The sequence below is a fragment of the Malaclemys terrapin genome, chromosome 5, assembly GCF_027887155.1.
Source record: "Malaclemys terrapin pileata isolate rMalTer1 chromosome 5, rMalTer1.hap1, whole genome shotgun sequence".
NCBI classification, from domain to species: domain Eukaryota; kingdom Metazoa; phylum Chordata; order Testudines; family Emydidae; genus Malaclemys; species Malaclemys terrapin.
The window spans coordinates 30,550,426-30,687,031 of NC_071509.1; the positions used below are offsets into that span (position 1 = coordinate 30,550,426).

Here is a 136,606-nt window from a genome sequence, read left to right on the forward strand (position 1 = left end):
ACCAGCACTTCCTTTTCCTCAACTCTGACACTGGCATTATGATGGCATCTAAGCTCCTCTCAAGATGTGCTTGCTCAGCCGACCCTCTCAGAGTAGTTGCCAATGCTTTTTTGTAACCTGGACAGCCATCCATTTTCACTGTCCTGCACACTAACACTTCAGCTCGGCAGTTGGTCAATGTCATATTTACGCAGGAAGAAAGCTTCCGGAGAATGTGCCTACAGCCATTAAGTCTGCAAGCTAAAGTAAAGTTTTGCACTGTACAAAGGGAAGGATGCCTGCCTTGCTAAAGAAAACACATTAACATTGACTTTGCAGGTAGCAGGAACTTGGGGAGACGGGGGCAGAATTCAAGTTGCAAAGCTATAATATTTATATATATATATACACACACACACACACACATTTTTGAAGACCACTTGTGGAAAGTGTTGGCATTCCCAGACTGCCATTCATTTCAGAGTAACTGTTCCCTGATGTCCCGCTATTCAGAATTGACAGCTTTCAATTCATTCAAGTTCTTCTGCTCCTTTTCCTGGGCCTCATTTCTCGACCCTTCCACCCATCCTGTACCCCCACATTTGCACAGATTCACATACAGAATCACTCGTGTCAAACACCTTGCTTGTTGGAAAATTCACACACATTCCTGGAATAGTTCTGCTATGTCTAAATATTACTTGAGAAGAAATGGAAGTTATTATAGGGAGTATATATTGTTTTCGAGTACAAGCAGCCATGTGCAGTCTCCCAAAAAAGTTTTAAAGTATGATAAACACACTGCAGCCTAATTCTCTTTAAAAGATCATGTTTTGTTTCTTACCAGAGTTTACTTATGTATTTGTAAGTCTATTCCCCTAAAAGATTGCTCTGTATGGTGGCTCAAACACCAAGTAATAGGCAATAAAACAGTTTGAGAATTGGATATAAAACTGCATTCACTTCTCCCCATGTTTGGAGGTACTTATCAGAATGCCCCTCACAGGAAGCAGAAAGCTAGGAAAGATAACTGAAATGACTGGTGATAGTTACAACATTAACTTTAATAACGGAGATCAACTGTAAGCTTCCTTGAGCACCTGTTTTATCAGAGTTCAGACCTAGATTAATTACATCAAACTATTTGGCAAATATTTTCCTCCTTCTGTGTACTTGCTACTGTACTAATCCTGTACTATTAAGGATTCTCTCTCAATTTTGTCACTTGTTTTTCTTTCTCAAAAACTCTCCCCTGAAACATTAGTTAGCATTTCAGTATAAGACAATTTGTGGAAGTGCTCGAGTAAAGTTGCACAAGAGGCTAAATATTTGCAGAATCCGGGTATGAAACAAACCTTATCCGCTTTTCCAGTTGTCTCTCTCAGACTCACGTAGGGGACCAGGGCAAAGTGGGGTACTTGTTAAAAACTATTTCAGAGGACTAATAATAGAGTAATATGTTTTGTAAATTCTAATAGCCTAAAATGAAGACAAGTTAATCCTTTCAGCATTTGGCTGAGTTTTTGACATTGATGTTTGCGTGGAAGTAAAGTGCACAGACCTCTACGTTGGTGAGAAGCTGAATATTCCATTATCCCTTTCCAAATCCTTCCTGCAAGTACAGCATTTGGAGTCAGGAACAAGTGAAGATTATTCATTACATGTTCATAATAGCAATGAATAATAAAAAAAGCATCATTCTGTGGGCTGCCTCCGTTTTATATTCTATTTTGGACTATACTTATACTTTAATTTTTCCATTCAGTTTTTGCAACTGAAGTTTCTCAGCATCATAGCATGGGCAAGCACTTGCCACCTCATTCTGAGATCTGTAGTTTCCTCCTCCCCGGATATCTAACCCAGTCCTCAGACACTGGCATTGACATTATGTAAATCACGGTTTAGACACAGATTGCAGCAAAACAAGGATATTTTCAAAAATCATTCTTTTATTGGTTGCATAAACTGGAGCATTATTTACAGCTTTCATCTCTCTATAAATGCTCATTAAAATAAAGTTGCACAAATAGTAAAATGTAGCAAAGTACAGCACTTTAAAACCAGGTTAACCTGGCATCTCAGATTAAATGCAGTCATGTTCCTATATATTATATCTATACCTAGAAGAATCAAAGAATTTATCTAGAAGAATTTCTTAATTTCAGTACAGACATTCCAATTTCATGCATCTTTGGTGATTGCCTTGAAAACTTGTTAAAATGGTTTAATTTTAGAAGTGCAAAGGAAAAAAAGTAACTACAAGATTTATAGCTATGGTCCCATTTTGAAACTTAGTCTAAAAGAGTATTAAACAGAAACTCCAGTAGGGAACTCTTCAGCTGTAAGAAATTTGCTCTGCAAAATAAAAAAAGAAAATAAAAATTAGTCATTTAGCAATTTGCCTTATTAAGCACAGTTGGGATCTTCAGCAGTCAAAGCACACCTAAAATTAACTAACTTTCTGTCTCCAGCTGTACATATTTCCATTCCTGTGGAAAGTCTGTCAGGTTTTGTAGCCAGCTGTTGGTAGTCTCCAAGGTAAAATGTAAGTGGTACAACTCCGACTACTTCTGTGACGGCTTTGTCTTTACGCCCAAACTATAGCAGCAAAGATTTAGCATTTAATCACCTCTCATTTCCATGAGAAATATTCAAAGAATTGTCTGTTTTGGTTTATGTATGTAAATTAAGTAACTTTTCTAAACTCTATAAAATAGTTTAAAAGTTAATTAAATATTAACGAGTAGTTTTGGTTAACAACCTTGTGTTCTCAGAATTTGAATGTCTCTTTCTCTAAGTTGTGCTTTTAGATGCATGCAATACATTTAAACTAATCAGATGGCATAATTTTTTAATCAAAGCAGCATGCATTTTGGGGGAAAAATAAATCCAGTTTATACAAGTGGAATTGATGAGCTTCTGGGTTAAGAATTGTATCACACACAGAAGTATACTGGAAAGTAATTCGGAAAATAGTACTATTTATTATTAACTAAGATAGCAGGCACTCTGTTTTAATTCTTACTAAAGGCCCAATCTTGAGGGGTACTAGGGTCCCCTGACTCCTATTGACTTCAAATGGTAGATTATGCTGTTCAAAACCTCATGGGATTAGGCCTTAAATCACTTAACAGTCAACGAGTTTAAATCTTCAAGGTGAACAAATTCTTCCTATCTGATAGTTTCTGAATTAATTACACAATATACTACCGCTATCTATATCCTTTAAAGAGCCCTGAGCTTAATAAAAAAAAAAAAAAAAACGACTTGAAGAGATTCTGTTATGGCTGTATATTATCGAAGAGGGAGCTTTACCTGAAGCAATTCTTAACCTTTAAAGATGCTGATGATGTAGGAGCAGAAAGTGTGCAGTGATTCCCAGCAGTGCTCTCGTGCCAACTTCATTACTTCAGTATCATTTTCAGACCCTTGTCCACGCTGTGTTGGTTTTACAAGAGGTAGTGTAGATGGTTTAGGTCTCCCTGCTTTTTTGACAGAGCTTTTCCCTGCCTGGGTTTCTTTAACTTGCTTTAGAGAAGCTGAGGGTTTCTGGATTGATTTCCCGTGATTGGCTGCATCTGCTTGCTGGCTAGGACTCTGGTTTGGCTTCATGCTGGAAGCTACTTGCTTCATGTGAGCATCTGTAGGAGCCTTTTGGCACATGCTGGGCTTCAACACTAGGGTGGACTGGCAAGCGTTTGGGAGTTTTCTAAGTTCAAGGGAAATCTGGTTCCAATAAACCTTTGGGTTGTTATTGAAAGGACGACAAATTGATGGTTTGCCAGTATATTCACACCAGTAAGACTTTCCTTGGTTTTTGCATTCAATTCTGAGTTTCATTTCCCCATCACCACTCATGTTCATTGTGCAAGCGTCTTTGACTTTAGTCTGAAAATGGATTTCTTCACCATTGCTCCTTTTCTTTTGTGTCTGTTTCTGTCCCAATCCTCCCATGCAACAGACCATCATTAGAAGAAGGATGACAGTCTTCATGGTGAAACACAGACTAAAATCCTGAAGCAACTCAGTCCAAAAAAGCAAAAGAAACAAGCAACTGTCTGCTCACAATTTAAAGGTTTCGTGCACAAAGAACTCTCTCTCTCTCTCTCTCTCAAGGTGGCCTGTATTTTTTTTTTTAAATAAACCACCCTAGTGTAAGCATATGCCTATAATTTATAGCTCAAGGGAATGTCAAATAACCTGTGAACTCCCAAGAAGGTAACAAGATGCATCTTGCAGCTAAATAGAGCACGATAGTTGTATAACTTAAAAGCACATTCCTACCCAAAATTCACACATCACCTTTGATTTTAACAGATATTTTCCACTCTCCCGCTATTTTATAGCTGTCTTTATGCCAGATATTGTCTGACCACATGGAAGTAGTCACAAGAAGGTCAGCCAAATCAAACCTATGAGGTTTTGTCCAGAAGATTAAAAATTATTCAATTAATAAAAACGGATTTGTGGTACCCTTATGTTTTTTGTGGATGTGCACTGGCATGCATGTGGCTTTTATATTTTATTGTGCCAATACTGGAAACATGGAATACTGTGGAAAATCAACAGCACATTCCTTAACTAAGGAAAGAGTTTAGGACACACTGGGTATGCCTACACAGCAAAGAAAAACCCATGACTGGCCCGTGCCAGCCGACTTGGGCTCACAGGTCTTGGGCTGCTTCATTACTGTGTCGATTCAGGCTGGAGACCGAGTTTTGGGACCCTCCCACCACACAGGATCCCAGAGCCCGGGCTTCAGCCTGAGCCCAGAAGTTTACACGGCAATGAAACAGCCCTGCAGCCCAAGTCAGCTGGCAGGGCCAGCAGTGGGTTTTTCTTTGCTGTGTAGACATACCCAGTGTGGCCAGGGGGTTTATGAGCTTCCCCACACAGGTTTATCAATGTAATCCAATACCTCTCATTCTATTTCTGGATTTCTCATCTTGCTTGGAGCCAATATTGTCAATGAAGTCCAACAGTACATCAGTTTTTGTAAGGAGGACAAAACCCATTTTCCAATGTGATCTTAGCCCATATCTTAACCCAGTGTGCCTCCTACACTTCTCAAACACACTTAAAATGAAATAAAATAGTCATTTATGAATCAAATAGAGATTACTTAACCAAGTTTTTGTTTATTTAAATGGATTGGGAAAATTTTCTCAAATTAAAAATAAACTTTTTAAATTCTACAATTCTGAACATATATACACACACACACACACATACATATGCTACATATTGTCACATCGAAACATTTCCATTTCTGACCAAAGAGTGAAAAACTTATGTTATTCCACATAAAACTGGTATTGCTGTTCAGTTTTGTTTTATGTTTTCAAAGGTTTTTGGAATTATCGTAATTTTAAGCCAAATGACCTTTTCTGGAAACATAGTTAATATTGGTATATAATCAGTTTGCTGTTCAGTTCAAGATACCCAATTCTTCCATCTTTCTCATCCCCTGTGCTTTATTTTTGTAGTGTAGACCTTTACAGTCCTTTAAGTGGATTTACAATGTCATATAATCCAGGAGCACAACTGCCATGTCTAAATTCAAGGCAATACACTAAACTACAGTGATGTAAAACAACCTTCTAAAAGTGTTCAAATTCCTGTGTAGAAAGTTTAATTTAAAAATTAGTTAGCAAAAATATAATCACTGCGTGTTTAGAGAACCACTGACATTTATTAGGAACTTGGTCTGGAGATGAAATATTCTAAAAATTACCAACTTTATGACATCTCTCATGGTCTAATTAGAGCATCACTCAAACTCCAGGGAGCTCCATACCCTGCCACATACACAAAAGTTGTAATTTTAAATGAGTCTCTCTGCAAATACCCTTTTAATACATTTAATTTTAATATATTTAATACATGATGATTTTTAAGTAACTCAAAAAGAGGGAGAAAAACCTACAACTGAATTAATTTTTCAGAGACAGGAGATACTGCATATCCTGTACATTTAAAGTTCAGTCCAAAGTGGTCGTCCAAGAGCACCAAAAGTCAACACTGAACATGCTGATAAATTCCTCTGTGAAGTACATTATACAATATCAAAAATTTAGCTAAAACACTTTTAAGCTTTAAGAAAATGTATATACAAAAGACTCTGTATACAAAATGTATTCTTTATGCAAATGTGTATATACTGTATTTAACACATTCCCAACAAAACGGTAAGGTAAGAACTTGAGTAATCATGGTAGGGCAGTAAACTTTAAGCAAAATCTGTGTAAGCCACATTAATATACGTACTGTGATGTGAAATAGAAACCCCAGTGTAAAAAAGTAAAAAACAGAAACCACTTTAGTTCAAGTCTCAAACAGTAGTGAACAAGAGGAAGTGCTCTGGTATTTTGTACAATAGTTAATGGCATAACATTAAACACTGTTTTCTTGATTCAAGACTGATTTACTGTACAAGCCACATAGAACAAGTGGCATGGGATTTGGATGGTGAATTCAGATCCCAGTGTGGTTGGAAGAATTTCATGTTTCTTGTAGAAGAATCTTGAGGCTCATTTCTATAGGCTGAAAATAGATCACAAGAAAAAGAATCAGTAAAAAATTGATTAAGGTAGCAATACAATTTAGATAGAACACTATAAATACATGGTCTTCATGTGAAATTCACGGGTGTGTCAACAGATAAACTTCTTTACCTTACCAACAATCATGCTATTATAAGTGTACAAGCCTTTGTTCTTTTACATTTTAAGAAGCAGATTTTAAAATGGGAGGATGTGCTGAAATAAATTTTAAAAGTTCCTTACTTACCCCTGATGTTTCCAGTATTGGCTACCACTGTTCCACAGAGCTAAAGAGAACACAGAAATATATTTTTCTGTTGCTAACAAAAGAACTGAATAACCTGACTTCATAACTACAGTGCGTGGCACTGTCAGCTGTCAATTGTGTGACCAGTTATCCCTAGGTCTGAAACCTATTAGTGCTATATAAATAAGTCCTGAGTCTTCTTGCCAGTTATTGAAGTTTTTAATTAGAGAAAATGGGTTTAATTTATTTATTTTTAAGACTTGTTTTAGGGTGGAAGGAAATGCTCAGATAATCAAACACCATAGACCTGAGTTAGAAAAGGTCTTAACCCAACCTCCCATTTTGCTCTCACAAATAACTATAAATGCATTTGATTTTTATTTATATCTCTACCTACCTGATCGGGGGAAAATAATCAGGTAGATTTCTAAATGCAACTGCAACCTGCAATTACTTGCATCCATAACACTGCAGGTGCAAAACGGGAGGCTTCCTATTCCTGTCACTTTAAAAGGATATGGTTTCACTACTAACAATCTCACTCAAAAGATGCTACAAATACTTACAGCCAACTAAAAAGACCTGTAGGAACCGAGAAAAAGTAGGGTAGCAGAAAACATGAAAACGGTGCAGTTAAGAACAGAAAACAAGAATCTACTGGAGTGGTATCCCTGGATTGTGGTAGCCCTGATCCAGTTTTTCCAAACTCTGTCTCAGATATGAAATCATCAAAAAGAAGCAGCAGTTTAGAGTAAATTCTAATGTTAGTTATGGGGGGGGAGGGGACAGGGAGAAGGGCAATCCAGAGAAAGTTCACTGACAGTAGGACAACTGAAATCAGAATCTAGTCCTTAATATGTTTGTGTCCATGTGGAAAGCTAGTGTGCTTTCATTTAACAGAGTATTTTTTATGTTAATGATTTTTGGCTTATTTCCAAATATCTTGTATATTCAGTCATTGAACAAGGATTTCCTTATAAATTTTTTTTTGAAATACCACACAAATAATGTGCCATACAGCTCAAGAACGTTGAAAATATCAATATTAAAAAAGTCCAAAGATCAGAAAGTGACTCTAAAGTCTGGACGATTATTGGTTCCCTCTTATCGAAAATATCAAAAAAAGTCTTTAATGTGGAAGTTCTCCGATGTGCCAGTGGAGTTGACTCTGGAGTCAAATACCTTATAGATTAATTTAAGGAGTCCCAAAAGCCCACAGTGTGATATAGGCTATGCCAAAATAATGAACATTATAACACCACTAATACTAGGGTGACCAGATGTCCCGTTTTTATCGGGACAGTCCCATTTTTTGGGACTTTTTCCTTATATAGGCGCCTATTAGCCCCCACCCCATCCTGATTTTTCACAGTTGCTATCTGGTCACCCTAACCAATACCACTGTTATGAAATACTTCCTCCTAAAGGAAGCATAGGGAAGCTACTTGGTTAATAAAATAATCAATGCAAAATAGACTTTTACTCAACTGATACAGCCCTGAGGGCTGTCAAAAATTTCAACTTCAAGCCCCATCAACATAGAACACCCCATCCATGACCCAGTGAGCAATAAAAATTAATTCTCTACCAAACATTCAATATGAATGTGTTCTATATAAAAAAAGTTATGTGGCTCACTATTCCTTATCTTTGTCAATTATTTATATAGCTTCTCATTCAAGGAACTCAGAAGTATGTTACAAAGCCTACTGAAATCTCACTACAGTCCAGTGAGGTGGATCGCATCATCCCAGGTTTATGGAATGGGAATCTAAGGCACTGAGGTTAAGTGACTTGCCAGTGTCTCATAGCAAGTGAGCCGCAGAGACAGGAGAAGACCCCGCAACTCCTGTCTCCCAGACTTGTGACTTAACTATTTGGCCATATAAAAGATTAGACTAATTTCAGAGGTGCAGTAACATCCATCTTCCCCTCTACCCCTTCCATTCCCCTGGCCCATTTGCAGCCTGCACATAGCAAACTTTGCCTTTTTTCAGATGTTTAAAAAGCTGCACCAAAGGCACAGGTTGGAGCAATTAAACATTACGTTAATTTGAGAGGTTACTGTAGCTACTCATTGCTTTTATAAAATAAAAGATTTTTTTTGTTTTCTCTCTTTTAAATCTCTAGTCCTGCTTGTTCTATGTAGCCTACTTCTATGCATTCACATGAAAAAAATTCTAAAAACCAAACTAGAATTTAAAAAGGAATAATCTATTAATGCCCCATGTTACAGTCAAAGTGGCTATTATTAGGTATCAATTTATAATTGGTCCTACAGACCTTTATATAAGCATGAAGAAAAAAAAAAAACCCAGGAAAAAGTGAACATGCACCCCACAGCCTTTTAATTTCTATACAGAGTACTTTAATAACTTTACCATTTTAGGGCCACCATATCAGAGAAGTAATATGGAATTATGTGGCTTTTAAGCTTACAAAATTCCATAGTTAAATGACTGGATACTATTACAATATCTATGGTTATGTAGGCATATTCAAAAAAATTAAACATACAGCACTTGTTATAGTGAGCAACCATGCAAAAAGCAAATAGAAAATTAAACTATTGTCGGAGAATAACTCTCTGCTTCCACACTATTCACTTTAAAACATGCAGAAAATTGGATAGCTAATTAGCATAGTACACTAAGCAAGGAAACGTGAAGGCATGCAGTTTCAGACTTGGTTTACCTTGTCATAACAGGATTGTGTATACCATATAAATGCTCTTTATGATAACCATTATTACCATTTTCCATACTGTAACAAAATAAATACACCAAAAAAGACTATGTTAACTATAAGATGCAATATGTACAAAATGGCTACAAAGATACGTAAATGGATGATGGTATTGTATGTAAAAATAAGTTGGGTGTGTTCAGTAGACAATATTCTTTAATTTTCAACTATACTGATACTGTACAATATCAAATACTTCTATGAAGTCTTATTTTAGCATGCTCCAATTTTCAATTATTTAATGGAGATATCTGTGTTCAGTTGTACCCTAACATTATAAAATGTAATTAAACCAAAAGACATTTGTAATTCTTTTAAAAAACTTTCTAAATATAAACCCTCACTCCTTAGTAAAATAATTTTAACAAATATCAGTAAAAGTATCTTACTTTTTCATGGGTATAGTTTCAACACTAAAAAATATAAAAAGAGGAGAAGCAATCAACTTAAAAAACATACTAGTAAGTGAACATTTGTCTTAGCAGTACATGTCTTGCTGCTGCTCTATTCATTTGTGAATGTACAATGTAAATTGACCCGTGTGAAATAAAATGATCTGAAAAAACGAAGTGCACAAGTTTACTGAACAACAGCTAAAATAAATAGGAAAAAATAGTCAAAATGAAAATAAGTAAAAACAGTTATCATAAAGTAAAATGCCAAGTCCCTGAGACAGAGGAACTGCAAGTGAAAAGGAAAGACTGGTTAGGGATAATCAGGATATTGAGCAAAAAAAAGGAAAGAATTAACACAAGGAAACTACAAAGCAGGTACAAGTTATCTTAATGCTATAATTGAGCAAAGATGATCTACCTGAAATTGGGAATATTTTTAAATAAAGGTGTAAGAAGTTCTAAAGCCCTGAACCTGCAAAGAGCGTCTCATAGGCAGACCCTTCTACACCTTACAGAGCCCCACTGAATCAACGTACGATATGGAAGTCCACCTATGTGGCACATATTGACGGATCAGGGCCCATACCTGTACTCTTTCCGAAAATACTGTGGTACTCATTTTGCCAATAGTGAAGGTTTAAACGATGCACCATATATTTCATGTAAAATACTGTGTTATGCAGGAAAGTATGTGTGTCCACTTTCTTTTTAGCCTATTTAAGATTATATACTTACTCATCATACACATCCTCTGTATCCATTCTACGATAGTATTTGGATAGTTTTACAGCACAAATTATTGCAGGAATTAAAAATATTGAACAGCCTCCCAAACCAAACCAGAAGGTATTCTAGAAGAAGACAAAAATCAAGAAAATGACATTCAATAAAATACTGTATCAGCGTTTTAAACCACTTCTAGTTTCTTCTCACATTATTTCTTAGAACTGACCCCCGCTTAGAGAGTCTTGAGTTTTAAACTGACTTATTTAGTAGCTAAAGTTGCTGCCCTCATTACTACTTGATTGTCAATTATGTTTCTGAAAGCATACAGCTGAAGTCACTGGCATGGTCCAGGACACTGCAGGACCCTGTAATGAGAGATGGGCCATCAGCAGAACATTACTACTCAACCAACCAACTCCAAGTTGGAAGATACCGTGTCCTTAGAGATGAACCCGCTAGCCATGTTTTTTTCCTGCCTTGATATTTAACAGTAGTAGCCTTATTCACATTCCCTGTGGCAAGCTGAATTTCCAGCACCTGAGAGGTAGTCTCTGACTTGACAGCTGCAGTTCACGACTGTGAGAGTAATTTCATTAGTGCACAGATTAGCAGGCTCCAGCTGTTAAAATGGTATTTTAAACCTGATTCCTATGGGCTGGAGGCAGTTTTGACTTGATGAAAGATCCCAGCTGGGCCCACATGCATGTAAGATTTTGACCCATCCACAGCTAACTGAAATGGTGAGTGGTATTTTTCCTATTCAGTTTCTGCAGGATGGAAGGAAGAGAGGTTCTGCAGTTCCTTTGTGCTGCTAGGTGATTTTGACTTGGCTCTGGCAGGACAGCAGGTTTCAGGATTTAGTGTTAGCAGGATTAGGGCACTTCAGACTCGATTTCAGAAAATTAGAGGTGGTTCTTGTATACGAGTTCTGATTATTGCTTGGTTCGGACTGATTGAGGAAAAGAAAGAATTGATGGGAGAAGTTTTAGGTGGTTTACAGATGTGTTTTTTTTTTTTTTTTTTTTTTTAAAATACACACAGCCAACTTTTCATCCTCTGAGAGATGAGAAAATGCCAAATAGCACCTCATAGTTCTACCAGCCATAATGAAGCTCTCCTCTGTACATGAATGAATCAAGATTTGTTTTCTGCACGCCACCTGAAAAAAGTTCCTTTTCCTCATCCACATTTTCTAGATTCCAGCAAAGATGTTTGTGGAAATTTTTCCTCAGTACTTTCATTATTCTTATATTCTCAGAGCAGAGATGGGTCAAAGCTGGAATGTCAGATCTGCTCCCCTTTGAATTTCACAGGAGTTCAACTCCCCAAAACAGAACCTCCCCCAAAACCGCTCTGATTCAAGTTCAGATCCAGAATGAGAATTGGTCTCTTTTCATATTCAGGATGGCAAAATCTCACAAGAACAGTGGATTTTGCAGGATTTCTGCGATTATGGGACAAAATCTCATGGGAATGTATTGAAACTCCAGCCTTGGAGTGGTTTCAGACCTGAGCTCCATACTTTTAACTAAATCTAATCCAGATCACAACACTTCCTCCTTGGCCAATCTCAGATTTAGACAAGCTCCCTCATCAGAACATTTTAGTCAAAGGATGAAATGCAGAGAGTTATGTTCACAGTTTGGTGGAAGTACAAGCAAGAATTCTTCATTTAAGGCCCTAGTTTTGAAAAATGGGAATTATTTCTTACCACAGAATCAATTACATAGCTGCATAAAAATATATCTACTGCAGTGTCTATCACGTTGGCAATAGGCTTGCATGCGGCTACCTCCATGGTAATCTACAACAGATTAAAAATATTGTTCAAGTCATTCATTTAAAAAAAAAAAAAAAACACCAAACCCTGCAATACCCGGTACAAGCTTTGTGTGTAATTTACCAAGAGCGTGTTCCCCCGTCCCTAAGCAAATTCCTGCAATATATTCTATCCTCAGAGCGCAAATCACACCTGAAGAATTAACTTATTTTGCTCAATAAAATTATGCATTTATTTTTCCTTTCTTTAAGAAAAGGGTGAGCAAAAATATAAAACAAAGTCAGGCTCAGTGCAAGAAAAGTACAAATGGTATCTCGGCCATTTGCACTCTAGAGAAACATCACTGTAATTAGAACTGCATTTTGCACACTGCTATGCACTGAAACAACTCATTGCTTCCATTCTACTTTAAATATAATGAAACTCCATTTATAGTAAACACACTATAACAGTTTACACTTTTCCCCCGTTCTGAACACACATGATAAAAAACACTTTAAACAGAATAAGTCTTTCATTTTTAGATTCTTCACACGCTGTGTCGTATTTTATGGTAATTCCCTCAATGTAGTAAATGCACTTACCGACTCCTTGACCCACTCAACGTATTGCTCGAAGTAGCCTATTATCATATCCATGTACTTTTTGGTTTCCTAAAAAAATAAAAATAAACAAACAACCAATCCCTCACATAAAACCTCTACTGCACCATAAATTCATTAAACTAATTTAAACAGAAGAAAGTTTACCTGGATGATAACCAGTGACGCATCGTTGCTTATGAGAAACTGAGCAGCATCAACAGCACTAATCACATTTCTTACTTTCACCTGAAAAAAAGACCATACATAAGATAGCTAAGACCTTTCCAAAGTTGCTATGACATTGGTACGCTGCGGGGGTATTGTATTTTTAGTCCTTTCTATAGATAAACAAATATCATTGCCCGAGAAAAATGTTTCTCTCAATATAGTGAGTGCAACAGTGGGTCCACAATATCCTGGCACCCCTAAGGCACAAGGATTCATTCTATACCAACATGGACCCCCTCACCACTGCCAGAGGCAGGCAACTCTATAGTCAGGCAGCAGCCCTTGCTGTACTCTCTTTCATACTTCTAGATCAGGTTACCCTTCTTTTCTTTCCTTCCCTTATGAGTAGGGATTCTCTCATCTCCTGAGTCATTCCGTCACTACCTGGATCCCCACAATAATTGCTTATCTTTACCTATATAGTGCATGGCTAAGTCTTGCCTCAGAAAATAATTTCACACCCTGTATCATGGCAGAAGTATGCATGTGGAAGGGAAGTACAGGGTCAAACAATATCTCAGCTGTGGACTACAATGTAGACTGTAGGATGATGTACTCATAGCCTTACGCTGTAGGTGAGTTTAAGAAAAGCTTCTAAGCTTCTGTTCCTTCCCCACAACCACCTCACGTTCTCACAAGCCCCTCTTACCTGCCCATCTAGGTACAAGTTCTGAATGGATTTCCTGCAGCTGGTTTGCTGCCATGCATGGGTGTAGAAGTGACAAGAAGAACTGAAGCAGGTAAGGTGACATAACTGCACTAGCGCTACTGGGGCTGGACTGTTGCTACAGGAGCCAAGAGAGGCTGGTGGTAACAGGGAAAGCTGCTGCCAGAAGGACTCTCCACCCTGTTGCTGATTCTCATGAGACTAGCAGAGCAGAAAGGCAGCTGCTCTCTTGGCTGTGCAAGCACTAGCTGCTATGGAGAAGGAAAGCAGGTGGGCTGCCTTAGGGAAGCCCTGTCAAGCTCAAGCTTCCTGCAGTTTGGCTGAGATTGCAAGAGTGAGTAAGGGGACAAGGTGGACACACTGTGCCAAAGGAAGAGACATCCAGCATTAACAAGACAGTGGAGCTCATTTCATTAAGCATGTGTGTGGGCTAATTTTCATTAAGCATGTGTGTGGGCTAATTTTATTTTATTTTTTACATACGGATGGGTAAGGCAATCCCACCTCAAAGACTAAGAGTAAAAGCAAGGTGCTGAGTAACAGGAAAACCACAGCATGTAAAATTGTACTGAAATTATTTTACTAAGTGAGAATTAAAACTTTCCAATGGCCTGTTTAAAAAATAGCCACAAAGCGTCTTTTGATTTGTGGCTGCTTCCTGGGCACTGTAACTACCTAGATTAACAATAAAATCAATGACACTTTGCACATCAAGTGCTTTACAAGGGGAAATGAGAGAGATGAGGAAACCAAGGCACCTAGAGCTCTGTAGAATAGAGCCCAGAGCTTCAGACTCCTTGGTTCAGACTCAGACCTGCAAAGGGACTTTGACATTACAACACTGAGCATCACGATGCCTAACTATTTAGGTGCCTAGAAAAAATAGAATTCACGGGAACAACACTGATACACAAAGCCTGAGTTAGACCCCTTGGCTCCCTACACAACGCATGGGGAGCCATAGGTGCGTTAGACTGTGATCCACAAAGCCAGTGCACTAGGCAGGGTATTAACTAAGCTAGCCCGGGAAGGTGCCAGCCAGATGGTGAGTGGTAAGCCTGGTGCCCATCTCTGCTGGCAATCCATGAACCAGGGGGAAGACAGGTGTTTTGGCTGCCTAAGTTGCATGTGGAGCCCAAAACAAAACAACTCCTTTACTGTTCCAGTTAATATTTAATTATTTGGTTGTTTAATGAGAGACTGAGGGAGCACCACCATCACAATAGCCTAGTGGCTAGGGCACTCACCTGAGAAGAAGGTGAAGGGGGAACTTGAAGAGGGGGGGGGGGGGTGTCTCCTATATCCCAGGTGAGTTCCCTAACCACTGGTTTAAATGTTCTGAGGGAGGTCTCCTCCTCTTCCACACGGCTTTGTGTGAACTCACCAGAAGGGTCTCAGAGGCGACCTACCAGACGGGCCTCACACATGACACAGGCAGCCTAATGCCTGTTTTTCTGGGCTTGTGAACTGCTCTGAGGCTTAAGTGAGAGACAGCTGTCTGGACACCTACAGTGAGGCTGCACTGCACATGCCCAGAGGTAAAAATTTGGGAGCCACGTGAGTTTAGGTACCTACAGGATTGGGTGTCAGGCAAGCAGGAGTTTTATGGATCACAGTGGTGCCTAAAAATGTGACTTAGTTGCAGTACACTCTCTTCCTGCCCCCGAAAAGTTAGCAAAATAAAAATGTTGCAAATGTTATGTCCTGTATGCTTGTGGTAGGATAGATTTAAAGTAAAAAAATAAAATATGTTCTTATTGACAGAAAGACTAACCTACCATAAATTCAGATGATGTCCTCTGCAGTAATCTAATGCTCTGATTTAAAGTGCTCTGGTTAAAAAAAAGAAGGAAAAAAAAAAAGATGTTATACACGAAAGAATCCTCTTCCTTTAATACAATGTAGGTCTATAAGAACAAGTCACCTAGATAAATCAGAACCAATAATATATTTCAAACACATTAATATTAACAGATGCAAACTAGTTGCATTAGCTAAGAACTGATTACCTACTAATGAAACTAGTAGCCAGTGTGTGTAAGAGACTCTCAGAAGGAAACAATATTTTTCTTAAAGCATAGAGCAGCCACACTGTGTGCTAGAAGACTTCCAATATAACTAAAGTTTGCAGCAATAAGGCTGGATATCATTTATTTGGGGGGAGGGGTAAAGGAGAATAGTTAAAATTAAAGCTCATTGTGCACAGTATATTATTTTACAGTTCTGGAAAGGAAAATCACTTACCCTAGCTTTTACATATTTCTTGACAGTCAGTTTTGGAAAAAGAAAAAAGATGAGAATAATTAAGAGTTAATTAGAAGAGAAACAGTGAAGGATCAGCAGAATGAAACAGAGGACCTAATACTTCTCTATAAGAGAAACACAGGGACAAATATAGTTCTGTATGGAAATGTATGTATGAACTGCTAAATTAAGGCCCAGTCCTGTGAGGTACTGAAAGCCCCTTGGAAGATGTTGACCTCCTAGATTCCCAGTGATTTCAGACAGTTCCTCAGCACTTTCCAGGAGATGTTCATCACCTAACAGACCTGGGCCCTCAGACACTAAAATAGTATAAGCTGAAAAATTTAAGCAGAATATACAGAGAAAAACTGATATCTGGCGGAGTTGTGCTTTGCGCTTGCTTTTTAAATTTTTTTTAATTAAAGAAAAGGGTGCCTGGCGAAACCTGTTAAAAGAAACATTTCCATATCCTTTGAAAGGTCAAGGAAGAAGATTTTTCTTTGGCTGTAAACATTACCCTGTGGGATTTCCAACAGTACCAAACCCAGAAAGTAAAACTAAACCATTAAACAAATGTGAAAATTATAACTATCTTCTTTGCCCAACATGAATGTAGTGCAAAAAATGGAAAATAAAATGATGCAAAGTTAGAACTTGTGGAAGTTTTTTTCTCCATCTTACTGTATTTCTATAAAATTGTACATGTAAAAGTGGAAAACAAAGGGGCAAAGAAAAGTTTGGTTTTCACAATATTATATAATACTAACAACAACGGTAATGAAATTGGTTAGTTAAAAATTTATCTGACTACCGTTTTAATTACATAAATATATATAAAACCTGTATTTAGATACAAAAATGAAGATGTGCATATTTTGGAAATATACAATACATAAAACTAAACCTAATATGGAATTTGCACAAAAGAAAAAAAAGTCCTTAGCTGCACTGTAATTTGCTGATTTTCTAATCGGTAGTTTTGTAATATAGATCTATATTTTTAATATAACTATGTGTTCATAGTACAACACTTTTAAATAATTTTACCATAGCTTGCTCCAGTGGAACAACTTGTTGGTTATGAATCATTCGAATACTGTTTGCATGTCCTTTTAATGCATTTTCCAGTGCTCCTTTGGGCTGCAAATATAAACATAATAATTCAGTTTGCTGATCTGCAGTTTTTTTAAGTGATATTTTTCCAAAGCATCAAGAATATTTCAAGCAAAACAAGGAAATGTGTAGCAATCAAGAACATGTACATTCTGGTCATATTTTGCAAAGCAATATGATATGGCATTAGATATGCTACAGCACAGGGAAATCATCATAAAAATAGTAGAAATCTCAGTAAGTGAAACAAATGTGCAATTCTAATATAGTCAGAGAAATGTTAAAATACCTGTACAAATTCAATAGTATGAATTTTCACATAGTGCACGGAGTTAGCCATTTTTTTCTCAACATCAAAAGCACAGGATAACCTCACTATTTTTTGCTCTAATGTCTGAGAGGCTCATTAAGAATGATTGATCTTATTAAGGGAATGCTCCGGTTATTTATCCACTGTCTCTCAAAGTGCAATGGCGCCCTCCACTGGGATTATAATTTTCCTTTATAGATTAAACCAAAACATCTACATGTGGGATTGGTACAGATTTAGGGACATCTAGTCTTTTGAACTATTTACAATGTTGAATATAGCCAATTGATTTAAGGTATTTCCAATCAGAAATATTATAATCTTTGAGTGATTCTGGCTTGAGGAAAGAACATTTGTGCCTATGCTTTTTCCTGTTTAGTGGTTCTCTCTTAGCTAAAGTCAGGAAAATTAGAGCCTTTGCAGTCAATTTCTAGACACTGAAAAAAGGTCTTTCTACACTGCGATGAAAGACCCACAGCACAGTTGCAGCTGGCCCAGGTCAGCTTGCTGGGGCTGCGGTGTTATAAAATTGCAGTGTAGACATTTGGGCTCAGGCTGGAACCCAGACTCGGATGATCCGAGAGGGATGGCGTAGGATTGCGGTTCACTTAACAGATGGGTCTAACAACTATTAAGGCAAAACACTCAGCAAGTAGCGATCAATTACTTACTTCACCCTCCTTTTGTTACACGAACTTATTTATAACTTCTTGTTATCTTTCCTTATACATCATGCATTAGCTTCTTATTTCCATGTTAACTCTCCTCCCGTCAGTACAGGTTTAGTTTTAGTTCAGACCAGTCTTTTCTAGCTTTTTAGTTACTTTATCTTTTCTTTTCAAATACATGATTACTCTGCAATTTCTCACACACACACACACACACACACACACACACAGAGTTCTTCTTACACCTATGCTGTTAAATGTTATCAGAACAGACTTAATATCCACAGCAGGCTTCTGTCAGGCCTAAACATGCCCCTTTGCTCCCAATGTTCCCCACCGTGAAGCTTCAGAATCCTTTTTAAGGCTTAATTGAAGCCTATATTTAATATACATCTCTTCTCATTCCCAACTGCTTAACCAAGATCATTAACCTTCTAAATCAATGCAATTAGCACAACTACTAGTATGGCCTGCACACTTACAAAGCCCATTAATATCATGCATACCCGCAGATGTTCCCCCAATAATATATACTAACTCCCACCATGGGGCATTTCCAAGTGCATCTATGTCACTTCGAATATTTAGACTCTCCTATCTTAAGGTCAACAAATGTTCTGGATGTTTACTCATTAAGGTCTGCACGTTTAAATGTGGTATGACTCAGCTTAACTCTATCAGTCTAGGGCAGCACCAATTAGGGGGGCATTAGCTGATACATTGTGGATCTCATTCTGGGGAACTGGAAAAAGTACCTTGACCCTATTCAGGTAACTTTTCTTGGAACCAAGCAGAACATTGGCCACTCATAGTATCATGTGGGTCACAGAACCCGGGTTCTAACCCAAACCAGAACATCTCCATTGCAATTTGATAGCCCCACAGCCTGAACCCTGAGATGCCTTGGTGCCATGGGTTTTTTAATCAGAGTAAATATACCAATACTGTGTTAACTAGTTCATCCAGTAAGTCACTCTTTCTGTCCTACCCAAATCTCAATCCTTTGACTAAAATGAGGAAGATGACAACAAGATCTCACTTTCCTCTCCCATGCTGGATGAACAGGCCTGAGAATATTTTTTTTAACTTTAGCCTGTTTTTCTGTTTTTCTCACTGCAGAGAGCAGAACAAGTGATTTTTTTTTTAAATAGTTTATTTGTCAGCGGGACAAGTGGGAAAAGAGACAGGCCTGATCTTTCCATGCAGGCTGGTAGAACTGGAGTCCCTGCCAGTGAGCAGCAGCCACTTCTTGTACAGGGAGGTGATTCACATACATCTAAAGCTTTGTCCACACCACTGACAAGAACCATTGCTGACACCCATTTTCAGCAATGTGTGCAGCAGAACCAGTGCCAAACATGAGCAATGAGTAAGCATCGATAAGAAAACTATATTGTGCACCAGGTCAACTGCACCCATTGGCAGCAGATCTCTTTTATAATATAGACATGGCCCCAGAATCTGTGCTATCTAGGGACTTAGGAAGGAAAAGCAACCATCAAACGATTCCTGAAGGGGCTGGAGAACTCAAGGTACTCAGACAGCAGGAATAACAGAAGCCAGAGCCATAAATAGTCCTAGAGCTCAACTGTCCTGGGGGAGACACTCCAGGATCTTAGATGGGACAGCTACTGTGGACACACTGACAGAGTGAATCCGGAGGCCTGTAAAAAAAACAACCATTCGGGGGAAGCGATATAGGGAGGCAAAAACAGAAGACTCTGCAGATGCCAAATTGTTGTGGTGGCAGAGCAGATGGTGAATGAGTGGGAGTTAGGACCTGCCACATACACCACATCCTCATCGTTCCGTGAAATGTTCAGCCTCACATGGCACTAAGGGCTAATAAGCAGCCAGAAAACATTCTGCTCCTCAAGGGTGGCAGATTAATATGCAGACCTGCTGTTGGCAAGAGAGAGAGTTTAGCAAATGTAGTTTAGTTGAGCTCCTGAACTATAGTTGCCCAGATAAGTTAAGTCCCCATTTATAAAATCTCCCACAAACAAAACTATGTTGCCTTCCTCCAAATTTCACCCTTCACCCAAACATCCAGAGTTATCCGAAACAGACATTACATCCTTAGACGTAAGTGTCAATTTCAAAGCAGTCTAGCTTCCTTGCACTGATTCTAACATGTTATGCTGTCCCATCAATGATCTCATCCATTACACTAATCAGCATCACCAAAATACACACAGAGGAAAAACTTTCACAATGACAAGTAATGCGTTTAACTACTATATACTTTACATCACATTATCTGACTTGATCTTTTCTCTGCTTATTAGGCACCCCCCCAAAAAAAAAACAAATAAAGATAGCGTCACAGAACATCTTCTATTTTATGGATGGATGTGGAATCTACCATTCAAGAACCCCGATCATGAGCAATTCCAGAGAAAAGAGTGTTGGAAGGCTCTGACTGAGGGACTTGGGAGCATGTTGGAGGTGTCCCGCTTTAGCTCACAGAAAATTGCCTCTGTAGTCATTCTGTTGAAATGCAATTCTTTGGCTGTTAAATAAATAATGAATGCATTGTCATAGCTTTAATGAAGATAAATACAGGAGCCTTGTGCTTATGGAAGCTGTACAAACAGAAGAGATTACATGTATTTTAGTTGCTTCTATGTAACATCTTCTGGGGGAAGCCATTCATCTCCTAAATTTTGCATAAAAAGAGTTCAGTTAAGGCAACATTGTTTTAAAGAGGAAGTGAATAAAGGAAAAATGAGAGCTAGAGTCACTGGAAAGTCAATGGAAATCTCAGAGTACAATGAAGAATCACATTACTGTCATGTAATCAGAGTTGTAAACTCAAACCTAGTGTGAAGCCATTCCCATCAACCCTTGAACTTTGTCCACTTTCTTGTTCTAACTTGATCTTGCCATTACCAAAATACAAAACAAATCCTAACAGTTACCAGGGCTGGATGAAGTCAGTATTGACCTGTGTTTAAGGCGCTTGAAGTCGTGCGATAACAGAAGAATCTCTGCTTTCATTAAAAAGGTCTCTTGCTCTCATGATTACAAAGAAAAGCTGAAAATAAACAGTGTAACCAAACCACTGATATCTGCCGGAATGTGCAGACAGCCTGAATCAACAGCTACGAAAGCTTTGACCTGCACTATACATCTTAATTGGGTGTTAACTCCAAAACCCCAATGCTGGGGGTCCCTGTCTAAACAGAGAATGTGTGATAAGAAGAGAAGAGTGCAGTAGGCCTGGCCCATGCACCCAACAAGCTCCCAACAAGCTGGAATAAGTATTTGGGGCACTATGTTGCTACTCCTGCCTGTCTTGGGGAAGAAGGAGCTCCTGTTACCACCCCGGGATGCGGAAAGGGGTCCCATGCCACTGTCTCTTTGCAAGGAGGAGAACCCCCTGTCACTGTACAGGGCATACATATGGTAGGGCCATGATATGTAGGGCACCTGATTGCCTTGCTTTGGCCCTGACTGTAATGCTTGCTGGCTATTTTATTTTCATATTTTTTTTTAAAAAGAAACTATGTATGAAAATATAAAACCAAATGTGCAATATTAGCCTACAAAGCTGTGCCAGTTCTTCCCCAGATTAATTTGCTTGTATGCTGTATCCACACCTCCTACCCACTTTCAACTGCAAGCCCTTCAGGGCAGGTACCATCTCTTTTGTGTGTTTGTACAGTGCCTAGCACAATGAAGCCTCAGTCTCAGCTAGGGCCTTCAGGAGCTAACATTTATATAACTATTCACTAAAAACATCCACTACATAATAACTGGACAATGCATTCAAACGGCCTTTCCCCACCATGATTTGGGTCAGTTTTCTCGTTAAGCTGTGATAATAAAATATAAACAGTGCTTATCTGAAATACTGTAATGGAGTTTGCAGGACTTGCCAATGTCTTTTTAAAAAAGCAGCAATAAATATTACTATAAATGAAAACCAAGACAACAGAGGCAGAAATGATGCGTGGGGGGGTATACAGAAAAGGGGTAAAATGAAACACTATGTGAGAGTTATATATATATCTCCACATACCACATGGCAGGGTATGTGCATGTGTGTGAGAGAGGAGCAATGACTTTGTTCACATATGAAATCCAGACGGGTGGATATTTACTGTGACAAAATGCTGATTAAACTACGAATGTCAGAAAGCAGAACAACCTTTAGCAGTGAACAGCCATCAGTTCTATATTCTTTGCAAATAAAACTCACCAACTGGTCTGCTCTTGCTTCCAAGTCATTAGCAAATGATAAAAGATCCACTTTGGTAACACTTTTATTGATCTAAACAAGATACAAGCAACATTTTTATTGTCATTACTACTGCATTTACATTTACTTTCAAATTATGGCACTGCCATTACATAAACATAGCTCTTTCCCTAAATACTAAGTTATTTATGGACCTAATCCTAAAAAGCTTTCTTGTTCAAGTGTTTTTAACCAACTTACTGTGTCCCTTAAAAGCCCCCCCCACCACCACACGGAACCAGCCTTTAATCTGTTTTGCCCGTTAAGCAAACATATGCTGCTATATTTTCTTCCAGATGTGCATGACCTCCCAGATTTGAGGTTACCATTATCTTACCTCTGTCAAATATGCTGCAAAGTTTATTCCATCTATTCCTGAAGAACTGAAATCCAGAAGGTTCCGCTTTCCGATTTCATCCAGCAAAACGATATTGCTAAGATTTACATTAATATGTTCAATTTTCAGTGATACATCTTCTGTATACTGAGGAAAAAAGACGAGAAGCAGTTCTCATTGAGTCCATATTCTTCCTGTGATAAGGCACTTCCCACTTGAAAGCACTTGCTCCTGTTGATTTATCACTCATGTCACTTAACCCACATAAAAATTCAGTGATCAAATTCTGCTCCCAGCTAGACTAGTGGAAGTCAAATTAATCTGGACATATAGTAGGTCTGATTCTTCCTTTCCCTTCCCTTCCCATACTCTCAATTTGCAATGTCCTAACCTGTCTCTACATCCTTTCAGCTCCTCTACAGATTACTCTATTTCCATGACCTATTTCAATGTGCTTCCCTCAGGATCATCCAATCTGACCTCTGGTATATCACAAGCCATGAACACCTCCAGAAATGTTATGACTTATAAATAAGGCTATGATTTAGTCACAGAGGTCACGGAATCCGTGACTTCCAAAGACCTCTGACATCAGCCCTGGCAGCTGGGAGCTGCAGGGTCCCACAGCCTCCCGCAGTGTCAGGGAGCTATAAGCTTCCTGCGGCTGTTGGTGGCAAGGACACCACCACTGGTCGCGGGGGGATTTCCATGGCTCCCCGTGCTGGGCACGGGGACCCCAGCAGCTCCCCACCACTGGGGGGGGAGGGGGGAGGGAGAGGAAGGGGCCCTGGAACTCCCAGACAACCAGCATCTGTCCAGCGCCTTCCTGTTTTATCATGGGTAGTTTTAGTAAAAGTCAGGGACCGGCCACTTGCTTCTGTGAATTTTTCTTTATTTCCTGTGACCTGTCCATGACTTTTACTAAAAATATCTGTGACAAACTCTCAGCTTTATAAATAAGTAAGTAATCCCATGCATAGAGCTCTCCATGCCCATGAAGACCCTGAATGGAAGAATTCTACAAAGTTATTTACTAAAAATAAGACACTTTCTCCCATCTTAACGAGGTTTGACTGTTAGAGAATATAGGAATGGATAACCCCACCCCCTACCCCTCAAAACCACCAGTACTGTAATGTGTTCAATAACACCTGAAAAAGTTAGCTGACAACTGCAATGTCCCTCCACACACTTCAAAATTAGGATCACAATCACAAACTTCCTTTACTTACCATACTAATGTTTAGAAACTCATTGATATTGAAGAGATTTTCTAGGTGAAGTGTGGTATAAATTCCTTTGTTTTCTTTGCAGTCACTATGAAAATAAATGTTGTATATATCAATTTGAAAACCAACCTTGGTGCTATTTTTTTTAAATGATTAACAATGCCAGCACATTTTAGGTTAGTCAATTTTTACAGCGTTCTAGCCATATCTTTTGGATGTCAGGCTATAGGAAGGACAGTATTTAACAATTTGCTTAGTTTTAAAGATTCTTTGATGCTGTAAAATACACAAAACAGCTTTTCTCAAGGATAGCTGCTTTTGTTCGATTGTATTATACTAAGACTACCTATAATAACTGGTTTATATGTGGGTCACTCACTTTTGCTAGTGATTCCCCAGGAAATTACGGGGTCACCGTATATAGGCAATTTTTGATGCTGGAAATCTAGAATATGGAAATTGCTGGTTTTTGAAGACAAAAAGGAATGCATGGTAACAGCTGTAAATCCTGGCCAAGATATTTTTAATACCTGTAAACTTTTTCGAAGGTCAAATTAATTTCTGGATTTTTAAGCACGATGGCAGAAAGGTAGTTTCTCCAATGTCGATTCAGTAAGTAGGGAGTATCCAAAACCTAGAACAAAGTGCACTGAAGTTATTTATCATAATTCTACATTTCTAAATTCCTGCCTGCATCTCTTTATGTGAGCCTTCAACGCACACATACGCCTCCCCCTCAGAGATCATCTGCTGATGGAAAAAGAAGCAGATACACAAGACCCAAGGATCTTTCAGGAGCAGAAAGTGTAGCTCCACATGTTATCATGGGCTGCTGAGCTGCAGGAATTACCTCCAGGGTAGGCACACAGTATTTGCATTGCCATTCTCGGTTGAATCTGCAACTGAGAATGGCAGAGGATGAGCCTCTCCATCAGAGTGGACACTAATAGCCCCATATTATCATGACTGATGTGAGTCATCAAAAATGCCAAATCAGCACAAAAAATTACAAACATCTTAAAGACTTGTGGGTTTGGGGTGGGGTTTTTTTTTTTTGGTTGGTTGGTTAATATTTTGAATATGAACAACTTCACCTTAAACAAAGTCCTGTCTTCAAAGGGTTCACAGACCAGCTTTTCTATATTTCCACCTGTAACGAAGGTGATGACCACTACGATCATCAGCACCCAGGAGAAAAGGAAACTGAATCCTACTCCACTGAAAAAGGTAAAAAAGAAAAAAAAAAAAAATCTAGTGAGAGTTTAAGAACACTGAAGTGCATGCAGTAGAGAAGCCAAAATTCAGTAACTGTAGCAATTAACAAGAAGAGGCAAAGACTGTTCCCAGTAGTGCTGCATCAGAGGTCCCCAAATTATGGGACATGCAGAGGAATGTTCAGGGGGGTGCAGTGCAGCAGTTTGGGCTAGCCCCTCCGGGGGGTGGGAAGGGCTCACTCCCCCTCCCCCATCTCCCCCACTGCTCCTCCCCTCCAGGCCTGGCTCCGCTCCCAGACCCACCTCCACCCCCCTTACGCCTGTCCGCATCCCCCACCCAGAAGCTGCGGCTCTGCTCCTGGTCCTGAAAGGAGGGGGGCGCAACTCTCAAAAGTTTGGGGACCACTGAATTTGTGGCAAGCTGGGGTATAAATCTATATCACACTAGCCTGCTGTGCACTACCTGGCTGCATGGAGTCTGCTGCGTGCAGACTTAGTTTACCCCACTTTGAAATGGGAGTAGAATAAAGCACACTAGGGATCAGAGTCTGAGACACAAACAGGCTGGCTCATTTCTTAGGTTGGAAGTGGAGCATATTGCCTCTGTCAAGAGTGAGCGCATTGCCTTTAAAAAATTTTTTTTAAATGAAGCCTCTAGTCTTCAAGAGTGGTTGTGCAAGTTCCAGCTCTCCTCAGCAAGAAGGATGGATTAAACCCAGTGCTAGGATCCCTAAGGATCATTATCACCCACATTAAAAAAAGCCCTCTGTGATCAGATAGAAATAGGCCATATTCCCCTATTCTTCTGATGCAGCAGATCTAATCTCTCTCTCTTTGGGAGTCCACTCCACATTTAAAAATGTGTTCCATACATATTATTTTTAGAAGAAAACTACAGATTCCCTTTATAGTCTAAATAATTTGACGTGTCCCAATTTTGCAATTCCCAAATTGGTTTAAATGGATGTTTGTTAGTTACAATGCTCTCACTATAAGAGATTAACATGGTTTATCGTCTCACATGATCCTCTAGTAAAGACATTACTGTATATTAATGCCAACCTAACATTTTTTAAAGCATCCCAAGGCTAGACCTTGCTTCCAGAGGCACTTCGTTTCCAAACATTTAACCTGTATTTTCATCTTAAAATCTATTTTTCCTCCCTCAGTTGGCCAGCGTATATATTTACCCGGGTAATAAAGCCACTGCTCTTCAAAATATACTTTCCACAATACAGTACATAACTTCAAGAGATGTTTGTGTAATATTTAACTTATATTTGTTAAAAATAAAAACTCACGCCATAAGGAAATTGCCGCCAGTGTTTGAGATACAGCCTCTGGTTGTTGGAGAAGCATGTTTATCATAACCACAAGTACCACATAATAGTCCAAGATAGTAAAAGACCAGGATCAGAATCACCATGCAGCAGAGAATTAGACAACCCAACCATCTAATGAATCAATATAGACAGTTACAGGATTAATATGTATGGCACACCACAGTCCAAAAGTCAATCATGAATATTAAAGAAGAAATATCAAAGAGATTAGAGGGTAAAAATATTATGCAGGGTGACCAATAATTCAGAAGAGACCCATCTCAAATGGGTTATAAATGGAGCTATGCAAAAATCAACTAAAAATCTGAGAATGTGGATTTGTTATAGAATTTCCCATTGCTCTTGTAAAGTTTACTTGTCTGAAAATACACACATACTACTTCATATCTGAATGTTGAAAGCGACAAGAAGTCCTGTGGCACCTTATAGACTAACAGACGTATTGGAGCATCAGCTTTCGTGGGTGAATACCCACTTCATCAGATGCATGTAGTGGAAATTTCCAGAGGCAGGTATAAATATGCAGACAAGAATCAGTCTAGAGATATTTATACCTGCCTCTGGAAATTTCCACTACATGCATCTGACGAAGTGGGTATTCACCCATGAAAGCTTATGCTCCAATACGTCTGTTAGCCTTAAAGGTGCCACAGGACTCTGTCGCTTTTTACAGATCCAGACTAATATGGCTACCCCTCTGATACTATCTGAATGTTGTAGAACAATGCTGTTTTCAGATTGTTGGGGTTAAAACCTATGTAAAGATACATTGCAAAGTGCAAAATTGTGCATTGCTGCAATTACAAAAGCACACAGTTAAATGGCATATAATTAGGGTACTGCAAGATTAACCCTAATTCCTACCAAAGTATTCTTTCCTTTTTACTCATGACAACAGAGTAATTCTGCTCAATCTACCTACATACATAGAATTTATCCAACACTACTCCACTAACACCTTCCATGCCTCTCTCCATCCTTCCTTTCATTTACTCTGATTATTTCTCTCCTTCTCCCTTCAGCTAATTCCCTCCCATCTCCCCTTCTTTCTCACTCTTGTCCTACAAGACATTGGATGCAATAAAATAAAATATACCAAAACAAAAATAAAAATTTCACAGCTAACCAAAAAGCAAACTGTGGAACTAACATGATATTTGCAAACCATCACACTGCTTGTATGTTACATCCCTTATGCCCACTCTTTGTCTTGTCTAAATAGACTAAGTTCTTCAGGGCAGAAACTGTCTCTTATTTTATGTTTGTAGTGTGTCCAGCAAAATCCTGGCAGGGCCTCTACCACCAGACAAACAATAAATTACAACTTCACAATAGCATCAAGGCTCCATTGTAGCTCAGCGACCACACTTTTATTGTCCTGACAAAAACAAATAATTATTTCAAAATATTCCTAGACAGTGTTCCCCTCCTACCTCATTTCTTAAGTAATATGTACCTACCTGTAGAAATCATACTGTTCCACTACTGGGAAATAATCCTGAACATATGCCTCACTCTGAGTAAGATATATTGTTAAATCAGCTAGAACCTTCTGAACAGGAAGCATTTTAGTGAAGCTAGTGATATTTGAACCAATGAAATCCAACAAATTTTTGATATCTGAAAAAGCAAGCATTGTGGAAGTACATCGTTACAAGTCCATAAAAGAAAAATTATATTCTACATACACAAGGTTAAAATGCTCATTCATTTCAGCCATATTGTATATGGAGAAAGGCAAGCTATGAAGACAAGCATGAAACAGGACAGGCAAGCCACATGGAATATTAGCTTTCAACATAAGATAATGGCATTTTAACACACACATACTGTAGTTTTAACATTCAACTTAACAATGAAAGATGTTGAAGTCAAAGTCAGAGTTTTCTTGATTCATTTTAAAACGATTGTCTCTTTTTTAAATCCAGCTAATTTAAATCTTGCAATTTTTTTTGTAACATACCAAATAGCAATACTGAGCAAGGCAATTAGATTTATGAACGATTAACAGGAGAAGTTTTAAGATTGTTTAAACTAGGGCAGTCGATTAATCACAGTTAAGTCATTTGATTAACTCAAAAAAATTAATAGTGATTAAAAAAATTAATTGCGATCAATCGCAATTCTAATCGCATTGTTAAATAAAATACCAACTGAAATGTATTAAATATTTTGGATGTTTGTCTGCATTTTCAAATATATTGATTTCAATGACAACACAAAATATAAAGTGTACAGTGCTCACTTTATATTATTATTACAAATATTTGAGCTGTAAAAATGATAAACAAAAGAAACAGTATTTTTCCAATTCACCTCATACAAGTACAGTAGTGCTATCTCTATCATGAAAGTGCAACCCACAAATGTAGATTTTTTTTGGTTATAAAACTGCACCCGAAAACAAAACAATGCAAAACTTTAGAGCCTACACATCCACTCAAAAAGAACAGGAGTACTTGTGGCACCTTAGAGGCTAACAAATTTATTAGAGCATAAGCTTTCGTGGACTACAGCCCACTTAAGTGGTCCACGAAAGCTTATGCTCTAATAAATTTGTTAGTCTCTAAGGTGCCACAAGTACTCCTGTTCTTTTTGCGGATAGAGACTAACATGGTTGCTACTCTGAAACATCCACTCAGTCATACTTCTTGTTCAGCCAATCTTTGTCTACATTTACGGGAGATAATGCTGCCCACTTCTTGTTCACAATATCACCAGAAAGTGGGAACAGGCGTTCGAATGGGAGTGTTGTAGCTAGTGTCGCAAGATATTTACATGTCCCTTCATGCTTCAACCACCATTTCAGAAGAGATGCGTTCACAGGATGGATCACTTGATGATTACCTGTTCTGTTCATTCCCTCTGGGGCACCTGGCATTTGCCACTGTCAGAAGATAGGATACTGAGCTAGATGGACCGTTGGTCTGACCCAGTATGGCCGTCCTTATGTTATGTTCATGCTGATGACTGGTTCTGCTTGATAACAATCCAAAGCAGTGCAGACTGACGCATGTTCATTTTCATCATCATGAGTCAGATGCCACCAACAGAAGGTTGATTTTCTTTTTTGGTAGTTTGGGTTCTGTAGATTCCGTATCAGAGTGTTGCGCTTTTAAGACTTCAGAAAGCATGCACCACACCTCATCCCTCTCAGATTTTTGAAGGCACTTCAGATTCTTAAACCTTGGGTTGAGTGCTGTAGCTATCTTTAGAAATCTCACACTGGTACCTTCTTTGTGTTTTGTCAAATCTGCAGCGAAAGTGTTCTTAAAATGAACAACATGTGCTGAGTCATCATCCGAGACTACTATAACATGAAATATATGGCAAAATGCAGGTAAAATAGAGCCGGAGACACACAGTTCTCCCCCAAGGAGTTCAGTCACAAACTTAATTAACGCATTTTTTTTAAATGATCGTCATCAGCATGGAAGCACGTCCTTTGGAATAGTGGCTGAAGCATGAAGAGGCATACGAACGTTTAGCATGTCTGGTACGTAAATACCTTGCAATGCTGGCTACAGAAGTCCCGTGCAAACGCCTGTTCTCATTTTCTGGTGACACTGTGAACAAGAAGTGGGCAGCATTATCTCCTGTAAATGTAAACAAACTTGTTTGTCCTAGCGATGGGCTGAACGAGAAGTAGGACTGAGTGGACTTTTAGGCTCTAAAGTTTTGCATTTTTTTGTTTCTGAGTGCAGTTTTGTAACAAACAAACAAAAAATCTACATTTGTAAGTTGCACTTTCACGATAAAGAAATTGCACTATAGTATTTGTATGAAGTGAATTGAAAAATACGGTTTCTTTTGTTTATCATTTTTATAGCTCAAATATTTGTAATCATAATATAAAGCGAGCAGTGTTCACTTTGTATTCTGTGTTGTCATTGAAATCAATATACCATATATACTCGTTCATAAACCGAATTTTTTTTAGTAAAAAAGGGAAGCACCAGAGAAGGGGGTCGGCTTATGAATGGGTATAGAGAGGGAGAGTTGGGACACAGCCCCTCCCCCCAACAGAGGCAGCACAGCCAGCAAAACCAGAAGGGAAAAGGCAGGGCCAGAGTCTCTCCGCTTCTGGCCACACTGCTCTCCACCCAGCCTCCGAAGCAGCTACAGCTCCAGGGCTGGCAGGCTGCGTCCGTGCTGCCCGGTCTGCCAGAGCAGCTCCAGCCAGGCCAGAGACATCCTCCCCTGGCCCTCCCCAGATAAGGTAGGAAGGGATGGGATGGGGAGAGCGTGGGGGTCCCGGGCTAGGGGTGGGGTCATGTGGAGGGTGGTCACAGGGGTTACTCCCTTAACCCCCAGCTTCTCCCCCCCAAAAATTTCCCCACCAGTTGCTGTCTCAGCCCGTCAGGGTAAGCAGCTGGTGCGCTGGGACACTTTGTTTACTTAGGTTTATCTCTGTGCCTGTGGACGCGAGGTAAACAAACCATCTCGGCCCACCAGCGGCTTATCCTAATGGCCTGGGAGCCAAAGTTTGCCGACCCCTGAATTATAGGGTTGGCTTATGAACGGGTCATACACATTTTCCATTTTTACTTATCCATCGGAGGGAGAGGTCAGCTTATAAATGAACTGGCTTATGATCGAGTATATGCAGAAAAACATCCAAAAATATTTCATACATTTCAATTTGTATTCTATTGTTTAACAATATGATTAAAACGGTGATTAATTTTTTTTAAATCACTTGACAGCCCTAGTTTAAACACTACTTCCTATGGCATACAACACACCCTGTTAAACAAATTAAAGATCCTATATTAACTTCTCAACATAGAAAGAGTTAAAAGTTATGGATTTTGTAAAAACAAATTATATTTTAAATAAAAAGTCTTTCCAATTAGTTAGCAGCATTCTTCAAAAAGATGTGCTAATGAAGTAATATTTTGGTCATCTCAATTTATGAGGGAACATGCTAATCTGTTGGTATAATTTAAAAGTTATATTTAGCTGCACAGAGATCCTAAAATATTTCATACTTCCGTTGTACTATAAAGAAATGCATTTTTCTTCATTCCTTTTTCCTTCAAAATTCTGATGCACCCTATTCCATCAGGATACATCCTGTCAGATGTCAACTTGCCATATGAATTTGGTAATGGCCAGCACTATCCCCCTGCTCCAGGAGAATCAGGCCTTTTTTACGCTTTGAAACAAATAGATTCAGGTACCAGGTTTCCTAAACCCAAACCCTCCTTCTCTTTAAGAACTAAACTGTTCATGAAATTAAGTCTATTACAATTTTTTCCTCTATTTTTAACTTGATTTCTATCCTGCACTCAGTTATTAGTAAGAAACATCACGCTGCTAAAATAATGAAAGCCTGCCTGGTTTTATGCAAATTGGCAGCTACTGGAAAGGAGTATTTTTGCATTTAGATCTCCTTAATGAAACAAATGTAATATCATCATCTTAGAAAACTTTGACTCATTTTAGACAAGGTCACACAGTATGCTATGTTTACATACATACTGTGTATTGTTTTGCCAAACTTACAAGGAACAGCTGTTTATATTAGCAGAACAGGTCCACAATGCAAGAACAAAAATTAAAACACATTAGTATACACATTCATATATTAAATGTACTACATGTTACCCGTTAATGATAACTAAGCTGTTAGCCAATTTAACTGTTTTAACTGTTTGATTTTTTGGGTACGTAAAAGGTTAGATAAAGAACAAGTTAAAATATTATGTAAGGCATGTGTTTTACCCACTAGATTTTATACCACTACATAGATCAGTTTCTTTTTTTATTAGGAGCTAAGCTTAAATAAATAATAAATACTGTATGCGTGCTTTTTCCAACCAAAGCACTGTCAACATTATAGCACAATAAGGATTTAGTAACCCAAATGCCATGTAGACTTCAAGATTTCACTTCCAAGGCAGTAGTAGTTCAAGAAACAATGCATAAAACACCATATGTTGTATTCTTAGATTTAATTATGAGACAATAATACTGCCAAAGGTGGTCTTCTCAGTCTACAAAAATGTGAACAAGTTTTAGATTTCATCTTTGATAGCATTTTCTGAAACATCACCAATAAAGAGGATACAAAAATATAACCATGGTAAAGGAGTGATACTAAACTTCAATGTTATGCTCTAGAAAACAATTTATCAATCAAAATAAAAAGCAAATTCTATTATCAGTTTCACCTGATAAGATGTTCCTGGTTTGGTTCAGCACTAAATCTGGAGTATTATTAAAGGCTGCATAGCCCTAAAATAAATGGAGAGAGTTAAAAGAATATCTCAATGCTGAATTGCTCACATTTGTTTTTCTGTTGTAAAAGGGTTAACATTATACACATCACATCTTATCTGGTATGTCAAACAAATTTTATGTCACCCATTAAAAGTACAAAATACTATAGAAAGCTTAATGAGAGAGTCTAATCCAGGTATTTTGCTCTCACAATTAGTCCCTGAAGAAGCAAACAAACACAAACACTTTTTTAAACATACATCAGTCACATTTGCATGATTATGCCGCTAAGGTGCTTTTTGTCCGACGCACACACGTATTCTCAGTAAACAATGCTGAAATGCTGAACACCTACACAGTCTACTCCTCTCAGAGTAGTAGTCCATCCCAAAACAAAAATGTCATGTTGAGACTGGTAAGCAGAAACACCAATCAGAAAAGATGAACAACACTGTCACCGGTGCCAGAATTTCAATCCTTTTCCTCAGGCCTTTGTTTTATGGAGACAAAGGATTACAAACAAAAAAAAACCCAAGATGCTCAAAACAGTGGGTGCCAATTGCCAGAGAACTTTCCAGCATCTTAACCAGATCAGAAAGGAAAGGGCACACTTCACTCTACCTAGCCACCATCTACTACCTTTGTATCTCCCCCTCACTCTGATCACCCATGTGACAGGCAGGGGTCTAGATGAACCCCTCATGCCCTGGGGCTTGTGGACTGCTTTTCTATCTTTTAACAGAGCTCCTACTAAAAGTACCTAAGCTTTAAAATTTGAAAAGGTATAATATATGCCAGTAGACCAGTGGTCGGCAATCAGCAGCCCATCAGGGTAATCTGTTGGCGGACCGCGAGACAGTTTGTTTAAATTGACTGTCCGCAGGCATGGCTGCTTGTAGCTCCTAGTGGCCACGGTTCACCATTCCCGGCCAACGGGAGCTGCAGGAAGAGGCGGTCAGCACGTCCCTGCGGCCTGCGCCGCTTTCCGCAGCTCCCATTGGCTGGGAACGGCGAACCGCAGCCACTGGGAGCTGTGGCGGCCGTGCCTGCAGATAGTCAATGTAAACAAACTGTCTTGCGGCCCGCCAGTAGATTACCCTGATGGACCGCAAGTTGCCCACCACTGCAGTAGACCCAGATTCTGTCTTTTTGCTTTTGAGGAATATCCTTTAGTAGAAAACTAATGTTAATTATGGATGCACAGTGCTCTGAAGATGTAAAACCTTATGCAAGTATTATTACATATTAAATCTTAAGATGTGAACCAACGCCGGGACAGTCAGGAGAGAAACCCGCTAAGAAGCAGTAAGGAGGAGAAAGACTTCTACTTGGGAAAGCCAAGAACAAATGTCATATGTAATCATCCCATCCTATTATTTAATGTACCAAGAAACGTACCTTTTGAACCAAACTGGAAAGGTCTATTTTAAGGACATCATTGACTTTGGCAACCTGTGTGCTCACACCTGGCAACTAGGATGGAAAAAAGCATTCTTGAGTTAAATCAAAATACCATATACACTACTGGACCCTATATTTCAAAGGGGATAGTAAAAACAAATTGGGAGAATGTGTATAGCACAATATTGCTAGTGCTCTCCGTAAACCTTCATTGGATGAAAGCAAAATTTATACTCAGCAATTATAGTTAGCAGATCATAGTGTTGGCCAGAGCAGCATTTTAACATCGCTGATTGACGTACATCTCTCCATCTTACTTTCCAGCGCACTCAAGATAAAAGCAGTGATTGAAATTGCATAGATGAAGAGATGCAGAATAGATCATTTTGCTACACAAATTATTCCACAAATTGAGCCTAAATCAGAGGAATATTACTGAGGTAATACAATGAAACTACATTGTGAAACGTTGAAAAAATATTCTTACCCCACTGAAGTTAGCATTGATATTCAGTTGATTTAATGAATTTCTGATAATGTTGCAAGTTGAAGCAGCTTGAGCAGCAGAGCATGCAGAGTCACTGAGTGTGTTGCTCAGGTGTATTTTAACATCGGTCAGGTTAGAATGCAGCCTTTCAGTACCTTCCTGCAAAACCTCCACAGAGACGCTTACATTTTCCAATGCCTCCTTTGTTTCTCTGATTGCTGTGATGATACAAAGATTTTAAAACAAGTTTGATTTAGAAGTCAGTCTAGTTACTCAGCAAGATGCATACATTTAACTACAAGAACCAACTCTATTGCAGCAGAAAATATACTGCAAACAGACGCATGGCACATTTTGCTAGCACAGGCCAAACTATTTTTACCAGGATTCTACCCACCCCCAAAATTTACCCCCTTTTACTCTTAGTTCGGTTCACTAGTTTGGGTGGATTGCAACACAGAAATACGAGACCACTGTTTCATTATCATATACCAGCACAAGTGGGTCAAGTCATTAGCAACAAATCCAGGGCCTTGTTTTGCAAGCTCAATACGATATTTTCTGTATTTCTATCACTACCATACACTTGGGGCACATCACTGAACTGTGAGTTTCAAGTGAAACAGAACATGTTGCACCAGCCATCACTAATGCTGGTTCAACATTTTCTGCCTTTAGATCTCAGCCCAGTCATACAAAAACTATGAAGTGCTCAACATAAGGGTAATAGACAAACAGATACAGCTAAAAATGCACAAGAAAGTGCACAAAAAAAATGAACCACACTTCACACAACACACAAGATTTTGTCAAGTCTTTTACCTTTTATAGCCCTTTCCACTTTGACTTCAAGCCAAATAGAAAAATAAAGCAAAGAAAGGAGAATGATAATGGGTGATGAGAAAGGGGTCTGGTGATGTGTGCAAACAGTTTCATGTGCATGGGTAGAGCAAAAAAAGTGACTAAATTCAGTGATAATTTTCACTTTTGTATGTACAACTGCACCAGTTATAAATTCCTGAATTAGCAATCTTGCATAAAACAAGAACTGTTGAAATCATCTTTATAATGGACAAATCACAGAATCAAGTGTTACTAAGCCCCAAAGCATGTACGGTCAAGAAATTTGAGTTGCTGGTACCTTCACAATAAACTAGACAAATATTTTAACTTGATGGTGCTAGCCCACACATAAAAAGCAGCAACACACCTTTGAGGACTGAAGGTATAAAACAGTAGGACCTGCCTGAGAAGCAGATAAACTACTACTCATTAATTACTGTTCACAAAAAGTTTGAATGTTTCCTAATCAGCCTTTCCATACAAGAAGAAAAAGTCTGGCAACAGACATACAATTTCAAATGATGGGAAATTCACTGCAAAGACCCAGCTGAATAGGCTCAAAATCTTTCGTACAATGCAATCAATCCACTGGCTAACTCTGCTGTGTAAACTCACTACCACTGCAACTTCCATAAACTATTGATACTACTGGAAGAAGTAAAGCTGGGACGTTTACCTAGCCAAAACCTAGCATTCAAAGACGCAGAAGGTCCAGTATCCATCCATCTGAAAGTGCAGAGATGTCAAATACCTTTTTAAACAGACAGATGCAAGGATGCATACTCTGAGAAAAAGAAAAAAGCTCCTGCCACTGGAATAATACTCTTTCCTCAGTAACGGGACCATGCTTTTCCCTAGTCCTAAGGCATGCACAACACTCTCAATTCACTTGGCAAGTGTCACTGCCCAGAAAAAAACCTCCACGTATAGACTGATTACAAAATTACATAAACTTTGGAATAGAAAGAGGGTGTCTCTCTTAACAAGGCAATGGAAGGTTAATAAATAAAAGCGGAGATGTGCATTTACCTCCTGCCATTGTTAGAGCCGCATCGAGTGCAGGACGCACTTCTTTCGCGAACCGCTCCTGAACTCTGCTGCCAAGCAATGGCCCAACATCTGTAGTAAGAGAAAATTAAAACCACTGCAAGCCAGTTCAATGCAATCCTGTATCACTACCTATTAGAACAAGTATCTTGCACCAATTTTTACTAACTTCTAAAAAGTTGCACTCAGGACTAAAATCAAAGTTCAGCGTAAGACTACTTCACTGCCCACACCTTCTTTGGCAACACTTACCTCTAAGACAGGGGTTGGCAACCTTTCAGAAGTGGTGTGCCGAGTCTTCATTTATTCACTCTAATTTAAGGTTTCGCATGCCAGTAATACATTTTAACATTTTTAGAAGGTCTCTTTCTATAAGTCTATAATATAGATATAAACTATTGTTGTATGTCAAGTAAATAAGGTTTTTAAAATGTTTAAGAAGCTTCATTTAAAATTAAATTAAAATGCAGAGTCCCCCAGACCAGTGGCCAGGACCCGGGCAGTGTGAGTGCTGCTGAAAATCAGCTCGCGTGCCGCCTTTGGCACGCGTGCCATAGGTTACCTACCCCTGCTCTAAGACTTATGGGATTAAGCAATAAATCAAAAAGGGAGTGAGGTCGATTTATTAGTGCCTGCCTTGGGAAAGTGAAGACACTAGCAATGAAACAACAAACCAGAAATGCGTATTTCAGTATTGCTTTTTGTTATCGAAGCACTGCTCCTTAACTTTACTTTTTTACGAAAAGTCCATCATTTTGCAGTGAATTTTGGGCAACAATCCTTTACTATGAACTATTTTTCATAGTGCACAAGAAATAGGGAAATTGATTCTTTGGATCCCTTTCTCCCTCTTTTTCCCCAAAGCCCCAGCTGTGTTCTTAAAAGACAGTCCCAAAGATACTTTAAATTTTCCATCAATCTTAGATTTTTGTACATCTGCCCATCATTGTAGTATCTGACTATCTTCCACATAGAACAGTTTGGCAATAGTAACGTCCCTAGTGAACTTTATGGAGTCTCTGGCTTTTCTCCATTTTCAAGTCACAGAAAGCTCTTAGGGTAGGTTTTTTGGGAGTGGGGATAGGGATGGGGGTTTGGGAGGTGTCAGGGAGCTATGGCATGGGAGCATCCAAGGTGGTCAACATTGTCAATTCTGGTTATGGTGGAAAGGTTTTATTATATAGGAAGGTTTTTCAGTGTTTCCTAAAAGCGGTCAAACTCTGGATTTGTCTAAATTCCTCCCTAACTTCATTCCACAGCTGCCACCCTTAACTTAAAATGCTTTGTCAGCAGCTCCCATACACTGTTCGGGCTTTTCACTATTGCCCTAGAGGAGTACAACTCTCTTGGTGGTTTGCAGATGGAGATCTGGTCTCTTGTGAGCTGGAACATGTCCCACTGATGGCTTTGAATATAAAGACCCAGGTCTTAAACTGGCAGTGGAGGCAGATAAATACTCAGTTTAGTCTGCAACTTCAAGAGCATGGAAAGCCATAAACGAGTGCTGAACATGCAAATGGCAATTTTAAATTATCCTCCAAATGCCCATTAGTCTTGTGCACGATCACCCTTTCTTTGAGACCAGCTGTGCATTCTGTGGCTTTGTTGAAACTAGGATTTTAAACGTGTGATGTTAAACAATGTGATAACATGTTTTAAAAGCCTAGCATAGACAAGACATGCTGCCTTTAACATGTGCTGTAGCATGTTAAAGTACACACTGTCATCTACACAGACTTTTAAAACTTGCTTGCTAAAGGGTGCTAACTAAGGTGCTAACACCACACCTTTTACTCTAGTCTAGAGAAGGTCCATATGTAGCTGGGCTTCTTTTAACTTTAGACACTGAAGTAAAAGCCTTGAAAAAAATAAATCCACAATTTGGCCTTTTTTTTTTTTTTTTTTTAATTAAAAGCTTCAGAAATGTCACCAAGTGCCATAACTGTTCTGCAGAGGAAAACACAGCAACTGCTTTAAGTTTCATGATCTGTGCTTTTCAAGTGCTAGTTATAAAATAATTGCTCTCAATAATTCTCTCTTGCTCCAGCCAAATATCTGAAAGAGTTTTACAATCATCAGTAAACTTATATCTCAACATGTCTATGTGTCTATTATAATGCCAAGAACACTGAAACACAGCACTGGACTTGACTAAGCTCAAACACAATCTGAAATGCAGCCAGGAGCCATGTCACTTGGCAACCAGTCCTTTAAAAATTAAGAAATGCTTCCTCTGAAACCACCAGTGATTACTGAACTCAAAAAGGCAAAAATTATTAGTCTTTGACTTAAAGTGAAAGTCATTTAATGAAGAATGGAGTTTATTTTTTAGAAAAATTTATATCGTGCCACGCGTGACATTTTTCATGAAAAATTATATTTTTGTTTTACTGATTTGCTTGGGATTCTGGTTATAACAACTTGACTTTCGTATTGTGTTAGAAGTCATTCACGAGCTCTTCAGTGAACTCTTCACTGAATACACACATAACATAACACAGACATAGCTAATAAAAACTTTTATTGCTTACTATCAAGGTCGGAGAGTGCTTTGTTCTTGGTAGTGTTATATTGGCTCACCAAGTAGTCAATTTGCTAAAAGTTTAAAAAAATATATTTTTAGTAAAGAAACAGTAACCATCCCACACATACATATTTATCTGCAAAACCACAAAACTGTTGAACTCTACCATTAATACTTTCAACAACATACAGTACAATTCTCTTCAATCGTGAGATGCTTAATTGGGAAGTCTCCTAGGGAGCAGTTTTAAACCCCAATGATCATTAATAGCAGCAATTGCTGCTTCATGAGGATTCCTTCAAGCGATCCAGTATGACGAGGGTCTTGTGTATCTCTGTTTCATGCTAGTTCTATCCCTCTGGTCATAGAACAATATTTAGTCCCTCCTTCACTGCGATATATGCAGAAAGTGTCTGAACTGCTTCACCAATTTTTATTCCTTTGTTTTCCCTTAACATGCTAGGTAACTTGCAGGCACTTCCATTGCTGGCCACAGGAAGGAAGGTGGCTGTCCTTTTCCAATTGCAGACTGTGCCCTTTACCAATTCCATGGTTCTGTCCAGTGACAGTCTGGGGTCTGCACTATCCCAGAGAGCAGCATTATGATGATGACAAGGTCTTTTGTTAATCAGTTTTTGTTTGGTTTGTATTTTTATTTGGCTTGCATCTTCAAGTATTCAGTGTGGTAAATCCAACGTGTCACAAAAGCAGCAGTGATTAAATGGATGAAATCAACATATGCAGCATATGAAACATTTTGTGCCTGACTTAGATTATATTTTTGCCTCTCTTCTCAACATACCATAGTATTCTAGGCTCTGAAGTCTGCAGAAGAAATTAATTTAAACAGTTCTTAGCAGGACTGCTATGAATTCCCAAACAACATCACAAAACAAAGTGGGATTTAGAATGACTAGCAAAACAAGTATAGATATCCTAGGGGACTGGTGTATGAGTTGATGTCCTTAATAGACAGACTGTCAATTGCACTGAAGCTGTTGATAATGCAAATCTTCTATGACAACAGCCCTGAGCACTTGACATCTTCATCAAATCCTCTATATATTCTGCACCTAATGCTGATTGGATGTGTTAAGTTAGTACTTCAGAAGTCTGTCTGCAGTTTACAATCAGATGGATTCTATACCACTGTCAACAAAACCTAAGAGCCTTCCTATTAGTCTCAAGAATTTCTGGGATTTGATTAGAGGCACATGAGTACATGATATAAAGATGCTTTGCACAACAAAGCAACATATTAAGAAGAGTCGCATATGATAGACTAGACTATAGATAATATTTAGTTAATTATACAAAGAAAGAACTAATAAACCTAGGTAAGAACTGGAAAACAATACAAAACTGAGGCTTTGAGGAGTTTCTGCAGTTTCCATGAGCATTCTGTCTCTAATACCCTGTACTTATTTTAACTTGGTGCAGAAGTACTTTTAGGAGTCATTAGCTTTTTAGATATTTCGAATATACACATCACGATAGCTGAAGGAAACAGGGCAGATTTTATATTCTGACATTTCCTACTGTAAGCACCCAGCTGCGGCTGATGCAAAGGAGTGGGGAGGGTTGGAAGAATTCTTAGTATAACTGGGTCACAACTACCAATGTCAGGTTCACTTCAATGCCCTGAGCCAGCTCAAAATGACTGTAGATTTATGAAAAGCACTTCATACTGAAAACCAAATGTTCGTTATGTGACCTCATGTTTCCTTCCCCACATCTACCCCAAAGGGCTCTGCCACGACATACATATGTGCTGGAGGCAAGAGGGAATAATATGCCCAGATGTGGAGAGAATTAAGGAAGTGGTGGATGGAGATTTCCCTTCAAACAACAATATACTGCAGCCCAGGCTGCAATGTTGCAGGAGACATCCTGAATTCCCAGACTCTCACATCATTACTACAAAGCCCTCAATCAAAAGAAAAGCAGTTCATACTCTAAGATAGAGTCGGATTATGACGACCAATGCAGAGGGTGGTCATGTAACAGTATTGTCTGAACTGGCTCTGTCAAAATTTTCGCTACCAATAAGAAGTGGGATATTATTTTGCTTTCCATGTGGTTTTTAAACAGGATGGTTTTTCAACTTGTAACGAATTAAACATCCAACAACACAGAAGGGAAAAGCTATCATATAAAGTTCTCTAATAGGAATTAATCTTCCATTGGAGAAAGTCACAGAGAAGTATTTGGAGGACTCTTTGCAACGTAAAAGGAAGTGTGAAGCCATTAAGGACACTAATTCACATTTGGTATGCCTCAATATATGCATTAAAAAGCATAAAAGGTGTTCAACAAAAACAGAAAAGGCTACCGTTCACTCCAGAGGATATTGGCATAAAGAAAATGGATGTATGGCACTGTTGCCCATGCATACTTTTATAAGAATTGCCAAAAACAGGAGGTTATTTCCCTTTAAAAAATTACCTCTTTGGCAACGCACAGTACAGCAACAGAAAAAAGGCAAAGGAGTGTCACATTACTGAAGAGCCCCTTATTTGTTCGAAGAATGCTGGTCCACAAGAATAACTGGCGGATATTTATTAACTTATGAGAAGTCCTTTATCTTTTATTGTATTGTGTGTTATATTTTATGCGATTGGCAACCAGCGCAATAGATGGACACCCATAAAGAAAACATGATTTGTTGGATTTGTTGCATGCATCACTAATACCAAATAGAAAGAAACACTGTTTTCTAGAATACTGATCTTACATATACAACCACATATATAAAGAAAGCATCTCTTTACCCCTGGAGTGTTATTGAGGAAAATTCTCAGGTCTTTAAAATTACTGTGCACCAGGTTCTTTGCTCCCCGGACTTGACTTGTTAAGTGCTGGTTGGCAGCATATGCACAAAGGACACCAATACTATAAACAGAAAGATAAGAGATATTACTTTACTACTGCAAATACCCATTCTGCCAATTAAGAACAAAAAACATAGCAAAGCAATCAACATTTATCTGGGTAATGGAGTCCCTGCAGACAAATTAATGTCTCCTTTTACTATAAATTTCATTTTAACCACTAGGTGGCACTGAGGAATTAGCTAGAAGATTTGATATATCACTAATTTTCTACATGTTTAATAAAGAAATCACGTTAACTCAAAGCCTTCAGAAGGAACACACAATAGCAAGACATATTTGCAGCACTGCAGTTGTCAAAAATTTACAAAACGTATACAAGATATACTAATACTATGCATACTTGGTTATTTAAAAAAAACAAAAACCACCATGATTTATGAAGGCTAACATTTCTTTTCACGAGTAATCATTAGTTTGACACATCTACAACAGTTGGTAAATAACTTATTAAAAGGAATTATACATGAAACATGTTTTTAAGTTAGAATTACTTCCACTGCTAATTTTTTCACTATGGTCCCAATCTTCCAAAACTTTACATGTACTTAACAGCACATAGTCTAATTAACTTCAATGGTTTAAAATCAAAGGATGCCCACAGAGTTGGAAGAACTCCGGCCACAGGGAGAAATATATAAAACAAATTAATAACATGAAAGATGGGAGGCAGATGGGAGTTTCAATCAGTGCGTTTGATGATTATTTTCCCAGTTTGGCCATTATGATTGCACCATTCTATCTTCAACAGAATAGATCTGTATATACAGTAAAATACGGTAACTAAAAGCCCATGACAAGCTTGAGAGAGTTATCTTAGACTATAAAATATTTCATTTTTTGTTCACTCTCTTTCCATATGGAACTACTTTTATCAGTTGCCAAAGTGAGACACACTTAAAAAAATTCCTGTAATTACTTAAACCCTATTCTACTCCTTTTAAGTATAGATCTCTGCTATTGTAGACTAAGAGCTGCACTCTGAAGCTCAGGTGGGAATGCAACAGTGGAGTCAAGAGAGACGGTCTATATGGTAGACAAGAGAAAAAACCCACTTTACAGGTTAAAAATTAAAACCTTAAATTTCAGACGGATATTACCTGGTAGCAGATCAGACCATGGGTGTAACATGCCCCTCTATGGGAAATGTTGCTTAAGAAGGCAGGCAGTTGCCTTCACTACCTGCAATTTCTGGATGGTCTTAAGGTGTAACCTCATGCAGTTTGCGTTGCAGTAAACCAGTTTGAGGCTAGCAATATCAAAGGGATATAAAGAACACCATGTAATGGGATCATGCTAGAAGATCACTAACACAAATGATACTGGCTCTACAACTGGGGTCAAAGAGACCTGAGCACTTCATACTACTATTAAATCATTTATTTTAAAGTAGTGCCTAGAAGTCAGCCATGTTGAGGGCCCTATTGTGTTAGGTACATGGTAAATAACCATTCTGACTCTAGAATTCATAATCTAGGGAACACATGATATAACAGGTGGAGACGACAAGCATATCTGGTGGGATGGAAGGGTAACAATAAGACATGCACAATTCTTAGCAAATCGGGAGCACAACTTGCCATCTGATTAGCCATTCTCAAGTTGCAATTTTCTGTATTTGTTACATTTGAGTTCAGTTTTGAGGAGACAGTATTGGACAGCAGTTTTTTTTATATTAAAAAAAGTTTTTCCCATATTTAAAGGGTGGCAAGGGACAAAGTAGGAAAGTTGCTTGTCAGAGGCGTGAAGAATCAGATAATCAAGGCAGGCATTGTTGGCAGAGCGAAGAGAGGAGCCAACCTTGCAATAAAGGTAATAGAGCAGGGATATAGTGGGAAGGGCTCTAAAAGTAAGAAAAAGAAGCAATCACAAGAATCTTAGCCGCATGGGCAGAGAGAAGAGGTCAGATTTTGGAGATGTTGTTTATTACTGTACCACAGGATGTAAATAGATACTCTAGATGCTGCTAGATTTGTTCTATTAGAATTGCATCACTAACCTTCACCTCGCAGAAAGAAGGATTTGGGACAGGATGACAACTGGAGAGTTCAACATCAAGAGATAATTTCTTAATCAAAGGTTTAACAATTGCTTCCTTAAAAGATGCTAGTGTCCAACCTTCTCATGGAGGAGCCACTGATGGTAACTGAGGGCTGTCTACATGGAAAATTAAAGGTGTAATTGTAGCGTGGGTAGGCATAACCATGCTAGCTTTGACCTAGCGAATGCTGGCGACAAAAGTAATGAAGATATGGCAGCATGGGTTAGCAACAGTGGCACCAGCATCATCTCACTTGTCTTTACTAACTGAAAGGTCATGGGTTCAATTCCATTTGCAGCCCACCACTCCCTGAAAATCTTTCCTAGTCACATTTGTCAACTCTCAAGCAGAGACGTGTGTCTCCACCAAACCATTTAAAAAAAACCCAAACAGATCTGATAAATATATTAAGCATCTTTAAAGGTGACATTCAAAATAAGGCAGCTGCATTTCTGGCAAACGTATACATTGTTTCTTTCACACCTACAAGGAGAACAATGATTCTGAATATCATTTTCCCAGTGAAAGAAAACCGATTAGCTGCTTTCTTTTGACCAACTGAAAAAGAAAAATGTCTCATAACTGTCATTCAAATGTAAAGTACAGTATTAGTGTGTAACTCACATGACTGAGTTTACAGTGACATCTTTGTTCTTTGAAGGGGTTGTTTTTATATCCTTAGTGTATTCTTCTCACAAAGCAAAGAGGTCAGCAATTGCAACCCAACAAAAAAAAGGTACTTTGTAAATTCGAATGTGATCTTTTTCTCTTTAGCTTTCTGAGAGGAGGGTGGGGGAGAGACGGGAATCTTTAAACAGACTATGCAGTCAAACATTCACCTGTTCTAAACAGATACACGACATGAAAGGGAAAAAACTCTACTTACTACCTAATGAGCTTTGACAAATCACCAAATAAAGGAAGATAGAAAAGGAGAAGACATGACACAAGACCTGCCTTTCCCATAACAGACTGGAGTGGTGTATATCTGTTTAACTAGTGTCCCCGAAAGTCAGATATTTCGGTTTCAGTTTGTGAGATTTCATAAATGGATGCAAACACCATCAGTCCAGTTGGGGACTGTTTTACTTGCAAAAGGTTCAAGTCACAGAAAATTAATATTAAACAGATTTAAAGAAAAAGTACTAAAGAAAAAGTTCTCCTCCCCAATAATACAAAAATAAAATGTTGGGTCAGAGTTTTCTCTATGAACCCATTTGTCAATTCTTCTGATTCATGTTGAATCCCAGATTCTGAACTATCTGCATTACCAATTACATGAAGGCAGATGTTCTTCCTTGACACTTGAATAAGGCACTTGTCCACATAACAGATATAACTTTTGTACTTTAGGATCTACATTTCTGAATAGGCACTTAATATCCCCCCCCCCCAAAAAATAAAAAAAATATGACAACACAGAAGGATCAAAAACTCATCATGTGGTTTTTCCCACCAAAAAAGGGAAGACATTTTCTGTAAACAGGATTAATTTTATTATTATAATAAGCATTAAAAAAACCCACCCAGCTAACCTTTCTGATACATTGCAAAGAGATTAAGGAAGTGACATTTCTTCTACCGTGCACACATGTGAGTGAGTGTCCCAGCTTGCTGATGACTTTGGAATAAATAAAATATAAAATCTTTGTCCCAAAGACAGCAGTAAATATTTGAGTAGGAGCACATCACTTTTGGAGTGATACATACCCTAAGTTGTATCCATCTCAATTCATTCTATATAAAATATGCTCAAATTCAAAGGTATCTCTGTGCTCATTAACAATAGCTCCTGCTCTATAACCACAATATTCACATATCCAAACTCCCAGCTGCCAGAAATGTAACCAGAGACACAAGGAGGGTAAAGTAAAATATTTTATTGGACCAACTTCTGTTGGTGAGAGAGAGGCTTTAGAGCCACACAGAGCTCTTCTTCAGGTCTGGGAAAGGTACTTCCAGCATGACAACAAAATCCAAGGTGGAACAGATTGTTTAGCATAAATTAGTTAGCATAAACTGCAAGGGACCATTCATGGTAGAGTGGCCTGTTAACAGTGGGTTACAGATTGTTGGACTAAGCTATAAAATCCCATATCTCTGTTCAGTCCATGAGTTTTAGTTTCTAGTAGAGTAATGCATTTAAGCTCCCAGGCTCGTCTTTTGAAAGCGTTGTGCATGTTTCCTTTGAGAATGAGAACTAATAAGTCAGACAGAGTTATCGCTTTATGAAAAGTGGTCACCCAAAGGTGACAGGGTGTTTGTGTCTCATCATTTTCCTGTGACAGTTCATTCGAGAGCATAGTGATTGCCTGGGTTCGCCCACATTGTTGTTAGTGGGGCATTTAATGCACTGGATGAAATATACCACTTTGTGATAGGCATGTATAGGATCCATGGATTTTGAAAGGTGTTTTGTGTGACCACTACCTCTCAACAGAAATGTAGCTGGACATACTTCTGGCTTTAGAACATTTTCTCCCCTGTTTTTTAGTCAAATACAAAATATTTCATTTGTTTGAGAAAATACAATATGTCTACAAGAAGAGACAAGTCTGAAGCTTATTAAGCTGAATAAAGGCATGTTTATGGACAAAAAACTGCAGAGCCACTTGCATCTCATGGAGGAAAGTACTTGTAAAGTGTAGTCTACTGTTAGAAAAATGATCTGTAGAACTTTTTTTTAAAACTTTGCACTTTTTTGCTTTCCATGAATCTTTCCACTCAACTCTGATTAGTTTACTAAAACAAGGTTTTAATACTCTCACCATTGTTGCATATCAATGGAAGGGCAGAGATAGTTTTCACTCATGGGGAACACTGCCAGTCAATTTCTGATTTTAGAATCTTTATCAGCAGTGATTATGTATGAATCTGGAATATTCATAAGCCAGCATGAGCTTACATGATGCCATTTAGAAAATTCTTATTTTGACTTAAGAAAATTTGAAGGACAAGCACAATCACTTCTGACCACCACTATTATCAAAATGTGTTAAAAAGTGTTGCATCCTAACACCTCTTCTCAATGGGATGGCATCGGAGCACAAGACAGATAATCTTTTGTTCGTGAATTAGCAACTTTAAATGGCCATTTGGATAATTTGATTTAAAAACAAAAACAAGAAGTGATCTCCCTGGAAAAAGTCTCATATGCCAAATTCCAACATAATGATGTTTCACATCTTAAACCCCTCAAAAAGTGGGTTCATTCATTAACATGACATTAACCATATTAGCACTACTGTAATGCCTTTGTAAAATATCTTTTCTGAGTAAAAGTGAATATATTTTCAGCCTAATAAAATCATTTCAGCTTCTACAGATAATAAACTAGACTTAATATTCCTTGTTGTACAATAATGCAATATTAGTATTGTGCAAAATGAGCATTGTGCAATTTATTATACTTGCCTGATAATTAAAGAAGCAACAAAAAGAAATGTTGCAAAGCAGCCTCTCCGACAGTCAGCATTTTTCTTCTGTCTTTGGTGCATTTCCCCACCACAGTTGTCACAGCAACGACACATACAGAAGCATAGTCCCACAAGAGGCAGTAACAGAACAAATAGCAATCCCAAAGCAGCAGGCACTATAAAGCCGATCTCATAGTAGATTGCCTGCAATTCAGACAAAAATAACCGTAACAGCAGATATTATATAGTTGTTGAGATTCATATACAGCCACTGCTTAAAAATGAAATTAAAGCTACAAGATCCACTAGTTACTATAGTCTTTGGAATCAATGTTTTCTAAGTCATCAATACATATCTAACAACTTTTCGATCTCAAACAGATAAAAACATTGTAAATGTTGACAACTAACCTATCAAGAAGTAGTTTAAGCAGCATATTTAACAAGTAAACATGCTCATGATATTGATGCAACTTGCATTATAACCGATTAAAAATGGGTACATTTGATTAGCAGGCCCACGGTTTGATCCGTCTCTCATAGCTGTTCTGAAAAACTCTTTGAGAATATCAGCAACCCTAAATATACCAACATACTGTACTGTGGTGGGAAATTATTTGTTTTTGTTCTTAAAAAACAGATTTATGTTATGAGTAGAAGGCCAGATTATGAAAACTGAAGAGAAATATTAAATGATGAAGGACTGTACCCTCTTCAAAACAAAATGTAAAAATAGCTGAAAGACAAAAAACATCAAGGGCTGGATTTTAAACTCTGTAGGGTGGAGACTCTTGATCTCTGTGTCATGTACATTGCTATGCTCAGTTGGCAACAAACTAACAGCAATTAAAGGAGAGATTTTTCAAAGGCACAAAAAGGCAGCTGGGAACCCAACTCCCTTTTAATCAGTGAGATGGATACTTAACTGTCCTTGGTGCCTTTGCAAACCTCCTGATAAGGCTATGTCTACAAAGCAAAGAAAAATCTGCCACTGGCCCACGCCAGCCAACTTGGGCTGCAGGACTGTACCATTGTTGTGTAGACTACCAGTCTCCGGCTGGAGCCCAACTCTGGGACCCTCCCAGGGAGGCCAGACACAGGTTTTTCTATGTTGTGTAGACATACCCTAAACAGTGGTTCTCAACCTTTTGGGGCTCAGGATCCATTTGTAAATGTTTATGGCCTGTCACGACCCAGTAAATAGTTTGGGGGTGAAGGCCCTGGGGTGGTTTTGGATGGGTACTGCCTCCTGGGGTCTTGGGCCCTCGCCGGCACTCACCTCAGTGGCAGCTCCTGTGCTGTGGGGCTAGCCGGGTGTGGCTCTCCATTTTGGGCATTGCAACCTCCAGGGTTGCAGCGCCGTTCAGTTTTGGCCTCATTCCCCTGACTGGACCAAATTTGTGTAAGTGGAGTTGTGACGTGGCTCGTGGAGTTGCAGTGCCACTCACTCAGATTTGGCCTACCCGGACTCCCATTAGCATAACGTTTGGGCCAAACCTGAGTGGCGCTGGGACTCCAGAGTTTGCAGTGCCTGGAGCAGGAAGGCGAGCCCAGCCAGCCCTGTGACACAGGAGCCACAGGAACTGCCACACGACCTTTGAAACATTCTGGGAACCCAAAATTGGGTCCTGACCCATGGGCTGAGAAGCCCTGTCCTAAAAGGCTATTAAAGTCACTTGGAAAAGTCTGTGTTAACTTTAAGGGTACTATAATTATTAAAAACTTACTACTTTGGCTCATCCTCTATCTCTTGTATACAATCTGTAAGCAGCAGTATCTTGGCAGTAACAAGATGGAATTCATGTTGTATTTTCACCAAATAGAAGTTACAAGTCGTAATTTCTCACTAGCTATCCATCATCATACTTCAGTTCTAGTCATACTGAATCTGCCTCCAATCCCACCAGTCCTTGGGGCGGAAAAATTGCTCCACGTGCAGTGTCAATAGTAACCCATTATCATTAACATGATTGCAATCTCTGACCTAATTGCCAATCCTAGAATAAATAGGAGACTAGCGATGGTTTAGAACTGCTACTCTTGCTTTCTGAATAAGAACAACTAATGTTCTGGAAGATAATTTTGGTTGGATTTTACAAGTCAAATCTTGTTCAAGCCAAAATTTGTTAAAAAGAAAATCAGAAAAGATTACAAAGTAACTAAAAATGAATAGAAATATGTTTTAGTAGGTTACCTGAACAATCTGGAACATAACCAAATCAACACCTTCATTTAGAATGACATGAAAAATAGTAATGCATGTTTTGACAGGAGTAGTGAATATAATCCCTGCTAGTTTTGAAAAAACTAAAAAAAACAAAAACAAAAAAAAACACTAAGACACAGAGCACATCTACCAGATACAATGGAAGGCATTATTACCTGAAGAGTCAGGACAACATTTTCTGGCTGTGGAAGTCAAAGCAGATGGAGAATGTGTATAATGCACAGGCAGCATGCACAAAAACAAATCATGTGAGTAATGAATAATTAACTGTAATTGAAACAATTAAATACCCCAAATAAAAAAATAAAAGCCACTAAAAAAAATTGCATAGAAGCAGTAAATAATTAAGCCAAATTAATTATTTAAAGAAAATATATTATGTAGTAGAGGATTTCTGATTGCCTTGGTAAATAAAAAGGATTCAGGGTTATCCACCATAAATAGCTCTCAGTCTTAAAATGAAAACAGACCAGTTATTTTTGTATGGACCATCATCAGTTATATTTCCCAAGATATTTCAGGAAGAGGAGGGTCAGATATTGTATTAGTGTGCAGTTTCTCAAAAGAATTCCAGCTGTCAGAGCTGTTCCCCTATATTTTTGCTTTTTGAAGTTACAAATTGTTTTGGCATTGGGAGAAGCCGTTCCAATAGCAGTTTCCGTGCCTTGGCACATTATACAGAAAGTTCATCTGCACTTTATAAGTCTGTAGGAAACTTAAAACCTACAAAAGTGGAAAGGGGGTGGCGAGGGAGACTGAAGGGAGAAATCTAATTTAAACAGGTTCATAAGCGTTTCTGCTACCCCATTTGCCTTTTGAGAAAAAGGGGGGGGGGGAGAATTCAGTCACGGGAGTTTAAGAAGCTACTCTCTTCCCTCTTGTTTTCAGAGCTTATGCACAGATTAAACAAAGAATTTCTTAATATTAATTGTTTTTCTGCATCTTCATATGGCAATTCATACCCAACAGGGGTTTCCTCTTTCCCTCATAAGTTAGAAAATAATAGCAACTCATCAGTTGTGAGTTGCTATATTGAAAGTGCAAAAGTCATTGAAAAGAAAACATTTCCAAACCACCCAAAGACTTGAAAAATTCCTGACACTACACTTAAAATTTTTGCATCAGAAATGCCAATTCATCAGAACAGAAACTTTATAGAGCTGTCCAGATTTGATGAGAGGTTTCTCAGGTTGAGAGAGACACCCACCCCAGAATAAGCAACAGATGAGTGTTTAGGATGCACACCGGAGATGTGGGAGACCCAAGTTCAAGTCCCTACTAGGGTTGTCGATTAATCGCAGTTAATGCACGTGATTAACTCAAAAACAGTAATCACGATTTTAAAAAATTATTGCGATTAATTGCGGTTTTAATCGCACTGTTAAACAATAGAATACCAATTGACATTTATTAAATATTTTTGGATTTTTTCTACATTTTCAAATATATTTCAATTACAATGCAGAATACAAAGTGTACAGTGCTCACTTTATATTATTTTGATCATCATTTTTACAGTGCAAATATTTGTAATCAATATTTTCAATTCACCTCATACAAGTACTGTAGTGCAATCTATTGCGAAAGTGCAACTTACAAATGTAGATTTTTTTTGTTACATAACTGCACTCAAAAACAAAATGCAAAAAACTTTAGAGCCTACAAATCCACTCAGTCCTACTTCTTGTTCAGCCAATCATTAAGACAAGCACTTTTGTAGCTGGCAATGCAAGGTATACGTGCCAGATATGCTAAACATTCATATGCCCCTTCATTCTTCAGCCACGATTCCAGAGGACATGCTTCCATGCTGATGATGCTTGTTAAAAAAAAAAAATGAATTAAATTTGTGACTGAATTCCTGGGGACACAATTTACCCAGCACATGTTCTTTGTTTTAAGAACACTTTCACTGCAGATTTGACAAAACGCAAAGAAGGTACCAATGTGAGATTTCTAACTTGACCCAACATTTAAGAATCTGAAGTGGCTTCCAAAATCTGAGAGGGACAGGGTGTGGAGTATGTTTTCAGAAGTCTTAAAAAGGCCTGCACAACATGCGGCCCGGGGGCCACATACTGCCCGCGGGGGCTCACTGTGCGGCCCGCGGGGGGTGGGGGGGGTGAGTAGGCAAGTGGCAGGTGAGGGAGAGGGGCTGAGTAGGAAAGCGGGCAGGTAGTGGCGGGGAATGAGTAGGCAAGCCAGGCGGGTGGAGGGCTGAGGAGGCGAGTGGGCAGGCAGTGGCGGGGGGCAGGTGAGCCGGTGGCAGGGGAGGGGGGGCTGAGGAGGCGAGTGGGTGGGCAGTGGCGGGGGGTAAGTAGGCGAGCCGGGGGGGTAGGGGGCTGAGGAGGCGAGCGGGTAGGCAGTGGCGGGGGGGCAGGTGAGCCGGAGGGGTGGGGGGCTGAGGAGGCGAGCAAGCAGACAGTGGCGGGGGGTGAGTAGGCAAGCCAGGGGAGGGGGGCTGAGGAGGTGAGTGGTGAGTCGGTGGCTGACCTGTTCTACTGATCTGGTCTGGCTCCCATCCCCTCTCCCAGGGCCGGCTCCAGGCACCAGCAAAACAAGCAGGTGCTTGGGGCGGCACATTTCATGGGGAGGCATTCTGGTGCCGGCCATCATAGGTGCCGACTCTGCGGCATGGGGAAAAAGTGCCCCAGCTCGCCTCTGCCTGCTCTCCTGAGCGCGCCGCCGCTGCCACACTTCTCCCCCCTCCCTCCCAGGCTTGCTGCACGCGAAACAGCTGTTTCGCACAGCAAGGCTGGGAGGGAGGGGGGAGAAGCCAAGCGGTGGGGCGCTCGGGGGAGGCGGCGGAGGTGAGCTGGAGTGGGGAGTGGTTCCTCTACCCCCCGTTACTTCCTGCGCCACCCCACCCTACCTCACCTCTGCTCCGCCTGCTCCCGTGAACGCACTGCCGCTCCACTTCTCCCCCCTCCCTCCCATGCTTGCCATGTGCGAAACCACTATTTCGCACAGCAAGGCTGGGAGGGAGGAGAAGCCCAGCGGCGGGCGCTCGGGGGAGGCGGTGGTGGAGCGGAGGTGAGCTGGAGCGGGGAGCAGTTCCTCTACGCCCCCATTACTTCCTGAGGCCCCCCCACCCTAGCTCACCTCTGCTCTGCCTGCTCCCCTGAACGCACTGCTGCTCCCCTTCACCGCTCTCCCTCGCCTGGGGGGGGGGGGGAGGAAGCGGAGCGGCGGCAAGCCCAGGGGAGCAGGCAGAGCGGAGGTGAGCTAGGGCGGGAGGTCACGGGGGGCTCGCAGGAAGTAATGGGGGAGAGAAATGCGGCACACCGGGGAAAGAGGTGGTGCTGGGGATTTGGGGAAGAGGTTCGGAAGGGGTGGAGTTGGGGTGGGGCTGGGGGCAGAGAGGCATGAAAAAGAAAGGGGAGGCAGCCACAATTTTTTTTGCTTGGGGTGGCAAAAATCCTAGAGCCAGCCCTGCCCTCTTCAAGGGTTGCAGCTGTCTGGAGGTGCCTGCCTTCCACGCCTTCCTCATTCACACTTCATTCATTCAACAGGGCAATTGATTACAAAGAGGGGGGGGGGAAGATCTTATTCTACTTCTAGCAAAAAGACATTTTTCTTTTACCTTAATTATACTACCTTAGAGGCCCACTATAACATATTACCGAGGTTCAATACTGCTATTTCGGTGTGGCGGCGCTGGGGAAGGAGGGTTTTTTCCCCACAGGGCAGGTGGTGCGGGGGCGGGGGGCGTGTTTCGGCGGTGCTGGGGGGCTTGTTTACGTGGTGCGGGCGGCACTGGGGGAGGTGTTGTGTTTCGGGGAGGGTTGAGGGGCGCTGGGGGGGGGGGGTTGTCGGCGTTCGGAGGGTTTCGGCCCTCAGCTGTTTTCTTTGGAGTAATACGGCCCTTGCCGCTTTACGAGTTGTGCAGGCCTGAAAAGAGCAACACTCTGATGCAGAAACTACAGAACCCAAAGCACCAAAAAAGAAAATCAACCTTCTGCTGGTGGCATCTGACTCAGACGATGAAAATGAACATGCAGTCTGTACTGCTTTAGACTTATCAAGCAGAACCCATCATCGGCATGGACTCATGTCCTCCGGACTTGTGGTTGAAGCATGAAGGGACATATGAATCTTTAGGGCATCTGGCACATAAATATCTTGCGAAGCCGGTTATAACAGTACCATGCGAATGCCTGTTCTTGTTTACAATGTCACCTGAAAGTAAGCGGGCAGCATTATCTCCTGCAAATGTAAACAAACGTATTTGTCTTAGGTGATTGGCTGAAGAAGTAGGACTTGTAGACTCTAAAGTTTTACATTGTTTTGTTTTTGAGTGCAGTTATTTTTTGTACATAATTCTACATTTTTAAGTTCAACTTTCATGATAAAGAGATTGCACTACAGTACTTGTATTAGGTGAATTGAAAAATACTCTTATTTTTTTACAGTGCAAATATTTGTAATAAAAAAATAAGTGAGCACTGTACACTTTGTATTCTATTTTGTAATTGAAATAAATATATTTGAAAATGTAGAAAACATCAAAAATATTTAAATGGTATTCTATTACTGTTTAACAGAGCAGACAGTCCTAGCCCCTACCCTGTCATTCTGCCACATCCCACTTGAATGCCCTGACCACCAAGTTATATTGGCCATTCGGAGGAGGGTCTCTCTCTGGTTTTCATGAAAAAACTGCAAAGGTCTCCATTTCTTCCCATTGTGGAACAGGAAAATTTTCAAAATCTCAGAAAGTTTTGTGTTCCAGCTCCAATTAAGATGCCCATCTACCCAAACTGTGAGATATGGATATTTATTATATGTACCTCCATAAATTCCATGAAACTCTTATTGGAAATGTCATCAAATTTAGCTACAATTTATCTAAGGTGGTAATGGCACTGGATATATTTTTCATAAAAACAAATTTTATTCTTCATTGTAAATGGGTACCAAAAATTGATTTAGAAAATAAAGTTCATCTGTCTCCAAAAAAAAATAAATCCTAAAATCATGGCAGCATGATCAATTGGGTATCTGTGGGGACATAACCGCAGTTCCAGTCAATTTTTGGTTTATCCTGGCCGAAGGTGATTTATATTCTAACATACCTGAGATCGTAGTTGTCCTAGCACCCTCTGTGGCTAAGACAATAGTTTAGTTTAAAAATGAGTTTTATTAGGAAGGCTTACTACACAGGATTACAGCTGACAGTGGTTTCAAGTTTCCTGTGAATTCTATCCCAGTTTCTGAAGTAGCAGGGAATGACCTACGGATGTCACCGACAATCTAAAGACCTTCTTCAAAGGGTCAGTCAGTCCATGAAATTCAACTCCTAGGCTTCCTTATATGTATGCAAAGTGTTTTGTTTGGCCCTGCAGCCTCTAATGCATCATCACCACAAACCCCTCCAAAAAAACTTGTGACATCGGGAGGAACTTGGTACAGCCTTAGGACAAGTTCCAAGCATCTGGATACCAGGCAAAGAATATCAGGCTAGAAAGGCTTCCCAGAAAGGCCTCAAGTCAGTGGGCATGAGTCTAGGGACCAGATTTGTCTTCCTGATCGCACACAATATTATCCACAGCATGCTCCAGTAACCTATAACCTACCAGATGGTACGAAGTATCATGTCACCAATCTGGGCCCAGTTAAGTTCTTTACTGCAGGAATTCAACCCACCACAGTGCTTGAGTATGGCTCAAGGAAATGAACTAGTAGCACATCCAAATTGGGTTGTATTCCCTGTTGCTGGATATCTTGAAAATGTACACTATTCTAGGGTAACCATGCCATAGGGAGAAGGTAGGGAAAACATGTTTCTGTAATCACTTTAAACTAAAAAATATTTTATCATCAGAAGAATGTGGAAACTCAGCTGTCTGGAGGTAGTAAATGAAACCAGCCTTTTTCTTAACACAAAGCCAGAGCTTAGTTTCTGTGTGACAGATACAATCACATTTTTATAGCTGGATTGCTAGTGAAAACTGCTGCTAAGACTGCCTGAGTAATTCTATTTTAAAGCCTATTTTTAGTCAGTTTTTGGACCTCCCATGACATCAAAAAAATAACATACATAGAAAAAGACAAATAATATATATTTTACAATAAATATTTACATGCAATCATTGTGTGTGCTAAAAATAAGCATTATTATAGGGTTAAAATGATTCTGGTATCTGAAGACCAGCAGGAATTCCTTTTTCATAACTAGTAAAAATCTGCCCTTTTTTGTTTCTAAACATTTTGGCTTCAAATATTAGTTTTGCACAAAAGATTAGATATATTTCATGAACACTTTCTTACAAAAATTTTCTTAATATTTTTCAAAAAAGATTTTTACATGGTATTTTATTTGAAACCATGAAAATAGTTATTGTCTGATGTCAATAATATATCCAATTGTTAGTTTCAATTATTCTTCTCTATTTATGGAAGAGAGTCTTAATGTTTCAACTAAATTATGAATACATGCACTTCCATTACTATGTGTAGACAAATTACCTTTTGATAATCACCCTGCACATTTCCAAACTTCTGCTGTGTTAGCTTTTGGATGAGATCTGAAAATAAGCAAGAACATTTCAGAGTTTTAGATAACAAATTAGAAAATGTTAGTAAATTATATTGCAGGTTAGGTGGGATGAAACTGAGAACGGAAATCAAAGATGACAGACAAATATACCCAAGTTTCTATAACTATGGCAGAATACTACATTTTTAAACCCACCTGTACATTTTATGGAAATGTTGAATGATAACAAGGTTAATGAGGTCATACTGAGAAGCAGTCAAGTTATTTTTGTTGAGGTGATCTTATGTGCCGCAGACACCAGTGAAATGATAAATCAGATACTAGGTTACGTACTCCCTAGGCATATCGATTTGGGTGATTTTAATGCACCTTGTTTGTGCCATATTTTTGTTGGAAAACCACCTACTCAGCAATTAAGTTTTTTATCATAACAATCCTCTGAAGTATATATACATACACCCCCGCTCCCAATTGAATTGTATAACTGGTGCTCAAATATTCCAATGTGGATATTCAATGTAGCTTTTTGGGTGGGCGGGGGGAGGTAATGGTGTGGCATGGGCAGGGAGTCACTGTACTTGCAAACTTGCTGGAGGGAAGAAGGCACTCAGATCTCCAATACTGACCCCAATTTTCCACATCTCAGGCAAACAGTGTCCCACCTGGAGCTAACAGACTCCAGAGTCAAAGGCCAAATGGGATTCTCAGACACACCTACTTAGTATTACTTACTAACGATCTGTATTACCAGTGTCCATGTTGTGCTCTACTAATAACTCAGCCCAGTGTGTTAATTTTTAATTGGATTTGAAACATACCCAACATACAGCGACAGCCAAAAAAATGGAAGAGAAGTTCACCACAATATACTGTAATGGAATGTAAGGTGACAGTTAGATTTTAAATTAATATACTGTAAAATCTGAGTTCACTTGTAAGCTCTTAAGGACAGGGACCCTTCTGTGTTACATGTTTATACAGGTCCTACCATGCTGACGCTTCTAGGCACTATTGCAATCCAAACAAAATTTTAGAGTTACATCAACAAATGTTGATTTTTTTCCAATTAAAAACAAAGTTAAGATAGCCCAGGATATTAACTTTGTCTGGGATATAAAACCTTTCAACCCTACACTATCAGTTTAAATCCAGACCAGATGGCAGTGGCTGATTGTAGTTAATTGATGGCCATTTAATAGCCCATGTGAAGTACAGGAGGGGGAGTCAATCCAATTCCAAGTGAACATGTGGCAGTGTATTGATTTTGGCACATTTGGAAGGCTAAGGTCTCTTGGAAACTCATTCTCACCCTCATCATTTGTCCCTCCAGGTCAGAGATGTGGTATCACTGACAGACAGATGAAAGAAAGAAAGCTTACGTTGTATTATCTATTGCATTGTATTATCTATGCCTCTATTCTGTAGCTCAAGGAGGATTAAGAGTTCTGAGGATTGAAGTCCCCAGAACTCTTAATCCAGCACTTTTCAAAAACAAAAAATTCACTACAAATTTTTAGAGGTCATATGATGTGCTCAATGGAGTTAGCAGGAGTATTTGTGGCTCCCAATTCCCCTCCAGTTTTTACAGCAAAAATCCTGGGGGGGCAGAAAGGGGGAGGACAAAACCCCAAACATTCACTGACTCCCCAAAATAAGAACATCTAAAGGCAGAGGAATACGTACCTGCCTGATTTATGGGGGAAAATAAAATGAATGTTACTCAGAAAACTGCTTTAAAGAAAAGAAAGTGGGTGAGGTAATATCTTCTATTGGACCAAATTCTGTTGGTGAAAGAGACAAGGTTATGAGCTAGGAACAGCTCTTCTTCAGTTGTTGAAGAGCTGTTCTTAGCTCAAAACCTTGTCTCTTTCACCAACGGAAGTTGGTCCAACAGAAGATATTACATCATTCACCTCATCTCGCTAATATCCTGGGACCAACACAGCTACAACAACATTGCAAACATCAAAGGAAAGAAGTAAATATGCAATGAGCAAGGCAGCAGTGGCTGTTTCTAGCACACCAAGGTAGATGTACCAAGTGAGGAAACTGCAACTACCAAGATTGGGGGGGGGAGAGGGGGAAGAAGGGGAATTACTGCTAACTCATCTGTCATAGAAACTACAGATTAAAGTGGAAATGCAGGATAGCAAAGCTATTACAATAGCAAAAGCCATACAAGAACATGCAATAGATAACCAAGGAGTTTGTACTGCAAAGCATCATCATTTGGGGAAAGACTAAAAAATGTTCTTGAGGCATTTGGCTCTATTTTTCCAGCAGAGGTACATATAAAGGCTTCCTGGAAGGCAGAGAATCCTAATCAAGGCAAATATTTTGAAACATGGCTATTATACACTTTAAATGTTAGCAGACCTCTAATTGAAAGGACACAGAATTGCAGGGGCGATAAGCAACACACCAAAAGCTATAGTTGTGAGATTACAAACATATTGGGATCAACAAGGAGTCCTTACTGCATCAAAATCAGTAACTGAGGCCAAGGACTCTGGGAAGAGAATTTATATTTCCCAAGATTTTTCAGCTGCAATACAGAAACACAAAAGCAGAATAGAACCCATTGATGCAACAACTCCACACCAGACAAATTCAATGAACTGACTTAGCCAAACACAATGCAGATTTTCTACAAAAACCCTACACACCTTTCCCAAATCAATAGAAAAATTGAATTTCACCAAAAAACTTCCATATCTAAAATAAACAGGACCCACCTGGTGCATAGAAGTGTAATGTAAATTCCTGATTTCTTTGTAGACAAATGTCTTTTCTAATAACCAGCAATGGTTTAAAAATTGGTGTAAATTGGTATAACTCTACTGAACTAAATGAAGCTGTGCCAATTTACACTGAGTAGCTGGTCCTTTATTTGCCATTTATTTACAGGGCCCAGCCTTGGACCATCCACTTATACAAGGTACAATCAAGATCTCACGCAAGATTAGAAAAGCTCTCTGAATACAATACAAAAGCTTCTTGAGAATAACCAATAAGGGGAAATCAGCTTTTCATAAGGACTGATTTTATACTCGGAACATGGGGAAGTATGGGCCTAGAAAGGATATTGGACCCTGCAAGAATAGGCACAAATAGCAGGTTTCCCATACTTGCAACTAAAAAAGTTTCATGCAAGCAATGGCTGTGCTACCTGCAGCTGAGAAACCGCATTAAAAAAAAAAAAATTTTGAAATTAAAAGGCCGCTGGTACTGCATCCTACTGAACAGTGAACCCTCTCCCCCCATTAAGGCTAATGCTGTTGCATTAGCAGCTAATAAAATACTAGTGGAACCTAACTTAAGAGAATTTCATAGTAGAGCTAGTCAAAAATTTCCCAATGGAACAGTCTTCCATTGGAAAATGCTGAATCAACTCTCAACATTTTGATAAAAAAAATGTGAAGCCCTTTTTTGATATTTATATTACACAACATTACCCAATATAAAAGTGAAAACAATCTAAACAGAAACACTTCGATAAGGTCATTTTGATATTTCTGAAACAAAATGTTTCCGCATTTTAGTTTTGTGGGAAATTTAAAATTTTTGTTCCAATTGGGGATGATAGGAGATTTTGAAACACCAGAATTTCCTGTGGAATGGAAATTAAGTTTCACAACCAGTGTAACTTTGTAGGCACCTTTGCCTTTTGGAATTAAGTATTAAACAGAAATCGGCCAAATGCCATATATTTAACGAAACAAGAAAACAGGGAAGAGTCAACTAACTTATTTCTTATTTTAATGAATTTGAAAAGGCTCTGAATCACAGAAGTTTTACTCAGACACGATTACCTCACTATTAGAGCTGTCAGTCAAGACTGGTCAAACTAATTAGGAAATACTATGAAAAACTGATGGAGAAAGTAGTTTTTCAAACTGTGTGAATTACTGCATACACTTCGAAGTAGGCCCAACAGAAACAAACTAACTATCTTTAACATCATGATTATCAAGATTAATGTGTTATTTAGCAAGTAGTCATATATTATGTCCCCTCAATTAATTAGACAAAGTAGGCATTAAATACTGTATGAAGTTCAGATTTCACTCCAATAATGTAATTGCTATTCACCAAATAATGTGAACACTACTTTACTACTACTACTTTTCTCAATTTTTAGAAAGCCCATCATCTCTGCATTCACTCTTAGTAGGGTTTCCAGATGTGCCACAGACTACTAATCCTCTCTGACCAGGTGTCAGTCATTTATGCAAACAGTTATATTCTCTATGATTTAACTTAATATTTTAGAAGTTCTTTGGCCTCAACTGTAGTAACAGTCATAATGAACTCATTTGATATTAAAAGTGGAAGTCATTAAACATTAAATGTGCATTCAGGAGCAATAGCATCACTGTTGTAAGTTTTTGACAAAACAAGTCGTATTCCTACTAGGTGACAAATCTTCTTTCTACAGTTTACACTACTCTGTAGAAATCTATAAAATCGAAGGATTCGTCAACTTGAACGAACATATTTATCGAGTCCAATTCTTATTTCCAAAATAAAACTAACAGGAAGGCATTGTGAAAAGCACGATGACCTCTATTTACAAATTAACTAGATTAGTTTTTAAGTCTGTGACTGAGCAGATGTATGCATTGTTTCATATGACCAGTAATCCAAGGCTTTAACTTAGAACACATTTTATCACTGAGGTTAAAGAGCTTTACTTTATAAGGCTCACTTACAATACTAATTACGTTAATACTTTACTCAGTCTCTTTCCTGCTTTCCACGCACATGCAAGATGCCATCTGCTCTAACAGACTGAACTATTGACTTATTACACCACCATCTTACTGATACTAGCACCTTCTTGCAGAGGTGCATATAAACACTCCTTTCCACGTGGTGAGAGTGTTATCTAGATGTTTCTAGGTATGTCTGTTCAATGTTGTAATACTCAGGACCATAAAGTTTGTTTCTTGGCACTATTCAATGGAAAATGATGGCAAAAGACAATAGAGACTTAATAAGCTGTCTGGATATTAAAAACCAATACAACAAACTGGAACACAATTCCCACTGCCAGGAAAGTTTTACAGGACTAGATGACAGAAAAAAACAAACAAACAAACAAAAGTTGGGACAATACAATGGATAGGGGGTCTATTTACATTGCAGAGAAATCACTTTTCACAGCTTGGTCACGGCATAAATAATTTCATGGATGTGAAATTTGCTATTTATGCTGTGACCAACAAAAAATGTGCGATTTCTCCACAGTGTTTCTCAAACTAGGGGCCCAGGGCCCAAAAGGGGGTCGCAAGCCTCTTAGGGGATCATGGTATTGCCACGCTAACTTCTCTACGGCTGCTGGCAGCACTGCCTGAACCTGCCCAGATGCCCAGCTCAAATGGCAGTCCTGCCACCAGCAGCACAGAAGTAAGGGTGGCAATACTACAGCACAGACGTAAGGGTGTGTCCAGCAGCTACCACTCTACCCTCTGCTTTCAGGGCTGGGTGGCCAGATACCAGATTTCAATACGTGACAATTTTCACAGCAGCAAATTTGGTAGATCCCTAACAGCTGGGGATATTATTCTTGTTCTTAGTGCCTCTAAAAAGAGCATTTAAAAAAAAAATGAATTACTTTGGGCCAAATTCAGTTCTAGTGTCACTCCAGTAAAGTCAATGAAGTTACGCCAGAAATACATTTGCCCCATTATGCGTAATACAGAATATTAGTCCCTGATTCTGAAAAGTAATTAAGCATATGCCTAATTTTAAGTGAGTAGCACCTATGACTTCAATGGGGCTATTTAAAATGTACCTTGCTGACGCTGGGACTCTAAGACAATGATGGAAAACTACATCGTGATAAAGTTGCTCACCACTTTAATAGTGTCAAAATACTCTCACTCTTAACACATGTCCTGGTATTTCACTGTATAACTCAAGTCAACAGGATTACTCATATGCTTAAAGTTAAGCATGTGCTTAAGTGCTTTTCTGGATTGGTGTCCATGCGAGAACGTCTAGTGTCAAAATAAGTAATTTCACAACACTTAGAAAATTTACCTATTTACTGCTACTTCAAACTCATTGTTTCTTTTAAAATATGATTTGTGAAGGTCTGCCCCAGGTTTTAATGCAAACTTTCAAGATTAGTCAACGCACAGCAAGTTTCATACTTATTGGAGATATCAAAAAAATAGTTTGTGATTTCACAGAAAAGATAAGTGGAAGTTCAATTTGTCATCAATTAAAGTCTCTGTTTTGACTTCATGGGACTGATCCAAAGCCAACTGAAGTCAGTCGGAATCCTTCCACTGACTTCAATAGGAGTTGGATCTGATCCTTAGTGAAGAGGTCCCCTCAGTCTGGAATCTAGGCTACCACTCCTTGTTGCCACATCATTGCCAGATGGCTTTCAGCACCCACCATAGCTCTTTATTCCAGCTGCCCCCTAAATCAACTCTAGTTTTCTACTACCTCAGTCAGACAAGAGCTCCTAGTGGCAGGGGCAAAGGCAGAAGGACCCAGCACACAGGCTGTTGCAGAGTGGGACAGGCCCCTCTGCGTAGGTCATTTCTGCCCTGCTTACACCATGGAATCTTTACCCTCCTCAAGCAAGGAGAAAGTCCACAAGACTCAGCCCTCTCCCAGGGCAGACACCAGGCAGGCAGTCCATTTGATACAGGAAGCATCTGAGCTAAGGCAGGGATCCAGATGGGGACCAAGTGTTCCCTCTTTCCTCCCTGCTTATGTTCCTTGTAGCCTTCTGGCCTGTGTGTGAAGTGTCTACATTGCAGTAGGGAGTGAGTGGCCTAGCCTATTCCTCCCCATGCTCCAAGCTCCAGTGGTTAGGGACTCCGGAGCAGGTAAGAGAGCTTACTCCGCTTCTCACAGGGTCTCCTTAGGCAGGTTACACCCATTTTCCCCAAAGATGAGGGAATTAGGGGTCTTTCCTCATAGTAGCCCTGTCCCTTTATATTTGGCAAGGTCTCTCTCCATGCAGTTGCTAGCTCCATCTTCAAGGTTAACTAGTTTCCATAGTGATCAGGTCATTCAGTTACCATTCTTTTGCCCCCCCTCTGTCAAAGAAACTCCTTACTTAAGTGTAATCCGGGCATTACATTCTTCCTGCATAAAACCTGGAAGTTTTGTAAATCAGACTTATCTGTACTGTTCAAAAGGTACAAAAAGGAGGGAAAGGACTCACATGAAAGAACTACTTAATAGTAAAGATACATGCCTTGTGTGTCAAAGCACATACCCTTTGTGAGTTGGCCACCTCTTGGACAGAAAAGGTAGAAACCTGGCAATCATAGGGCATTACAGAACTGATGTCTGCAGACATAACTTTTGGGTGCATGTTCTGAGATCCAAGACCACACCTCCTATTTCTCTCTCAGGAAGAATGTCCAGGGTTATCAGAGGGTATGACACAACCTGTGCTGTGTCTAATTTGTTGGGCTTCTTGCAGGAAATGAAGATATTCGTCCTGCCTAGTAAATTGCCATTCTCTAGAGGAGCCCACCAGCACAGAAGTCACTTGACTACTCTGCATACAGCTGGTTTATCTAGTAATGTATTTCAGAGTTCTCAGTTTTGAATTAGTGACTGAGCACAAGGAAGCTTTGACTGGAGCAAAATGAGTCAGGACTGCTGGAAGGGTAGCGATAATGGTAATCAAAAAATTAGCAGTTAGCCAGTTGACACTTGCAAATAGTCTTTAAAATAATTCAGATAATTATAAATAACTTCCCATATTCACATACCTAAAATACTGTTAAATAAACTCATGCCTCTTATGCCACAACAATTAGAATGTTTCATAGAAACCCCACAAAAAACATGCTGCCCTAGGGGATCCTAGAAACCACCACAAACATCACCAAGTGGATCCAGTGCTCAGCGGACTTAATATTTGTATTAAGGATGGGAACTCACATTGCCAGATTCTAAACCCACTCAAACATTGTTAGCTCATCACAGAATGGAGCAGCTAAAATTTCAAGCGTTTCTCCCTCTCTACTCACTCAAATCCCAAAATGCAGATCTGTCTTTTACAGTAGATGCAACACATAAAATGAACCACGGGGTACGTGTAAAGTAAGTGCTTACAAAAAATAGCAAGCTTTCAGAATGTATATTGCTATCTTTGTAGTTGAACAGTTAAGCCACTGAACTATCTATCAAACTTCAAAAAAAAGAGTTGTATAAGAATATCAGGAATGGCGGGAAAATGGGATTGGGATGCAGTGTGGAATAGGAGATGGGGAGAACAGCAAGTGTGAGCGTGACAGGAAACTGTATGAATGCTATTAAGAGGGAGAACTTTATCAGAGAGCATGTGTACTGTAGGCTTTTGCTTTTCAAAAGGCAATGCAATTCATAGGAATGTTGAGGTGTGATACAGCAAGAGTAGCTGGGTGAATGGGAACATACAAATTTAATAGATCCCTCTTCTCACAAGCAAATCTCATTGAACTCCTGAAGAGACAAAATATAATTTATTAGCCAATAGACACACTCCTGTTCAATAAACGTTTAACTCATACATGCACAGGAGCTCCTTATTTTCCAAAAACAGACGGAAGCGTGGTAATTTTATAAACAGAACAGCCTCAAAGTCTGTTATTAGCAGAACTAAGCAATTTAAACCTCCATTCTCCCACAAAAGTTCCTCAGTCTTTACAGCTGCCAAGCCCTGGGTATGCTCCCCTAACACTCTCACATCATCTATCTACACAGTAATCCATACAGACAAAAATTTTAAAAAAGCATAGTCAGAAAGCAAATCATTCAAAAAACAAAAGCCATTATGTTGATTGTCAAGAAAATGGGATACACAGAATAAAAGGTTTTTCCTTTGAAAATAACCTTTTCAGGGATGTGGTGATTGTTCTTCACGACACAGAAAATTCTTATTTGTTGCAAATTTGCAACAAAAACCAAAAAAAGTTGCCTTCAAAAAATCTTTGCTCAAAAATCTGCATATATAATTCAAACAATGTCAAGTAGGATGCACTTGAAAGAGTATTCTATACAGAAATTACATTCTATCATTTTTACTAAGACATTTTAAAGCTTAAACTAAACCATATTGTTTACAGCACTATAATTATCCATCACCATATATTTTGTGTCTGTAGTGGCTATATGAAGCTCTCTCTTCTAGGCCACCATCTGGTAAAGATTTACAACAGATTAAGGGCAAGGGTTCAGCTCAGGGTGCTGTACAGGATTGCATGTTTTAACCCCCTGCAGACGCTGAACAACTTGCTGGTATTTTATGGTTTGCATGTCCAAGGTGTACTGGAGTGACACCTTAAAACATTTAAAGAGATTATTTTAACACACATGTATAACAAGGTTGTTTTACCTTAAGTGTCAGATTTCCAGCTCCCTCCCTCTCCTTTCAAAAAACGTTCCAGTATATTGTAAGTAAACTGAGAATAGGACAGAATTCTGCTTTCATACTCTAACTTGTGCCTATGGCAACATGAATGCAGACAATTGGAAGTGACACACAGGAGAGCCCTACTGGTATTGAGCAACAGAGGGTCCTGTGGCACCTTTGAGACTAACAGAAGTACTGGGAGCATAAGCTTTCATGGGTCAGAACCTCACTTCTTCAGATGCAAGTAATGGAAATCTCCAGAGGCAGGTATATATCAGTGTGGAGATAACGAGGTTAGTTCAATCAGGGAGGGTGAGGTGCTCTGCTAGCAGTTGAGGTGTGAACACCAAGGAAGGAGAAACTGTTTCTGTAGTTGGATAGCCATTCACAGTCTTTGTTTAATCCTGATCTGATGGTGTCAAATTTGCAGATGAACTGAAGCTCAGCAGTTTCTCTTTGGAGTCTGGTCCTGAAGTTTTTTTGCTGTAAGATGGCTACCTTAACATCTGCTATTGTGTGGCCAGGGAGGTTGAAGTGTTCTCCTACAGGTTTTTGTATATTGCCATTCCTGATATCTGGCTTGTCTCCATTTATCCTCTTGCGTAGTGACTGTCCAGTTTGGCCAATGTACATAGCAGAGGGGCATTGCTGGCATATGATGGCATATATAACATTGGTGGACGTGCAGGTGAATGAGCCGGTGATGTTGTAGCTGATCTGGTTAGGTCCAGTGATGGTGTTGCTGGTGTAGATCTGTGGGCAGAGTTGGCATCGAGGTTTGTTGCATGGGTTGGTTCCTGAGTTAGAGTTGTTATGGTGCGATGCGTGGTTGCTGGTGAGAATATGCTTAAGGTTGGCAGGTTGTCTGAGGTGCCACAGGACCCTCTGTTGCTTTTTACAGATTCAGACTAACACGGCTACCTCTCTGATACTTGACTACTGGTATTGGTTTTTAATTACTCCAACAACTGGCTTTTTGGCAACCACAGTATGGTCTCAGAATTCCTCCTCTGTATTTGCCATTTCTCTGCAAGGGACAGCATACTTCATATGAACCTGAACCACTAAATATGCCATGGTTGCAGAAGTACCATAGGTCACAGACTGACTGAGCTCAAATGTTTAACATTTTTAAATAAGATCTGAATTATGCTGTGCCTTCTTCTCCCCCTTCCCTCACACCCGTCCCACTCAAAACACAATAGGGGCAAAGTTTCCTTGTTTCCTTATGAAACCAGAGTACTGTACATGGTTCCAATTGAAAAGTCAAGGAGTTGTGTTTTAGTATAAGATGTTTAATGAGGTACATAACATACAGTCTGCAGCAGATATTCTGAGGCAAACTCTTAAAATCAGGTGGTTTACAAGACACGCAGCAGATACTTTTGACAGAAAAAAAACAAAACAAAACTCCAATATAAATAAAGTTTCCAGAATTTCTGTTATGGGGTTGGCAAGGAAAGATTAGTTCACGTAGAATCCAATTAATCAGAGTTTGATTAAGTCTCCTGGAGTTCTATGTTGGAGAATGTTGGCTTTCTTGCTAGCCCACCAGCTTTGATGAGGCCACACAAACATTGCTCCTTAAAGTCATTTGTTCTGTAAAAGAAAGCTAATAGTTATTTCTGACCCTCTGGGTTTTATCCCTTTAAAACCTGCCACCATGCTCATTCCAAGATGGAAAAAGATGCTGTGGAATCCAAAACTCTATTTACCCGAAGAGTTGAGTTTTGCCAACCCGTATTTGTTGTTGAAACATGCATGACTGTCTACTTATATTAAGCAGACTTCTTGAATGGTGAAGAGAAATCAATGCTAATACATAGTAGTCTGACTAGTGTCTATTCCAAACACATGAAACATATTTTAGCTAACAAGAACAGGAAGCAATTTACAAAAGGCTACATCTTAAAAATATACCTGAAAATAATTTTTGGCACTTATTCTTCCAAAATCTGGAACCTATTTTAAATATTTGAGTTCTCAAAAGCAGATGAAGTGCAGAATATTTCTGATATTTTTCTCTATTAAGAATAGTTAACTGCTGCTTTCCAAATCTCTAGTTTCAGCTGAAAGGCAGAGAAAAGCATAGTGCTTATTCTTGCCTATCAAAGAGAAAGCACAAATTTTAGAAAGTTATTTCCACACTTATCAAAATCCTCATTTCATTAAATATGTTATGAATATTGCAGCATTTTCAGACTTGGATCTGAATAGCTAAAAGGACTGTGACATAGGTGACAATCTTTAAAAACTGGAAAGGAAATCCTACTGAGGAAAATAGAAAGGAGCATAGACTCTGACAAGTCAAGTATCATTAGGCAGGCCAAAAAAGATTTTGAAGAGCAACTAGCAGAAGACACAAAAACAAAATTTTGTTTAAGTACATTAGAAGCAGGAAGCCAGCCAAACAATTGGGGGGTGAGGGCATCAATAGAGGAAGTTTTGGAACAAATGGATACATTTAACAGTAATAAATCACCAGGAACAGATGGTGCTTAAGAGTTCTGAAGGAACCTGAATATGAAATTGCAGAACTACTACTGTGGTATGTAACCAGTTGCTTAAAATCAGCATCTGTTCCAAATGACTGGAAGATAGCTAAAGTAAGAATGATTTTTTTTTTTAAAAAAGGGCTCCAAAAGTGACCCTGGTAAGCCTAACTCCAGTACAAAGCCAACTGGTAGAAACTATAGTAAAGAACAGAATCAGACATATAAACACGATTCGTAGGGGAACGAGTCAAGATAGCTTTTGTAAAAGGAAATCATGCCTCACCAATCGACTAGAATTCTTTGAAGGGTCAACAAACGTGAACAAGGGTGATCCAGTGGATACAGTGTACTTGGATTTCCAAAAATCCTTTGAACAAGCCACACCAAAGGCTCTTAAGCAAAATAAGCAGTAATGGGAGAAGAGGTAAGGTCGTCTCGTGGATCAGTAACTAAGTTAAGAGATAGGAAACAAAGGGTAGGAATAAATGGTCAGTTTTCAGAATAGAGAGGTAAATTGAGCCCAAGGATCCATACTGGGACCAGTGCTGTTCAACATATTCATAAATGATCGGGGAAAAGGGGTACAGACGCTCCCTGACTTATGCAAGGCGTTCCGGAACGGAACGCTTGCGTAAGTCAAATTTTGCGTAAGTCGGGGATGTATACCTGACAATTACCAAAAAAAATCCCATGCTTACGGAATTTACAGAACTTTTTCCGTAACTGCAGGTTTGCGTAACCCGTGGAGCATCTGTAAACAGGGAGGTTGTACAGTTTGCAGACAATATAAAATTATTCAGGATAGTTAAGTCCAAAGCAGACTGCAAAGAGTTACAAAGGGATCTCACAAAACTGGGTGACTAGTTAACGAAATGGCAGATGAAATTCAATGTTGATAAATGCAAATTAATGCACATTAGAAAACAATCCCAGCTGAACATACAAAATGATGGGATCTAATTTAGCTATTACCACTTAAGATAGAGGTCTTGGCATCATCGTGGATAGTTCTCTAAAAATATCTTGTCAATGTACAGCAGGAATCAAAAAAGCTAACAGAACATTAGGAAAGGGATAGATGATAGAAAATATATCTTAATGCCACTATATAGAGCCATAATAGGCCCATACATTGAACACTGAGTGTAATTCTGTTTGCCCGAGCTCCAAAAAGATACTGTACGTTAGAATTGGAAAAGGTACAGAGATGGTCAACAAATATGATGAAGGGTATGAAACAGCTTCTGTGTGAGGAGAGATTAAGACTGGGACTGAGGTCAAAAGAGATGACTGAGGCGGGATATAATAGAGGTCTATAATATCATGAATGGAGTGGAGAAAGTGAATAAGGAAGTGTTATTTATCCTGTCACATAATACATGAAGCAGAGAGTCACCCAACAAAATTAATAGGCGGCAGATTTAAAACTACACAAAGAGATTCTTCAGAGAATGCAGAGTCAACCAGTGGAACTTACTGCGAGGGGATGCTGGAAAGGCCAAAAGTATAATTTGGTTCAATAAAGAATTAGATAAGTTCAGGGAGGATAGGTCCAGCATTGGTGTAACCCCCATGTTCTGGCAGAAGTTCCCACTGGCCGAAGCTCGGATCAGATGACACGGGGATGAATCACTTGATAATTGCCCTGTTCTGTTCATTCCCTCTGAAGCACCTGGCATTGGCCATTGTTGGAAGACAGGATACTGGGCTAGATGTACTATTGGCCTGACCCAGTATGGACATTCTTATGTTCAGCATTTCAAATACATCCCAGGTCAACAGCAACTGAAAAAAGCTGTCATCTCACAGCCGTTTGCTGGCCTATGAGAGATGAGTGCATAGTCTCAATCTAGTTCCACACTGGGACTCTTATTAGTCATTTCTGCCTTTGACTGAACTTAGAGTAGTTTATAGGTGTCTTACACATGATAAATATTTCTATAGTAGGTAAATATCCCTAGACTATATTATAGATGAGGAAAAGTGAGGCTTAGAGAAAAGTAAATGACTTGTTTGAGGTTACGCAGCAAAGTCAGTGTACACTCTACCCCCATATAACACTGTCCTCGGGAGCCAAAAAAATCTTACCGCATTATAGGTGAAACCACGTTATATCAAACTTGCTTTGATCTGCCGGAGTGTGCAGCCCCGCCCTCCCAGAGCATTGCTTTACCGTGTTATAGCCGAATTCGTGTTATATCAGGTCACGTTATAGCAGGGTAGAGGTGTATTAACTAGGATAAGACCAAATACATTTATACCATAGTATTTCATAGGCTAATCACTGTCTAACCTCTTTTTTCAGTGAGCCAATCAGTATAGTGGGCTAATGATGCTTAAGCTACATATAGCTGTGGACAACTTTTTAAATGTTTTGCATTTTGCCTGTGAAACATTATCCTGGCAAGGGTTCATCTTATAAAGTTATACCTCATAGATATTTCAGTTACTGACGTGTGTATATCTATCTACCTATCTCTATATCTATCTCTCTTGCTAAAAATCTAAATATCCTCTGAAGAGCTCTACATTTTGGGGAACAAAAATCAGTATTTTAACAAAATAAGTTCACATAGGGATACAAAAGCGATCACAGATTAAGAACAATGTTGTCTGAGACAGAAGCACAAGCCAATGTACGTATTGAATGTATACTCCATGCAGACAGGGGACCAGGCTGTTGGTAGAATGGCACAATATATCACCACATGCCCAGCTAACATGGGTATAAATAGCTGTGTAGATGATGAGGCATCACTTAGGCGAGTAGAGGAGAGTGCCCTACATGCTGAACCCACAGGGTATACACCTTACACAGCCAGGACTCCCACATCTACACTGCTATTTTTAGCAGCGTAGTGTCTTGCTGCCTCCCCACTGCCAGAGCCATTCCTCGTCACAGAAAAAGGCTGTGGGCACCTCTGCCCACCCCACAAAAATGACAAAAAATAAAAAAAGAAAAGAAAAGAAAAGAAACTTCACAATCTAGAGCCCCAGCTGTCTTTTGTGCAGATTAGGCATGCTCTGACCATACCAATTGATCAGCTCCTGCAGACAAGACAAATGGAGGAACACCTAGTTTGAGAATCTCAGAGTTTAGGGGGTGAAGTATGGTGCTATCAGGAGTTAGGCAGTTACCACATCATTTCCAGCTATTGACATGCAAGTTATTTTCATGCTAGACACAGACTTTAGGATTCTTAGCAGTCAGAAAGAAAGCCCCAGACGCCACTTCGGGAAACAGCAAAAACAATTTGCTTTTATGTAAAGAAAACTGAACACCCGAACCCACAACCTTTCGGACATTTCATACGTCTCTCTCTCTTGTTTGTCCTATGCCAACAACATTCAATGTTATTTATAATTAGAATGGGATATGGAGACTTAAACTGAGTATAATTGTTGACTGGTCCCAAAAAAGGACCCTGAATTTAGACCTCAGAGAAGGCAGAATCAGACACTCAGTAACAGTCAGGGCCATGCTCTTGTTCAGAAACCACACAGTTGTATAAATTGCCCAACTATACATGTTTTGTAGCAATTAGCTAGTAGCAGGATTTTACTAGTCCTTTTTAAAGCTACATCTAGGGTGACCAGACATCCCGATTTTATCGGGACTGTCCCGATATTTGCTTCTTTGTCCCGCGTCCCGACCAATGTTTGGTTGGGACACCGGACAAAGAAGAAATTTTCCCTTCCGCTCTGGCGCTCGGGCCCCCCTCGCCCCGGCTCCGCCCTTCCTTCCCCCACTGGCTCCCTCCCCAAATCCCCGCCCTGGCCCCGCCTCTTCCCCAGCATTCCTCCTCCCTCCCAGGCTTGCAGCATGGCGGCGCAAGCTTGGAGGGACGGGGTGGCGGCGGCGGTGCCTGGATCCTGGAGCTGGTGAGTCAGCTCCAGCACCCGGGCACCGGGCGGGCAAAGGCGGGCTGGCAAGGGGGCTCAGCTGTGAGCCCCCCCGCCACGCCAGAGGGCTTCTGCCCGGGCTGCTGCACCCGGGGCCGGGAGTGCAGCCTGAAGGCTGCTCCAGCCCTGCAGCCTGCGGGGCAGCACGGTGGGTCCGGTCGGGGGCAGCGCGGAGCAGGCAGGGGCCAGGTGGGCGGCGCGGGGGCCTGGGCCAAATCCCTGCTGCTGCCGGGGAGCCCCGCGCCTCTCCCTCCTGCTCGCGGCTACGTCTCCTTCCCGGCGGGACGCGCCTCCCGGCCTCCCCGGCGCACATGCGGCGCACGTCCAGCTGCTCCTTCCCGGCGGGAGGGAGACTAGGCGCGGGGGACGCGCACCGCATGTGCCCGGGGCAGCGGGAGGCGCGTCCCGCCGGGAAGGAGCCACAGCCACGAGCGGGAGGGAGAGGCGCGGGGCTCCCTGGCAGCAGCGGGGATTCGGCCCCTGCCACACACACACCCCCGGCTCCTGCCCGCTCCGCGCTGCCCCCACCCAGAACCACTGTGCCCCGCATATGCCCGTGGCGGGCCGGGGGGCGGGAGGCTCCCCGGGGAGGGCAGCGCGCGGGGCCTGCTAATGCCCCAGGCCCCTTAAAACTTTTTTTTTTTGCTCCACCCCCCCCTTTTTTGCTCCACCACCCCCTTTTTGGCTCCCCCCCATCCCAATATTTTATGCTGGTAATCTGGTCACTCTAGCTACATCATAATTCCAACCACAGCACTGGAGGAGAGGATGAAGGCACAGGATCATATGGCACACTTAAAGTATATGCACATTTCTGTGACAATTTATAGATAAAAACAACAAGGAGTCTGGTGGCACCTTAAAGACTAACAGATTTATTTGGGCATAAGCTTTCGTGGGTAAAAACCTCACTTCTTCGGATGCATAGAGTGAAAGTTACAGATGCAGGCATTATATACTGACACATGGAGAGCAGGGAGTTACTTCACAAGTGGAGAACCAGTGTTGACAGGGCCAATTCAGTCAGGGTGGATGTAGTCCACTCCCAACAATAGATGAGGAGGTGTCAATTCGAGGAGAGGAAAAGCTGCTTCTGTAAAGAGCCAGCCACTCCCAGTCCCTATTCAAGCCCAAATTAATGGTGTTGAATTTGCAAATGAATTTTAGTTCTGCTGTTTCTCTTTGAAGTCTGTTTCAGAAGTTTTTTTGTTCAATGATAGTGACTTTTAAATCTGTAATAGAATGACCAGGGAGATTGAAGTGTTCACTTACTGGCTTATGTATGTTTCCATTCTTGATGTCCGATTTGTGTCCATTTATTCTTTTGCGGAAGGACTGTCCAGTTTGGCCAATGTACGTGGCAGAGGCGCATTGCTGGCACATGATGGCATATATAAAACATTAGTGGATGTGCAGGTGAATGAGCCCTTGATGGTGTGGCTGATGTGGTTGGGTCCTCTGATGGTGTCGCCAGAGTAGATATGGGGACAGAATAGGCAACGAGGTTTGCTACTGGGATTGGTTCCTGGGTTGGTGTTTCTGTTGTGTGGTGTGTAGTTGCTGGTGAGTATTTGCTTCAGGTTGGGGGGTTGTCTGTAAGCGAGGACTGGCCTGCCTCCCAAGGCCTGAGAGAGTGAGGGATCATTTTCCAGGATAGGTTGTAGATCGTGGATAATGTGCTGGAGAGGTTTTAGCTGGGGGCTGTATGTGATGGCCAGTGGTGTTCTGTAATTTATAGATAGTCTTTTGCATCTGGACTGAGACAATATAAATGTCATCTCACCAACTCTATAACAATACTCAGGGGATCTAAATTTTCTGTGGAAAGAATCCAAAGACATTTAAAGTCTAAGGGCAAAACTTAGCTTTCAGATCTATACAGCTGGTTTCAACTTCATTATAATACTTTCCCAACATGCACACATCTCCTTGGATATCACTGGAATGTCTGCACAAATAAGGAGAGCTTATTAGAGTAAAGATCCACATTTTTGCCTACTCTTTGGCTGAAACTATACTAAGAAGAAATATTTATTGGGTATGCACAAACTAATCAATTACTATACAGGATTAGGATGCCTACTACTTTCCCACGCCTTTAAACCTATCGCTTATATCAGCCCCTGTACCAGATTACTGGAGAATAGCTAATGTAACGTCAATATTTTTAAAAGGCTCCAGAGGTGCTCCTGGCAATTACAGGCCAGTAAGCCTAACTTCAGTACCAGGCAAATTGTTTTTTCCAAATGTGCATTACTTTGCACGCAACACTGAATTTCATCTGCCATTTTGTTGACCCAACAAAGAAAATAATTAGATAATTTCATGGAGGATAGGTCCATCAATGGCTATTAGCTGAGATGGCCAGGGATGCATCCTCATGCTCTGGGTGTTCCTCAGCCTCTGACTACCAGATGGCAAAACTGGACAACAGGGGATGGATCACTCAACGATTGTTCTGTTCAATTCTCTCTGAAGCATCTGGCATTGGTCACTATTGGAAGACAGGATACTGGGTTAGATGAACCACTGGGATAACTCAGTAAGGCCATTCTTATGTTATTAGGCAAAATTACCTTGTGCTACTGATTAGATCTGGTTGTCCATTTCTAGTTAACTTAATTTTGCTCCTTGTTAGTAACTGGTTAAATTAACAAGGGAAGCAAAGAAATTAGTGTTGCAGCTTTAACAATTTTAATCTATTACATTAAGTTACAATAGTTTTGTGTTAAGACTTGCAAAGAGATTCTGCTTCAATGCCGTACACGTAACACCATATCAAATGCAGTTTTCGGAATCAAACAATTCATAACATCTTTCCCTTTCCACTCATCTTTTGAGTAGGTTTTACCTGTGCTTTGTTAGTTTACTTACAGTTGAGACAGTGAAAGTGCTATGCAGTTATAGTAAATTCTACTCAATGTAGTTATTTTCCTGAAATTTTTTTTTAGAAACATTATCTAATCATTGTAATATTTGAGAGAGATATGGAAGTTTTACAGATGGGGAAAATGAGGCAGAGAGGTTACAATGCTGAGCACTGCCACTTGCAAATCCCAATGACTTGAAAATCAGGGCATAACTGTCTTGCCTAACATCACATGGGGATTGAATGACAGAGCTAGCATTGGAACTCACAAGTTCCTAAACCCCAGTCTTGTGCTCACACTACTAGACAATAGCTCTCAGACCAATTACACTCTTGAGTTCTGAGATTCAGTCAATACTGCACTTGGGAAACACAATATTTTAATCCTCCCTCCCCATGGGAAGTAGTGTGTTTAACACGTCAAACCATGTTTTGCTGTGAAGGCATACGTTTGACAAGTTTACTTTAATGTTTAAACTTTCATTCCACACCTCCCCCACCACCAACAACTGGTTTGTTCTAAATGGTGCATATCTGGAAGGTAAAGGTTGGAACTCGCCAGTCTTATGCCTTAGCATCAGACAGTGCAGTCACCTCATAATACACTGCCTGTACCACACTGATTAAGTACAGTGGGCCACACTTATAATTTTGTCTTATTTTACTGGAAAACAAATGGGTGTTTCTCCTTAGCCTGCTTCTCTTACCGGCTTCTCACTCATTAGCTAGAAGAGGAAAACTTCTAAGATGAATATTTGCTGTGCACACCCTGTTGGCAAATGAATCCCAGATTATCATCATTTTATTGGAACTAATAACTGGTTTCCATAGGAACAGAGACAGAAGCCACTTTAAGATATTCATAGCAACCAAATGATCATATTGACCATACCCTGGATACAACAAATTCACATCTGAAGGCTCATAGCACACCAAGTGGTATAAACAAGCTGTTTCACTAGTACCATGCTACCATCATAGTGTAATTTAGTTTCACTAATAAATGATTGTTTCATCTTTCAACAAGTTAGAACATAAGAATGGCCATATTGGGTCAGACCAAAGGTCCATCTAGCCAACAGGGGCCAATGCCTGGTGCTTCAGAGGGAATGAAAAGAATGCATAATCAAGTGATCTATCCCAGTTTCTGGCAAACAGAGGCTAGGGACACCATCCCTGCTCATCCTGGCTAATAGCCATTGATGGACCTATTCTCCATGAACTTATTTAGTTCTTTTTGGAACCCTGTTATAGTCTTGGTCTTCACAACATCCTCTAGTGAGAAGAAAAAACCCAAAGGCTGTTTTTTTATATCTTGTCTTAGTCGAGTAACAAATTGTTTGTAATTCTCCTGGAACTGCCAACATTTATTATAATGTTAAGTTACATAACTAACAAAACATGAGATAATACCTACCATTTAGATAGAGCTTTTCAACAGCAGATATCGAAGCACTTTACAAAGGAGGGTAGCATCATTATCCCAATTCTATCCATTAGACCACAGCATCTCCCCACAGAATATTTATATATCATATGCTTAAGGACAAATTCTGTTCTCTTTTACAGCTGTGCAATTTCCAGTGAAGTCAATGGGATTTAATGGGTGAAACTGAAAACAGACTTTAGCTCTCAATACTTATACTCACTACAGTCCTTCCAATCAAATACCAAAATGCACAATTTTTAAAAAACTAGAGGACTAGTTTCTTTCCCCTCTGTGGGTACTTAATATTGCCCTTTTAAACTCAGCAACTTAAACAATTAGTGTCCTGAAGAGGTGCTGCAATTCCCTGTCCTAATTCTGTTAGTGTGTATAAGATTTAAGACATACATTTGGATCACATAACTAATTTTCCTATTATATAAACTTGTGATTTTTAAAAGTTAGAGTTATGGCCATGAAACTCTCATAGTGACCATTTATTTTCAATTATGAATTAATTTCAAAGAAACCAAGGTAACATTTACATTTTCAATAGAAGCTGAGTAAAACAGTTAGAACTAGCAACTGCAAACTGCAACTGAAATATGATTGCATCCACATTTTTAGGCTACCATTTGGAGCATTATTTTTATTACTTACACACACGTCATTCTGATATTTTACCTTTACTCAGACAAACAACTTTCTCCTATTTTCTTCACTTACAACGCAAATCATAATTACACAGAACTTCTTAAAAATACCTAAAATTATTGAAATATTACTATGCACCCACACAAGGCAATCTAGTAAAACAGCACTTTGCCACATAAATCTTATCCATGTTTCTATAGTAACCCATTTTGCAATTTTAATTATTTTTGTCAAAATAGCCAAGCTATGAATTATCCGTTTCCTATTTTTATTCTGATCCCAATCACCATAACATTCATTAAACATGTCAGGATTTTTTTTTTTTTTTTTAAAAGATGTATACTTGATTTTTTTCTGTAAACCAATGACAGTTATCCACCTTTCTCACCTACACATAACTTGCTATTATCTAGAATGCAAGATCAGTAACTTCTAAGACTTAGCTTCTTTTTAAAAGTAATCTTTCTCTAACATAGCATCCATAGGAAGCCAATTCATTTCAAAGACCGGAAGAAGAGCTATATGTAAACTCAAGTTTGTCTCTCTCACCAACAGATGTTGGTCCAATAAAAGATATTACCTCACCACCTTGTCATTCTAAAAACCCGGGACTATTACAGCTACACCACTGAATATTGTACCACTGCCATTTGCCATGAGGCACAAAGTTAGCAATAACTTCCTTATTAATTGCTTACTGTTGCTTGAAAGCATGTTACATCTGCATTGGCTGGCCTTGAAACATTCAGCTTTATTGAACATTACTACAAGCAGATAAATGGTTTAAGCACAGTAAGAATACATACATGCAATTTAAAATAGTAAGAGTCACTAAGGGCTAGTCTACACTGGCAGTGCTTTAACATGCCTTGTGTGGTCTCTCCCAGCGCTCAAAAACAAACAAACAAACAAACAAAAACCACCTCAATGAGGGGCGTAGCTCCCAGCGCTGGGACACAGTTTACACTGGCGCTTTACAGCGCTGCAACTTGCTGCGCTCGGGGGGGGGGGGGGGGGGGGTGTTTTTTCACACCCCAAGTGAGAAAGTTGCAGCACTGTTAATTGCCAGTGTAGACAAGCCCCAAGTCTTAAAACAGTACCTTTAAAGAAATCCCTCTCCAGCACTAACAAGGAAAATTAGCAGGCCATGTACTACAGGTGAACAAAGAGAAAGATCAAAGGTGGAAGTGGGACTCTTAGCAATCTCCCCATTTCTCAACTGCTATTTGAATGGCCATGTTTTTCGGACCTTTCAATAATCATTACCATTTATTAATTATATTTCCCCTCTGATTCATGGCTATAAAGCAACAACACACATTGATTACATGAAGGTTCAGGGGAAAACTAGGCTAATACCCACAGCTTACATTAAGATTTAAACTCTTCTGAAGCCTCTGCCTAATTAGTAGCAACAAAGTTGATAGTTAAACACTCTGGAAGAGGTTGTGTAAAGGTATATGTGCACCTAAAAACTATCTGTGTTTTTCAACTCTTGATTGGATTAAGCTCTATTCCAGTGTCTTTTTTTTTTTTTTTATAAACAGTTAAAAAGTAACCTCATAATTAATACATTAGATATGAAATAGAACAGCATATGGTAAAACAGATTATGGGATTAAACTAATTACATGATGACAACTCAGAAATCCACATCATCCTTCAGATCTAAATTTTGGGATGGGGGAGAACAAAATAGACTTTACATAATGCAAACATTAGAAACTATGTTTTGAAAAATATCAGGGGAGGGAGGGGAAGAAAAGAAAAGCACATGTTAAAGAACAAAGAACTTATGTTTCGGTATCTACTTGCTCTCCATGGGCCTAACCTTGTAAACACCTACCACTGGGTATAGAATTTACTACTCTAAGTAGTCCCATAGGATTACAAAAATGGTTATAAACCCTATGCCTGGTAGTATTTATAGGTTTAGTCCCCATAAACTTAAAATTTGCATCTATGTTTATAGGACCCATTCCTGGTACCCATATTCACAAGAGTAATTTCATTAAAATCAATTGGATAATTAATATGAGAAATGGATACTTATAAATAAATTAATGGAGATATCCCATCTTCTAGAACTGAAAGGGACCTTGATAGGTCATCGAGTCCAGCCCCCTGCCTTCACTAGCAGGCCCAAGTACTGATTTTGCCCCAGATCCTTAAGTGGCCCCCTCAAGGATTGAACTCACAACCCTGGGTTTAGCAGGGCAATGCTCAAACCACTGAGCTATCCCTCCCCCCTAGGGATCCTGTACTGAATCCTTCAATTGCAGGATCCAGTACAGTATTTATGTGAACTTGTAATAACTCAGAGGGGTAGTCAGAATGAAGAATTAGCCTATTCTTTAAGTTTTGGTTTTAATAGAACATTAGAGACCCATTCGAGTTTGTTTTGACCACTTTCTTCCATAGGCATTGACATGGTTGTGGACTTTATATTTTTATACTGAAAAAAAAAATTATGGAAGACATATACACAGCAGTAACCAATTATGAAAGTTTTATCTCCTTGTAATTATACTGAGCAGCGTAGCATTTGGACTGATGTACAAACTACTGTCTTTCTAAATCCCAATTATTTGAACTGAAAAAGGTTTCTAAGATATAATGCAGGTAGTATTTAAAACAAGTAAGTATTTTTTGTGCATACCTATAGCTAAAAACAGACAAAGTAATTTGGTGAAAATCTGTAAGCAAACAAAATAAAAATATTGCTCAGATTTCATGTACTAAAATTTCAGCCTGCTGTGAATTTTAATGCCAAAATTTATACAAACACTATTGACATTCTGTTTTAACACCTGAACTAGACGGTGTAAATGTGGTGGAAAAAAAACAAACCAGTAATAAAACCAGATCCACAGCTCCAAGAGCTTACTAAAGAGCCTTTCATGGACAATCTAGAAATCTTGAACATGTATACTTCTCTTTTAAGAATTTATTATTTCTTTTCCAGCTTTGGGAACCAGAGTGGTGGAGGTGGAGGGGAGGGGGGCGAAGAGGGACAGAGAAATAGTCCAATAAGAGTAAAACCTTAAGTTTTTAAGGTTACAAAGCTAGACAAATAAGCCACAAGTTAGATGTAGCTATCCAATGCAGTTGTCTTTATGACTTCAGTACAGATGCTCAGATATAGAAATGCATGGAATTTACTTTGCTACTGACATTCCTTTAGCAGAATAATCTCTAGAACAAATCTTGTAATTATGTAGTAAAAAGTCACGGTCTGCCAATGACCACTGCAAAGATTTATCCCAGATTAAACCTGAGGCAAGGCATTTTATACTTTACTCTGAATCCAGTGCTTCTGAAAGAGTGGAGCTGGGAACAAAGTTCAGTAAATAATAATAATAATAATAATAAAAGAAACTCAAATAGCTAAAGAATTTATGAGATAAAAAAATTTCATTGGCAGATTTCAATCATTGACAAACACCAGTGATTTTTTTTACAGATTCATAACCCCACTGCTTGCTGGTAATGAACCCATACATATCATCTATTTTTAAATGGTGATGTCACTATTTACTATGAAAATTAATGTCTTAAAAGTAGGTCATTAAAATAAGCTATAATTTTACATACTTACCTTGTGGAAAAGAATTTGGTTGCACTAAATAAAGGAAAGAATGGACTAGTCTAAACAAAATTCCTATTGGTCCAGGTTCATGATATGCATTTGTATCATATGTCTTCGCTGGCACAAACCCAAAATCCAAAGTTCCAGGAGGTGGTTTGTGTAAAGGCTGCACCTCTGAAACAGTATTTCCACAAAGCAACAGCAACAGTAAACAAAGTTCCACAGCCATGGCTAAAAGTATTCATAAAATATGAGGTAGAGATTTTGCTCCCCCAAAGTCTAGGAATCTTCAGCACATTAGAAATCTCTTCACTGGGAGTGAGATGTGTCAGCAGGAAAAAGCTGATGTCTTCAGTCCTTTGCTTAGTCTTGGATAATGTATACTGACTTCGGAATGCTGTAGAAGCTCTTCACAGAACTGAAGCAGTGCACCATCTCTGGCAAAGACAGAAAACAACTGTTTAATGAGTGCCTTCACTCCATGAGGATATGAAAATGTGAGATGCCTCCAATCTCATGTGGAAATAGAACACAAAAATGATTATACTGGCAAGCTAAATAGGGCAGAATAGACCAATTTATTCTCATGTGTGAAAAAACTGATCCATTATACACACAATACTTGAGGAAACCACTGATTATTCACAGTTTTGACTGAGCCTTTAAAATAAAATTTAAAAAAAATCACAGTATTAGGACTGCAGCATAAAGAGCAAATGAAATCAAAGGATCAAATATTTACTTTACTTATAATTGTAATAAAGTCAGATGTATTGTATTTAGTCACAAAATAATCAGAATGCATTTTATGAATGCTTTAACATGCAACTCTAAATGTATGTAGACAGCCACACAAGGACTGATATACATAAGCAGATGATTAATACAAAAAGACATAACTTCTCTGCCCCAAGAATTCATAACTTCCCAATGTTGCAAAACTTTTTTTTCCCCACATAGGTTAGCAGAGGCATATTTATCTTTACTCTTGTGGCATTATTTTATTAACGGAGAAGCCATACATTACCACCTATCAAAGAAGGATTTAAACTTTCAATTCATTTTATAGTGTCAGTAACATATGGTCATGGGGAAAAAAAATTTCTGGCACACAACATTGTAGGGACATCAGACAGGGTATGTGGACTTTAAAAATAAAATATGGATTCAAACATCTACCTTGTGCATTTTCTAATACTAAAATTTAATATACTTAATTCCCTCAAACATTAAATGCCACCAAAAACCAACCCCCCACATATTTAGTATTACACATTTCCCTTTCAACATAGCAAATAATGTAATGCAAGTTATTCTTCACTTTCAATTTGTAACCAAAATGAAGCTAAATCATTTCACTGACGCTGAATGATCTAGATTCAAGAAACACCTTCTCTGCCAATTACTGAAAAAATCTGCTTGCCACAGGTAGATAGGAAGCTTTTCCTGTAAAGCACGAATGGGTCTCATCCACAAATTCCTGCCAACTGTAAGGCTTTCCACAGGGCTCTGTCCTTGGCCTCCTTCTCTTCTCTCTCAAAGTAATCTCAGCCTATTCAACTACCATCTGTATGCTGACACTCACAGATCTACCTTTCTACTAAAGACCGGTCTTCTGTCCAAATTAAAACCTTGGCCTGTCTCTGATAGCTCTTCATGGATGTCTGTCAGCTCAAGCTCAACGTGGTTAAAACAGAGCTCTTAATCCCCCACCCCAACAATCCTCCCTGCAGCCCCCCTTCTCAAAAACATTACCAATCCTACCTGTCACTCAGGCCTGTAAGCTGGGTGTCAGCTTCAACTCGGACCTCTCTCTGGGTTCGCATCATTTCACATCACAATTACTCCAACCTCCTCCTCTCTGGCCTTAACAAATGGAACGGTCGCCCACTGATATCCATTCAAAGTGCTGCTCCAAAGCTCATTTTCCTAGCCTATTGCTTTGACCATGTATCCCCTCTTTGCATCCCATTACTGGCTCCCTCTATCATTTCAAACATCAGTTATTTGTCTTATTATTGTAACCTACAGCCACCCTACCCATCAACTCTCATTCAGCATTGAAAAGTCAAGTCCCACATCCGTTCAATCCATGTCAGCCTCCATCACCCACTTGTTAAAATTTTCAAACAAGCACCTTTGTGCTTCCATGTTGCCCCTCATGCTTGAGAGTAACTCTCCATAAACATTTACAAAACTAACTCATTATCCTCCTTCAGAACTCTCCTTTACTGTGAGGCCTACAAAAAACAGGAGAATAGACCTGCGACCACTGCCTATCTTGCTGGCCAATACTGTCCCACAGTTTCCTTTTAATTCCAGTCTGTCTGCTTCACCTGTTGTCTCTTGTCTTATACCTAGATGTAAACTTTTTGGGGTAGGAACAGGTCTTTTTGTTTTGTGTTTGTACAGCGCCTAACAACAAGGGAGTTCTGGTCCATGACTGGGGCTCTGATGCACTATGGTAATATAAATAATATAACAACATGAACCAATGAGGTACGGTCTTTTTGAGTAAGTGAACTCAACTCTAATGATTCTGCCGCTGGTTGTAGCTTCCCAAAACAGTGAAATTAGCAAGACTCTGATCAATTCTACATCTTTATTAAGAAACCTGAGAGCAGTTGTGAAAATACAAGAGTCATGTCAATTTCACTGCTTACGAAGTCTATAAGCAAAAAGCCAATACTGTTCATTTCAAATGAAGCATATAAATTTGCCTGTGTGTCACTGAGGCCTAGTTAGACAACTCCGCCAACTCAGTCCTGGGCCAGTTGGCCGGTACTGCCTATTTAGTACAACAGAAGCAGAAAAACAAAAACAAAAAAGATGAGGAGTGGCATTTCTGTTCTCCTCTGACTTCAGATGCCAAAAATGCTCTTTCTTAAAGGCTAAATCCTTCAAGAGCATCCATCTGTAATACAAATCCAAGCATAGGACAAGCCAGACTCCTGCTGGAGTACAGGCCTCAACTGACTGCAAACTCCTTAGGGGGCCAATCTAGCTACTGTCTAGCACTCTACTGGAGTCTCCTAGATTCCTTGCCCTTCAGGACATCAGTACACATATAAAGGATACCTGTAACACCTTAGTGATCTATTGTCATGTGTGTCAACCACTAATTTCTTCTGAATTGTGTCTGGACCCATATGCTGGACTGAGCTTTGGCCTATGAGTGGAAATGAGGAATATAAGCAGCTTATTGTTTTCCTGGTCCAACAGTACTTTCTCCCAGCAGAGTTCATGACTTTCCCAATTGGGTGACCAGATGTCCCGATTTTATGGAACAATCCCAACATTTGGGGATTTGTTTTATACAGGCGCCTATTACCCCTCAGCCCCATCCCGATTTTTCACAATTGCTGTCTGGTCACCCTATTTCCCAAGAAAGAGGTGAACTACCCAGACTGGCTCATCCTTGAATGATCATGAATCTGGTGAGCTTCTAGAACCCCCTGGAAGAAAAGAACCATCCATCTACAGGATCAACGGTAAAATAATACAAACAATATACATGCTTTACTATCAAACAACACCTGTCCCCAGATCTCCATAGTGCACCAAAGTCTGATGAAGCATGAAGGCAGAAAACTACAATGTTGGTGGTGATGGGTTCTCTTGCAGAAGTACACCACAGCTATGGGGAAAGCTAAGAACCTTTTCCCATCCTCCATCGCCCCTGCTAAATTACACACAGCAAGTGTTCTGAGGAGAAATCCAGTTTATCAACCTGGACTACACCAAGCTACACCACAGATCCACTATTTATTGTTGCAAAGAGCGATAAACATGCTTTGTTCAAAATATCAGTCAAAAGCTAGAGGAGCTCTCCGAGACAGAATAATCCAAAATCAGAGCCAGGAACAAAGACTATTCCTCCCCTTCATGGTGTTCAGCTTCTATTTCTGCTCAGTCTTTACTAGAAAAAGCCAGGAAAGAACAACTCTAATAATACTCTAAATATTTGAAAAACCTATGCCTTATTGAAAAAAGGTGGTCTTTCCAACTACCCTGAAGCATGACGCTCAATGCAGTAGTCTAAAAGCTACACATATAAATTCAAATATTTCAATGTTTTCAAAGCAATAACTGATTGTTGCAAAGCATCTATGCTATGACCCAAACAGATACATAGGCCCAAAGGATATCTTATATTTCCCCCCCCAATTTGTTTACTTCATTCTTTAGTCTTCAAGATTTTCTTCATCATGGATTGCTATCTTATCCCTTTATATATTGCCCCATGATTAAATGTAACAAGCAGCATACATTGTAAATTGCTTAGAATGCCTCTAATTATGGAATGGTAGGAACATCATAGTTAAAGTTAACAGAAGTTCAACCTCTTTTTTTTTTTTTTTGTACAAAATAAAGTACTTCGGCCCCATGAACACAACTTCTGAGTGCAATTTGAATTTTCTGATAATTTTCAAGTAAATCTATTATTTAGCTTCTGAATGCTAATCAATTAGGGTCTGATTCAATGGCTAATGAAGTCAGTGGAAAGGTTCCAAATGACTTCAATGGGTGATAAATTGAGCCCTTAATTGCCAAACCTGAGTATGTTTAGTTTCACAGAATTATGCAGACAAGAGTAAAGCACTATGAAGGTGCCTTCTTGATGGAGAAAAACAACTATTACCACCAGTGTGACTCTGATGAAAATATTACATCATACACTAACAACATTAAAAGATTAGTGGGCTTAACAGAAGAATGCTGTTGAAAATGCAAGGTGCAATCCCATATTTCAGGACACTAATGGCACCCTGCTATGAGGACATGAACATAAATGTTCTTCAATTCTACAGATGCTAATGAAATCCCAAGATGCTATCATTATAAATATAAATAAATTTAGCAACACACTTTAGAAATAAAATAGTTTTCCCCTGGCCTCTTGGGAATGAAAAAGGAATGCCTCTAGAATCCTTATTGGGGTCTCCATCCTCCCTCTAACAGGTGGTATTTCTTGCCAGGCTATTTCAAAAAAACAGAGTGTAAATTCTCCTCAAGACCAGTGCTCTGTAAAACACCAGCACATTATGGGTGCTAGATCAATAATAATAAATAAATAAATAGTAATAGTAATAATAACAACAACAATCAGGCGCTTGCAGAAATGTTACCAATCTTATGGCTCGAAAAGCCAATGTGCATCTGAATAGGAATTGCACTCACTGAATGACAGCTCCCCTACTCAAATCACAAGGGATCTGGGCTATGAATGGGATCCTTCTGTTTTCCTTATCTTGCTATGTAAACAAACACTTTTTGGAAGTTTGTTGCTAGCTAACGATTCTACAGTAGATCATCAGCGTTGGAAAAAAACATATCCAGAGAATATGTAATCAATAAAAATGCCACCAATCCCCAAGGCAAAGCCGCAAGATCGACAAAAAAATGCTACAAACATATATGAGAGTTCATTTCTATGACACTCTTCATCATAGCACAAGACCTTTGTATCATTAGAAACAAAACGCACATTACACTCTACTCTTGCATCTTGTGAGCTACATTCATGGCCATACACAGATTCTTCATATTCAGTATGTGTGTGGGCAGGGGAACAGAGCTGTATAATATTTTAAACAGATTTTTATTAATTAATTCACACGCTACCAGACATTCATTTTAATGTCCTTGTTTTCCATGAAAACCTTAAATTCAGCTACATAAAATGTAACTGAATGGAATAATTTAGTTTATCTCTCATTGTAATTTGCACAAATATTAGCTTTCATCTTTAAAAATACTAGATTTTGGCTTTTCCCCCCCCTGAACCCCTCATCATACTTTTCTATGTACAGAAGTCACTACATCAGAGGTGGGCAAACTATGGCCTTCGGACCACATCCGGACCTTCAAACATTTTAATCTGGCCCTCGAGGTCCCACTGGGGAGTGGAGTCTGGGGCTTGTCCCGCTCCAGAACTCCAGCCGGGGGCATGGTTTCGTGCAGCTCCTGGAAGCAGCGGCATGTTTCTCCCCCCCCCCCACGTAGGAGCGGCCAGGGGGCTCAGCATGCTGCCCCAACCCCGAGTGCTGCTCCACCCCAAGTGTCGCCTCCACAGCTACCATTGGCTGGGAACACACCCAGATGTGGCCCTCAGACCAAAAAGTTTGCCCACCCATGAGCTACACCCAACTCTAGGGCATCTGCGGTCTATCACTCTATAGAGCATGCCACAAACTTTTGCATAAAAAGTATGCTATAATACTAACTCCATATATATATAGCACGTTTCATCCAAGATTCTCAAGTCACCTTACTACATTAGTTAAGCTTAGACATGCCTGACACATAGGTAGGTATCCCCTTGTTATAAATGAAGAGATTGAGACACAGAGCGGTTAAGGAACTGTTCTAAGATCAGACCAAGTCTCAGTTGCAAAGCCAGAAATAGCACACAGGTTCTCCAACTTCTAGTTTTCTATTTTAACAACTACACTGCATTTCTTCTCTTTAATGCTGCAATCTATGCAAACATAATATTGGAATCCAGTGATGTGACTGCAATTCACTCTTGAGATTCAACCAACCAGGAGCCAGAATGTTAGAGCAGGATGTGGGAGCCCACTGGCAATGAACAAAGAATGGAGGGCAGAAGAAGGGGCATTTGCCCATGCTGGGCACAGATCAAGGACTCTGCTGTGTGCATTACATTTTTTTTTTTAAATTAACCATTTGAAAAGTTGGTCTATAATTCCCTCTCCAGAGTCCAGTGACACCAACCACCACAAGAGCAATGTAAATTATGAGGTCACAGCCACATGAAGGACAGTTATTTGTCCTGTACTATAACCTTTTATTCCCCACACAAAAAAATATAAAAGCTTCACATTCAGAATACATAAAATGATAAGCCACTGGCAAGTCACAAAAGGTGTGGTGTTTGGTTACCAAACCTCTTCTAGGCCTGTGATTTAATGACTGCAACCTGTTGCCATAGGAGGAGTAGGGAGTATGTGAACCTTCTAGTATCAGGGGGTAGCGGTGTGAGTATGTATCCACAAAAACCACAGAAGTCCGGTGGCACATTAAAGACTAACAGATTTATTTGGGCATAAGCTTTCGTGGGTAAAAAACCTCCTTCTAAACATCAGGGACTGCAGAACCCAGTAGTAAAATAATCAAGAAAACTAATACTGGATAGTCTCAACTTGCATCTAACATGCATATTGTGAGTTCAAAATGGGAGAATGGCTTGAGTCACAGCAGCCAGATATGCAGAACGTAGGATGGCATTTTCTGGATCTGTTTAAAAAAAATCAAAGATTTACAAAGGAAAATTTAAAAATTGCATTATATTTCATTGAAACACAGCAAAATCCCTTATAAGGAGGTGAGAATTTTAACAACTGCCTTAAAATTAATTCCAGGGGAGGCAGTCTCCATCCCCAAGAAAGAAAGACTTGGCAGCTGGTCTAATTTTAGCCAGTTGACCAAATGTTTAGATTATAGATTCATTAAGTGGAACAGAAAAAAAAAATCAGCTTGTTTGCTCTGATAATATTTATAAAGCATGCCCTATGGGGGCACTGTAGAGCAATAATAAAAGATTATAAAAACATTAAACATTATGAAGCCATTCCATAAAAAGGAAATCTGCTGTGCTGACAGTTCAGAACTGGTGGGGTATGCTGGAAAGGTTCTAATGCAGAGGAAAATGGATTACAACAGATAACTGCGTACATAATATCGCACAAATGGGACAAGACCATCCCCCCTTCTTCCCAATTATATTTAAACAGTTGGGATTTCCCCCCCCCCCTTCACCAGTTTAATTCTAAAAATGACATAGTATGATTTGTGGTTAAACTCCATCTTGGTTGGAGTTACAGAACTGATTTTACCCCTTCTTTCTTAATTTCTTCCCTGGGTATGATGCATGGAAGGAGATAGAGTCAACTCCTCTCCCCCCACCCCCTTCCCTTCTCCACCCCACAAAACAAACACTTCATGATTGCGTTCACCCTGCTGGGACCAGAATGTAATCATTCATGACCTTTCAATACGATTTGTCCTAAATGACAGCGACTAATGGTCACTAACTCATAAGCTAACTCAACTCTTCACAGTCACCTTTGAGCACAATAAAATGTTGTAACACATATGAAGCCATGAGGTGAGCATGGCTGGGTCTCTACTTCAAATCTGGACTCAAGATTTGACTGCAGATACGACAGCATAGTTTTGCTTATTACAACAACATCTCTTGAACCTGCTAGATGAAGTGGTTTCTAAAACAGCACCCTATTCATCTCCATAGTGTGGTTAGTCAGTGTGGTATACTAGTTAATCTCTCTGGAGGTCCTCATTTTTCTCCCACAGTACTGCCTTGTGCTTGTCTCATATCCAAACCCTCACACGCAGATTGACTCCACTTCCTTTGGAAGAGTCGATGACCCCAACATACACTACATACCCTTCTCAGCAAAATACATGCAAATACAGCGTTAGGGGCCAAGGAATCATCTTCATTCACAGCAGAGAACATACAGTCCCACCACAATGCTTTATATAATGGGAAGGATGTTTCACCCTTCCAACACACACGCCTCACCCCTTCATAGTGTTTTCTATAGAGGGACCCTCTCTTCCCTCAATGCTTCCTATGGGGGGTCCGTCTGCTCCCCCCCACCCCACATCCACTGTTGTCTACAGCAAGGTCCCACTCCCTTCTCCCATGGCTACTACAAGGGATCCCTCTCCCGCACACTACAAATGGTGGCGCTAGGCATGAGCGGACTGAGTAATTGATTAGTGGCCCAAGAAGCTCAAAGGAGTCCTGATTTAGTATTACCCCCAAAGTACTGTTCATGGTATTGAACGTGGACTTTTTAACAAACGATTAATATGTATTAAGTTGGCATTTTTTTTGGTTTGTACAAATAACACAATCCGTATTTTAGGGGTGGGTGAGGGATCAGGCCCCACCCCAAATATCCCTGCTTAGGGCCCCCCCATGGGCTAGCACTGCCTCTGCTACAATGCTTTCTATGGAGGTACCTCTCCATTCTCTACGGGGGTTACCTCTCTCCCGCACACCCCGATGTTTTCTATATCCTCTCATACCCCACGCCAATGGGCTGCCACACCACAGCCAGGCTTTTCTGGACCCCGACCCCCGCCCGGCACTTCCTGCAGACCCACCGCCCAGGGAATAGCAGCAACCCGCAGGGCAGGACCCGTGCACTCTGCCCCGCAGCTTAGGTGCAGCCCCCTCCCCCCAGCTTCCCCACCAGGGGCTGCGCGGCGTTGGGACCCCTCCGCGGTCTCCACCCTCACTGCAGAACAGCCCGCCGCGCCGCGCCAGCCCGGAGCGGGACCACGGCAGCCGCAAGTGGCCGGCGCGCGGGGAGAGCCAGCCGAGCACTCACCCCGGGGACAGCCCGCTCCTGCTCCGGCTGGTCCAGCGGCTGCCGGCTCGGCGTGCTGAGCCTCCCCGCTCGGCCGCCTCCCCGCCAGGCCCCCCAGGCAGGCGCCGCCCTCTGCCGCACGCACCAATCAGCAGCTCCCCGTGCCCCACACCCAGCTCATGAATGATGCAGAGCGGGGGCTGCGGGACCAGCGCGGGACGCTGAAGTCATGCAAGGGGGCCGTGCTCTGGGTTCCCCAGCAGCATGCACAGCTCGGCCACCTGTTGCTTTCTGAGCAAGCTGAGTATGGGGGGCAAAGAGACCGCACCCCCCAGAGCTGCCTGCACGCCCCGAACTTTAGGCCTCCTGAAACTTCAGAGCTGGGTCCAAGTTGTGCAGGTGGTTCTTGCAGGAGCCTGATGGTCTCCAACGGCCAGGGGTTCCGGATCCAGTCTTTACAGATCGCCCCTTAGTTCTGCAGTGGGGCAAACCAAAAACCGGGGTCCATAAGACACCTCTTCGCTGTGAAGAGTTCAAACTCAAAACGGATCCAATGGGACAGTATCCCAATACGTAGCGAGCTGAACCAAAATCTGAGCACCTCAAAAAACGGGGGAGAAACTAGAGTTTAATTTTGTCAGTTGACTCCAGCCTCCCACTTTTACCCCCTAGATTGGTGATTTGTGAATGCCCTTCTGTCCCTATTCTGGGGTTTAAGAAAGAAGCACTTAATATTCTTTTGCAATCCCACAGTTATGTTTTCCTGTAAATTACATTATTAAAAGCCACTTCTATCTTTGGCTTTTGGAACAATATCTTATTTTATCTTTTCTGAGGTTGCCCTGGTTTCCTAACAAGATTATATTTTCTACTCCCAGGACTCATGTCCTTGTTTCTAAGTGGTTCCTTTGGCTTCTAAAAGAGACCAGTGATTTATCAATAGGACAGGGAGCCAAATTAATTTCCCCAAACTCTCTATTTCCTATATGTCAATCTGCAAGAACTTCCATTCTCCAGGGACTGTATTTGTGTGTTCCTTGTCACACATCGTGTATTTTCTTATTTGCAGCTTTGAGATTTTAGCTTGGTTTTAAGAACAGAAGAATGGCCATACTGGGTCAGATCAATGGTCCACCTGGCCCAGTATCCTGTCTTCCAACAGTGGCTGATGCCAGATGCTTCCGAGGGAGTACTTGGTCCTGCTAGTGAAGGCAGGGGGCTGGACTCGATGACCTTTCAAGGTCCCTTCCAGTTCTAGGAGATGGGATATCTCCAATTTAGTTGTGTAGTTGTGTTGAATGAACTGAACAGGGCATTTATCAAGTGATCCATCCACTGTTGTCCAGTCCCAGCTTCTAGCAGTCAGCAGTTCAGGGACACCCAGAACATGGGGTTCCATCTCTGATCATCTTAGCTAATTGCCATTGATGGACCTATCATCCATGAATTTATCTGATTCTTTTTTTGAACTTGGTTATATTTTGGACCTTCACAACATCTCTTGGCAATGAGTTCCACAGGTTGACTCTGCTTTGTGTGAAGTAGTACTTTCTTATGCTTGTTTTAAACCTGCTGCCTATTAATTTAATTGGGTGACACCCAGTTCTTGCGTTGTATGAAGGGGTAAATAACACTTCTCCAACTGGGTTTTCCCCAACTGGAATATCAAAACATAACTGGTAGGAATAATTCTTGTGCACTTTTCACATAGTCAGTCTCACTTTTCAGCGCTCATGGCACAGTAAGAATTTACATTGGTGAAATGAGATCAGAACGCTGCCCTAGATATCCCTAAAAACATTGAAAAAAATAGAAGGTTTTTATTTCTTTTTTTCATTCTGTTTTCAGATAGAAATAACTGACAGAAGTGGAAAGAAACCAAGGACACAGCTATCTCAAAGGACAAGATCTACAGCAGTAAAATATCCTCAGGGAAAATAAAGGTGTAGCAGCCAAATTGGAAGCATTCAAGAATGAACTAGAAAATGAGGAGTTCAGATTCAATAGTACATCACCTAAAATAGGCACAAATGATTGGGCAACATTTGTTTCCAAATAGCAAATGCAGGTCATGAGCACCCAAAACTTTTCTTCAAACTATCTACTGAATTTGATTCCTTTGCCCCATATAAAAATAAAAATAAAAATGGAAAGGCAAAATTTCAGTGCAAGTTTGATTATTGTACCTACAGGCTACAGAGGTAAGTCATACAGTTAGATAAATAATTGCAGGGATGCATAGGAGAGAGTTCAGAAATTTGGAAGAGAGAATGTATCACCCTGAGGGTGACATGAGAAGTCAGATATAAAAGTAAATTTAGCTCTGGTTGGCCAGAAGAAACTCAAGTTTTCACTTGACTCATCAATGGTGAGCTATAACTATACTATTATATGAAAAACAACAGTAGTTCGCATATCCCTGTAAGTGGGTTGCTTCTGAAGTACTTACTTGGAATTATAGGCAGATATGCTAATTTTCACAAAATAGAGTTAGTTTTTTCAAAAATAAGTTTGTCAATGAAACTAATTTGCTGATGTTAGGCAAGTCCATGCCTTCCATTCAAAATGAACAATGCATAACATCTTTCCCAGCTTTTGGTATATAGGGTGGTGAATGAAAGAAAGGTATAACTTTCCAGTTATGTTTGGGTTTTCTTATACTACAGGTGTCTAGTCTTGAGGCACTTGACTGTCAAGATAATTTGTATTGGACTATCAATTGAAAATGTGTTTGCTGAGTGACACACTGATTTTTAAATGGAAATGTTTGAATTAGCCTTATCACCATGAGATGGTGGATGGGGGCCTGACCTCACCATCTGCCTTCTACTGCTTTGCCTGAAACTCCAGGAGCAGCTCTGCTGTGATCCAAGAGCACTCTGTACAGCTGCTGACCTTTCCCTGCTACAGCTGCTCAGCAGTTTCCCTACTGATTCCTGCTGCACCTCAGGGGAGGGAGAAGAGAGCAGTTCTGATTGCTCTGTTCCTGTTGGATGAGGGATAGCAGGGTGGGAGCTCAACTGGTTCTACCTGAGTCTAGGAAAGCGCCTAGCAAGTGATGGCTCCCTTGCCCTAGGCAGTTCCCCAAGTGCGGCCCAAAAGAGTGGGGAAAAGAAAAGAAAGCTGAGAACTAACAGACAGTAATGTCCCCCTGATTTTCTGACCTGGAACAAGTTTAAGCAGCCTAACTTGGCAAGCACCAACTTACAGCAGCTCACAATGGTCCTCAAGGCCCAGATCCACAAAAGGACTGCCCATGTTAGGCACCTAAGTCCAATATTTAAGCAGCACTGTGATCCTCAGAACTCTTGCTTCACTGCTGCCCAACTCTGGAGGTACCTAAAATCTCTCAGCACCTAAATTTTCACTGTACAAGTTCCCTAGGCCTCAGCGCCTATGTGTCTGCCTCTGTGCATGAGCACTGTTCGCTCAGGCTGGTGCCTGGGCACCTATCTCTCACTTGAGTCCCAGCATAATCCTCAAGTCATAAGAACATAAAAACTGGCTCAGACCAGAGGTCCATCTTCCGACAGTGGCCAATGCCAGGTGCCCCAGAGGGAATGAACAGAACAGGTAAGTGATCCATCCCCTGTGGCCCATTCCCAGTTTCTGGCAAACAGAGGCTAGGGACACCATCCCCGTCCACCCTGGCTAATAGCCATTGAGGGACCTTATCCTTCAAGAATTTATCTAGTTCTTTTTTGAACCCTGTTATAGTTTTGGCCTTCACAACATCCTCTGGCAAGGAGTTCCACAGGTCGACTGTGTATTGTGTGAAAAAATACTTCCTTTTGTTTGTTTTAAACCTGCTACCTATTAATTTCAGTGGGTGACCCTTGGTTCATATGTTGTGTGAATAGGTAAATAACACTTCCTTATTCACTTTCTCCGCACCATTCATGATTTTATAGATCTGTGTCATATCCCCCCTTAGTTGTCTCTTTTCCAAGCTGAAAAGTCCCAGTTTTATTAATCTCTCCTCATATGGCAGCCATTCCAGACCCCTAATAATTTTTGTTGCCCTTTTCTGAACCTTTTCCAATTCCAATATATCTTTTTTGAGATGGGGTGACCACACCTGCACACAATATTCAAGATGTGGGCGTACCATGGATTTATATAGAGGCAATATGATATTTTCTGTTTTATTATCTATCCTTTTCTTAATGATTCCTAACATTCTGTTTGCTTTTTTGACTGCCGCTGCACATTGAGTGGATGTTTTCAGAGCACTATCCACAATGATTCCAAGATCTCTTTCTTGAGCTAATTTAGACCCCATCATTTTATATGTATAGTTGGGATTATGTTTTCCAATGTGCATTACTTTGCATTTATCAACTTTGAATTTCATCTACCATTTTGTTGCCCAGTCACTCAGTTTTGTGAGATCCCTTTGTAACTCTTCGGAGTCTGCTTTGGACTTAACTATCTTGAGTAGTTTTGTATCATCTGCAGATTTTGCCATCTCACTGTTTACCCCTTTTTCCAGATCATTTATGAATATTTTGAACAGAATGGGTCCCAGTACAGAACCAGGGGATACACCACTGTTTACCTCTCTCCATTCTGAAAACTGACTATTTATTCCTACTGTTTGTTTCCTATCTTTTAACCAGTTACCAGTCTATGAGAGCACCTTCCCTCTTATCCCATGTCAGCTTACTTTGCTTAAGAGCCTTTGGTGAGAGACCTTGTCAAAGGTTTTCTGAAAATCTAAATACACTATATCCACTGGATCCCTCTTGTCCACATGCTTGTTCACACCCTCAAAGAATTCTAGTAGACTGGTGAGGCATGATTTCCCTATACAAAATCCATGTTGACTCTTCCCCAACAAATTATGTTAATCTATGTGTCTGACAACTTTGTTCTTTACTATAATTTCAAGCAATTTGCCTGGTACTGAAGTCAGGCTTACCAGCCTGTAATTGCCGGGGTCAAATCTGGAGCCCTTTTTAAAAATTGGCATCACATTAGCTATCCTCCAGTCATTTGGTACAGAAGCTGATTTAAATGATAGGTTACAGACTACAGTTAGTAGTCCTGCAATGTCACAATTGAGTTCCTTCAGAACTCTTAGGTAAATACCATCTGGTCCTGGTGACTTATTACTGGTTAAAAAAAAAAACAAGGAGTCTGGTGGCACCTTAAAGACTAACAGATTTATTTGGGCATAAGCTTTCGTGAGTAAAAACCTCACTTCTTCACTCTATGCATCCGAAGAAGTGAGGTTTTTACTCACGAAAGCTTATGCCCAAATAAATCTGTTAGTCTTTAAGGTGCCACCAGACTCCTTGTTGTTTTTGTAATTACTGGTTAGTTTATCAATTTGTTCCAAAACCTCCTCTAATGACACCTCAATCTGGAACAGTTCCTCAGATTTGTCACCTAAAAAGAATGGGTCAGGTTTGGGAATCTCCCTCACATCCTCAACCATGAAGAATGATGCAAAGAATTCATTTAGTTTCTCCCCAATGGCCTTATTGTCCTTGAGTGCTCCTTTAGCATCTTGATCATCCAGTGGCCCCACTGGTTGTTTAGCAGGCTTCCTGCTTCTGATGTACTTTAAAAAAAATTGCTATTACTTTTTGAGTCTTTGGCTAGCTGTTTTTCAACTTCTTTTTTGACCGTCCTGATTTATATTTTTACACTTCATTTGCCAGAGTTTATGCCCCTTTCTATTTTCCTCATTAGGATTTAACTTCTACTTTTTAAAGGATGCCTTTTTGCTTCTCACTGCTTCTTCTATTTTGTTGTTTAGCCACGGTAGCTCTTTTTTGGTTCTCTTAATATGTTTTTTAACTAACCTCCTCATTTTTGTGCAGTTCCCCTTTCTGAAATTAAATGCCAGTGTTGGGCTGCTGTGGAGTTTTCCTCACCACAAGGATGTTAAATTTAATTATATTATGGTCACTATTACCAAGCGGTCCAGCTATAGTCACCTCTTTGACCTGATCCTGTGCTCCACTTAGGACTAAATCAAGAATTGCTTCTTCTCTTGTGGGTTCCAGGACTAGCTGCTCCAAGAAGCAGTCATTTAAGGGTTCAAGAAACTTTATCTCTGCATCCTGTCCTGAGGTAACATGTACCTAGTCAATATGGGGATAGTTGAAATCCCCCATTATTATTGAGCTTTTTTATTTTAATAGTCTCTAATCTCCCTGAGCATTTCACAGTCACGATCACGATCCTAGTTAGGTGGTCGGTAATTGTCATTCCACCAAGTTTCTGTGATGCCTATTATATCAATATCCTCATTTAATATGAAGCACTTTAGTTCACCCATCTTATTATTTAGACTTCTAACATTGGTATATAAGCACTTTAAAAACTTGTCACTTTTTAGCTGTCTCCCATTACATGAAGTAATTGAATGAGACTTTTTTTCATTTGACTGCTTCTCATCAGATCCTACCTGTATTTTATCATCTTCCATCCTCTTCTCTTTACTAGGACATAGAGAATCTCCATTAGTAGATCCTCTCCTAAGGGATGTCTCTGTCCGAACCACGTGTTCCTCTGCACCTCTCAGCTTTCCCCCAGCCCTTAGTTTAAAAACTGCTCTATGACCTTTTTAATTTCAAGTGCCAGCAATCTGGTTCCATTTTGGTTTAGGTGGAGCCCATCCTTTCTGTATAGGCTCCCCCTTTCCCAAAAGTTTCCCTAGTTCCTACACCCCTCCTCCCTACACCATTGTCTCATCCACGCATTGAGACCCTGCAGTTCTGCCTAACTGGACCTGTGCATGGAATTGGGAGCATCTCAAAGAATGCTACCACAGAGGTTCTGGACTTCAATCTCTTACCTAGCAGCCTAAATTTGTCTTCCAGTACCTCTCTTCTATCCTTCCCTATGTCATTGGTACCTACATGTACCACGACCACCGGCTCCTCCCCAGCACTACACATAAGTCTATCTAGATGCCTCGAGAGAGCCACAACCTTCGCACCAGGCAGGCAAGTCACCATGCAGTTCTCCCGGTCATTGCAAACCCAGCTATCTATGTTTCTAATGATCGAATCGCCCATTACTAATACCCATCTCTTCCTAATAACTGGAGTTCACTCCCCCGGAGAGGTATCTTCAGTGTGAGAGGATACTACAACATCATCTGGAAGGAGGGTCCCAACTATGGGATCGTTTCCCTCTGCTCCAGTTGAATGTTCTCCTTCCCTGAGACTTTCATTCTCCTCAAAAGCACAGAGGCTATCAGACGGGGGGTGGGACTGTTCTACTGTGTCCCGGAAAGTCTCATCTATGTACCTCTCGGTCTCCCTTAGCTCCTCCAGCTCAGCCACCCTGGTCTTCCAAGTCCGTACGTGGTCTCTGAGGGCCAGGAGCTCCTTGCACCGAATGCACACATACGCCACCTGCCCATAGGGCAGGTAATCATACATGCTGCATTGGGTGCAATAAACTGGGCAGCCCCCACTCTGTTGCTGGACTTCTGCCTGCATTCTCTTTTTACTCCTGCAGCTGGTTCCTTTGTTGCTATTTTGTTTTTATCACGGGTGTGTGTGTGTTTTTTGGCTGAAGTTTAAAGAAGTTTAAGGAATGTTAAGTGTATGTAGCCCCCCACACACACACTTCGCAAAACTCCCCTGTTAGCTGCTCCTGTTCGCTAGTGCCTCTGGTTGCTTAGGAACAGGCTTTTTAAAGCCCTGGTCTTCCTGAGTAGCCTCGCCCCCTGGTTAAGGTGTTCCCTTGGTGTCTATCTTGTTCCATCAGCATGTCTTTTTTATGAGTCCTGACCCACACTCTAATTCTCCTGGTAACTGGCTATTTAATTCTCTCGGAGGCCTAACACATTTGTTAGGCTATAATTTCTTAAATTTTTGAAAAAGCCTCTTAGTCTAATAGAGTAACTAACTAGAAGCAGTAGAAGGCAATCTGCTAGTAGACAAGCTACTAGAGGGGGATAAGCCAATGGGTTTCACAGCCATTTGCTAGACCACAGAGGAATATTCAGGCTCACAAATCCTAGGGTCAATTCCAAGTTTTGATGGGGAGTGTGGTTTATGGGTTATAGACCTTGCTGCCCATCCCCTAGCATGTTCCCATTTCCCCTGGCACTAGCCTCCTCTGCCCCTGACCTTGTTTGATTCTGCCTTGTTATTGCATTCAAGTCAAGTGGCTTCCTCATCCTCCACACTACCTGAGTACCTTCCAGGGAAGCACTGATTGCACAGGAGAAACAGCCTTTTTGCTTTCCCTTCCAGTTCCACATTGGCCTCTAGCAAACCGGAAGGAGCAATCTCATGGAAGGTTCTTATCAAGTCTGAGCTGAAGCGCATTCAGGGCAGATGGAATTTTTGCAGACTTTTACTGCCAGTGTCTAGCAAACCTCGGAGTATGTGCAAATGATGATTTTCAGAGGCTTATAAAGCAGACAAATTTGAGGGAATTGTCACAAGGACAACAAGAAGGCATGTCTCTGACTCCAGGGTGACTCCCCTGCCAAATGTCAAGCTCTGCTTCAAAGCAAGGAGGGGCTAGAGCTCAATTAAATGGATGTAAGATTATTTTAACATTGAAAAAGCTATGTATTTTCCCCTACCCTGGGCCGACATGGGTGAAGCATTTTTTGTTGAAAGTTAAAAAAAAATTAATCACCCTGAGGCAGAGATCTGGCCTGAAAAATTCCAACCCAGCAAAATTATAAACAGGGACTTATTATGGAAAGTGTTAGGCAGCCTTAACTATAGATGTGACTGAAAGCTTCACCTATAACAGATAGTCAAAATTAGCTGAATAGGACATGTTATTAGGAGTCTTTGCCACAGGCTTTGTCTGTAAGCTTGGGCAAATCACTTAACCTCTCTGTTCCTGTTTCTCCAATTAAAAACACAGATAATGGCACCAATGCATCTTCATCCAGTGTTTTCAGGCCTGTGGTTTAAATAATACTCTTCAGGGCTTACCACACTACCAATACTTTATTAAATAGTATTTCTTCACTCAATTGAAATATTTGTTCAGGTATTAAAGTGCAGATCTGGTCTGAAAAGTGACTTTTCAAAAATGGCACTGTGAGGTTCCATGTTTATTTTATTCTTCAGTATGCTTAGTTTGCAAATAAAAATATGTTTTTCCTATCAGTTTTGTGAACTCAGCCCAGCCTCTGAGAGCCAAATTGGCTTTTATTTCCGTCTTGCATATCAGCAGCAGCAACAGAAGGTCGATTTTGGCCTTCACTTGACACCGGTGCAACTCCATGTTTTTCAGATTATGCCCATAATGACACCTGTGCAAGCATATTGTCTTCAAGGGGTTTGCACCAATGTAACAGTTTGCTAAATTCCAGTCAGTCCTGTTACTTATGCCTGCTCACTCGCACTCTCAGTTTTATTGGCTCTGCAGAGCTAACAAGTAAAAACATTAAATACTTAGTTTTGCCACTAAAGTCAGCAAAAGAGACAGAACCGAGAGGGAGCAAATGTGATGAGTAAGGAGGTGTCATTTTTAGATAGTCACTTTTCAGCATAAAACCACACTGTAAGTCACTGAACTTTGCTATGGCCCCACGACCTTTCTTACTTGTTGTTAATGAATGTCATGGGGAAAAAAAACAGTCTATTGAGAACCCTCACATGAAAAATGCAGGTAATGTTTGACTAAGTTGGATGGACAGGGCTATGTGTTAATCTTCAAATAGCCACAGTAGGAGGTACTGAAAAGTGTTCAGTGGTGAAGAAGGTGATGGTAATAGCAGAAGTCTCTATTATAAAATCCTTTACACAAAGCATATATTTACATCCAAGATAAAAGCTGATATTGGGGACAGAAATTTTGTGATTTTTTGAAAAATGAATATTATAAAGGAGAGGTGAACAAACTGATTGCTCTGTAGCTTGCATTCTTTGTGATTAATCCACATATCTTTCTTATTGTGTCTTAAAAGCAAACTGTGATAGCTTTGTGCAGTGTGTGGGCCACCCAAAATGAGTGTGCATTAACCACACATTTGCCTGTGCAACATCTGGACATATAAGATTGTGTACTGCAAGCATAATTATGTGATTTGCATACACAAAGAGAAGTGCAACCACTAAGAAAACTGAAAATGCACAAGTCCTTCAGTTTTATAGAGTGGGACATCAACAGGATCGTAAAAAATCAGGAGAACATGTTCTCCAGTGGTTGCATAATCTTGTATTTGTGGACCTTGCAGTTGGAGTTTTTGGTGCAATCTGAATGAGATTAATCAAAATAAATATTAAGTTTATAAACTCAATGACCAGAATTTTCAAAAGAACTCAGCACCCACAATTGGGACCAGATTTTCAAAACAGCTGCCAAAATCCCATTTAGGCACCTAAACAAGTGGTTGAACTTTCAAAAAAAAAAACTTAGAACAATAGGTGGTGCACTTTTTTGAAATCTGTCAATAAGTGTTACAACAACAGGATCTGCTCGATGTAGAATACATTTGAGAATCTGTCCCCAGTGGGTGGTGCTCAGCACTTGAAAATTTGGCCACATATCAACGTTCTGTGTTACTCCAGAAGAAAAATCAGAGAGTGTTACGATAGATGAGATTTAGAAATTAACTATAATGGTCATATTGAGCCATTGATTTTTAAGTAGTGCTCACCATTAACTGGAGCTGACGTAGGTATTGACAGAAAGAGTGGCACACTCAAAATATTCCACTATTTGGAAACCTACAATTTCCAGCTATATTCTCTATGCCTATGATGGGTAATTCTAATAGAAGTGGTAGGACTTTTCAAAATTATACAGAATTTTAAGTTCAGTCACTGTATGCTACATAGTGTAATATATTTGAACTAGTTACTTCCTTAGTCCTGAGGAGAAAAAAAGACAAGCTCTCAAAGAGGGGATGATCTTATTCCCGCTCATTTCCCAAACTTAGAAACTAACATGACATTTAGTTGTAAACATTTTATGACATAATTTTAGCAAGGATTGTCATCATATAAATTTAGGATTTATCCAGCTATATATTACTTCACAGTTTCTTCAGGGAGCCAGTTTTTTGTCATCTACACGTCTTGCCGATATACTGTGCTGTGCCCCTCTCACAACTGTGATAAATCTACACGACAACTCGTCAAGGAGATTTAAAATGATATTCATCTCCTTTTATCTGAGAAAGCCACTACTAGTTCCTATAGCAGATTTCACAGCTAACTAAAGATGCAAAATGACAAGGGATTACATGATGCATGTATGCTGTGCTAGTAGTTTTTCTAGTGAGCTAGACAATCACGATTGTCTATTATCTCTGTGTTTAATTTCTGTCTCCAAGCTTTGACATGAGATTTTGACAAATTAGGACATTAGGATTGGAGAAATTAAACTAGGGAAAACATACAGGTTTTAGCACCAAAATGGAAGGAGAGTTTCCTCCATCAGTTGTGATTGCGTTTGATGGGAGACAGGAAGAATGGCTATGAGTAAATATTACACCAGCTCCCAGTCCGTGCTCCCTTTGTACCACTCTGACAGCAGAAAGTGGCTGGAAAGCTAATCTAGGATTGTCCCAATACAGGAGAATTCCCCAGTGGTGTAGAATCAGGTACCTGAAGTAGGACCATGTAGGGGTTGCTGTAGGGCATTGTCAGAGCATCTGGGAGACCATTACAAGCCAGCATAGTCGAGAAAGCCTTAAAGCTCTCTAAATTGCACCAGGGGCTGCAACTAGCTTTCAACCAGTCCCAGAGTTGGGGGGGACATAAAAGTGACATACGACCACTTTCATGCCCCCTTCCTCTGGACCTGTACAGCTTGGCTGGACCTGAAGACTGAACACGTTATAAATTATTCATGGCATATGATGTGAGGGACTGCCATCCCTTCAAAAGCACCTTACTAATGAAAAAAATAAATATTGGTTCTGTGTATATCACAAGATACCTATTTGTATTATTCAGGGCATTCTAAATTCAAGTGGGAATAGATGGGCCAGATATTTTATGGCATCTATTATACCTCAAAACATCATAGGGGTTATTACTGTGATTGTGACAAGCCTCCCCTTTGTAGTGGAACACACCATTATGGATTTTGAGGGGAAGATTTTTTTAAAACTATTTGGTTGTTTTGGGGTGGGATCCTCTGAAATTTAACTTCTCTTTTCCTGTTCATTTGCCCCCTTTCACCTTACCTTGAATAAACCCTCCATCTAGTGGAGAAGGGATGGATGCAACATCTCTTTCAAGTTGATATGTTTATGTTTTTCACCAGCTCTTTTAATTCCTCAGACAATTTATGAATCCAGAATACTTAAATTCCTATCAAGCCTTTAAGCCAAAGTTTCTGCACAGGAGGAAATTTCACATTGTCTTAAAAATGTTTGCACTAAAACCAAACAATTTTGTTTACATTATTTATATCGTGGTACTTCCTAGCAGCCTTAACCAGGTTGGGGCCAGTCACAGGACATGGCTGCCCCCAAGCATCCCCACTGGCTGAGCCTGGGACAGCTAGCACTCCCTTCCTCAGTTTCCCTCCCAGAGGTTGGGCTCCTCAGCTTTTCAGGCACCAGTTTATACTAGAGATGTGGCTTAGCCCTCCAGCCAATTGATAAACTCAACCCCTTCCAGGATGGCAAAAGCCCAACTAAAGAGTCCTAAACAAACAAAGAGGACCCTCTGCCCTTTTCTTTAGTCCATCATCTAGGCCCTGCAAGGCTACCTTTGTCAGTCCTTCTCCTACTCTGGTAGGAAAACATGGACTTGGTGTGTGCACACCATTATGCTCCCTGGAACTCCACATCAGGACTGAGATCTCAGTCCTTTTATAAGTCCCAGGTGTCCATTAAACTATCACCTGACCTGCCTTAGTCCTGCCCCTTCAGGCTAATTACTCATGGCACAGGTGTGACTAGTCCCATCTCCCCTTACAAGGGCCAGTCACCATGTAACAGGGCCCCATTACACTAGATGTTGTCACAAGATTCACGCCTAGCTGAATGTATTGCTCTTGTGTGTGGAAGTATTGAACAGATCACTGGAGTCCAGCATTGTGCCTCACCCTCCCTTGAGCTCATGCCCTATATTCTTGTGGATTAGGGCTGATGTACTGATCACCACTAAATATTGCTTGAGGATAATTTTTTTAATTACCCCAAATTGATTTACCACATCAGAAAGTTAGTTACAATGCAACTCAAGAGGAGAGACTGTAACATGCATTTTAAATACCTCATTCATTTAAGAAGGTACCTAAACATGGAATAATAAAAATTAAGGACAAAACACTTAACCACAAAATAATGAAGAACCATTCAAAGCAAATGCATGGCCAGCCAGAAACAGGAACCTAGCACAGAAGGCTATTCAATGACTCCCATTGCCAACCATCTCTTTGGAAAAAGGGGTCAATTCCCATCACTGTTTATGATCCCTATTCTCTTGCTTATGGTAAGTGAAATTCACTCTGATGTAGAGTGACCACCCCATGCCCTACACACAGTGTAATCCTACTTTATAGGATTAACTGTTGCAAAGACCTTCAATTGGCTGTCTGCCCTGGGGCGAATTATGCCTGATGTGAGTAAAGAAGACTGAGAGAAGGGTGAGGTTTTTTTTTTAAATATGGATATGGACTATATTCAGAAAAATAAGCAATGAAATTAATTCATTCACTATGTTTTCAGGGAGAATGATAATGCCACCTGCAAAATTCCTGTAGGGAGCACACACAGAGCACACATCATGGGATTAACCTGACAGGGCCCTCAGCTCCAGTTTCTATGATTAACTTTAGAGCAGTGTCATTCTCCCCAAATGAGCTATAAGAAAGATACCAATCAGAACTCAGCTAGTTGAAAATTTACCATCTAGGTAAGCAGGAGGGCTGGATAGGGTTCTGAAATGCTTCTCACAAAAGATGGTAAACTCAGCTTGCTCCTCCTACTGGGGGCCCTGGCTGCTGAAGTTCTAATAGCTTGGAATGAATAGAGTAATTGTTATTGTAAAATGTAAAATGCATTGTGGTTTAGTTCCCTCCTCCCTGTCTCAGGCTGCCACCAGCAATGGATTTCTGCACCCCCCCTGGGCGCCGCTGTAAAGGAAACCTACAAAGAAGCAGCAAGCTGCTAATGTATTTTCTATCAGATGTACAGAGCAGAAGCAGAGTTTATCCCCTCGGCTGCCTCACAGCTCTCTCCTTCCTCTTGTCAGATTCAGCACAGGAATGTGCATGATGAATACTAAAGGAGAGAAAGTTGCAGGGAGGATGGTAAAGTGCTTCAGACTTTAAACAACATTCACCTTTCAGGACTCTTAGTGACAATTAAACTGCAACACTTTTTCCTAAGAAGGGTGGGTGAATTATCAACATTTTATGCAGTGGATTAGCCAGGCATTTTCCAGTGATTTTTAAAAAATGGACTCTTGATTATTTTCTGCATTCTAACTCCAACCCAGTTAGAGTATGGCGATTAAGAACTGGAAAAACCTCCACAGTCCTAGTGTGCAAAGCACACAGAAGCCAGTCCATAATTTTGCTAATTTGCATATGTACACGTCCAAATTCAGAATGATTTTCAACTTGGTAGCGATGTCATAGCAGTGGTACAAGTCTGAATACAGGAAACACATTTAACGCTTTTTGAGCACACCTTAGGTTTAATGTCTTTGGCTGGATTGTAAACTTACAATCTAGTAAGGGGTAGCACATTGCTGTGCTGCCCTAGGAGCAGAATAAGAATTAGATTGTGAGAGTCACAATGTGCCCCCTGATTCACTGCTGCTCCAGGGGAGTAATAACCTGCACCTTTTGCTGGGGTAGCTTACTTACCCCATTGATCTGGTTCAGCTGTACTGGCTCAGGTGAGGAAGAGCCAAATTTCCATCCTGCCCACCTACTCCTCACCCACCTGCATGGCAGGTGGAGTAGCAGCCCACCGGGGTTTCTCCTGTCACTGGCAGGGTCTGGCAATATGGGCACTGGTGAATAAATGGACAACAAACACAAGCTGATTCGTAGATTTGAAGCCCTGAAGGGACCATTCTGACCATCTTGTCTGGCCGTCTGCAGAACTTCCCCAGTAGTCTCTTCATAACTCTTGTTGGAGCTGTAGCAAATCTTTCAGAAAAGACATCCCATCTTGATGTGAAGCCTTCAGGTGATGGAGAAGCCAACACATCCTTATGTAAGTTGTCTGAGTGGTTAACTACCTTCACTGTTAAAAAATTGCAGCTTACTTCTAATCTGAGTTTGTCCAGCTTCCACTTCCAGCCATAGGAGCTTGATTTGTCTTTTTCTGCTAGATTGAAGTGTCGTATAATCTCAGAAATCTCTTCCCCATATAGGTACATGTAGACTATGAGGATCACCACTTAACCTTCTTTTGGATAAACTAAATAGATTCAGCATCTTAAATCTCCTATTATAAGACATGTTTTCCAAACCTCAAGTCTTTCTTGTACCTTTCCAATTTGTCAACATCCTTTTTTGTACTGTGGACACCATAACCAGGCACAGTATTCCATTAATAGTCCCACTAATGCCATCAACAAATGTAATACCACCTCTCTGCTCCTACTCAATATTCCCCTGCATAAACATTATGCATTCAAAGATTGTGTTCGCTCTCCTAGCTACAGCATCACACTGGGAGCTCATATTCAACTGGTTATCTGCCATGACTCCTAAGTCTTTTCCTTTAACACACAGAAGCTAGACTGTTAGTGTAACATTTTTCTTGCAGAGAAAGCTCATGCTCAGAATACAGCAACACCTTCCCTTCTTTTTTGAGAAATGCATGTTACTTTAACACATTAAAAATAACAATGGTAAGGAAGAATGTGTATCAGTGTCCAATAGCATTATTACCATTGTTCATATATTATATTACAGTAGCTCCTAGAGGACCAACTGATATTGGGGCCTCTGGGTTGAGCACTGTACAATCACATACCATAGTCAGAGACAGCTCCTGCTTTGAAGAGTTTACAACCTAAATAGACAAGACAGATAAAGGTTGGTGGAAAGGGAGTATTGTTATTAATGAGCTATAAGAATTCTAACTAAAATATTAGCTACTGGACTCTATTCAGCATGTGAAATCTGCAAGCCCTGTGCCTTTCTCTCTCTTGTTGATGTAGAAGAGGTCTTTGACAGAGCTTCTGGAAGCTATTGTTTTCTTATTCCAATATTTTGTTCCACAAGTTTGAATCTGCTCCTTAATTATTAGTGAGTTGAATTATAGAAATTTGGAGCATATATGAGGTTTAAAGGAGAGAGCCAAGATTGCTGGGGGTCTAGTCCCAGATTCTGCCACTGACTCACTGAGGGATCTTGGACAAGTTACTTAATACCTCTGTGCCTCACTTTAGCTATCTGTAAAACCAGTCAAAGGAGTCAGAGGTGGAAAAGTTCTAGCAGGTCATCCAGTCCATTTATCGGTCAGCAGGATTGCTTCTGATAATGTATCTTCTAGTGTTTTGTCTGGTCTACTTTTAAATGCCCAAAGTGATGGGGTTTTCACTCCGTTTTTGGGAGACTGTTCTACAGACTAGCAGACCTCAGTGTCTCAGTTTCATCCTGTTACTCCTATTAGGCCTATTCTACACTACGAATTTAGGTCGAATTTAGCAGCGTTATCTCAATTTAAGCCTGGACCTGTCCACATGACGAAGCCCTTTTTTTCGACTTAAAGGGCTCTTTATATCGATTTCTTTACTCCACCTCCGACGAGGGATTAGCGCTGAAATCGGCCTTGCCGGGTCGAATTTGTGGTAGTGTGGACTCAATTAGACGGTATTGGCCTCCGGGAGCTATCCCAGAGTGCTCCATTGTTACCGCTCTGGACAGTGCTCTCAATTCAGATGCAGTGGCCAGGTAGAAAGGAAAAGGCCTGCGAACTTTTGAATTTCATTTCCTGTTTGCCGAGCATGGAGAGCACAGGTAACCATGATGGAGTCCCAGGATCGCAAAAGAGCTCCAGCATGGACCGAACGGGAGGTACGGGATCTGCTCGCCATATGGGGAGACGAATCCATGCTAGCTGAACTCTGTTTCAGTAAATGAAATGCAAAAACATTAGAAAAAGTCTCAAAGGGCATGAAGGACAGAGACCATAACAGGGACGCACAGCAGTGCCATGTGAAAATTAAGGAGCTAAGGCAAGCCTACCACAAAACCAGAGAGCCAAACGGAAGGTTTGGGACAGAGCTGCAGACATGCCACTTCTACGCTGAGCTGCATGCCATGCTAGGGGGTGCAGCCACCACTACCCCAACCCTGTGCTTTGACTCCGTCAATGGAGTAGGGCACAACATGGAAGCGGGTTTTGGGGATGAGGAAGATGATGATGAAGAGATTGAAGATAGCTCACAGCAAGGAAGCGGAGAAACCGGTTTTCCCAACAGCCAAGATACATTTTTCACCCTGGACCTGGAGCCAGTACCACCCGAACTCACCCAAGGCATGCTCCTGGACCCTGAGGGTGGACAAGGGACCTCTGGTGATTGTACCTTTGTAAATATTACACATGGTTTAAAAGCAAGCGTGTTTAATGATTAATCTGCCCTAGCATTCACGGCCAGTACAGCTACTGGAAAAGTCTGTTAATGTGTATGGGGTTGGAGCGGAAATCCTTGAGGGACATCTCCAGAAAGCTCTCCTGGATGTACTCCCAAAGCCTTTGCAAAATGTTTCTGGGGAGGGCCACCTTATTCCGTCCGCCATGGTAGGACACTTTACCACACCAGGCCAGTAGCACGTAGTCTGGAATCATTGCATAACAAAACATGGCAGCATATGGTCCCGGTGTTTGCTGGCATTCAGACAACATCCGTTCCTGTGTTAACATCTCTCTGTGTTATTCTCAGGAGAGTCACCTGGTTGAAATAGGGTGTTTTTATTAAGGGGACATTCAGAGGTGCCCATTCCTGCTCGGCTGTTTGGCTGTGGCTGAACAGAAATGTTCCCCGCTGTCAGCCACACGGTGTGGGGAGGGGTGAAGTGATCATCCCAGAGAATTGCGTGTGTGTGGGGGGGGATTATTTGGGTTTGTGCTGCACACTAACCCGCAAACCGCAACCCCTCCTTTTAAATTGCAAACCCATCTTAAATGGCTAACCCAACGGCCGTTTGGTATGGGAAATGCGCTGCTGTTTGAAACCATTCCCACAGGTTATGAAGGTTAAAAAAGCCAAAAGACTGTGGCTTACCATGGCTGCCTGCAAGCCGAATTCTGTTGCCTGGCACTGCGTGAGTGATCTCTCACACCAAACCAGCAGGCCCTCAATATAAATAGGAGGCAAGATGCGACCTTGTAACGAAAGCACATGTGCTGTGTAATGTGAACAGCAGGGTTTAACGGGAAAGAGTGATCCTATTGTTCTCTAAAATGTGTCTTTTTAACTACCAATCTTCTCTTCCTCCCACCAGCTGCAAATGTTTCTCCTTCGCAGAGGCTAGAGAAGATTAGAAGGTGAAAAAAACGCACTCAGGATGAGATGTTCTCAGAGCTACTGCTGTCCTCCCACACTGACAGAGCACACCAGAATGCGTGGAGGCAGACGATGTCAGAGCACAGGAAAGCACAACAGGAACGCGAGGAGAGGTGGTGGGCTGAAGAGGAGAGGTGGCGTCAGATTGCTGACAGAAGACAAGAGTTGATGCTCTGACTGCTGGAGCATCAAACTGATATGCTCCAGCATATGGTTGAACGGCAAGAAAGGCAGCAGGAGCACAGACCACCGCTACAGCCCCTGTGTAACCAACAGCCCTCCTCCTCAAGTTCCATAGCCTCCTCACCTGCCAGACGCCCAAGAACACGGTGGGGGGGCCTCTTGCCCCCCAGCCACTCCATCCCAGAGGATTGCCCAAGCAACAGAAGACTGACCTTCAATAAATTTTAAATTTTTAAAGTGCAGTGTGTTCTTGTCCTTCCCTCCTCCCCCACCCCACCTGGCGCTTCCCTCCACCCCTCCCACCCCTCCCAGGCTACCTTGGTAGTTATCCCCCTATTTGTGTGATGAATTAATAAAGAATGCATGAATGTGAAGTAACAATGACTTTATTGCCTCTGCAAGCGGTGATCAAAGAGGGGAGGGGAGGGTGTTTAGCTTACAGGGAAGTAGAGTTAACCAAGGGGGGAGGGTTCATCAAGGCGAAACAAACAGAACTTTCACACCGTAGCCTGGCCAGTCATGAAACTGGTTTGCAAAGCTTCTCTGATGCGCACCGCGCCCTGCTGTGCTCTTCTAACTGCCCTGGTGTCTGGCTGCGCGTAATCAGCGGCCAGGTGATTTGCCTCAACCTCCCACCCTGGCATAAATATCTCCCCCTTACTCTCACAGATATTGTGGCGCACACAGCAAGCAGTAATAACAATGGGAATATTGGTTTCACTGAGGTCTATCCAAGTCAGTAAACTGCGCCAGCATGCTTTTAAACGTCCAAATGCACATTCTACCACCATTCTGCACCTACTCAGCCTATAGTTGAACAGCTCCTGACTACTGTCCAGGCTGCCTGTGTATGGCTTCATGAGCCATGGCATTAAAGGGTAGGCTGGGTCCCCAAGGATAACTATAGGCATTTCAACATCCCCAACGGTTATTTTCTGGTCTGGGAAGAAAGTCCCTTCCTGCAGCTTTTGAAACAGACCAGAATTCCTGAAGACACGAGAGTCATGTACCTTTCCTGGCCATCCCACGTTGATGTTGGTGAAACGTCTCTTGTGATCCACTAGTTCTTGCAGCAGCATTGAAAAGTACCCTTTTTGGTTTATGTACTCGCTGGCTTGGTGCTCCGGTGCCAAGATAGGCATGAACCTGCCCCATTAACACCATGATGTGCACATTGCCGGAGACCGTACTTTGTGAGAAGTTTATGTCCATGTCTATTTCCTCATCAATCTCGTCACTGCGCTGCCGTTGCCTCCTCGCCTGGTTTTGCTTTGGCAGGTTCTGGTTCTGCATATATTCCAGGATAATGCGCGTGTTGCTTATAGTGCTCATAATTGCCGCAGTGATCTGAGTGGGCTCCATGATCCCAGTGTTATGGCGTCTGGGCTGAAAAAAGGCGCGAAACAATTGTCTGCCGTTGCTTTCCCGGAGAAAGGGAGGGAGGGAGGGAGTGGGGGCCTGACGACGTACCCAGAATCACCCGCGACACTGTTTTTGCCCCATCAGGCATTGGGATTTCAACCCAGAATTCCAGTGGGCAGTGGAGACTGCGGGAACTGTGGGATAGCTAGCCACAGCTACCCACAGTGCAACGCTCCAGAAGTCGACGCTAGCCTCGGTACAGAGGACACAGTCCGCCGACTTAATGCACTTAGAGCATTTTGTGTGGGGACACACACAATTGACTGTATTAAAACGATTTCTAAAAAACTGACTTCTATAAATTCAACCTAATTTCATAGTGTAGACATATCCTTAGATGCCTTTCTACTGCACTAATTAGTTCCTGTTGCACCTTAGCAGTTACACCCTGCAATTTTGTTTGGGAAAGGAGTGAAGATGTAAATTCATATGACATGACTTAAGTGCACAAGCAATCTTCCCATAAAAAGTCAGCCACAGTAAACAGTAGTGATACATATTAGTGTGCACCTATGTATTATTTGTGAAGGCAGATAAAATGAAAGCATCCAGTGATAAAGTACATATTTTAAAAAACCTTTGACATGTATTTGGCATCTATTGCATATTACCAAATGTGCATATTGCTGTCTGTTTTATAGTTCGGGTTAAATAGCTTGCAGAATATCTCAATACATCAGAAAAACCCACAAAGCATAATGAAAAGAAATGCAAATGTGAGTGACTAAGAGCAGGAAGAATGTGTGACAAAAATTCCATTGCCAAAAGAAATCTTTGAAAACTCACCAAACACTAGGGAATGTTATCTGCCCTTAGATGGTATGCAGTTCACATTGAAACCAACAGGAGATGCACATACATCTGAGTGCCAAATTTGGCTTCTCATGCACAGAAAATGTTTAGAGTTCATAGTTTATAGCAGAGTTGGTAACATACATTTTATGACCCTCTAGCCAAGTTTTCAGCACTGAGTTGCTGCATGTTAGAACTAGTCAAATACATACTTACTTTCAGTTGCTCAAATTTGGGCATCTGAAACACAGCACAAATGGGCAAAATGTGTTGCCTACTAACTTTTGACTGTGAAACCCAATCTCTGGTCATATTGAGGCTCTCTTGGGATGGATGGAGTCAGGAGGAGTGAGTCAGGTAACATTTTTATAATTGGGTGCTTTCAAGTTTTAAATCTGTATTTTCTCACCAACGTATATCCTCATTAAAGAGATAAAAATCTCCTGCAACACTTCTGCTGTCAACGTGGGATTTGAAATAGTAGCAGGGATTGCTGTTATCATTGTGAGCTAATATTACTCTCATCAAAATGGATCAACTCCCTAAGGCTCTTAAAATTCTTTATGTCCTTTTGCCAAATATATGTCAGTCTCATATACTGGTATTTCATGAAGCAGAAACAGGAGTGGGTTTACATCTTCTCTATGTGCTGGAGTGCACTATACATCACTCACCATTTTGCCAGTGGTAATGTCTCTGATAGCTACTACGGGACTGGGAGTCAACATTCGTAAATCTAAACCCTGCTCCACTTCTGTCTCTCTGGGCAACCTTGGGAAAAATCACTTTACTTGCTATGATGCAGTTTGCCAATCTATAAAATGGATGTAATAATACATGCCATCCTGGCAGTGCTTTTGTGAACACTCTTTAAAATTTGTGACGTGCTTTTCATCATCTGAAAGTGCTGTAAAATACTATATTAAGAAGCTGGGTGAGTATATGCAGTGTTTGGGAACTACCGTACTTGTTTAATGAAGGAAATTATATAAGCAGCTAAATCAAGGACTCTTTGCCTCTCATATTAGATAAACAGCCTTTTTCTTGCAAGTATGTCTCATCTTCCTAAATCAGTTTCAGGAAACCCTGTAATGTCAGTCACTATTAGCGTTTGGAACAGCATTAAGAGGTTTATGGGAGCTCATATTAATCTGCCTGGGTTAACCTTTATATCCAGGCTCCTCAGTTGTATTTCAGGTTTGCAGAATGTCAGTCCTTCTCATTGGGCAGAAAAGAGTTTAGTCCAGATTTAACTCTGCTTTGATCATGGCGTGATGCAGTAATTTTGAGCTAATTTTTGACCAAAAAGGAATTTCTCATGAGCAATTTATGTCTCATCAACTAAGTTGCTTAACTAGTGGAAGAAAACTCTTAGACTCTTCACGCCTGAAAGCTGAACCAGAGCAGAGATGCCAATCTGCAAAGATTATTATATTGCATCAGGATATTATTATTTGAGAACTGAGAATAATGTAATAATAGATAATGATGTGAACAGAATTTTAATATTTCTACTTCACTGGGTAAAAAGAAGGGAGGAAGAATAGTTTTGTGTTTAAGGCACAGAGTGTGAGGTGATCTGGATTTTATTCCTGGTTCTGCAGCAAACTTCCTGTGTGACCTGGGCAAATCAACTTCACCGTGCCTCAGTTTCCTCATCTGTAAAATAGGGATAATGAGCCTAATCTACTAAACAGGGTTATATTGAGAGCCCGAGAGGGAAGGTTCTATAGAAATGCAAAGTATTATTAATTTGTGTGGGTCTGATCCTGATATCACTTAAATAAATTAAGTAAACCCATTGGTTTATGTCTGAATACTGGTGACATTATAGCAGTTTTCAGAAGCCTTCATGATCCATCACTAACTTTGAGCACCCAGAAACTGACCACCTAGTGATTTGCCACACACCATCCATCCATCTTTTTGCTGGTCATCTCCGACTACAATGATCTTTCACCATGCCTTCTGTGATAGCTTTTTCAGGGTTATTTCTATTGCTTCGCCTAATGTGATCAAAGAACTAATTTCTGATATCAAGGTCTGCTTCTCTTCAATAATAGTTCTAAAATAAGCATTTGTCTTCTTTTTCATCCAGGAGAGACACAAGATCTTCACCAGCATGACATCTCAAAATCTTCAATTTTCTTCTTCATCCATAAATCACAAATAAGGCTTTACACCAGATGCACCTTTGCCCATTTTGAGATACCATGTTTTTTCCACACTTCTTAAAGGAGTCCATAGCTGAACGAACCAGCCCATGTCTTCATCCAGTTCCTTTGGAACAGCCTCCTTGGTTGGATATATGTGATCCCAACTGAGGAGGCTGTTCCAAAGTTATCATTTACACTATTTTAAATACAAAGTAACTCCACCGAATTCAATGGAGTTACTGCAGATTTATAGCAATTTATCTGAGAGCAGAATCTACTCCTGTATTTTATTGTCTCTAGTTTTATAAGAGTCTTTTTTTTTTATTTTCCTTTTAATAGTTCTTTGGGGCAAGGAATGTGTGTTTTGTGTTTCTACAGCACCAACAATGTGCCAGGCACTGATGGAAATTACGCTTCTCAGTTCGTTTGCACACTGGCATAATCCATTCTACTATATACAATGTGAATAGGTTGTGTACTTGCTAATGGCTGTTGGGATGTTACTTGAGTCACCCCAGAATAGCTGTCTGTCTGTTTTCTTTTCAATTTCCTGGCAAGGGCATAGTCAATTTTGTTAAAGATATTTTCCATTAAAGGGTCATAGTATTATAACAATTTCAAGGTATAGCTAGATTGTGATTTGCAGAGGTTAACTAAAGTCTCTTCAAAAAGAAAGTGTGGCTGAAATATCTGCTACAGGGCTGTGAAAATAATCTGGTAACAGTTTGAAATGGTTTTAATAAGGGCCAGCCCAGCAGATGGATGAAAGCACAACATGCTGTGACCCAGGTCATTTGCATTTTGGCCCTGAGCTTGGTTCCAAGTTCCCTTCCAACTTCCCTTACTGGCAAAGACTAGGACTCGCTGCTGAGCTGGTGTGTTCAACCCCCACAGGGATCTCTTCTGGTTAGCCTGGCAGAAGTCACAATCCCCTAGACTTAGCTGAGCGTCATGGTGTTGTTGAGCCTTTGAGGTTGGTGAAAAGGGTAAAATGAAGAGGATCCTGAAGAGCCACCGCTATCCAAAAGAAACGATGATGATAAATGTTGATGTTTGTGTCTGGCTGCCTGTTTGCTATTTAAAGATGCAAGGAGGCTTCTGATAAATATTTAAGTGGCATTAATTTATTTAGTTCTGTACATGGTTAACAGTCTGAATACTAAGGAGGGGAAATAGATGAGAATTTTAAATGAATAGTTTTGCTGTATTGTTTTTTAGGGTCTGTCTATAGCAGGGATATATCATATTTGTACCAGCATAGCTACATGACAGAGCTAAATCAGGCAACCCTCTCAACATGTATAATACAGGGTATCCATACTGGGGCAAGCTCTGTTTTACATCAGTGCACTGTATCTAGGGCTTTGCATGGCTTTGCTACATTGATGTACTAAGATTCCTGGTTCAGATGGGGCTGTAGCTGCAAAGTTTTCTGCATAACTGCTCTGGCTCTCATGCGGATGATCTCTACCCTCACCTTCAAAACAATTGCATCTGTGTGAACACAGTTTTAAGGCCAAATATTGCCCTTGGCTATGTGCCCACAATTGTGCCCACAGTTACACAGCTGAAGTCAGTAAGAAGTGCATGTGTATCCAAGGGCAAAATTTGACCCCTAAGTATTTCTACAGTCACATGTTATTGTTATATGAAAGTTTAATTGTAGGTGATTAGCTCAGAGTACTTTGCTGTGACATATAAAGACTCCCTAAGTATCACTTGATTAGTTCTCCTGTCTTGACCGCAATACAGAGGTAAAAATACTTAATGGCCTGCACTAAATTAAGCAACACCAGACTGTGATTCAGGTATGCATGACTAAATCTAGATCAGCAATTCTTGCACTTACAGTGTTGACAATGAGCTACCGGAAAGGGAATTGCATTAGAGAGAGCTGCTTGCAAGGACAGAATAGTTCCTGGATGCTTGTTTATGACAGTCACTAGGCATCCGTATCATTTAAGGGCAGTACAGCAGCTGTACATTTTTGTTTCAGAAATAAGAATACACATTAGAAATGAATTAAAATATCAGTGTCCTTGAGACCTTTTTCTTCTTGCCATGTTTTAGAGAAAGCATTGTTCATCAAGACACTGACACTTGTACAACCGTCATGGTTACTGATGTCAGGACAAAAGAATGCAAATGTATACCTAGCTATTGTTTTATTCTTTTAGCTACACTTTTCCCTCAACGCAAGGAAATCTCAGCAAAGGAACCTGAAGTAGCAGTACATTAGCTACAAATGTAAGCCAATATTCTGCATAAAGATCCAACTTCAGCAAGAGTCCACACAAGCTTGGGGTTAGCATCTCCACCGGCTCATGAGTCTGCCTCTCTGCAGAATTAGGGCCGTAATCTTTAAAATGTTATTGACAGTTATGACATCATATATGACAGATACATTATTGCACAGCTGTATATCATATATCATATTTACACATTGATCCTCATTTGGTCTTCTGTGCAAAGTTATTTTCTCTATTAAATCTGTTTTTGCCAACTTCTGTATCCATCCTGAATGCAGTGGAGGCATGTTAGGTTTCCATTTCCTACACATCACACGTATGGCTTCTTACAAAGATGTGAACACTCATTTGGTAGTGATGGCTGGGAGATATAATTCATCTGCCAATTCCATTATACAGATCGTCAAACCGGGGCAGAGCTTTGAATGCAGTACTATGGAAAGCCTTCTACATATATTGCGCCAATATAGTGTAGTTTGTGGCAAGGAACACTGTGGGAGATCCTTGAGTGTCAGCTTGAAAGCTATGGAGAGGGTAAAGAGGGAACGGAATTTTGCCACATTCTCCACCTCCAAAACCCTGAGGCCAAAACAGGTAAAGTTATAACTGCTTATGTCCCCGAACCCTCTGGTTTGGAATGCACTATCCCATTAAGAGAGATTCCAGGGGTAGCCAGTAGCTGGGGGGAGACTTTGGCAGCATGACAGCAGTCTTGCTGTGCAGGGGACAGTGGGATCCAGGGGCAGATACTCTGGGCCCCAAAGCAACCCTCTGGCACCTCCATATTCACTACTGTCATATAATTATATGTTTTGTACAAAGTATGCCTTGTGAGGTATCATTCTAAAAGTCTTGAACTATTGAACATTAATATCCTGTTGGATTGTATGTGCTGTCATTGTATGTGAAAAGTTATGAAGTTTTGCTAGGTGTGTGTTACTAAAAGATGTTGTGAAGTTGGAAACACCCACAACTACCCTTTCAAGTATAACAGTGAAAGAGCCAGACAGTGCTAATGGCTCATCAACTAAAACAATGGGCCATGTAAAAAACTTATCGCCACCTGGTGGGCCTTCCTGTGAACACTTCAGTCAGCCTATCGATAACGGCTGCCATGAACGCATGCAAAGGCAGGTGACCTGATCACATGATACTGAACTTCATTTTGGGACCTTTATTTTTCCACCAACTGAGCTGGAAACTTGGCTTGGAACAAAGGGTTCCCGCTATATGGAAGAAACTATAAAAGGTGGAAGTGACATCACCAATGGTCTCACTTTCCCCACAATTCAACACCTGGAAATACCTCTGGAAGAACAAAGACTTTGAACTGGGGAAGTGTTGGTCCCAGGCTGGAAAGAAGGAAACATCTTGTACTAACTAACAGCGTGAGAGACTGATTCAAATCTTGTATAGTGTAGTAGGCTTAGATTGCGTTTTTGTTTATTTCTTAGGTAACGATCTTTGATCTGTTTGGTATCACTTATAATCACTTGAAATCTATCTTTCTATAGTTCATAAATCTATTTTATCTTTTTTACCTAAAACAGTGTGGTTTGAGTGAAGTGTTTGGGAAAAATCTCAGCTCAGTTAACAAAGGTTTTTGTGCATATTCCTCTCCACATCAAGGGAGGGGCAAACTGGGTAATTGTAATAAACTTTACTGGTCGGGCTTTTCACCAGCGCAGGATAGTACAACTCTGGGGTCCTAGGCTGGGGAGCTGGGGGGTATTTTGGCTGAAGCTTCTCTATTGTTGGTTCATGCAGCGGCTGATCACAGCATTCATGAACACAGCTGGCTGTGGTCCCAGCCTGTGGATGTTGGTGTGAGTGCAAGCTTGGAGGGCTTTGCAGCTTGTCACAATGTCAGAGTGTGAGAGGGAACCCTGATTGTTAAGACAGAGGGCTCAGCTGTACCCAAGTTCTGGGAGGCACCCTGGGGGAGGGACCCATCACATCAAGGAGCCTCCAGGTAGCTTACTCCTGCTTGGAGAATCTGCATTCTTGGGGTAGAATTCCCTCAGCTTTATTGCTGGAGATCAAGGTGGAAGGCAGAGGAACCTGCTCGCTTCTCTGAAATGATTCACTCAGGGGATTTCTGTTCTCCTTCTTTCCGTGTTCTGGTCATTCCCACATGTGGGGGCCTGAGTAAGGGATTGCAGGATTTGACTCTGTGCTTTGTAATGGCCAGATTCTTCCTCATGGGGTAGCTCCAGTTAGGAGCCTTCTACACTGTTAACCCCATGGAAATCAGTGGAAGTACTCAAAGTAGAAGGGCATCAGAATTTGACCCTAAGGATTGATTTGTGCAGGGAAAACTAAAAATTTGATTGAGGTATATAACTCTATTTCTATTTGAAATATTTCCCCCAAAAATACAAATATTTTGATCTATTGCAAAATAACATTTATAAATACTAAAAGAGAAGAACTGATCAGTGTACATTTGTGGTGTTTTCTAGGGGAGACTTCATCAACATACAATCTCTGCTATTCTTGCTGTGAATAGCTTTCTTTCTAGTCCTGGGGTTAATTAGAATATGAGATATAGCCTTAAAAAATAGTTAATTAGCACTTCCAATGTACAGGATCTTATTTTAGCCAGCTGTTGTTTTAGATTCATCCACAGGAGATGCCTGTTTTTCTGAGATTTTATACACAAATTAGAATGTGTACTCACTTATTTTCATTTGTACACAAAAAATAGCCCTCTACTTTATGTATCTATCCTTTGGCAATTGAGGTTCAATACATAAAAAATTCATGCATCAGAAGCTCCCATCCAGGCAGCCACCTAAAAATTCATGAAGGTTGAGGGGAAAAAAATCATTGTCTTTCAAAATAAAAATCCCCGTTTGTCTGTCTTTCTTTTTAATGAATGCCAAGAAGTAGCTACATTTGGGCAGCTTAGAGACTTATTTTGAAATGGTAACACTAGACTCTTCTTGCTGTCATGTTCTCCTGTGTTTCAGAAGCAATGGGTGAGAGTCATTTAATGTTTGTACATTGTTTACACACACATTCTGTTTAATTTCCTTAGTCAGCTTGTAGAAAACACCAAAATTCTGGGCACTCTCTAATAAACTAGCCCCCTACTTACTACGCAGATCTTCCTAAGAATCAAATCAAATTTGGGCAGAGGTTTCCACTTAGTAATTTACATCTAGCTCACCCTGCAAATATATATAATTCATTTTGCATATTTTATGCATAATACAATTTTAATAGGACTCAGTTTCAAACGGATATAATTCATAATGTGAAACAACTGAAGGGGAAATGAGGACAGTAACATCTACAAAGAAGGAATAGGGCTAGATCATGCAATTCAGGTACTCTCCTGAGTAGGGGACAACATGCAGCCTTCCCCACCACAAGGGAGCTCAGAAAATGAGGCTTAATCCCTCTTTAAGCTCCCTACTGTGCAGGCGCACTGCACAGGCTAGATCATGCTTTAGCATAGTGCTATCTCTACTTAGTGCACCAAACCCATGCTGTGGACCAGGTCAGAAGGGGGAGAGCCTTGTCATCCCTCCCTCCGTCCATCCTCATGCTTCATCCTCATCTCTGGGCCTCCTTTGGCACAAGATGCACCTTAGAGGCATGCAGAAGGAACAGGCTCTCTCTGGTAAAGTAAATCACCAGCAGAGAACACCATGACCATCACTTTGCTTTAATTGCAGGGTGTCAGGTCCTTCTCTCGTTGACTGCTGTACTGTAGTAACAAGATAGGTATATTGCCTGAGGTTTGTTGAAGTTTGATCCAAGTGACAGCCAGGAAATGTAAGGTAGAGGACCTCCCATACCTGTTAAACAGATTGCTAAAACGCCCCTGCTGTCCATTCTTAAGGGCTCCATCTGTGGAGGTTGATGAGCCAGTGTGAGGAATCTCTAGAAAATTCAAGGTGCCAAGTTTTCTGCAGTTAGATAAATAGCCTGGGGACTAACCAGCAGTGTGTGTTTCCATTCCCACAGTGCTCTAAGATGGCCTCTGTCTCTTTGGGAAGGACTCTCCCCAGATTTACGTACATACCTGGTGCCTTGATCAAGGATTTAGACCACTCCGCATCACATTAACTCTCTCTCTCTGCTCTGAAGACAGGCTGAGTGACTATTGGAAATGCCGTTTACCTAAAAGATGAAAGAACATTGCAAATGTCTTTGTGTCTCAGGCAATCTCCCAGCTTCCTGCATCATGCCATGCAGGATCTTCTGTGCCAGACAGAGAAATGTTTGGCAAATCACACTGTGGGGGGGACTCTTAACAGTGGGATGCTCTGCTGACCAAATTCACTAAGTTAAAGCTGATCACACTTTGTTCTCAAGGGAATACTCCATTTGAGGAATGGCTTCTAGACACAGTCTTTAAAAGATATAGCAGATCCTAAGGAATACTTACAGGTAAGACATTGATAATCAACAAATACTTAATCTAACAAAGATTTGTAAGCACTTCTGCAGGGTCCAGGTCATTGTCTTACAGACCTATTACACAGAGGGAGTAGTCCAGGTCTTCACCATTCAATGTTTCATTAGACATTCAGGAAGGAATTCTCCTGATCATCTGTCAGTAGTGCCCCAGAGACCCAAGCTACAGAATGTAATCTAAACATGTTCTAGCAGGGACCTAGCCCTGTCCACATTGTCTGGCCAAACGGAGTCAGAATTGCTCAGGACAGTGGATTCACTGTCTTAAATTTGTGAGGAGTAACCTGGAACCTTATGCACTTTGGGTGCATTTACCCATTTTAATGTTTCCTGGGCTGTTTGCATTTGCCTGACTATTGTTAACACAAACCTTGGAGAAAATAACATTCCCACCAGAAACAACTTTCAGAGAATCTCAGAAAGGGCTTGTGATGACAAAAGCTGTTCTCCTTTATTACTGGGGAGGGTGTTGAACAATAGCTGGACAGATCAGCACATTCAGACTGGAGATTTGTCTCAGGAATTCCACATGGGTAGTCAGCCCCCATCTCTCTCTTAGTTCTTCATTGTCTGTAGGGACCATGTGACCCCCTGTCTTGTGTGTGTTCTCAAACCACTGCCATGTGTCTCAGATACTTATCAGCTTAAAGGTTGGTCTAGGAAACAAATGCAGGCAAACACACAAGATTTGATCCAAAGCTGTTTCTCTGGCAGAAATCCAGCAGCCTGCATCACACTGCAACAGCTTAGGCACTATTGACTGGTCCTCCCAGCAGAGCTCAGGTTTCTGACATATGGTGGCCATAAAAGGACACACACCATTAGTGTTAACTATGTGCAGGGGAAATTAGTAATAAAACCCAGAAAGACGGAAAAGGGAGGGATTATTTGTATCAACACGACCATGTGTTCTGGAAAAAGGGTTCTACATGATGGGAGATTGGGGACGTTCAATGATCCTGCCTGGGTATTGATTCACTTCTGTATCTGGCTCAGCTTCCATGGTTACCTCTTCACCGTTATCAGTGATATGGGAGTTTTCTTTGGCAACGTAGTCACTGCTTAGAGTGCCCAGGCCCAAAATGCTTCTCTGAATCAGCCCCCTGTAGCAGTACCCGCTGTTAGACATGTGCACTGGCCATGATATTGAGAGTCTCATACAGCGCCCACAGAGTGAGCCATTGGGTAAGTGAAACACATGATTCACCTTCACATCAGTCAGGATGGTCTTACTACAAGGGGATACAATGTTGAAATTGAAGGCTGGAAGTGTGAAGGGGGGTTGTCGATTAGCGTGAAGTGGCTCAGCTGAGGGGTAGTGTGTGAAGCTTCACAGCAAGCTTTTTAAGGCTTAATTAAAAAAAATATATTTCCTTACAAATCATTTTTGGGCTAAGACGGAACATGAGAAATTTCAGCTCAGATAATTTGAGATGATTATAACAGTGAAAATAAGGATTACAGACCTGGTTTTGCCATGCTTATTCACATGAGCACTACTGTTGGTCTTCCACTGACGTCAGTGAGATTCCTAACATATGTGGGCAGATGCACGGGTATGCTCCGCCAAGGCACAGCAGCCACAAATACGACATAATTGAAGATTAAATGAGGTTTATGGGTGCTTTGGACCACTGAGAGGTGCAAAGCAGCCAAAGCGTACCACTGAATCTGGTACAAGGGAAGCAGAAGTGGGACCTTTGAGTAGAAATGTCATCTCCCGTCTCAATGTAGCATAACAAATACCATAACGATAGAGAGTTTGGAAAAGAATGAGACAGTTTTACTCAACATCAAAAAGAAAAAGATTTGAGAGTTCTTGGCATACATTTTAAAGAAAGAAATATGTATTATAAGGAAAATGTAAAGCATCGTAAAATGTTATATTCAGAAAGCACCGATGTATCAGGAATACCAGCATCTGAATCCAATTCTTCACTTTTAGAAAATACTTTGATTTTTTAAATCCAAACACAAAAATCTTCATTTCAAAACCATCTAAAGCTGCTATGTGACAATAGTGTGTTTATTATCACATTGTTGCTCCTTTTTGACCTGAGCGGCTAGTCAAATTTCAAGGCCCTGGGGATGTACCTGAAATTGGAAGCAGAAATGGATGGAAACTGGTATTTTCTTTAACACGATCTTGTTATTTATGAAGACTGTACAAAGTCCTCCTTCGCCAAAGGTAAGAGGAACCAAGAACAAAACAGCTGTTTCTTAGCTTACAGCCCCAAGCCTCTTCAGCCAATGCACCCAAAGAGCTCTCGCTGGCTTTTTACCAGGCCACACTGTGTTCACAGGCTACTGCTTGATTTTCTGTTTTTTGCCGCTGCCTCTCTCTGTTCTTGTCTGTTCTGCTTCTGAGTTCTCTCCCCGTCCCCCCCCCCTCCAAAAACACACACACTCAGACAAAAGCCCCAGGGGACTAGGATCACATGCACCTTTTGTCTTAGGTGGGGGCTTATACATACAGATATGTTACCTGATGGGTGAGTTCACAGCTATCAATCGCAATGGGATTTTAACTCAACCTATAACAAGGTTTCACTCAGCTCATATCAACACCATTAGAAAACCCAAGCAAATAGGGACATAGAAATGAATAGTCAAGGACATCAAAATTTGAACTGCCCACAAAACCCAATATTGTCATCAGTTATAATGAAATATATTCCACCACAACCTTAACTCTGACAAAATACTGTTTTTCACCAGTTATGATAAAAGCCCAACACAAAACACTTGTGAAAAAGAAACATAAAAAGTATATTGATTGAGCTCAAATGTAAGTTCAGTTACAAAGCTATTATATCATTAATCAACATCATAGAATCGTAGGACTGGAAGGGACCTTGAGAGGCCAGCTAGTCCAGTCCCCTGCACTCATGGCAGGACTAAGTATTCATAGAATCATAGAAGATTAGGGTTGGAAGAGACCTCAGGAGGTCATTTAGTCGAACCCCCTGCTCAAAGTAGGACCAACCCCAACTAAATCATCCCAGCCAAGCCTTTGTCAAGCCGGGCCTTAAAAACCTCTGAGATGGAGATTCCACCACCTCCCTAGGTAACCCATTCCAGTGCTTCACCACCCTCCTAATGAAATAGTTTTTCCCAATATCCAACCTAGACCTCCCCCAGTGCAACTTGAGACCATTGCTTCTTGTTCTGTCATCAGCCACCACTAAGAACAGCCTAGCTCCGTCCTCTTTGGAACCTCCCCTTCAGGTGGTTGAAGGCTGCTATCAAATCCCCCCCGACTCCTTTCTTCTGCAGACTAAATAAGCCCACTTCCTTCAGCCTCTCCTTGTAAGTCATGTGCCCCAGCCCCCAATCATTTTCGTTGCCCTCTGCTGGACTCCCTCCAATTTGTCCACATCCTTTCTGTAGTTGGGGACCCAAAACTGGATGCGATACTCCAGATGTGGCCTAACCAGTGCCGAATAGAAGGGAATAATCACTTCCCTTGATCTGCTGGCAATACTCCTACTAATGCAGCCCAATATACATTAGCTTTCTTGGCAACAAGGGCACACTGTTGACTCATATCCAGCTTCTCATCCACTGTAATCCCCAGGTCCTTTTCTGCAGAACTGCCGCTTAGGCAGTCGGTCTCCAGCCTGTAGCAGTGCATGGGATTCTTCCGTCCTAAGTGCAGGACTCTATACTTGTCCTTGTTGAACCTCATTAGATTTCTTTTGGCCCAATCTAGATCATCCCTGAGAGGTGTTCATCTAACCTGCTCTTAAAAATCTCCAATGATGGAGATTCCACTACCTCCCTGGGCAATTTATTCCAGTGCTTAACTACAATGACAATTAGGAAGATTTTTCGAATATCCAACCTAAACTGCCCTGGGTGCAATTTAAGGCCATTGCTTTTTATCTTATCCTCAGAGATTAACAACAACAATTTTTCCTCCCTCCTCTTTGTAACAATCTTTGATGTACTTGAAAATTATCATGTCCCCCTTTAGTCTTCTTTTCTCCAAACTAAACAAACTCTTTTTCAATCTTCCCTCATAACTCATGTTTTCTAGATCTTTAATATTTTTTTTTTTGCTCTTCTCTGGATTTTCTCCAATTTGTCCACATCTTTCCTGAAATGTGGCACCCAGAACTGGACACAATTTTCCACTTGAGGCTTAATCAGCATTGAGGAGAGTGGAAGAATTACTTTGTGTCTTGCTTACAACACTCCTGCTAATGCATCCCAGAATGATGTTTGCTTTTTTTGCAACAGTGTTACACTGTTGACTCATCTTTAGCTTATGATCCACTATGACCCCCAGAAACATTTCTGCAGTACTCCTTCGTAGGCAGTCATTTCCTATTTTGTGTGTGTGTAACTGATTGTTCCTTGCCAAGTGGAGTACTTTGCATTTGTCTTTATTGAATTTCATCTTATTTCCTTCCACCATTTCTCCAATTTGTCCAGATCATTTTGAAGTTTAATTCTATCCTCCAAAGCACTTGCAATACCTCCCACAGTAGTATCGTCTGCAAACTTTATAAGTGTACTCTTTATGTCATTATTTAAATACTTGATTAAGATATTGAACAGAACCGGACCCAGAACTGATCCCTGTGGGACCCCACTTGTTATGCCCTCCCAGCTTGGCTGTGAACTATGGATAACTACTCTCTGGGAACAGTTTTCCAACCAGTTATGCACCCACCTTGTAGTAGCTCCATCTAGGTTGCATCTCCCTAGTTTGTTTATGAGAAGGTCATACAAGACAGTATCAAAAGTATTACTGAAGTCAAGATATATCACGTCTACCACTTCCCCCGATCCACAAGGCTTGTTACCCTGTCAAAGAAAGCTATCAGGTTGGTTTGACATGATTTGTTCTTGACAAATCCATGCTGTCACTTAACACTTTATTATCTTCTAGGTATTTGCAACTTGATTGGTTAATTATTTGCGCCATTATCTTTCTGGGTACGGAAGTTAAGCTGACTGGTCTGTAATTCTGCGGGTTGTCCGTATTTCCCTTTTTATATTTGGGCACTATATTTGCCCTTTTCCAGTCCTCTGGAATCGCTCCAATCTTCCATGACTTTTCAAAGACAATCGCTAATGGCTCAGATATCTCCTCAGTCAGCTCCTTAAGTGCTCTAGGATGCATTTCATCAGGCCCTGGTGACTTGAAACATCTAACTGGTCTAAGTAATTTTTAACTTGTTCTTTCCCTATTTTAGCCTCTCATTTTCACTGGCATTTGCTATGTTAGCTGTCCAACCAGCACCAACCTTCTTGGTGAAAACTGCAACAAAAAAGTCATTTAGCACTTCTGCCACTTCCACATTTTCTGTTACTGATTTTGTCCCAATTGAGTAATGGGCCTACCCTGTCCTTGGTCTTACTTTTGCTTCTAGTTAGGGTTGTCAATTAATCTCAATTAACTCAAAACAAATTAACTTGATTAAAGCAATTAATCGTAGTTAATCACAGTTTTAATTACATTGTTAAAAAATAACAAATAAATTGAAATTTATTATAAATATTTTTGGATTTTTTCTACATTTTCAAATATATGGATTTCAATTACAACACAGAATACAAAGTGTACAGTGCTCACTTTATATTATTTTTTATTACAAATATTTGCACTCTAAAAAGAAAAAAATAATATTTTTCAATTCACCTAATGCAAGTTCTGTAGTGCGATCTCTTCATCGTGAAAGTACAACTTACAAATATAGATTTTTTTTACATAACTGCACTCTAAACGAAAACAATGTAAAACTTTAGAGCCTATAAGTCCACTAAGTCCTATTTCTTTTTCAGCCAATTGCTAAGACAAACAAGTTTGTTTACATTTACGGGAGATAATGCTGCCAATTTCTTATTTACAATGTCACCTGAGTATGAGAATAGGCATTTGCATGGCACTTTTGCAGCCGGTGTTGCAAAGTATTTACATGCCAGATATGCTAAACATTTACAGGCCCCTTCATGCTTCGGCCACCATTCCAGAGGACATGCTTCCATGCTGATGACACTTGTTAAAAAAGAACATTTTAATTTGTGACTGAACTCCTTGGGGAGGGAATTGTATCTCTCAAGCTCATTCTGCCATATATTCCGTATTATGGCAGTCTCAGATGATGACCCAGCACATGTTTGATTTAAAACTTGAAAAGGGCCTACTAGTGACAATATCAAGGAAGGTATCAGAGGTTGGCATAAAACCTCTGAGTTCATAGGGATGGGTAGAATAATTGAAAATGCCAGAGGACAGAAGAAGCTGATGTGAGAAGAAGCTGTTTGGTTGCTTTCTGCCATTTTGCATTCAAATTGCTGCGTTGCTCATAGCTTTTGCACTGACATCTGGTGTTTGTGGATGGAATGACAAGTTTTGTTTTTTTCTGAATTCCTTGCCAGTGCTGTGGCTGTGATCAGAGGCTTCCTGAGCTTAGCGTCAATTTAGAAAGAAAAAAAGAAAAAAGGATTTTTTAAAATAAAAAGGAAAACAGATCAAGTCACTTGGGTACATGTAAAATTATTTCATTATAATACAACTGGGCAAAAGAGTTGCCAGATTTTTGAAAAAGGCCCAGTACTGCAGCATTTTGGGAATATTTTTCACATGTGAAAAGTTTAGACAAATTTTAATGAAAAAAATCTATTCCACAGTTCACATTCTTTGTAAGATGGAAAAGACACGCTTGCTCAAACATTCGCACTATTAAATTGTGAACCTGAAATGAAAGCACATGTCTGTCCTAGAGGCAACATGCACTAGTATACTGACTACTGGGCTGGGAACCAGGAGCTCTTCAGGTATAGTATCATGACTAGTCTCAATTAACTTTTGCAATTATATAGTATTTTATATGGATAAACTCTTACCAGGGCCCCCTGTGCTATAGTGAATTTCACCCGATGAGGTGGTGGTATTGGGGGATGGGGGGAATTGACTTTTTTGGTCACATAGTTTTACAAGTGCTCATATTGTTGTTGTTTAAGGACCCAGCTCCTGGAGTCCTTTGATTACATGAGAATCTTTGTTTTCATTTAAAAATAAAAGTAAGTTTCTAGCTTTCATAGTTGCAGAAGAAAGCACGAAGATGTGCAACCTGAAGACTTAAACATCAGAAGACAGATACACTTTGGATTGTATTTATCTTTTTAAAAATGTCATGATTTTTAACTCGGTCTCATGTTATATTTTTGGAGGGGCTGACTCACGATTTTTGAAGTCTTGGGATTAGAGACACTGGTAATAATATCAATATGTGCACCAAAACTACTGGTCTCCAAATGCACTTGTGCATGCCCCTAGACACACACAAAACAGCCACAAAATATTCAAAATCCAGCACAAACATGGTAAACACATGAATCAAAGTTAGTTATTCCCCTGTGCCGAACCAGAAACACCAAGGGAGTGTGTGGCCTCTCAGGAAGAAGCAGAAACTGATAATGCAGTCGTGTTGGTCTTATTCACCTACTATGGGACTGCTCTACTGAGTGATTTTTGGCAAGTGAGTTAGATTCTCTGTGCTTCAGTAGATCAATCTGTTACATGGAAATAGTAATATATACTCTGCTGTGGAAGAAAGGGGTTTTGTGCAGCTTAATTGAGGTTTCTAAATTGCTTTGAGATTGCTGGCTGAAAGGTGCTATGATGAACGCATGGTATTGTTTCAATGCATGGATTGTATTTCATGTATCAAAGTGCAGAAATGATTGTGACTTAAGTGACAGCAATTATAGATTTTGATGCACACATTTTATTGCATAGTATGAATATCAGTTATGGACAGACATGCAGGCTTTTAATTAGTGCCAATGGTTTGCTTGGGGAATTGCCTGGAAGGAAATATGGTATATTGCCTAATTAATTAGTTCAGATTAAAGGGATCTTTACTGTATTGAAGTGCAAACGATATTGGTGCTTTCAACTTACATCCCAAACACTGTGGCATTGCATTGTTGTTGTAGCTGTGTTGCCCCAGGATATCAGAGAGAAAAGGTGGGTGAGATATCATCTTTTATTGGACCGAGTTCTGTTGGTGAGAGACAAGCTTTTGAGCTTAGGGCAGGTCTACACTTAAGCACTACAGCGGTGTGTTGATGCAGTGTTTTAAGTGAAGATGCTTCTACGCCAACAGGAGAACTTCTTCTGTCAACGTAGTTAATCACCTCCATGAGAGGCAGTAGCTATGTTGAGGGGAGAAGCCTTCCCAGCCACACAGCGCTATCTACACCAGGAGTAGGTCGGTATAAATGCGTTGCTTGGAGATGTGGATTTTTCACACTCCTAAGCAACATAGTTATACTGCTGTAAGTTTGTAGTGCAGACCTGGCCTTACACAGAGCTCTTGAAAAATATCTGAAGATGAGCTCTGTGTAGCATAAAGCTGGTCTCTCAACAAGGGGAGCTGGTCCAATAAAAGATTTCACCTCACCCACCTTATCACAGGCATGGATAATTGAATGTGTTTTACTTAGGAGGAATCAGCTAGACTTGAAGAATTGTCTCAAGCCATTTAAAAGTAAGAGATTCTTGTGAAATGTTTTACTCTGGAAATCCGTATTGGAGTTACTTTAAAAGAAGAGCCCGGGAGAGAAGGGTAAAAAAGCAGTTGGCTTTATGGCTCTCTTACTAGGCCATATTGACAGGGGTGCAGTCTTACTTTTCTTAATGAGACTTAGTAATCAGGGGGACAGGAACCTAAAGTAGAACAATTCATAACCACATTCTTTTGTGTCTCATTTTAATGGCTAAGTTCAGTACGGCTGTTGGAGCAAAGGAATGATTCTATTTCCTGCTTGTCTATGAATGATCTACCGTGGTTTCATAGTTGTTGCCTGAAGTATCTCATTTCCATTTCCTGTTAAGAACAAAACATCCATATATTTGACCGCTAGCTGGAAATTGAAATGCATAGAACAGCAAGGGAAAAAGTATATCAAGCAAAGTTTATAGCTTTCTTTTCTCCTTCACAGCATCACCATCTAGGATTTCTCATCAAGATGGTAAGATTGTGAGTGGAGCCTGTATTGCATTTTAATCGTATGCTCCAGGTCCCATAAAATGAAAGATCTGAGTTATCTATAGATAAGGCCTAAGGGTATCATAGCAAAACCATTAAGTTATGTTTATGTCTGTTATGATCTTAAAGGGAAACTAAAAATCTGGCACTCTGTATTACAGAGGCTGTCAAAGGTTTTTAGGTGTCTACCTCCCATTGAAATAGTTCAGAATTAGCCACCTAAATACCCTTAAAAATCTGGCCCAGAATACAAACAGTGCCATTCTGGTTAGGAAATGCATCTAAATAGGAGATGTCAGACACTGACCCTACAGCTGAGAGAGAATCTATAAACTGGCACAGATTGGGAACCTTTAATGTAGCCTACACCTGCTGCTTCCATTTCACATATCCCATGTGCCTTTAAAGCCTCAGAACCCTTATCTTCCTATTGCAGACAGTCATATCTTAAGGGACACATTTGTCCATTTCCTAATCTTGATTTCCCAAAATCATCACTAGGCAATTATTTTTGTTTAAATACTGTTTTCACTTCACTCCTTACCTCACCCCAAAACTATATATTTACCAACGGTGTGATGTGACATGACTAACAGATCTCACCTACTGTTTGGCAGAGATGGAATGAAACCATCCTATACCCTGACAGAAGAGCAAATTCAGGTGTCTTCCCTCAGTGACTGGGCTGTAGAAGAATTCAGCCAGGTAGGATTGTGGCTGAGCTAAGCTAAAACCAATTACCACATTGTTCAGCCAGTTGTTAGCACATGTAAACCCAGGCTAAGTGGAAAGTGATTCATTTCTACATCCATACGTTTTAGAAGTGGAATTAATCTGATGTTTAAAAAATACCCACACAAATACTTAAGAGCCAGATTTTCTTCGATCAGTGTTTCTTTGGACACACCTATAGAGCTGTTCCCTCTGCGACAATGAGTTCCTCAAGTTGCGCTTCGGTCAGCAGCCAAGAAACAAAGAAGAGCTGTGTTCATTCCCATTGACCTCAGCCATCGTGCTTGTGCACAATCAGAGAAGCAAACTGAGGCAAGCCTGCTAACACCTGCACCGTTAGCAACACAAGTCATGGGGAGCTGGAAAGAATTCCACACTAGCAAATAGACAAGAATGAGGTAGCTTAGGGACAAAGGGCCAAATTCTGCTGTCACACTAGTGCAAGCCTACTGATGTAAACAGGATTGCACCAGGATAACTGAGACCTGACCTTGACCCTCTGTGTCATACCAGCGCAGACCAGTCCTGCGTCTTTACAAGCTTCATTGTGGTGATCACAAAATGAGAGTGAACAATGACCCAAGATTTGACACACTCTTTTGAAGATACTTACCAAAAGAGAACGGCTGCTGTTATCTACCAGACTGTTCTATCTAAATTCTTTGGAAGCTGGGGATGTTACCTATGCGCTGTATGTTCTATATATTCATTAGCCAGGTCATCTAGAAAGCTCCAGTGGTGCAAGGGTTAAAGATTTGCTTACATGTAGGATGTTTGGTTTTACAATGAGATTTGGAGCAGAACAGTTCTTCAATAGTTCATATTTTTGTATACAAGTTTCCCACACTCCATGTCACAAATCTATCCCATTCAAGAAGAAATCAGTGGAATATCTGAGACTAGCTTCTTTCTTTATCTGTCATCAAACAGCATCATTATCACAGGAAACAAGCTGGGCTCTCAGTCACTGGCATGAGACATGATAGAACATTCTCTAAAATGAATCTCTGGATGTAACTGGACCGTTTATTTATTACAACACGAGGGCAAGTGAATAGGAAACTTCTGTGCTGGGATACAAAGGTTCATTATTTATAGTTACAAAAAGAATTTTGAGTGAGGCCATTTTCTGTTCGCCGCTCTATGCTCAATCTACATTTAGAATTAGTCCCAGTTTATTTGGGGCCATGTCTCACCTTCATATCCATGAGCTGAGGGACACCAAACCTGGTGAAAATCAGCGAAGAGGCAGAACAGGGCCTGGGGGTGAGTGAGGATCCTTAGTTGCTCAGTATGCACCTAATCACAAGAAAGCCTACTCACAGGTACACACCATCTCAGGGGTCTGCATGGATCCATGGATGAGAGAAGCCACCTTGTTGCCACCTAGCTTCAGAGCGAGCAAGACTTGCCGGTGGGGACTAGGTGTTAGGTCTCCAATACAACAACCAGCCTCTCACTCAAGCATTATTCTCTGGGCTATACACAATGCCAGTTGACAATAGATGTACCTCACCCCCCTGAGTCCATTCAAAGTGCCCCCGTGGTATTCAGCCCCTGATTGGTGGATACCCACAGAAATCCCAGCTCCTCCATTCCCAAATGAAGAGTGAGTTTACCAGTTTTACCTTAGCCCACTGCTCCTGTATCACACATAGCACTGGGGGGGTCAATTGTAGTAAAACAAAAGGACATTAAGAAAGACTAGAGATTCAAAGAGAAACAAGGGTGAGCAATGGAAACAAATGCTTACATCCAAAACAAAATAATCAAACACAAACTAGGGCCTACACTTGTTACCTTCCTATCCAGTAAAGATGAGTCTCACCCCAAAGTTGTCTTTTGCTGCATGTGCTGGCCCCCAAGGAGCTATGACTCTGTCTTTCAGGAAAAAGCAACAGAGGGTCCTGTGGCACCTTTAAGACTAACAGAAATATTGGGAGCATAAGCTTTTGTGGGTAAGAACCTCAGTTCTTCAGATGCAAGACATGAGGTTCTTACCCACGAAAGCTTATGCTCCCAATACTTCTGTTAGTCTTAAAGGTACCACAGGACTAACACGGCTACCCCTCTGATACCTGTCTTTCAGGAAGCTCCCCCACACTCAATGTTCCTTAGTTAATAGATCTAGAGTGTCTTTCTCCACCCTGTGATATACTGAATCAGCCTTCATTTCCAGCCAGGGTGTTCCCCTTGCTGTCATAGCATTCCTTTTCCTTCCGAGTGGTTTTGATGTTGACAGTTTATCCTTGCTGGTTTTCCATTGACTTTTCTGGGTTGGTGCAAAGGTAGACAATTGAGCAATATGTTATATAATCCCCTAGCCAGGAAAGGGTGAAAGTTCCCTCCCACTTGAATGGGCCATCACCGAGACCTATTTTCCCCCAGTGACTTGCTTTCTCTCCAAGACCATAAGGGCATAATTTTCAATATAGTCACTTTGTTCCTTATATATTATCCATATACATGATTTTATGACTATCAATAAGTTACAAGCTGTCAGTAGAGACCTCACATGCTACCCATTGTGGAATAAATACCATGAAAGCAGTGTATTAGGTGTTTTGAGTTTGTTAGGTCTCAGACAGAAGTTGCTTGTAAAAAAGAGTGAGCCCTCTGCCAGTTGGCACTAACAGGCCTCAGAGTCACAGGAAATTGTTGCCGCCACCAGCAGCACTAACTTCCATTCGATCTGGTGTGTAGGTGCTGTTGTTCAACTGTGGGGGTGAGGAAGCCCATAGCATCATGGCTCCTGAAGGAGCAGCACTTCCATAGTGGGGTGTGATGGGTCACCTGTGTAGAGACAGTTGGCTGCCTGCAGATCTTGGGATGTTCCCTAGCTAATGGGACCTAACCCCATACCCATTCCACCAGGGAAAGGGAGTAAAACCTACCTCCTCATTGAACAGTGATGAGAAAACTCCTTTACTAGAACTGCATGGAGTTTCCTAGACCCCGCATGGGCTTTTCCTATGTATTTTATGGCACTAATTTTAGATCTTCTTGTGGGGTGAGGGGAAAAAGGCAAACAAAAAGATGCTGACTAGTTCAAAGGGGATGACTATTAGGACCAGTTTCTCCTTTCCAGATTATGTATTGCACACACTTCTGCTATACTCTGCTCTTCAAATGAGAATCAGGGGGTATCTTTCCTAAAGCAATGTTGGTAAAGAATCAGTGTCATGCACTGCAATACTGCTGTCCCATACTCTTATGAAGGCATTTAGTAACATATTGGGCTGAGTTTGTTGCTGGCATAACTCCATTGACTTCAGTGGACAGACAATATGGCCCATTGTTTAAAAGGAGACAAGTGACACAATATCTAGTCCACATGTGTGCGCCCAGAATGAAAAAACAAAACTGGTTTCCTATTACATATTGCTTCCACCAGATTAAACAATACAGCCTCTCTCTGTCTTTCTCTCTCTTGAAATGCGTGTCTTTAGTCAGGCTACACGTATTGCTATGTTCAGTGTATGAAGTTGTACATTTGCATGAACTCATTTTCATATCAGTGATATTTTCTTTTCTGGAGCTACCAAGCTCAGTTTATTTTTGTCTATAAATCAAACTTTTTTGGGGAGATAATTATATTAGTATTACTGTCCTGGGCATAATTAAATCCTTATTGTCTCCTAAGAGCCAGATAAATGGCCCAGTTTTCTCAGGCTCCAGCCTGCTTAAGGAAGCACTCTATCCCCTAGTTTCAGAGTAACAGCCGTGTTAGTCTGTATCCGCCTCTCAGAGTTGGTAAGACAACTCCCACCTGTTTATGCTCTCTGTATGTGTGTATATATATCTCCTCATTATATGTTCCATTCTATATGCATCCGAAGAAGTGGGCTGTAGTCCACGAAAGCTTATGCTCTAATAAATTTGTTAGTCTCTAAGGTGCCACAAGTACTCCTGTTACTCTATTCCCTGAAATTTACTTGTGGTTTTATACATGATGAAATTACCCTATACAATATTTGAGAGATTGGGGAAGACATTAAAATAATGTACTTAGAGCCTAAATACAAGATAACATTTTCCACATGCCTTTCAGGCCTCCTCTTAGCTGATCCAGGATTGAAACCGTACTGGTGACTATTCGACAGTCCAAAAATATTCATGGCGACAGGTTACCAGAAACAGAGTAAACGTCTTTATGGCAAAACCAAGCTAGAAGAGTTAGGTTTTGAGGAGGAAAAACTCACTAAAACACACAAATCAGTATTAATAACTTAGCTAACAATTTTCTGGATTGCCTCAGAACAATTTTGTGCCCATTTCTTTTCCTCATGCAGTTTTGTTCCTGTGTGAAAATCCTCCTTTACAAACAAGATGTGTAAAGGAATGCTCATTTTGGTATCATCAGAAGACCCAGAGAATATGGCCTGGATGAGGAGGATATTAGTCATGGAAAAACTCACATATCAAATGACAGCAAGAAGGAGACAGACTTGAAATCTGGCTCCCTTTCTTAGGGTATTTGAATGAGTCAACTCCAATACCTAGAGTTAAAAAGATGGCACAGTGGCTGTTTCTACAAAATAAGAACACCACAGAGCGCATAATGTTATTTAAAGTGACCAGTCAGTATTTCCCTCTATTGGAAGTGTGGCATTTTCTCTCCTTCATGCTGGGAGTTGTGGTTTGGTTGATTTGGTTTGACTACTAAAGGTTCAGTTCATCTGTTGTGTTTAAAAATATTGGAAGGAAGAAACAAAACGCTCATTGAATACAGTGAAAGGGCATTGGAATTATAATGGCGCTTATGACCATTAGACAGTTTGTCAGATCAATGAAACAAATGGAATAAATACAATAAAAAGGCACACAGCAAAAGGTCAAACTCATGTTGCACACTTCACCATTTTCAACAGCAGACCCACAATCCCCCAAAGCAATCAGTTGCATGTAGTGGGAATAGGAACGGGACTACTCCTGGACTCAGTTACGCACATGCTTAAGTGCTTTGCTGGACCAGGGCCAGACATGGGCAGGTGCAGCTGGACATAGATACCTACTGTACGAAATTGACTACTAGAAATACTCCATGGTTTCAGCCTTTGCTTTAGGGAAAAGCCGGGCCAGTGAGAAAATCCAATTTTCTGTCATCTCCCATGTGCAGCCCAGGCAGTAGATCCAAATGCAACTCTGGTGTAGGCAGCCACAACAGATTTGAGGTACCAGACACATGACAGACAAGCACAGAATGTCATGCTAGTTCTGCCGCTGCCATGTAGCTTAAGCTGTATTGCCAACACAAATTCTCCCTCATGAAACATTCTGCTGAATCTGGAGCCTAAGGACAGCTCAGAAGATGGTTGTTGGATCAGCCTAGTTGTAGTTGTCAGGTCCTTTGTTTTTACAATGTTTTCAGCATCAGCTACTAATACAAGATTAAGTTCCAGTGCAAGACTCATTGTCTCATTACAGCTGCTGGTTTTGGATGTTCAGAAAGGTTGAAGATACTAACTAATCTGGAGGTCCCATTGCTTAGAGGTGAGAAAATCTGTTTTGTACTGGTCAGCTCTAGTACCTGGCAACCAGCTATAACGAACTGCCTGGTCTGATTTTTGCATATGAGTTTACAGATGCAGTAAGCAGTTTGGGAAGAGCAGTATAAAGTGCCTAATATTTCCCTCTTCCCAATGAGCTCAAGGTCCCACTTCTGGGGATGAGCAAGCAGTTCAGTAACACGACCTAACTGCAGCTACGATATTGTGCTGAGCCACCTCAACTCCTGTTGAAGGTCCATGGGCCTGGGGACACTCAGCATCTCACGGGATCCAGTCATTACACTCTCAGCCTGCTTCAGTGGGGCCAAGCGTAATCCGAGGGCAGGAAGTTCACCATCACCCTGACTGGATGGAATAAACTTTGAGCACTTGTAGGGAGGACACTTTTCAAACTGGTATTTTAGCTCCTACCGCAGGAGAGCCAATGGCTGTAGAAGAGCAGAACTGGGGCAGGATTAGGGCTTGAGTTGTATGAAGTTGCATAGTGTCTGTCTTCCCTGAGCAACAAAATAGCTCCATTTTAAAAAGCAACTTTGTTAGTAACATCCTTTGATCCAAGATACACATTCCCATCGCAGGTCCTGTCATATGATCCCAGCACAGCTGGTCTGAGGTATTTGGACAAGAACTTATTTGTTGTATAAAAATGTGCTGTTCATAGCATATGCAGATTTAAGGCTTGTGATTAATATTGAATAAGCTACTACTACGAAGTATGTTTGCCTATACAAACATACGAGGATTAATTTTCTATTTCACAATGTTTGCTTGGTGCTTTACATCATCATCCTTAACAGAATTCACCATCTAAGGAGTCAATCCTGCAGACTATGTCTCTGTGTCTGCATGGAATCCTGCCTATGCAGGATAGCTTGCAGGACTGAGGCCTAAGATGCGTCTTCAACTTCCCTTGGTGCTCAGTATCTCATGGGCTTAGGTGAACAGACCACCACAGATAAAACTGCCCTTGGTGATCAGGTTAGCAGAGTACTGGGAATTATTTATCGGTGCTTTTCCTTGTATGGAAAGGAATACAACGAACTAGGGGTGGAATCCTGGCCTTATTAGGTATGTCTACACTGCATTTTAAAACCCCACAACAGCTGGTCTCAGAGCCCAAGTCTACAGACTCTGGTTCACACTACAGCACTAAAAACAGCTGCATTGACATTTGGCTCTGAAGGCAGGGGAGGGAGGTGGGCTTCAGAGCCCGAGTTCCAGCCCGAGCCACAACGCCTACACTGCTATTTTTAGGGCCTTAGTATGAGCCCTGAGAGCCTGAGTGTGTAGACTCGGGCTCTGAGACTTGTGGTGGCACGTTTTAAAATGCAGTGTAGACATACCTATCAAAGTCAGTAGCAACATTACCACCATCTAAAGTGTTACTGAATGACAGAGATTATCTAGTGGACATCAGGTTGATGGATTGTTTGAGGTGTGAAACGAAAGACCGAATAACTTGGAAATTGATTTCTTTCACATTGTTACAAAAATTAAAATGGGCCCAATATTGCCCTCCCCCCCCACCCCCCCGGCCCCTACCATTTTTAGATTTACCTATAGATCCATCACTAGATCTGGAACAAGTTTAACAATCTTCAGTTTCCACTTACATATTCAAGCAGCTCAATTTTAGATCCTCTCTGGTTGCAGGTTCTGTTGTTTGTGAGGGGGAAAACACAACATGCTACCAAGGAACAAAGAATTAACAAGCTCAAATTTACAAGGTGGATAAATTTGTTGCTATGCTAGAGATAAGAGACAAATGGAAAAGAACTCTTTAGCTTCATTAGAAAATCTCCACACCATTCACCTGTGACAAA

At 40.5% G+C, this 136,606-nt stretch overlaps 2 protein-coding genes across 12 annotated transcripts; both read right to left on the reverse strand.

The window, feature by feature from the left end:
* Positions 1-1,908: 1,908 nt before the first annotated feature.
* FGFBP2 (fibroblast growth factor binding protein 2) lies at positions 1,909-4,047 on the reverse strand. The gene is made up of 2 exons (XM_054030444.1): positions 3,295-4,047; positions 1,909-2,334 (listed from the first exon to the last, which is right to left on the reverse strand). The coding sequence occupies exon 1, from the start codon at positions 3,970-3,972 to the stop codon at positions 3,307-3,309; it is 666 nt and encodes a 221-aa protein (XP_053886419.1). The 5' UTR covers positions 3,973-4,047; the 3' UTR covers positions 1,909-2,334; positions 3,295-3,306.
* A 1,050-nt stretch (positions 4,048-5,097) lies between these two features.
* PROM1 (prominin 1) lies at positions 5,098-89,990 on the reverse strand. Of its 11 annotated transcripts, XM_054030928.1 has the most exons (29): positions 89,891-89,990; positions 80,514-80,941; positions 56,165-56,223; positions 49,852-49,878; positions 47,468-47,673; positions 41,893-42,013; positions 39,129-39,192; positions 36,580-36,669; positions 34,708-34,925; positions 34,218-34,292; positions 32,771-32,834; positions 28,055-28,214; positions 26,553-26,705; positions 25,132-25,255; positions 24,568-24,671; positions 24,041-24,125; positions 22,809-22,955; positions 22,433-22,504; positions 17,185-17,277; positions 16,138-16,155; positions 15,672-15,725; positions 13,164-13,244; positions 12,999-13,067; positions 12,346-12,438; positions 10,644-10,759; positions 9,903-9,926; positions 9,463-9,531; positions 6,769-6,808; positions 5,098-6,522 (listed from the first exon to the last, which is right to left on the reverse strand). In XM_054030928.1, the coding sequence occupies exons 2-28, from the start codon at positions 80,731-80,733 to the stop codon at positions 6,790-6,792; spliced, it is 2,625 nt and encodes an 874-aa protein (XP_053886903.1). In that variant the 5' UTR covers positions 80,734-80,941; positions 89,891-89,990; the 3' UTR covers positions 5,098-6,522; positions 6,769-6,789. The 11 variants fall into 11 exon arrangements, 9 of the variants coding, with proteins under 9 accessions (XP_053886903.1, XP_053886907.1, XP_053886904.1 ...); XM_054030932.1 differs by lacking the exon at positions 49,852-49,878; XM_054030929.1 differs by lacking the exon at positions 16,138-16,155.
* Between the last annotated feature and the right edge of the window lie 46,616 nt (positions 89,991-136,606).

Coding starts and splice junctions, on each gene's coding strand:
- FGFBP2 (XM_054030444.1), bottom strand. CDS start 3,972: ATGAAGACTGTCATCCTTCTTCTAATGATGGTCTGTTGCATGGGAGGA.
- PROM1 (XM_054030928.1), bottom strand. CDS start 80,733: ATGGCTGTGGAACTTTGTTTACTGTTGCTGTTGCTTTGTGGAAATACT. Junction 42,014..47,467: donor GTTGCTTCTTTAATTATCAG/GCAAGTATAATA, acceptor TTCTGTTTATAG/TATTGGTGTCCTTTGTGCAT. Junction 9,927..10,643: donor ACAGAGGATGTGTATGATGA/GTAAGTATATAA, acceptor TATATTTTTTAG/TGTTGAAACTATACCCATGA.